Genomic DNA, 144179 nt, shown 5'->3' with positions numbered 1-144179 from the left:
TTCATGGGAACTAGAAATAGCCTCAGGTCAGGTTTTACCACCAAGTAAGTGTTATGCTGAACTTGAGAGGCATCTCTGCATTTCAGAGGTTTCTGAGTTGAGAACTGTAGATGGAGCATAGCGACTGTAAAGGGTAACCCTGGGGGAGTGTTTGCTACAGCCAGCCGGCGCCCCAGCGGTTTGTTCGCAAATCTGCAAGGTGGATACTGGTCCGGTCTCCTTGTCCTTCTGAGATTTGGAGAGTTGGTCTTGCTCAGAGCCGGCCCGTGAAGAGCCGTGTTTTACCTAGTCAGTCATGCTTTTAGCATTTACTCTTTTAGCCATATGCTATATGCCTGTATGCAAAGGAAGACAAAAGAATATATCTGTTGCCACCCAATATTTTTCTAGCACTATTATAGGCACTTGATTTATGAGTCCCACTTAGCCTCTCGCATTACTAGCCGGTTCTTTACAGTTGAAGAATCTGAGGTTCATTCATTCAAGTAAGCGGACACTGACTGTCAAACACTCAGTCAAACCTTGGTCTAAAGGCCCTCTGCTAAGACTTTCATATCCTCCCCCCCTTTCTGTATTCTGTATTCCAACCCATCGGACCTGCTAACACTACCCACGGACCCTTCTTTACATCCCTCTCTCTGTCTTTGCAAAACTGCTCTCCTTTCCCTAAGGCCTGTCCCACCATCCCCTGTTCATGGTTCCTTCAGACGCAGAGGCACTCCCCAGGTCTTCCCTTCCTCCCTCCCTTTAGGAGCTCTTTGAAGTACCCCTTAGTGCCCTATGCTTACCCCAGGTAATGTTTAAGCAGCAGACTGAACTGAAGCGTTTATTTCATCCAGTGCTATTCATTTCCCCAAAGCCTAGCACATACGTTCCGAGAAGTAGCTGAATATAGACAATATGGCTGACAGGAGGTTGTTGGGAAAATGACGTTTTAAAATTATGTTTTAAAGAAGTTTAAAATGTTCCAAAACTTCCAAATTCCCAATTTCTTGAGTTGCCCAAATGTAGGATAGCTAAAAGAGCTAATACTAAAAACTCATATTTTAAGTCAAAATTTATATATTCGATACAACATATTACTATCACCCTCCCCTCCCCCCCCCCCAACTAAACAAATTATACCATAAGTCCTCATTTCTCTTGACAGGAAGAACATTTTAATAAACATCTTACATGTTACTGATTATTAAATGTTACTGATAATTATCTGTGAAGCGGTGGAAATAACTTTCGCAGATGAAAACATGGATTCTGATTAAGCTTGCCTTTGTCAAAAGATTGAATTAAAAGGATTGATGTCCAGTCCTGGTGGGTGTGGCTTGGTTAGTTGGAGCATCCTGCCATGCACCAGAGGGTGGTGGGTTCGGTTCCGGTCAGGGCACATGCCTAGGTTGCAGGTTAGATCTGGTCTGGTTGCCTGCTGGAGGTAACAGATTAATGTTTCCCTCTCTCCCTCCCCCTCTTTCCCCTTCCTTCCTCTCTAAAATCAATTCCAAAAAAAAAAAAGGATAAGCAACTTCTTTAAAATAAATTCAAGGATTGGTGTCCAGTTTTTATAACTGAGAAGTCCCATACTGTTTTTCTCCACCACAATTTGGTGGCCTTTGGAAATATTTCTTGCCCAGTAGTCAACAGCAGTTTGTGGAGTTCAACTTCCTTAAACCTTCCTGTGATTGAATTACCTTTTTTTACCCGAAATGCCAGAGAAATTACAGAAATGTTTTTACTTTTCTAGTGTATGTTAAAAGACATTTCGTACTCTATTTTAAAATCACTATTCTTGCTGCTCGTAAAATAAAATGATTCTTTTTCAGTTGATGTATAGTATAGATCTTGCCATAAAGTGATAGTGAAAGTTTTGGAGGAAAGAGCTTTAGATTATTCCAAGAAGAAGGAAAAAATGAAAATCTTTCTTGATTATAAACCTTTTTTTTCCTTTTTGCCATTTTAAGGTCACATTGGCCTCATCTTAATTAGCATAATCCAGATGTTTTGGAATAGTTGTTCAGAAAAATTTAAATTTTTTAACTTTCTACAACACTTCTCATGTTGAGACACTGATGTCCTGCTGAATTATTTTTTTTTTACCTTTTTATAATGAAAGTATTCCCCAGAATGTAAATTGGAATATTTCAATTAATATGAACACTGTTCATTTTAGGTATGGGAGAGCAGGTCACTTTTTCCTGTGCAGTGATGTAGAACAGAAAATGACCTATTTCCGATTACTTTGTTCAGAACTTCATTATTTTAATGATATGATTCTAGTGCTTCCTCTGTCTTCCAGAATTTGATTTTGATTTAAAATTTTGAAAGACAGAATTGTGAGTCTATTTATGGGGTAACTTATATTATGTATATATGTTTTTCAAAATCTAAAAGGGAAAAGAATAATTCTAAAAATCTGAACAGCAAGAACATATGAAATTGAATTGGTTGCTTTGTTAGTTCTCTGCTCCAAAATTAATGTGAACTTTGATACAGAAACATTTTCTGTTTCGGCAATGCTTACCTGTTTGAAAAGCATGTTAGTCTTATGTGGACTTTAAACTTGTCATTCACTGATAAAAGTTTCTTCAGGTGTTAGTACTAGGAATTTACTATTGTGCAAGTGACTTTTAGTGTAAAACAAACCGTAACTTAGGAATGAATGGATAATTATATTTGCTATACATTCAAGGTGTGTTTTTTCATATTCTGAACAAAACGCAAGTTTATAGCAGTTGTGAATTAGTAGGCCTCATGTTCTGTTTCTTCATTCCTTATGAGAACCAAATCATACTTAAAGAAACTTAAGAATTCAAGGATGGCTCAATATTAAGCAAAATATATGTATAAAATATATATATGTGTGTGTGTGTGTGTGTGTGTATATATATATATATAAAACTGTTGATTGGGTCAGGGAAAAAATAAGATCAACTTATTAGATGCCAAAAGATCTTTTAAATTTCAAACTAAAAATTAATTAATTTAGTTAATCTCAAACTAAAAATGAGAATTAACTTAAAACATTAGAAGCAGTCCCAGGAGATTTGGGAACAAAACTTAGGTGCTTACTCTCACTATTTAACATTTCTTTGTTTTAAGACCTAGTTGATGCAAAAGAGAAAAGAGCTATAAATATGGAAAAGAGAAGGTAAAATTGTTTTTTGCAAATACCATAATTCTCTATCTGGAAATCCAGGTAATTAACTGAGAAACTTTGAAGAATAAAATAATTCAGTAATTCGCTACTTACAAAAATAATACACTAAAATTTTAAAAAGCCTTTCCCGTGTATGAACAACCAGTTAGAAAATAAAGTGAAATAAAAGCCAGTTTTACAACCACAAGAAAAAGTTTACTAGTTAGAAATTTATCTCTCAAGAAATGTGTAGGAGACATTTTTTAAAACTGAGTGATGATAAATGACAGTTATGGAAACTAGGAAAGCATACCTTGTTCTTGAATGAGAAGATCTGATATTTTAAATATATCAGTGTCCCCTGAAGTAATCCGTAAATTTAATGCAGTTCCAACCAGAACACCCAACATACTTTACAGAATTTTTTTTTACAAAATGACCGGGGAAATGTAAATATGAAAATATTTAGGAAAATTTAGAAAAAAGAATAGTAACAGTAGGGCAACTGACATTAAAATGTATTAAAAATTAAAGCTTCCATAATTAAGATAGAATTTTATGATGCAGATAAGTAGAAAAGAATAGAGTCCACAATACCTGTGGGAAATGATGGAGGCCTGTTGGTAAAGAGGCTTGGTTCTGGAATCAGACTGTACCTGGGTTTGAACCCCTTCTCTTACTGGTCACTAGCTCTGTGACCTGAAGTAAGTTAACTTGATAAGCCTCCTTTTCTTCAGCTGTAAACGGGGTGGTAATAGGATTTGCATTTGTGGGGCTCTTAGGCTATTAAATGAGATTATGCACTTAGTGTGGTGTCTGTTCCATGGATGTTCAATAAACATTGGTGGTTTTTTTATTGATTCATTTTAGAGAGAGAGAGAAGGGGGGGACATTGATATGTTGTTTCATTTATTTATGCATTCACTAGAGCCCGGTGCATTAAATTCATGCACAGGGAGTGGGTGGGGGGTCCCCTCAGCCCAGCCTGCAACCTCTCCAATCTGGGACCCCTAGGGGGATGTCCGACTGGCAGTAGGACATCCCTCACAATCCTGGACCACTAGCTCCTAATCACTCGCCTGCCAGCCTGCCTGCCAGCCTGATCGCCTCTCACTGCCTCTTTGTGCTGGCCTGATCGCCCCTAGCTGCCCCCTCCCTGCTGGCCTGGTCACTCCTAACTGCCCCCGCCAGCCTAATCGCCCCCAACTGCACCCCCTGCCAGCCTGGTCGCCCCACACAGCCTGCTGTTCAGTCATTTGATCATCCCTCACTAATGCCCCCTGCCGGCCTGGTTGTAGGCAGCCATCTTGTGAGGGTGTGAGGGTTAATTTGCATATTACCTGTATTATACAGGATTGGTTGGTTCTTGTATGTGCTCTCACAAGGGATTGAACCCACAACCTTGGAATATCGGGATGATGTTCTAACCAACTGAGTTACCTGACCAGGGTTAATTAGTTGTTAATAACAGTAGAATGTGTTAAAGGTAGATTGTCAAGTAAGTTGAGAAAAGATAGATTATTCCATAATTGTTTGGAAGAACAAAAAGAGTTTAAACAAGTTAACCTATAAAAATACAGTAAGAAAGCATGGGTGATATTTTGGGGAGTAGTTGGGGGAGAGAAACAACAATGTGAGAGAGAGACCTCAATTCATTGCCTCCCATACACACCTGACCGGGAATGGGACCTGCAACTTAGGTATGTGCCTGCCTGGGGACTGAACCCAATACCTTCCAGTGCACAAGACAGTGCTCCAACCAACTGAGCCACACCTGCCAAGGCTGGTGACATTTTTAAAACTTGGAGTAGGCAAGGCCTTTATAAGACAGAAGCCACATGTAGTTGAAAAATTGATAAGTTTGACTACACGAAATTAAAAATATTTGTAGTGCCTAAATATACCATTTAAAGGATCTACAGATAAAAGGAACTCGGGATAAATTCTTTTTGTCTCATGTATGACAGAGCTAGCTAATTTCCTTACTATCTTACAAAGCTTTTTTTTAAAAAAAAAAAAGATGTGTGCTACTAAGTAGTAAAATTATCAAAGGCGAAAGACTGCATACTGTCTTATTCTGTTTATATGAAGTCTAAGAACAAGCAAAAACTAAGTCAGAAAGTGATTGCTGGGTAGAAGGGGAGTTGACTGGAAAGGAGCATGAGTAAACCTTCTCAAGTAAGGGAAATGTTCTGTATCTTAGACACTATTGGCCTTACACTTCAAAGATCCTTGAATTTTATTAAATGTTCACTTACTTCAAATTAAAAAAAATTGATAAAAGTCCAAGGACATGAGCAGATTTACAGAAAAAGAAGTATAAATGAAGTATTAAATTTAAAAGATGCTCTACTTTCAACTTAAAGAAATCTAAGTTAAAGCAAGATGCCAATTTCAGTCTACCATAATTGAAAACAATTTTTATAAATTTAATATCCAGTGGAGAAGAGGAGTTAGAAGGGAAAGGTAAGCAGTGTAAATGGGCAAGGGACTTTAAAATTGGCATAAACTTTTGAGATGGAATTTAGATAACTACCTGTTGACTGGAAATTTTGCTTCTAGTACTTTTTCCTGGTGATAGATCTCACTCATGAGTGAGCAAAAATATATATTTGGACATGTTCACCCTGTCATTGTCTCAAACACAAAATGCAAGCAAACCTAAACTGTCACCAACATGAGTGTGTCAGCTAAATTATGGATCACTCTCGTATGATATGCAGGCAGTAAAAAGGGATAAAGTTGATAGAGCTGTATGAATCGTTACTGAAATGTTTTTTTATATAAAGTAAAACCCCTTACAAGAATGAATAAGATTCCATTTAAAATAATGTAAAAATAATGTATACATAGAAACTTCCTTAAAGAATATATAAGAAATAGTAAGCACTGGTTTTGAAATATTCCTTCTTCCTTTCTTTTTCTTCCTCTCTTTCTGTTTTTGTTTTTAGGAAAATGTCTGATGAATTTTCGGTAAGTTGATGCACTTATTCTTTATAAGTTTTTAGCTCTTAAGAAAACAACATAGTCCTAATAGTGGGCCATAATTCTTTCCATTTAAAAGAATTCTGTGATTCTTGGGTTTTGGTGGGTCAGAGGTGATGGTGGTATGTGATTTTGATAGGTCATTTGCCTTAATTTACTTATATATAACGTTTGAAAATACATTTTGAAGTATTTCTATATGAATCCTTAAGTAAAGAATTTTTAAGTGTTCTGTTCTCTTTTAACCTCATATTAATAATAGTCAGCGTTCATTAAAAATTAAATGCCAGGCACTGTGTTAACTGCATTACATAAATTATCTCATTTAAGCCTCAAGTTTAACCCTAAAACTATTTTTTGAGGAAGCTAACTTTCAGAGAAATAATGTAACTTGTTTGAGGTAAAGCGAGATTCAAATCTACAGTGCATTAATTAGTTGTATTTAGAAAACTTGAGCTTCTTTGAGAATTTTGCACTGCAAAGTTGATATTCAGGATAACCCCTCAAGTTTTGTATTAAGTGAATTGTTTTTAAACTGAACAGCTTCGCTTTTGAAGATGTTATAGAGGTTTATAATCATGTTTGGCGTGACTTATTCCTAAATAAGATCGGTAAGACATGCCTTTTTTATATTGCAGTTGGCAGATGCGCTACCTGACCACTCCCCTGCCAAAACTTCTGCTGTGAGCAATACAAAACCTAGCCAACCTCCTCAAAGCTGGCCAGGTTCCAACCCTTGGAATAACCCAAGCGCTCCACCTTCTGTGCCATCTGGACTCCCACCGAGTGCAGCACCCTCCACTGTGCCTTTCGGATCAGCACCAACAGGAATGTATCCCTCTGTGCCTCCCACTGGACCACCTCCAGGACCCCCAGGACACTTTCCTCCGTCTGGACCATCATGCCCCCCGCCTGGTGGTCCTTATCCAGCCCCAACTGTGCCAGGTCCTGGCCCCACAGGGCCATATCCTACACCAAATATGCCCTTTCCAGAGCTTCCGCGACCATATGGTGCCCCCACCGATCCAGCTGGTCCTTTAGGTCCATGGGGATCCATGTCTTCTGGACCTTGGGCACCAGGAATGGGAGGGCAGTATCCTACCCCTAATATGCCATATCCAGGGCCATATCCCACACCACCTCCTCCCCAAGCACCAGGGGCAGCACCACCTGTTCCATGGGGCACTGTTCCACCAGGAGCCTGGGGACCACCAGCACCGTATCCTGCCCCTGGAGGATCATATCCCACACCAGGACTCTATCCCACACCCAGTAATCCTTTTCAAGTGCCTTCAGGACCTTCTGGTGCTCCACCAATGCCTGGTGGCCCCCATGTGAGTGTTTAATTTGTTATTTAACGTGCACTAATAGTCACATACACACAACTAAAAGACTACTTGCCTCCAGCTTGTGATGGAGGATTAGAAAGCTTTTTAAACTTTCTTAAAAAAAAAAAAAGGTGGGTGAGTATGTGTAGAGTAAATTTCAAATTTCAGGTAAAGCATTTAAAAAGATAAAAACACAGTTATGGTATTCCCAGTACTAAAAATGAAAAGAAAAATTTTCCGAAGGTCCTCAAAGTCATTGTAATGTAGTAAGTAATGTCCTCAACAGCATTTTTGAGGTAAAGTGAGACATGCATTACATTAGACTTTTAAACATTTCTCAATAATATAGTATCACACCAAAGCACAAATCAATAATAGCAATCTCTGCCTGGCTGGCTTGATACAGAGGTAGATCTTTTTTTCTGGTTGTAGCTGACATTCAATACTATATTTATTTTAGCTGTACTCACCTTTTAATAGTGTAATTGTTAACAAAAGCTTCAAAATAAGTCCAGCTTCTCCTTTTTTTAGATGATGAATCAGCGGTATACAGTTTCATTATATTGAGTTGGTTGTTTTTTTTTTTCTTTAGAGGGAGAAACATCAGTTTGTTGTTCTACTTATTTATGCATTCATTGGTTGATTCTTGTATGTGCCCTGAACCAGGATCAAACTCACAACCTTGGTACATCGGGATGATGCTCTAACCAACTGAGCTACCTGGTCAGAGCTCATTATATTTATTTTTCTATAACATTTATACACAAACTTTATTCTGTTAGAAGCAGACCGAAGAAACAGTTACTAGAGGTAGATTTTTAGGTCATCCAGGGCAGTGAATATGTAACATTGCCGGTCTTCGGTGCAATTTTCCATAGTGTTTTTTTAGCCAAAGTTTTGTTAGATTCTTAGCAGCATTCAGCTCAAGGTCCTAACCACTGTTCTGAATTGTCAGTTATGTGTAATGCTTTATGCTTTACTATCTGTCAGCCAAGCTGGAGTATTGTTGACATCTTAGTTGAGGAGCTTGTCTAGGACATATGACAATATAGAGAAGCAGCCCACTTCTCCCATGAAGTAAGCTAAGTGAGTGTTCAGTCAGGATTCTCCCTGAGGGGAAAAAATCTATTTACTCTTTAACAAAATAATCAGTCTCCAACTAGATTAACTAAACATCTACCTCAGCTGTAAAGGAAGAAAATCTTAGTTAAGTACCTCCAAAGCTTCTTTTCATTATTTTAACTTTTTGCTATATATTCGCTTTAAAAATTATTTTTGTAAATTGTATGCCAAAATAAGTGGGGTGGCTTGCTGTTTGGATTTACTGAGCAGTAAGTTTAAGCCATAGCCAGGAGTTAAACTCCATTTACAAAATCTAGAAGTTTACTTTTTTCTTTTTTTTTTCTATTGCAGTCTTACCATTAAGTTAATGGATGAAGAGATGACGCTTTGCTTTTTGAAGTACATATATATGCACATGAATGCATATATAAAAATTGCTGGTTTCACTATTAGAGGGCATTCATGAAAGAACAACTCTTGCACCTCTCAGAAGATATCTGCATCTTGTACTTGGATGTATAATATATCAGATGGATACAATCAGATAAAAATGTAAATCATTCAAATGTGATTTTTATTCAGTTTTTATGGAAAGTGAAAATAAGTATATTGAATAGGTCTTTGTTATAATTTGTTTAAAACAAATTTTGGATTTGTTTAAATTATGTAACTACGAATTTAAAAATTTAAGATGATGTGTGGATTATTGTTAGAACCTGCAACCTCATTGGCAAATTATTTCAAGTATTTTTCTATAATCACTTTTTCCTTAAATGAACACACTTTGAAAAATGTTCATTGTCATAATTTAAAAAATTATGCCTCTCAACATCTTGAGCTGTTCTATCCATAGAATAAATAAACATAGTCCTCTTGAGGTTATGTTTTGAATATACATTTTAAAACTGGCAGTAATTATTATCAGATGTTGAGTTTATTAGGAAGTGTTAATTTTTCTTGAAATTTTAGTAAAAGCTTTTGTTTTGAATTTCACCTGATTTGTTTTACGTTTAACCAAGTGGGTCAAACAGCTCTTAAATCTGCCATTTGTGGAAACGTCTCTTTAATGCAGGCCAGCATGTATGTAAATTGTACTCTTAAAGCATTGGTAATCTCTGTGTTGCTTTAGAATAGCTTGAGATGTCCATATTGCTTTGAGAAGAGCTCAAGGAAGGAAATAATTCTCCTTTGTTTTGAACCTCACAATAGAGGCAACCTTAGGCGTTGCTTCATAAGGACAAGTAATTTGTATTCCCACATATCACTCTTACACACAGTCCCTTCCTTATAGCCCCTTCTTCCTCAGTTTTTTAGGAGCACATCCTTTAATTCCTCCCTGATACGGAAAACTGGCGCACTCTAGGGGCTATCATAAACACATGTAGCAGTTATGTTTAAAGAACCTTAGTCACACAGGCATGACTGTTCTCTTTGTACAAGTTGGTCAAAATATGATCTGTCAGAGTCTGGTTAAGCTATGTCATTGTCTCTTGCATAGTTTCCTGGATCTGTTTGTCAAGTGCTTACAGCTAACAGTTCAGTTCTGTATTTGTTGACAGGTAAATAGGTAGAAGTAAGTGCCATCCTTAAAAATTATCCTTTTACTCTAACACTGAAAATAATAAAGTGTAGATCTCTGCAATTGAGTTTAAAGAAGTGTGATTGTATTACTTAAATAAGTGTTGTTTTAACCACCAAAATAGTCTGAGTAGTTTCTTGGCACCTTATCTTTAAATCAGATTCTTAATTTTGGGATAGAACTGACCATGTTATTCTTGAAGTAACTTTGAAACTTTTATTATATCCATTGGGTTACTAAAATGTATTGTTAATTTCTTCATCAGTATAAGACAGATTTATGCTAGAACTCTTGTTTTTGCTTAGAAATATTTAGCAGTTTATTTTTCTTATAGTTAAAATGTCAAGAATGCCAAATGCTGCCAATTTAATGATTTGATAGCTACCTCCTTTTACAAAAGCAAGATGGTCACCTTTGGGAGGAAAATGTCAGTGTATAAACCTCCCTTTAAAGTAGAAGATAGATTCAAGCTTACAGAATTGAAACTAATTTGTTTAGATATTTTCAGACTGGTGAATGTTGTTAGACAGTTCTTACATAGTGGCACAAATGGTCTTTTTTATCTTTCACCTCCTTGCAAGGCCAAGTGGCAGCTATTTACAACACTTTGGGTATCTGTTGTCAAGGTAGCCTGCAATTCACAAGGCAGGTAGCCTTAGAAAGTGTCCTATCTTAAATTATCCAGTCAGTTTCATGTCAGCTAACTGGAGGCATAAAATGAGGAAAAGTAAGATGGCAGCAAATATATTACTCCTTAAGCTTATTTTGGTTGTCCTGCACTAGGACTAAGTTGACAACTCTGGCTTAAGATGGGATAATTAATGTAACACTAGAAAGGATGATGTTTGACTAAAAGAAGAAGAGGTAGCAAGTTTGGGAATCTGTAATTGAGGAGCCCGTTTATTATTGGAGAAAATCTTTTGTTAAAGAATTTGAAAGACCATGAACACAAGATTTGAAATTACTAATTCCCAGTAAGTATATTAACTTCGCTAGTGACCCACACTGCGCCCTAGACAATACTGCATTTTAATCTTTGCTTTACAAGACTTTCCAACGGCATTTTAAAAAAAAAAAAATTTTAACGGAAAAATGGAAATCAAAGGGAACAGAATTTGCTTCTATATTTGCAATTCTTTAGAGAATCATTTCTCAAATTGGGGGAGAGGCTCTCTATTCTCAAAAGTACTCTGGGCAAAAAGTATTTTTAGGTTCAGGGTGGAGTAAAGAAAATCAGACATTTCGGTGGGGGAAGCATCTAAGGAAGATTTCTTTTTACAAAGGAATAATTTGCTTTCAAAAATAAGTCATGCTAGGCTAAGATGAGTTTATGGAAGACTACTTGTTAGTCTTAAGGGAATGTGAAGTGTGGAATATGTTGGCATTTGGACTTGAAGAGCAAGAATTTTAAAATAAATTTGATGGAGATAGCTGAGATGTGTTTAAGAATAGTGTTTCTGCAGTTCGAATGTTAGACTTTGAAATGTTGAACCTATAAAATGACAACGAAAAATTAAACTTTGGACCTTATATTCACACATTCAGTTTTCAAGAATCAAGGCGCCTTAAAGAAGTTTAATATCTTGGCTTGTCTTTGCTGGACTCGGCCAGACACCTTTTCATGCTTGAGGATGGCTGCTTGCAGCTCTGACTCCTCAGCCGTTTTGTTTAAAGTTATGTATTGATTATGCAGGAACAGACAAAACTTTTTTTTTTAACCAAACAATCTATATTTGCAGTGACTGAGGCTGTTTTTTGCTGCAGGGCTGAGAAGTGCTTGGCTTGCTGAGCCAAGACAGGCTCTGCCTTGTTCACAAAGGTTTCCCGATCATAGTCTGGCTGCTCCGTCATCTTGGAGAGCTCAAGCCAGCCTGGCCCTTGGCCCTTGCTGTTTAATCTCCTTGAGCTCTCCCATGGTCCTCTCCTCCAGCTCCCTGTTCTGAGTCACGGCCTCAGTAAAGCTGGACATCTGGGAAGACAGTTCCTCTTCTCTAGAAAAATTGCCTGCAATCAGGGACCCATGAGAGCTGGCTTCTGTCTCTTCTGTTTCCATTTGAGTTGGCTGCTCCCCACTGGGCCCACTCGGGGGCTCAGCTCCATGATGCTGTCTGCATGTCCTGGTGTATTCAAAGTATATTCGCAGGAGCTTGTGCCTGGTGAGATCACCGCAGTCCATGGCTCTTAGCTGGAAAAAACAAGACATTTTTAATCACCCAAGGGCTTCCTCCCTTCTTTGTCCATTTTACTGTTCATTGTTTTGAGTAGATAACAGTAATAGAATAGAGAAGAAAAGGAGTGAATTTTTGGCCTTGGTCTGTCATACCACTACAATGGAATATTAGAATATTTTCTGGGAAAGAAGTCGGTTGTGCCCATATTTTACCTCATAAATAATTAGTGCTACCTATTGTACTCGGATGTACAGCTTTTGAAGTTTTGTGTAGGTGAACATAGTTCTCAAAGGTTCAATAAAATACTGTGCCTAGTTTGCCTATCAATCAGTTGCCTACACTTGTAAATGATGAGTGCCATGTCTTCCTTACCTTGAATAATCTAGTGCTGGCTTTATTTAAGTGCCACAGCTATAAATCCTGGGAATTAAACCTGAGCACAGACCTTCCAGTGTTAACGTTTTTGAAAAGCAGAAGGCTCAATTCAGATGAATCATGCTGACGCACTTAGAAAGTGGTGGGTGGCTTTCAGGGAAGACTATAATTTAATCCTAATAGAGCAATATTTAGTATGAAGACACTTTATTTTCAGAATTCTACCAAGTAAAATAAAAATTGCCAAAATGATCAGTATTAAAGAAATGCCATGCAATCTGGCTTTTGACTATTTCTGAGAACTGCATTCATCCAGCAGACACTTAAATGTCTGTGATCCAGGTGCTTTGCCAGATGCAGAGATAGAGAGATGAAAGCGAATGCCTGTCCTTGAGAGGGTCCCAGTCTAGGGGTGGCATTACAGAATTCATTAGTGTGCCTGTTATCAGTTTAACCTACATCAACATATTTTGATATTCCTGCTGGTGGAAATTATACACCAGCCTTAGGGCATTTTAAAGAGCAACATATGCCTATACTTTTTTTTTTCTTTTTGAAGTAAGAAGTTAATGTTTTCCAAGACTATGGTTTTGTCAGTATAACTTTTCAAGCATGCAAAGTAATGGGATGTTTTTCCTCCTTACTTTCCCCTGGATGAAGGCACTTTCACTGCCTGTCATTGATTAGCGGATACTGATTTGTTGCCATTAAGTAAACTTGATTTCTTTGTGCTCTATAAAGGTTTTCTGTATTTTTTTCTTGATATTGTTATTTTTTCATTGACTTAATGACAAATTTAATGTATGTAATTGTCTATGCATTTTAAGTTAAACTGCCTAGAATGTGATTTGAGACATATACATTTGTATTATGAACTGTAAGCAATGTGTTTGAGACGTTAGGTTTTATCACCTGCTGCTGTATTTGTAAACAAAGACAAATGTTGCTTTAAGAAGTAATTATAATTAGGACTAGACAATGGATGTGATACTTGATATTTTTAAAGATAAACTTTTTTGCTTTTGTGTATTATACCTGAAAACTTTTAAAAAAAATTATTTTCATGGCTTCACAGTTTTTCCATGTATTTTATTTTTAAGCCCAATTCTGGGCTTCCCCGAGCAAGTCCAGAGCCTAATTAACTGCAAATTTGTTGACATAAAAAAAGACAAAGGCCTGAGTCACCCCTCTGTGTGTGACCTGCATTCAGAGGCATTTATATAGGCTCTCTGGGAGCAAGCCTTCCTCCACAAACCCTCCTTTAGCAGCTTGTGCCACTGTGAGGATTTCCTCTTCTCCCTTCAAGGCCAAGCTGTTCTTTGTAACCAAGTTATCTATATACAAAGTTAGGGAACCTTTCCTATCTCCCCCGGCTGCCACCACCCCTGCTTTCTTTTATGAAAGACAGTTTTGCTCTTTCCCTAACTGCTAGGCCGTTAGTGACAATCACATTCTTAACTTGGTATAGTTTGCCATTTCCTTTCCACAGAGGGTGTGGGGTTACTGGCCATTCTTTAACCCCAGTGTGAAGGGACTGTGAATGAATGAATAATTTATAGTATGTTGTACTTTGGAAAAAGGGAGTTCTGCTTTTTGCCTTATAATTGGACAAAATGCAACTATTAACTTTTTAAATTGCATTTGTTGTCTTAGATCCCCTAGAACAGTGGTTCTCAACCTTGGCTGCACGTTAGAGTCACCTGGGAATCTTTTTAAAATCCCAGGTGACTCTAACGTGCAGCCAAGGTTGAGAACCACTGATTTTAAAAAGATTCTCAGGTGACTCTAACGTGCAGCCAACGTTGAGAACCACTGCCCTAGAAGCTGAGAAATAAGATGAAGCCGTGAGATATAAGACCACTTGGAAATGGCAGTCCCTCCCCCCCACCCCACACCCCCACATTGTGAAGTGACATTGCTTTAACAAGCATTCTTTCCTGGGTACCTGACCCAGGTAGGTTTGGTGTGTTTTATTCCTCACCCAAGGACATGCTTATTGGTTTAGAGAGGGGGAAGGGGAGAAAAACATCAATGTGAGAGAGAACATTGGTTGCTTTCCGTAAGTGCCCCGCAACCTAGGTATGTGCACTGAGCAGAAATCGAACCCACAACCTTTCAGTATAAAGGACAACTCTCCAACCAACTGAGCCACAGCAGCCAAGGCCCCAGCAGCTTCTTTTGTTACCACCATACTAAAACTTAGCACCCTTTTGCTACAAATCTGTAAAGCAATATAGAATCCTAACTATTAGCATTGTCTTATTTTCAATCAGATGATGCTATAGAATTTCAGTACCATAAGAGAATTTGGGCCATCTCCTGGAGTTTGTGTCTGTAGCACTTGAGCATTATTCATACTTGGTTGGGCAGGTTTTTATGCTGGTGCATTAAACTATTTTTATACTGTGTTTTGTGGTGCCCTGGTGCTCCAGCTAAGGAGTGGACCAAGCAGGTAAAGCTTACTTCCTCTCTGCTCCCTGCTTTCACTAGAGCAATCCCATTCTTCAACTTTATTTTTACTGATTTTAGAGAGAAACATTTGTTGTTTCACTTATTTATGCATTTATTGGTTAACTTTCGTATGTGCCCGGACCAAGGATCAAACCCAACACCTTGGCATATCAGCATAACCCTCTGACCAGCTGAGCTACGTAGCCAGGTCTGTTCTTCCACTTAATGTATTTTACCTACTGTATTAGTCAACTTGGGCTGCCATAACGAAATATCAGACTGGGTGACTTAAACAAGATTAATTTCTTATAGTTCTGGAGGCTGGGAAGTGAGGGAGCCTTCTATTGAAGCTCTCTGATGTCTCTCACAAGGGCACTAATCCCATTATAAGGGCCCCACCCTCGTGACCTGTTCTAACCTAATTACCTCCCAAAGGTCCCATCTCCCAGTACCATCACATTGTGGATTAGTCCTTCAACATGAATTTGGTGGGGTACACATTTGCTCTATAGCACTTAAAGATAAGTTGTTTGGGGAGACAAAAATTTGCTGCTTTTAAATTTTAAAAATAGATAACGATGTCTCGTAGTTGAGATTTGCTAAAATCTTAATCAGATTCACAAGTATAATAGGATCTCAGGCCATCTAGAATTCTAAGCCATGCTTAAAATGTTAGTGTCACATAACAAATGAGGAAATTTAACATGTTAAGTTTTTGCTATGGTCATGTTTTATGTTAGACAATTTTAAATGATTATTTAGACTAGCATTCCTTAAAGCTTACTTAGATTTAAAAGATACTCTTTTTTCTAAAATAAAAAAGGAAACCTTTAAAGAGGTTAAATTCCCATGGTCATACTACATAAAATGATGACACCAGCTCTTTAGTCATAGATATTTAGAATTTTTCCACAAGATTACATTTTGTTCAAGCTTCCAATACTTTTTCTATGCAGTTCCTTGATTACCAGTTTAGATCCTTGCCTTCTCTCCACCAGACATCCTGACTTGTCCTCTTAAGACACCACTGAGGAGGTTCCAAAGCTTTGGGAAACTGCTAAGATAACACTCAACCAGTTAAACTCTTAGATAGGCCAAGTTAAATTGAGCTTCAGGTATTGTCACTTACTCTTACAGCTTCATGTCCTGGCAGCTAATAATGAGAGCTCTTAGGTATACTTGACATCAATTTTTAACACTTCTGCCTTTGAGATGCACTCTAGGAGGAAACAGAAATAAGTCTAGTTGACACTACTAAACCCAGAACAGTCTTGGTTAAGCCTCCCAACAAACCTCTAAGACAAGGACAGTTCTTATCCCCAATTTACAGATGATGAAACTATGGCTAAGCTATAGATACCACATAGGTCATACGTTAGGGAACAGAATCTTGTGTGCAGTTTTTACTGTAAACCACTACACTCAGAATGCTGCTTTCCTAAGAACAGGTTCTCTATTATATGTACCTGCCATGGCTGCCTTAGTGCTGTAATTCTGTTTCCAGAATTGTACACCTGGAAGATCATGTCCATCGAACGTTTTGTAGCAGACGTTTTCACACGATTTGTCACTGAATGAGTTTTATTGGATATTCACTTTAAAAAGCTAGTGTTTATGTTTGAGATGTATGTCCTTCCAGTTTAGTGGCTTGGCACAGTTCTTAAACGAAGGACTTAGTTATATTTTCTTAAGCAAAAGCAAATAATGTCCAAGGGGTAGCAGTTAAGAGTAGATTTAAGATGTGGATGTGAGAATTGTAAAAGCTACTGAATGATCAGATCCCTAGTTAGTTCCAGTCCTGCCAGTTATTGAAGACATTGGGTGTCCAGCTGCCCTGCAGGGGAAAGACTGAGGCAAGGCTGTCAGAGTGGCTGGGACAGAAGAGGTCTCTGTTAGCAGTGGATGAGCAGCCAAGATGTACAGAAACTGTATAGATGGTGGGGGAGTCCAAGGGAGGTTCTGCCAAGTATGGCCTGACAGTTCTTTTTTAAACTTGCCAACACAGGACATGTGAAGTTAAAACATCTCCACTGTTGCTTAGTAACCGTAACACACAAAAATCCCAAGGACTATGCTTAATACCTGGATCCCTTGAATGCCCAAAGAAATCTTTACCAAAAAAAGACCAAAGTACATGACTAATCAGGACTTGTACTTGAGCTTTTTATAGAAGTGGTATGAAAGAGAGTATAGTAATGTGAACTAGGAAGAACCTCTTTACAAACTTCATGAGATTTTTTGGCCCCATTGATTTTAGAGAGGAAGGGAGAGTGAGAGACATCGATCTGTTCCACTTGTTATGCATTCACTGGTTGCTTCTTGTACGCGCTCCGACTGAGGATGGAACCCACAACCTTGGCGTATCAGGATGATGCTCTAACCAACTGAGCTACCCAGCCAAGGCTTTCACGAGATTTCTTATTTGAAAGGTAGTAACAACTCTCCACTTTGGGGGCATCCGTAATAGAAATCCCACCAAGTTCTAGATGGCAAGCTTCATGGTTCAGTGAGCAGCACAATTGCTGGGGATTGAGGGACAGAGTTGTGAGCTCTCAGCACAGTTCTGCAATGATTTGGTACAACTGACTAGCTTCCTGTGCTCCTTATTAACTGTAACACAGATAATATTGTTCAAAGTACCACAGGAAAATGGAACATTCTTCCTTCCCTAGGCAAAGGGGTCTATTTAGTGTATTAGCATAACTAAAAGAATACACGTTGAATAGTATCTATATGAATGTTCCTTTTTTTTTCAGTTTGTCAAGTTTGAGGGCTAAACGTTACACAACGTGACAATACATTAACATTTATTGAACATCAACCTTGCACTGTAAGTGGTCAGATATTCCAGTTTTCCTGGAACGATTTTGGTTTATGTTGTTAAGGCATAGTTATTATTAGCACACGCAATGTATTCTCAAAAGTGTCGTGGTTTGAAGGATAAATTATATGGTGGTATGGTGGTTCTAACTATAACAAAAAATAAGAGTGAAGATTTTCTGTGTGTATTTCCTGAGATAAAAAAAAAACTTGTCCTGAAAATCATGTCTTAGCCTTGAAGTTGATCCTTTGGTTCACATATATTATTTGTTCTTATACTGCATCCAAGTCACGTCATTGCAGCTGCATGGCCTTCAGCAAATCCCAAAGCTAGAAGGGAGCACATTCCAGTCGGACAGGAAGCCAGGCTTTCTGTGGGGATAGAGAAGCTCTTTCGAGAAGGAGAGAGGGGAATAAGGTTTCCTACTTTTCTGGGCATCTCGCCAACAGTTTCTGCCTCATGACCTGTGTCCCTTTTCCCCCAATTCTGAAAGCAATTTCCCTTAAAAGTTCCAAATTTTTTCCTAACTTAATCCTCTCATAAACTGAGTAGCACTGAAATTATTTCCAGTGGTTTTTTTGTTGTTGAGAGAGGGGGGCTTCTTTCAACTGCAGCATACAAACATTACCAAATCTATGGTACAGTTGCATTTTATTTCCTCCAGACCTGGGCTGACATGACTCTAAATCACAGTAACGGCGGTGGGGAGGAGACAGTGAAATTATTTCAGAGGGTGCATTAGTGGCAGGAGTAAGTGATAAAAACGTGTTAAACTGCTTCAGGAATACCTATTGGTTGAAGTACTAGTTCTCAATAGTTTGGTGTTTGGGGCACTTAAAAAAATTTATATATATATATATATTTCCGAGGGAGAGAGAGAGAGAGAAATATCAATGATAAGAGAGATCTTTGATCAGCTGCCTGCACACCCTACACTGGGGATTGAGCCCACAACCCCGGGCATATGGCCTGACCAGAAATCGAACCATGACCTCCTGGTTCATAGGTCGACACTCAGCCACTGAGCCATGCTGGTTGGGTTGGGGCACATTTTTTAATACTAGGACCCTAGCTCTCCTCTAAGGATTAAAGGCTGCATGAGTTAGCACACTAGTACTCATCAGGCTTAGCAGGATGCCTACTACCACAGCCAAGTTCTTCCACATGGTTACACCAGTTTCTCGCACGTCGCAGGAAACACTTTTTCTTTGTTGCTTGGTGCTGGCTTAACGGGATACTCCCTCTTCCCTCCTGCAGCTCCTCACCATCTGTAGCCCCTGTCAGCTTCACATTCCGACAGCTGTTGCCATGCAAGTGCCTGTCCCCCAACTGGCAAAAATTCGTTTTGCATGTTGTCCACATTTTGTGACACAGCTGTTCTCGGTACACCATTATGCTGCAGGCTTTGTGAAGTTAGAATCGGAAACAGCTCACTGAAAATAGGAGTGAATAGACAGTGAAACCTCAAAATACCCTAAATTTGAATATGCATTTGCTGTGAGCACCTTTCTTCTTTTTTAAAAAAATATATTTTATTGATTTTTTACAGAGAGGAAGGGATAGGGATAGAGAGTTAGAAACATCGATGAGAGAGAAACATTGATCAGCTGCCTCCTGCACACCCCCTACTGGGGATGTGCCCACAACCAAGGTACATGCCTTTGACCAGAATCGAACCTGGGACCTTTCAGTCCGCAGGCCGACGCTCTATCCACTGAGCCAAACTGGCTAGGGCTGTGAGCACCTTTCTTAACAAGGACTGAGGAATCACATCTGACTTATTTATCTGAAAATCATCACTCTCTTCATCCTCTCATAATAAAAGCACATTGCGTCACCCGAGGGGGGCTGGAGGAGGGATGTGACGGGTGGGGGACCTGGAGGACTCGGTACTGTCTGATAATATTCTGTCGAGGGGGCGGTGGCCGTACATGAGTCTTCATTGTATTTATTTAACCCCAAGAACCTGTGATGCTCTTGTATGTCTAGTTCACATGTTTTTCTAAAAACATGGAATCTGAGCAGCTAATATTGAGAGGAAACCCCAGTTTCACCCAGGCTCTCTGAGAAAGGCCTACCTAGTGGTGACAGATCCTGAGACGTGTATCAGTAGTGCCTAGAGCCAGTGTGATTTCCTTCATGCTAAAGCGAAGCTCTCGGTTGCTTTAGGAAACAAACAGTTGTGAGCATACCGGGTCTGCGCAGCGGGCCACTGAGTCTAGTGTGGAGTCTGACAACGGCACCAAGAGATTTTTTGTGAAAGAGCATAATTGCAACATAAACCCAGCAAGCCACACCCAGCACTAGACGTGCAGACTGTTGTAAAGCCTTCCATTGTGTAAGGCTTTGTGTTGGGCCAGCACAAGGAGAATCACAGAACAATGAGCCCCACAAACACAGGAGGAGACAACAGGATGACATGTTCCTCGGTGATGCTAGGTAAGAGGAAAATGAGGAAAATACGGAGGAGTGGGGCGTAGGTGGGGTGCAGTGGTAGAGAGCACAGGTTGGGGAGCTGACCAGCGCTGTTTAAATACTGGCTCCCCCACTCGCCAGGTACAGGGTGCAGCAAAAGTACATTTACAGTTGTGAGTACACAAAAACGGTTTATTCTTCATTATTATTTATTGATTATTGTATTATTTTCCATACGAACAACTGAAACCCTACTTTTGCATGAATTTAACCTTTTTGTGCCTTCATTTCTTCCTCTATAAAATGGAGATAATGATAATTCCCAGCTTCCTGGGGTTTTGAGAATTAAATGAAGTAATCCATGTAAAGCACTTAGTGCTTGATTGATAAGCACTCAACAGATGAGAACTGGTGAGACCTGGAAGGCACTTTTCTAGGTGTTAGTCTAGCAGAGGAAAGAGAAAAGTGAGCAGGCCATTAAAAAAAATTATTAATTGATTTAGAGAGAGGGGGGGGAAAGAAGGGAAGGAATGAGGGAGAGAGAGAAACATTGATTTGTTGCTCCACCGTCATGCATTCCTCGGTTGACTCCCATCTGTTCCCGGGCTGGGGATCAAACCCGCAACCTTGGCATATGGGACAACGCTCTAACCCACTGAGCACCTGACCGGGGCCATGAGCAGGCCATTCCATCCAGTGTGCTGTTACTGACGCAGGAGGCATAGGTTACGCTGAAAACACCCGAGGAGCACCTCACCGCGAAACACCATGTTTTGAGCACTAACGATGTACCATAAAGTGTCCTAAAGGATGCAATCACATTGTCTCACTAGGTCCTCGCAACAGCTTCAAGTCAAGGGTACAACTCGGCTTTGTCAAAGGCAGAGCCTGTTCTCCCCCCTTAAGATGCAGGTCTGCATCAGTGCCTCGAAGTACCTTGCGCTAGAAACAGTCCTGTCTCCCAGAGTGTGCAAGAGGGAGGCTGCCCTCACCTCCAGCTACTTGGACCCTAGCCGTAGTTTCCCAATCACATCCATACCCTGTGTGAAAGCAATTGACTTTGGAGATGGGCTAAGGAAATCTCAGGCTCCAGGCCTCGGTATGTGCATGGGTTGTGGGGAGGGATGAGAGGCAGGCAAGGAACGGACTGAAACAGTTAGTGTAACTATGCTACCCCTGACTAGCCCTGTTCCCAGCATTCCAGAGAACGCCCGCACGCAGAACAGCTTTCCAGGAGTTGTGCCCAGTGATGTCAGCAGCATACCTGCGAACATAACCTCTTCGCGGCTGCCCGCAGCTACACCGTCATTCTTGCTGGGTTTTGCGAGTACACGTGAGCTATTCATTACAGAGTCTCAGACCCGCTACAAGCTTTGAAAACCTCACTGACAATAATTCTATTTATTGAGGTAACTTAGTGACATTATATAAATTTCAGGTGTACAACATCTTAATTCCGACATCTGCATATCCTATTGTGTGCTCACCACCTGAAGTCTCGTTTCCTTCTGTTACCATGTATTTGACCCCATTTACCCAATTTGCCTTCCACCAGCCCCCTCCTCCCCCGAAAACCTCACATTTAGAAGGGGAGCGCTGCTTTTCCCAGGCTCCTTGGCTCCAGATTACCTGAGAGACCAGCCTGTATACAGTGACGTCAACTGTTCTGATCAGGGGATAGATAACAGAGGCGAGTCCTGGAGGGAGGATGGGAGGATCTGAACCTTGGACAAAGGGAACTGAGAAGACTGACTTCGGCCAAAGGGAGACGGAACAGCCCTGAAGTAAACGATCAGCACCTAGGTTTTTGACCATTCCACATTTACTTACGGCCACTTACCCTGTGCCGTGTGCTGGGGAGTGAACTTGTCGAACTATTTCTGCCCTCACACAGCTCACATGCTAGTGGAAGAGACAATCATTAAATAATTGTAATTACACTTACGAGAAGTGATGGGGGGGAAGTATAGCCTAGTATGTAGGAGTCAGGTAAAGTTCACCGGGAAAACATCATCTGTGCTGCAATCTGAAGGATGAGCAGGATTTAGGCAGGAGACAACTGGGGGAAGGGTGCCAGGAAGAGGATGCCAGAGGAGCAAGAAAAAGGCTTCCCTTGTGCGCAGGAAGGAATGGGCCAGGAATGCAGGCGGGTACGTGCCTACATGTTGATGGCGTGGAGACAGAAGATGTGAAAAGGAATGCAATAGGGGCCCGGCCGGCGTGGCTCAGTGGTTGAGCGTCAACCTATGACCCAGGAGGTCACAGTTCAATTCCTGGTCAGGGCATATGCCTGGGTTGCAGGCTTGATCCCCAGTGCGGGGTGTGCATGAGGCAGCCAATCAGTGATTCTCTTTCATCATTGATGTCTCTCTCTCTCTCTCTCTCTCTCTCTCTCTCTCTTTCTCTCTCTCTCTCTCTTTCTCTCTCTCTCTCTCTCTTTCTCTCTCTCTCTCTCTCCTCCCTTTTTTCCCTCTGAAATCAATACACACATTTTTTTAAAGGAATGCAATAGGGTAGAAAACCTATGATCAGTTCTATTCTGTTTTGTCTACTAGATCAAGTTAGCTGCCCTCCCATTGGCAAATGCAGAGGGCTCCAATAAACTCACTTGCAAGTCTTTAGAATCACGTGGCCCTCCAGGGTAACCATATCAGGGCGATCCTTGGCAAGGAGATCTGGGTTCCTTGAGGTCTCATTGGGCATATGTTCCCAGCCTGGTGGAAGAGGAAGTCCCCTTTTTATAACCTTAATATCTTTCAAAGCACCTGATTATGCAGCGATCTATAAGCCATTGGTGGGAAATTGTCCCCACTGTGCTGGTTGGGGGATGGGGTCTCACCCCTGGATTTACTCCAAAAGGGAAATTAGAGAAACCTTGATTGGATAATTTGGTCAGCTCACATCCTGAGTATCTTCAATTTCCCTATCTGGCTTCTTGTCATAGTTTTCTTTCTAACCCAGAAAAGCAGAATGTTTACCCCTTAAATGGTACACAAGGGGATTTCAGATCAACTGCTTAGTGTATGGCTGCTATGGTAACATCTACATTTCCCAGCAACCCCGAGACCGCATTTCCCAAGACATATTCTGTAGAACACTAATTGCTAGAGATGCACTTCAAATAAAGAGTTCCATGGTCAGGAAGTTTGAGGAGTCTACATATGATAACCTACTGGTGGGAAGGTACCATCAGCATACAAGGCATTAACCAGTCTTATTGCAAAGAAACCCAATATTTCCCTCATGTGTTTAACTACAGGAACTCTGTCTGAATAACTCCGTTTCCATGGCAAGACTACCTGAGGGTGTTCTCGCTGTCGAGGATGTGGAATATCTGGACCCCCTATACACTATTGGTGGGAATGCAAAATAGTATGAATGCTTGGAAAACAAATTGGCAGTTTCTTAAAAACTTGAACAGATACATACTTATAACCCACCCATTGTACTTTAGGACAAATGTAAGTATATGTCTGTACAAAGATTTATACACATATCTTCATAGAATTTTTATTTCTAATACTTCAAAACCAGAAACAACCCAAATGTCCATCAGTATGTGAATGGATAAACAAATTGTAGTATGTCTACTGAGTAATTGACATACCCAGCAACATGGGTAAATGTCAAAATATGATTTAATTCACATAATATTCTAGAAAGTGTAAGCTAATATGTAGAGACAGACAGAAATAGTCTGAGGACAGGAAAAGGTATTACAAAAGGATAGAAGGAAACCTTGGGGGGTTATGCATATGATCATGGTGATGGTTTCACAGGTATGTACATGTCAAAACTCATGACAATGTATCCTTTAAACATGTATAGTGTATATTATATATCAATTACCTCAATAAAACTGTTTTTAAAAAGATCAGAAAATAGTTTTCTGAAACAGAGTACCTATTTAAAAAAATAATAGCGAAAATTTATTGAACACTTTTAATATGCCAAACTCTATGCTAGTTAAGAATTATTACTACCGCCCTGGCCAGGGAGCTCAGTTGGTTAAAGCATCATCCTGATACACTAATCAGGGCACATACAGGAATCAACCAATGAATGCATAAGCAAGCAGAACAACAGAACAATGTTTCTCTCTCTCTCTCTCTCTCTCTCTCTCTCTCTCTCTCTCTCTCTCCTCTCAAATCAATAAATAAAATCAAATAATTATTACATCCTTTCATACCCTCAATAATTTTATGACAGAGGTACTATTATTTCCATTAGGTAATCAAATCACACAAGCCATTGAGATGCTAAGCCAGAATTCAAACCTGGGATCACTTCATTTCACTACAATTATAACCACTGTATAACCTGGTTCCAGGAGGCCTTCGAGGAAATTGCAGTCCCGTGGGGACAGACACCCCTTTCCCCCAACGTACAAGAGAGTCCGTGAAGGGGAAATTTTAGTGAAGATGGAACTAATCTCTGGGTCCAAACTGAACCATTGACCCCAATAGCATGGGCAGGGCCCTGGGGAAGGATGGGCAGCCTACGGCCGAGACTAAAGCCGATGGGACCATGCACACTTGGTTCAGGCAGCTCCCCCAGTCACGCTCCTCCAGCTCTGCCCACATAAAAGACAAGCAGAAGCCACAAAGCAGACACTGCCTTATTCCACTTCAGGAGTTCTGAGAGACATTTTAAATAGAAAACACCCGAGATTTAGAGCCGTGAGTGAGTCCTTTAACTGCTCGGTGTTCCCACTTCCTCATCTCTAAGTCGGGGAAGTGGACAGGTGTTGTTGCTGTGGTCCCTCGGCCTCACGTGCTCTGTCCTGGCCTGTGTGGTTTTCCATAGAAGGCTCCGCGGGCATCGCTGACACGTCTAGGAGGGTGACTTCACTTCTCTCGGCAGCTCTTCTGATGACAGGGAAATGTACGGAGATCGCACAGCAGCGTCATGAAGTCACCAACAAAGAAAATCATTCACGGTGGGTGCCTTTATATTAATGGTTACTCTTCTGATTATAAAAGTAATACAGGTTTGTTATGGGCACTTTAGGAAATACAGACTGAGAGGAAAGAGTTAACATAGCATATCAGATATCTGCTTGCTTACTCCAAAGGACCCATGGTTAACCCTGGGCCAGTGCTGGGAATGCGGTTTCTAGAGTGTTCTTTCTGTTAGTGATTGATGGGTTGGTTCTGTACACCTGGAGCAATGGCTATACCTGCTTGTCTGGTTGCTTTGCACAAACATTGAGATCGACGATGTGCACCTGGTTTCATTGTTAGGGTCCTGAGTTTTGTTTGTCATAGGTGGTTGCGTAGCAAAATCTACCTACGTGACCAGCTCCCCATAAAAGCCTCTGACACTGAGACTCAAACAGGCTTCCACGTGCAAACACGTTCCACACATGTTCCCATAGTTAAAGGCGAGAGGAGTACCCTGTGTAGCCTCAGACAAGGAATGGCATTGGAAGCCTGTGTTGAACCTGTCGGGACCCTTTAATGCATATCTTTTCCTACTGTTTTTGCCACGTACCCTTTGCTATAATAAATCTCAGTAAGTGTATAACCTGCTGATGACTCTCGTGGGTCCTTCTGGTGAATCAGCTAATGAAACACACACACACATGTAAAAAAAAAAGAAAGAAAGAAAATATAAATTAACCAAAATCCCCCCACCTAGAGATCATTGGCTAGCTTTAGAAACAGGTTTTGACCAACCAAATCATCTTGCAAAAATTCTTCTCACTTGTGAGAAGCAAACAAAACTTCTAATTAAATCCATAAGTTGCATTGTGGAGAAAAAGATTAAATTTTATAGAGGCCCCATGTTAAGTGTTAAAAGAATAATTTTACTGTTTTAAATGGTTACCAAGATTTGCTGAACTTGGCTTTTGTGCCATAAGAATGGTTTCTTCTATGACTTAGTCCTTAATGTGGAATCTGACTTTCCATCTTGATTGGGTTCCTATGGGAGGAGATCAGCACTTAATAAGAAATTGTGTATTAATGTCCCAGGAGCAGGTGGTGAAAAGCAGAGACCGCCTGTCCGTGTGGGCTTTGGGACACAAGGGCCGGGGGAGTGAAGGGGACCAGCTACCCTTCCATGTGCCCCTCAGTCTCTGACAGCTTCCCTCGGTAACTTTAATAATAACTGCTAACATTTATCAAGTACTTACTCTGAGCCAGACACTATCCTAACCACATGTTTTCTCTTATTTCATCTTTATAACAACCTATTCAATAAATGTTACTATTTTATTCTTCATATACTCTGGTTTCTCTTCAGATCGCATAAATCTTTCGCCTTTTACTATTTTATTCTTCATACAAACGAAGAAACCAAAGCTAAGTATGATTAAGTAGCTGGATAGGACCAGGACTTAAACCTCAAATCAAAAGATCAATTGCTACACTTCATGTCTCTTTATGTTCGTTCAAAGGAGATGTCACTGTTATAAGTAGAATTTCTTCTTTAGAAAACTTCAGTTTTTACTCTTAAAAATTAAGGCTCACCCACATTATGCAAGGTAAAAAACAAAAGTTCCAATTTAAATGTTAATCACACATAAAATCAACCATCACCATTTTTTTTTATTACAGTTTGCATTCAACATTTTCATATTAGTTTCAGGTATACACACAGTGGATAGTCACATAGATTACAAACTGTTCCCTCTGATATTTTAAGTGTCTGCCTGACACCCCTATGTATAAGATGCCCGCCACTTTTCCAACCCAAAATTAAGATATCAATATTTTAAACATTTTGCTGGTTTTCCTCTTAAGGACTTCTTTTTTGGCACCTTAAGGAGTTGTTTTTCTTGTTTTCTCCACTGATCACACACTCAGTGGGAGGAGGTCCAAATTGTCTCTCTGCAGCTCTGTGTCCTGCTCTTTTGCATAGCTGATCACATTAAGTTTGAATTTTGCAGAGTAAGACAATCGCTTACAGGTACTTACCTTTGTATTTTTTTGACATCTTTATGGGCTCAGAATGCTCAGGTCCCTGTTGCATCTGCGCACTCTCCACCTCCACGTCCAATTTGGCATCAGCTGATGTCAGTAACAATAAGGCTGGTGGTTGGAGGAAGCCTGTTAGACAAGGTATGGCAGCTAGGCACCCGTGAGGCTCCCTCCTCAGCTCCCTCCGTATTTTTCCGTGTGTAAGACGCCCCTCGATGTTCAGTCTAACGATTTTAGAAAAAAAAAAAATAGCATCTTACACACGGAAAAATACGGTAGCTATTACAACATTGTTGACTGTATTCCCTAGGCTTTACCCTTCACCCCCCTGCCTGTTGTGCAACTACCCACTAATACTTCTTAGTCCCATTATAACCATCACAGTTTTGAGCTTTCTTTTTTGAAGAGGGTGTGTCCCCAAACATGCTTTACTTAAGATTCATCCCAAGGGATCCTGCTCCCAAGTGAAAAATCAGTCCCATGAGTTGTCAATCCCCTTGGTTAAGCCTTGCAAGTGTGGCATTGGCCAGAAGAGGGCGCTGCCTTCTACTTGTGTAACAATCCGCATGGGAACCAATAGGATGGAAGAGATTTTGACACCACTTTCAATTAATTATTTTTTTACAGCCCCTGATTTCAATTTTGGTAAAATAAGTGCCCATGAACTTTTAGTTTTACTATGAGACCAAAGCACCTCGTTGACAGTACTCACACTTTATGTTCGATACTGCAGACATAAAATGACTGCGACCTTTGGTTTCCTGGTGTTTTGGAACTGGTCTAGTCAGGCACAGCCCAACCAGTTTTTCCGGATCAGGCCAGCTCAGGCTGATGCAGGAGAAGGAAGAAGCCGGGGGCAGTTGGCACCTGAGAGAAAAAACTGGGAGGACCCCTGGGACTCCAGGCAGTAGAGGAATCTTCTACTGAGATACGAGGGCAGGCTTGGGAGGTTACTCATTGCGTTTGGGTTTGAGAGAATAATACTACAGCAGGCCCCCATTGGCACTACAATTCTGTCTAGCAGAGCAGTTAATCTAATCTCTGGGTTTTTAATTCGAAATGGAAATTCACATAAACATAGTTTTTCTTTAGTTCTCATTAATAATTAAGAGCCTCCCTCCTTTGCTCTCATTTTAATGACAGCTCGAGCCTTCCCAGAGGGCTTTCCCACCCACAGCAAGTACTAGAGCAGGTACTAATTATTTCCAATTGACAGTCGGTTTGCTCTGGCTGCCCTGTAATTCAAGTCTGGGAGGGGACCAGAGGCCTGGGGCCTGGTCTTAGCTCTGTGCTCTGTCACCCGTCAAAAATACATTCCCAACTCTCACTCATTGCTGTTTCCAAGGTCCATTAAAGCTGAATGTATGCAAACACTGGGACCCAGCAATTCCACTTGTAGGAATGTCCGCAACAGAAGTGTCGGCACTATTCATACAGCATCGTTTAAAATAGCCAAAACAACCCCACATTTCATTAGCATAGAATGGATAAATAAACTGTGGTGTATTTCTTTTCTTTTTTTTTTTTTTAGTTTATTTCTTTATTTTTAATCCTCGCCCAAAAACATGTTTATTGATTTTAGAGAGAGAGGAAGGGAAGGAGAGAGAGGGAGAGAAGCAACAATGTGAGAAAAACAAGTTTATTGATTTTAGAGAGAGAGGAAGGGAGATAGAGAAAAAACATCACTGTGAGAAAAATATCTATCAGTTGCCTCCTGTATGCACCCAACCAGGACCAAACCTGGAACCTGAATATGTGCCCTGACTAGGAAGGAACCCACAACCTTTTGGTGTGTAAGATAATGTTCCAACCAATTGAGCCACCCCAGCTGGGCAACTGTGATATATTCCTATCATGGAAGACCATATATACTAGTGAGAATAAATGAATAAGAGTTCACAGACTGTGAATAAATTTCCCCTATCTATATAAAGTTCAAGAACAGGCATAATTCATGTACATCTCTAGGGTGAATGAAGTTGAACTTTTGACTCTGAAACAGCTATAATTCCAAAAAGTTAACACCACAGTGGAGGTAAAGAACCCTTTGACAGATTAATTATCCCCTTTGATGTCCAAGAAAGGGGCTCTAACTATGAGTGCTTATGCTACACTTACTCTAAGAATGATCTTATTTATTGTCTTCTCCTGGGCTGGATAGTGGACTGCATTTTACTATAGTTTTGAAAGATATCTGTAATGTTGCATGATAGACTGCCCACCTTAATAACTAAATACATAGCATATCAAACTGTAAAAAAAAAAAGAACAGGCATAATTAATATGTAGTGTTGAAAGTCGGGTTATGGCTGTACCTCAAAGAACTAGTAGCTGGGAGGGGGGCATGGGGTCCTCAGGAGTGCCGTAATGTTCTACTTCTTGACTTAGGTAGTGGCTACCTGGGTAATATAGGTGTGTTCACTTCGCACATTCACCAATCTGTACATTTATGATGCATGCACTTTTCTGTATGTCCCACTTCAATAGAAAGTTGAAAAATCCTGATTTGTCTAAATAAATTACTTTTCCATGAGCAAAGTTTAGTTTTGCTTAAACTGCCCACACATAGCTTATCCCTGATTAAAGCAGATGTGTTTATTTTTCTACTCTGACAGTGATCACACCACCATTCCCTGAAGAGTCTCTGAAGGGTTGAGAGAGCAGGTCAACATCTGCCTTTGCATCTGTGTGTGCAAGAATGCATTTCAGGAGGCTGCCACACAGGAAGTTCATCCCCTGCCTCCAATACCACAAACACATGTTCCTTCTGTAAGGAAGAAGGAAACTCCCCATCAGGGTACGCCAACCACAGCAAACATCTCATTCAAATGACTGTCCATTTTTAACAGCCAGTGACACTATACTATTTTGCAGGGAAAATGAGAAACCTAACCCCTGTGTCCCAAAGGTGCAGATGGCACCTCTAGATGAGAGAGGCCAAAGGCATGGAGCAGCAAATAAGCTGCTCGGAATTGCATGGCAGGCCCTGGTGAAGTCATAAATGGAACCAGATTTCCTGTTTCCCAGAGTATAGCCTGCTTCTCATTAGCCCCTATTGCTTCTTGCAGGACCAGGGTACTTGAAAACCTTAAAGGACAAAAAATACGACGACACACTAGATCAAAGCTTGGCTCTCTCTGTCCATGAGCCAAGGACATTTGGTTCAGGGCTAAACACACATACACATTTCCATGTGTACACACACACACACACACACACACACACACACACACACACACTCACACCACTCTCCCTAGCTCCCTCTGCTGCTTTGGAGTGCTTCTAGCATCACTTCAGCTCCCTGTTATCTTCTCTGTCAGCGATTCACTGCCATTGCAGTCCCACCCTCCATCCCAGGGGCAAAAGAGAATCTTGAAAACCACTTTGGTAGACACCCACTCTCATGCTTTCTCCAGCTGAATTGCATTTGAAGAAGCTGGCCCCATTTCTTCCCTCCAAATGGTCAGAGGGACACCAGCTGTACTTTTGCACCTTTCTATGTCATGGAGGGGTCATCAGAATGGTGATGTCTGGACCACGAGGTACGCTGTGACCACCACAGCAGAATGATGGGGCAAGAGTGGAGGCAGCACCGAGCCAGGGGGCATTCTTCCAGGGTCTAACTGAGTCCTGGAAGAAGCAGAGGTGCCGTAGGGTATGCGTAGTTGGAACCCCACACCAGGAGTTTTCTGGCAGTGGCAATACTCAAGGCCAGGTAGACATATATACAAAGGAGTTCATTGTAGCATTGTTGTTACAGGGAAAAAAATGAAAAGCCACTGAAGCATCCAGCAACAAAAGTATCATATAATATGATATCGTTGTGGGCTATCACGCAACCATGAAAAGAATGAGGCAGTTCTATATTAACTAACACCAAGTGGTCTATGCTATAATGTTAAATGATAAAGGCAAGGTGTATAACATGGTTCCATTTATGTGTGTGTTTGTTTTTTAACTATATTTTATTGATTTTTTTTTTTTTTTTACAGAGAGGAGGGGAGAGGGATAGAGAGTTTGAAACATCGATCAGCTGCCTCCTGCACACCCCCCACTGGGGATGTGCCCGCAACCCAGGTACATGCCCTTGACTGGAATCGAACCTGGGACCCTTCAGCCCGCAGGCCAACCCTCTATCCACTGAGCCAAATGGGTCAGGGCAGGTCTTGTGTAATTTAAAAAGCAATTTTAAACACTGAGGCTATGGGGACGGAGTGTGGAGAGGCACGTTTGGTGGGGAGCGGTCAGCACAGTCAGAAGCTTCTGTGAGTCAGGACTGAGGCGGGAAGTAGGCTCTTCCACAGTTAAGGGAGAGGCTCTAAACTCCTGATGATGCATAACCAATCCTTTCTTTTTCTTTCTTCCTTCCTTCCTTTCTTTCTTTCTTTCTTCCTTTCTTTCTTTCTTTTTAAATATATTTTATGGATTTTTTTACAGAGAGGAAGGGAGAAGGATAGAGAGTTAGAAACATCGATGAGAGAGAAACATTGATCAGCTGCCTCCTGCACACTCCCTACTGGAGATGTGCCCACAACCGAGGTACATGCCCTTGACAGGAATCGAACCTGGGATCCTTGAGTCCGCAGGCTGACGCTCTATCCACTGAGCCAAACCGGTTAGGGCTCTTTCTTTCTTGTTTGCCCACTCTGGGCCATGTGCTCTTGGTTCTCTGTCTTTGGGGTCATGTGCTCTTGGTTCTCTGTCTTTGGGGTCATGTGCTCTTGGTTCTCTGTCTTCGGGGTCATGTGCTCTTGGTTCACTGTCTTCGGGGTCATGTGCTCTTCTACATAAGGTACCAAATCTCCCTGGCCTTGTCCCTGCATATGGGGACTAGTGGGTCATGTGGTGGCCCCAGTAGGAAGTTAATCATAAATTTGGGATCATGGCCAAACACCTTTATAGCTGATCACAACCAGAGATAGGTATACTCATTAGGAAATAGTTAAAATAATCTAGGGGAGAGTGAGAGCTTGAATTGGGTCAGGACAGCAGTGGGAGGCAGATTCTACACAGCTGGGCACCTGAGAAATGAAGGAGACTACGGAGTTGGAACCAAATCCTGGGATGTCGGTGGCGTGCTGAGGAGGGGATCCAGCCCTGCAGAGCCCCTGGTTGTCTGCCTGCGGGTGTCAACCTCCCACAGCCTTATTATTAGGGATAAAAGCTGAAAGCGTAGAAGGTTTGCAACTAGGAGATTCTGGCAAGAGATGCATGCCTACAGGGCTCTTTAACAAGAAGATGGTACTGTCTGTGTTGTTGGGCCAAAGGAAACATGAAAATGTAATAGGAGAGAGAAAACTCAGGAAAGGCAGACAGCCAAAGGGGTCTATCGGCAGAATATCATGATCCCTTTTTGACCCAACATTCTGAGGCCCTGAGGGACAGAGTGGCAGTGATGTGGCACGATTGGTGGGGCACCAAAGAGCTCTGCTCACAAATGTCCTCCTCACCCAGGCTCCCTGTTGCCACTCTTAGGTCAATTCCACTGGGATTATTACGCATTACACATTTATGGTTGACCTCTTATAAAATGCACACTCTGAAAGTAGTAACACTTGGATTCAGGAACAACTTAGTGGGATTATGATTTACTCAGTCAATTTGAGCACATTGTAGTACCAGTCGGTACTGGGTACTACACTGGGAACTAGGTAGGATACAACGGAAAGAAGACGTTGTCATGGTGCTAAGACTCAATTCCATGCAGAAGTACCCACTGGACACCTGTCACCTGGTAGGGAGCTGGTGCGGAGACAGGAGGAAACAGAACAATGCACAACACTGCCACCTCCCTCAAGGAGCTTTTCACTTCGCGGGGGCAGCCAGCACACAAAAGACAGATGGAAGAAGCCACAGCTGCCCTAACTGGTTTGGCTCAGTGGATAGATTGTTGGCCTGTGGACTGAGGGGGTCCCAGGTTCGATTCCAGTCAAGGGCACATGCCCAGGTTGTGGGCTTTATCCCCAGTAGGGGGCGTGTAGGAGGCAGCCAATCAATGATTCTCTCTCATCGATGTTTCCATCTCTCTCCCTCTCCCTTCCTCTCTGAAATCAATAAAAATAAAAAAACCAAAAAGCCACTGCTTATGAAACTGCTAATATAATCAAGGGCCAACATGAAGAATGGGACTAAATGCCTGCATGTCAAAGAGCCTTTTCAGACGTGCTCACGATTGAACCACACTAACTCTTTTCATTAGGAAGCCTGGAAAAGAAGCTATTATAAACCACTGTCTTCTGAATATTAACATGGGTGTGACTGCTTGGCTCTGAGGCCTCACCTAAGTTTTTGCCCTACACCATCTAGCCCTGGCTAGGCGGAGCACTACTGAAAGGGAGTTATTCATTAAGCATTTATTTATAGGGTGTATAGGGGCCCGTCTCTGCTTGTGCTACCAGCTCGGGCCACTTGCCAGGTCTGAGTTCAGGTTTCACTTTGAATGAACATCCACAAGATAATGCAGTTTCTGTTTATCATAGTCATGTCCACCAGATATCCTCCTGAGAAAAGCCTACCAGCTGCTGGCTCTGGCTGTCACTAGGGAGGGATGACGGTGACAGTCACCCAAGTGGAGTAAGAAAGCAAGATTTAGTAACAGAGGAACAGACCTGGCTCAGAATCCAGGCTTCATGCAGAGCCAGACAGGGTGCTATTACCAAATCTTGAAGAACTGTGCCTTTTTATGAAATTGTCATTAGTAAAGTATGTTATCCTGGAAGCACATTTGAGTCCAGAGATCCTTTAGGGCCCAGGAGGAAGGAGGAATGTGGACTAGTACAGGAACCAAATCGATATCTAGCCTGAAGGAGGGGCAAGCTTGCTGGCTCTGGGGATAGGGACAGACTGGGGGCCAAACTGGAAATCAAGGAAGAACAGATAAACACAACCCGAGGCCAGGCATTGAGGGGCATGAGCCTCAGAGCGGGAAGGGCACAGAGTGGGCACAAGATGAAGATGGGAGCTCAAAACCAGGAAGTTCATGGAGACGAGAGAATAAGCAAAATGTTCATTGCTTCTGGTGGTAGTGGGACTGACTGGGAAGATAGAGAGGGAACTTTTTGAGGAGATACAGAGATCGTAACAGGGGGGAATTGCACCCCACCCCTCCATTCTTTTGACGTTTCTGTAAATGCTGACTCTGACTAATGTGTAGCTTGTAGATAAACAGCATGTTTGTACAAGAATCCTGGAAGCTAACCTCCTAAGATACAGACTCTGACCAGCACTCATCCCAGTTCCGGGAGATTTGCTGACCTTCAACCGTAGAACCAGGATGCCACAGAACCAGGATGACAAAGACCAGCTGACATACCCGAGATTATCATTTGACCAGTTTTGAGATCCTTACTGATAGAGCCTCCCTTCCCCCAACTGGTGGGTGGAGTATGACGTAACCTGCAGCCCGGAAATACCTGAGTGATTAACCATGTACTTTATATGCACTATACATTGGACCACCAATCCACACCTGCCAAATACCCTAAGCCCTTGTCCTATATGGACAATGCAGTAAGCCACCAATCAGTGTGCGCCGAGTACACTAAGCCCCTACCCCTTCCCATTCTGCCCCTCAAAAGGCGTGCTCACCCCTGCACGTGCTGCTGCCCTCCCCTTGCGAGACAGCCTGGCAGGTCCTTCTCCTCTAATAAAGCCTGTAGTCCTGGTTTTCGGCCTCTGTCTGATCTTTCACTCATTGGAATAGACTGTGCTAGTCTGCATGTAGAGAACTTTACAACCTTCTGCTCTTCTATTTGTCCTGCTTTCCCTCTCCCTCCTCATAAAAACCTCTCCATGAACTGAGATGTTGAGATGGCTTTTGGACAAGAGTCCCCCATCTTCTCAGATGGCTGACATTTGAATAAATCTCTTTCCTTTTTCACCAGCACCTGTCTCACGAGTTTGGCTTTCGTGATGGCAGGCAGCCAAACCTGGATTTTGATTACAAGATGAATATCTTGTATTTTGAAAGAAGTGTGGGTTACACAGGTGTATCCATTTTTCAAAAGTCATTGAATTGTATATGTAGGTTTTGTGCATTTCAATGTTTGCAAATTTTACCTTAAAATTATAAACAAATTGAACTCTCACAGATCTGCTTTTAGCAATGCTATGAATTAGCAAGTCTGAAACTACAATGTGTGTATTATTGAGCTGGAGGCTAATGGAAGCTGGATTCCTCACTGTGCAAAAGAAGTTACAAAGGCAGAAGGGGTATTTTTGCATTGGAGTTGCAATCATCAGTATGACTATATATCTTTGTCTAATCTTAATATCTCTCTCTCCAAATATACATATACATTATATATATACATATATATTATAACATATATAATATATTGTATATAATATATTATATATGTAATATAATATATTGTATATACATGTATGTGTATATATAATATATGTATACATTACATATATGTATATACATATGTATGTGTATATAATACATATTATATATACATATATATATTTATCTACTTCTCTGTGTATTTGTGTATATAATATTACCTAGTTCTGTCTGTGAAGAGTGCCTAGAAGCAATGACACACCAGTAGGAATAGCACATTTAGTACTCAGAGCTTGGTTTCTAAATACCATTCCCCTCTAAAGGAACCAGGAATCCTTGAGAAATTATTTATCCCAGGGTCATGCCATGGAAAGCAGAGGATGAGCTTGGCACATCTTGTTTTATGCAAAAAAAAAAAAAGTGTTTAAAGAATCATGAGAATATGTTGAAAAAAACTCAGAAGCCAGCTTGAAGAGACTCCCACTGGCCAAATTGAAGACAATTTGAGTATCAGAATAAGTAATATTTGGAATGGATTAGACCCCATTGAATAAATAATAATCCATGTTCATATAAACAAATAAAAGAGGTGAAAGGAAACCTCTCGTTACAGTAGAATGCCAACTAATAAATATAAAAGGAGGGACAGGGGTAAAGTCATTAATGGATGCTAAAATTGATGGGGTCCTAGCCATTTGGCTCAGTGGATAGAGCATTGGCCTGCGGACCAAAGGGTCCTGGGTTTGATTCCAGTCAAGGCCACATACCTTGGTTGCAGGCTCTTCCCCGGCTGGAGCCCTGGTTGGGTCTTGTGCAGGAGGCAAACTCACATTGATGTTTCTCTCTGTCTTTCTCCCTCTCTTCCACTCTCCCCAAAAATCAATGGAGAAGTGTCCTCAGGAGAGGATTAACAAAATAAAATAAAATAAAATAAAATAAAAATAATAATACTGATGGGTAGTTTGATAAGAAATAGATAATTAGAGAGCTATAAGGTATGCTCTCACAAAGTACTTATTAATTTCAAAGGAAAGAAATAACTTCACAGTAGTAGATACCATTTAATCAACTCATCAAATCTAACATCACTGTATTGATTTAAACCAATATTGAAACCATGTGCCTTTTGTTGGGATGCTTGAAGAAAGATACACCTTCAATTCTGTGATATTCCTACCAAAAATGCATCATCTGAATCTAATCACGAGGAAATGTGAGGCAAATCCAAATTAAAAAGACATTTTACAAAAGAGCTGTACTCTTAAAATGTCAAGGTTGAGAAATGCAAAGAAAGGCTGAAGAAATGTTCCAGAATAAAGGAAAATAAATAGGTCTGACAACTAAATGCTGTGCATGATCAGGAGAAGAGGTGGGACGTGGGAGGGAGAAGGACATTTTGGGCAATTAATGAAATACAGGGTGGGGCAAAAGTAGGTTTACAGTTGTGAGTACACAAAAACAGTTTATGCTTGTATTATTTATGTGTTTGTTTGGGGGTTTTTTGTTCAATTTTTCTATTGTTGAAAGTATTACAGATGCCCCCTCCCCTTTTTCCCACTGACCTCATTCTCCCTGCACCCACCCCTCCCAGGCTTTCACCACACTATTGTCTGTGTCCATGGGCTATGCATATCTACACTAATAAAAGAGAAAAACGGTAATTGGTGTACGGCGATACCGTTTTCATTGGCTAATCAGGGCTATATGCAAATTAACTGCCAACTAAGATTGGCAGTTAACTACCAACAAGATGGCGGCTAATTTGCATATGTAGGCACAATGCAGGGAGGCGAAAGGGAAAGCAGGAAGAAGCCCCCTGCCACTGACAGTGATCTGAAACCCAGGGGGGAGCTAAGAGCTGGGGGGCAGGGCAAAGGCAGGCAGGAAGCAGGGGTGGAGCCAGCGATGGGAGCTGGGCACGGTCGAAGCTGGCAGTCCCAGGAGCTAGAGGTCCCTTGCCTGGGCCTAAAGCGAAACCCACGATCGCAGCGCCCCCCGCTGCCACTGCAGGTCCCCGCTGCCTGGGCCGGATGCCTAGGCCAGAGGCGTTAGGCCTGGGCAGGGGCGGAGCCTGCAACCGCGGGGAGCTGGGGGTCCCCTGCCCAGGCCTGACACCTCTGCCGGAGGCCTCAGGCCTGGTCAAGGGGCCGATCCGGTGATTGGTGATCGGAGGGTGATGAGGGTCAACTCCTCTGGCTGAGGCATCAGGCCTGGGTGGGGGGCGGAGCTGGGGATTGGGGGGATATGATGGTCCCCTTGCCCAGGCCTGAAGCCTGGGTCAGAGGCGTCAGGCTTGGGCGGGGGGTGGAGCAAGCGATCAGAGGGAGATGGGGGTCCCCTGCCCAGGCATGATTCCTGGGCCAGAGGCCTCAGGCCTGGGCGAGGGCCAGAGCCAGTGATCGGGGGGAGATGGGGGTCCCCTGTCCAAGCCTGACACCTCTGGCGGAGGCGTCAGGCCTGGGCAAGGGGCCAATCAGGCGATCGGAGAGTGATGGGGGTCAACGCCTGAGAGCTCCCAGTATGTGAGAGGAGGCAGGCTGGGCTGAGGGACACTCCCCCCCCCAACCCCCCAGTGCACAAATTTCGTGCACCAGGCCCCTAGTATGTGTATAAATTCCCCGGTTAATCTTTCCCTACCCAGCCCCTCACCCCTGCCTTTCTTCTGAGATTTGTCAGTCTGTTCCATGCTTCTATGTCTCTGGATCTATTTTGTTCATCAGTTTATTTTGTTCATTAGATTCCACATATGAGTGAGATCATGTGATACTCATCTTTCTCTGATGGGCTTATTTCACTTAGCATAATACTCTCCAGGTCCCTGTTTCTGTCTCAAAGGTAAGCGATCCTTCTTTTTTACAGCTGCATAATATTCCATGGTGTAAATGTACCACAGTTTTTTGTTATTTATTAATTATTGTATTATTTTCCATATGAACAATTATAAACCTACTTTGGCCCCACCCTTTTGCCCACACTAATAGATAGTGGTATTATATTGATATTTAATTTCCTGTTTGTGTTAACTGTATTGTGGTTATGTCAGAGTACAGCCACCTCTCTCAAGGACCTTTTGGAAAATGCTCACTGGAGTATTTATGGGTAAAGGGGCACCACATCAACTTACTGTTAAATGGGAGAGAGAGGAGGAGGAGAGAAAGGGAGAGAAAGAGAGAAAGAAAGGCAAAAATGCAAACAAAAATGCAAACAAATGGGTCAGAGTTTGTACTATTCTTGTGATTTTTCTATAAAATGGAAATTATATCAAAATAAAAAGATCCTTCCTAAAACAAAACAAGCAAATAAACCTGCAGCTGTGGTCAGTAGCCAGGCAACCAACACTAGGCTCACCGCAGCCAGGAGGCCTGTGCTTCCTGTTGGGGCGGGAGCCAGCCCAGAGTGTGGCCGTTCCAGAGCCTGCAGGAGGCGACGGGCTGTCACCCCGCGGGGTCGGCTTCATTGGCTGCAGCAGGTATTATGAAAATTCTGTCTGAATAATCCATAAATTGGTGTGCAGCTCCTGACAGTGACCATCATGTTCTTCCAGCAGCGAGGCCTTGTGCATAGCAGTTTTGTGTCAGATGATTCATAGATACCATGCAGCAAACAGAGAAGTCATTGGTAAATGTGTGAATGGTGCTCAGATTTCATCTTTTTATAAAACTAATAATGGTGTAAGTCTTTTGTTTTTGTTACAGCCCATCAAGAAATAGAAATGTGTTTGCATCTTTTTAAGGAGGGCTGATTTCTTTTTTAATCTGGTAAGAGTTCAAGGTTAAAAGAGTTTAAGGTAAAATCAAAGTTTTCTCATTTAGTTAGAGTACAATTAAAAACACTGTTTCTCTAGGCCCTGGCCCACGAGCCAGGCTGCGGGTTCAACCCCTGGTCAGAGCACATATAAGAATCAACTAATGAATGCGCTCTCTCTCCCCACCTCCCTTTCCCCTCTGTCTCTAGAATCAATAAATAAAAATGTAAATATATATATGTATACCATTTCCCTAAGCAATTCCTCCCCAAAGAGAAGCACACATTCACAAGCAAACATAATCCACTACCGTCTCCCTGTGGCCATTATCCAGTGCCCAGCCGTGGCCACAGCTCTAGTGCTCAGTGATCTCTTTCCCTGTCCCATCTTTTGATGTGGCCAGAGATTCTGAAAATCTCTGAATTGCTAACTGTATGATTTTCTCCACCTTGCCCCCAGAAGCTTAATAGCCAGATCGTTTTTCCCCCAGCAAACTGAATGCCCCACAAATCAAAGACCCAATTAATTAAAAGTAAACAGGTTTCACCAGGCCGGCATGGCTCAGTAGTTGAGCATCGACCTATGAACCAGGAGATCATGGTTCGTTTCCTGGTCAGGGCACATGCTGGTTGCAGGTTTGATCCCCAATGTGAGGCGTGCAGGAGGCAGCCAATCAATGATTCACTCTCATCATTGGTATTTTTATCTCTCTCTCTCCCTCTCCCTTCCTCTCTGAAATCAATTTTTTTTAAAAGTAAACAGACTTCTCCATGAAACCCCTAGTAACTGTCTTTATCTCAAAGAAGACATCACCCTGCCAGATGCCTTCAAATCGATCCCACGTGTGTAGCTTCCTCCTGACATTTAGCTTTCACCTCCCAGGCTGGCCCTGGGAAGGGCAAGAGATTACACTGTTAGGGAGTGGAACAACCCAGAATTCACCTTGCCTTTCCCTCGGCCTGCCTGTGGGGAGCGTTTTTCACTCCCATCCTGGCTCGAGCAGGGCAGTGCCCTGGCCCGGGCAGCCCCTGGACAACATTAGAGGAGGCGCTGCCCCAGGAAGACCTGGAAAACACAGCTCATTAAAGCTTCGATGAGTCACTGGGGTGTGGACGCTGTTGAGTCACATTCTTGCAGCATAACAAACAAACCGAGAACAGGGAGAGATTTTATAAAACTCTTTCAAGGTCAGGCTCGCCCTCACTCTCCGGCCGGCCGCCAGGGCAAGGTCATCGTGGAGCGAAGGGGAAGGTGCCACCGGCCAGGGTGGCCGGAAGCAGAGCCTGCACTGGTGACTCTGTGTCTACCAGCTGGTGGGGGACATGAAACACTGGCCCAAAGACACCCTGGAGCCCATCCTCACGCAGTCGGTAGAGGAGCTTGGAGTCTGGGAGACCTGGTTTTAGTGAAGAAATCTGGGCCATATGACTCCTTCCTCCGAGACTGGCTGCACATGCACCCCTGGGAACAAGAAGCCGTTTGAAGAGGAGAAACTGCGAAGACGAGAGGGAAAATGAGAAAAGATCCAGACCAAGGCAGGTGAAGCGACAGTGAGATTTTTGAGAAGCTGTCACTGCAGGTGGGGATGAAGAACCATGTCAAATGGGAGCTCAACCCTGACACAGTTGCCTGCTCCTTTCCCAAAAATCTGGAATAGAGTCCACAGCAACAACAACAATAAAGTAAAAAATAAAAATATAATTAAAAGGTTGAAGAAAAAAATCGCGGTGTTGTGGTAGCCCCTCTTGCACTGAAGTTACCAGAAGAGCCCGTCCCACGGTGGGGCGCGTGTTGGTGTGCGGCGATGGTAAGCCGGCGTGACACTGTCAGGGGAGCTGTGACTGCGGTGAACTTCGAAGGCCCAAGACCAAAAGATGTACTATTTAGCCTAGCAAGCTGCCAAGGGAGTGACCCCCAGCTTCCAGGCGATCTGAACCTACTCTGCCGCAGAAGCCGAGGCGCAGAACCCGAGGCGCAGTGGAGCTGTTAGGTCGGAAGGGGGTCCAGGAGCTGACGCATGCCTCCGCCAGGCAGATGGTGACGCAGATACCGGGCCCTTCCTAGAATCGGTAACAGGCCAGTGCACCAGGTAAATGGTGACGCAGATACCGGTCCCACCCTGGAATTCCTAACAGGTCAGCTACCAGGCAGATGATGCCACCTGGAAACCGTGAGGAACCCCGCACCCCCGCGGCGGGAACTCCCACAGCTCATGCTCCCCCGCCCTCACTGAACAGCTGTATAAAAAAAGCTCCCCCCTCCCTGTGGGTGCGGATCCACGTGCCCTGTCTTTGGGGTCTGTGGGCCGACCGGGGATGCAGAATAAAGCCTTTCCTTTCTGATTAACTGGACTCTCTTTATTTCCTACGCCACCTCCTGAGCCACCTAACCTAACAGGAGCCACGATGAGCCAGCTCTGACCAAATAGGGAATTTTAGAGAGCCTATGTGGGGACAGGGGCTAAGCTGCATATATGTGTTGAATTCTCCATGTCTGCCCTCTCCATCCTTGACTGTTATCATATCCGGCCTTCCTGGAACAGTCCTGCTCAAGCGGTACCGAGCTGTAGATTTGATAAGCTGAATATTAATAGACCAACACAGTCTAGAGAGATACTATGCCCTCTTCCTCCATTGGAATTCATTGGAACAAATGGAAGAGCTAGCCATTGTCATTAGTCCTTGGCTCATCTGCATCATCCAAACTGAACATTTATGTCTCAAGAAGAAATAAAGTGCCCTAACCGGTTTGGCTCAGTGGATGGAGTGTCGGCCTATGGACTCAAGGGTCCCAGTAGGGAATGTGCAGAAGGCAGCTGATCAATGTTTCTCTCTCATCTATGTTTCTAGCTCTCTATTCCTCTCCCTTCCTCTCTGTAAAAAAATCAATAAAATATATATTTTAAAAAAAGAAGAAATAAAGAGATTGTGTTTTAAAAAAAAATCCACCAAAATCCTTTTTCAAGGCCAGTTCACAAAAGCACTCACAGCTCTGCAAGATGGAAGTAAAAGGTGAGCAGAGCCACAGCTCCCAACTCAGGCCAGTCCCAGCTCAACAGGTTAGCCAGAGCTGACCCCTGAGAGCAAAGGAAGAGACCTCTTGAAAGGCAAATACTCTCTGGGGTCTGAAGGCCTCAGCAGAGGCAGAGCATAAAGTCCTAGTCATGAAAAGGCTTCAGATTGGGAAATGACCCCTCCCGGGGCATCTCAGCAAATCTCCTACCAGCCTCTGGTCTCCAGCTGTAATTATTCTTGGTCTTGAACTCCCGGCCGGACAGAATTTACCAAGACAGAACGTAGCCCTTCATAGCCCACGGACCCAGGCAGAGAGGAGTGCTTTGAAACTGAGCTCTGTTTCCAGGGCATAATTGGTTCAGACCTCTGAAACCGGAAGACAACACCCCAGTTTATTAGGGATCAAAAGCATCTGAGAGGCAGGTTTGCTGGGACCTAAAGTTTCACTGGACTAGTAGAGGCAGGCCTGGCTTGTTTTCCTCGGAGCTCAGCACCATTTCTTTTAGGCCATGATCTGTAGTGGGCCACCTCGGCCTGAGACCCAAACTAAATGTTCATCCTTATGAGTAAATGCGTCCGATAGATCAATGGTGGGAACCCACAAGAAGCAAAGAATGCCGAGACTAACACGCTGGTGCGATGGCCACACCTGTCTACAGTGTGGACACCACTTCCCCGACAGGACATCCCAACCTTGGCTTTTAATGAACTGAGACGCTGTTTTCACTCTCTTGGTGAAAATACGGGGAGATGCTTCCTGAGCTGGGCTGTGGAGAGACAGGAAGAAAGGGAAGGAGAAACCCAGGAAGACAAGAGAAGCTGCTCTGGTCCTTTGACAAATTTCTGCTGTGCTCCTCTGGCTGATCTGCCCACTCACATTCTGGTCATTTTCTCTCTAAAATAAGGCTGACCAATACCTCCACTTGTGTTGAATGTTTCCATCCAGGGCTTGCGGACAGTCTTGCAAATGTGTCATTGGCAGCAAGGAGGTCTAGGTGTGGTTGTGGATGGTGAGATGCAAATTCATCTTTGCCTCTGGAAAAACAAGTCAAAAGGTAGGGCTTGCTGTAGGCAGTCAGATCCTCTCTAAATCCAGTATATTTTACTGCAGAGTGGGATACAGAAGAGACGAGAACTAACATTTATAGGTGTGCTGGGCGCTTTAGTTATGTTCTCACTCAATCCCTCAACAAGTCTGAGGCAGGTGGCATTCTCCCCATTTTACAGATGATGAAACTGGGCCTGTGTGTTTGGTAAGGTACTAACTAGAGGACCTGAGGGAGCCGGTGAGTTAGATTTGAAGCCACGTTGGTCCGTTCAGTAGTCCATGTGCTTTCCACAGGACCGTGCAGCCTGTGCTATAACCACCTCTGGTCATCCAGCACTTCTGAAATTCCCATGGTTTTTCAAAGCGTGCCAGGAGTGATTGGCACTAGTGATTTGGATTTCGTCTTTTAAACATATTTGATTTAAATTTAAATTGATTTGAATTTCATATTTTAAATATATTTGCTTTGTCTTTTTAAAATACATTTTCTTTGAATTTTATATTTTAAATATGCTTGGATTTCATTTTTAAATATATTTAAAACTGTTTTTTTTTTAAATTATCATTAAAAACACAAACATGCAGTTGTAAGCTACCAAATTATAACACAGTGGAAACCCATGGCACATAAACTTGTGCTGACAGATTATTGAGCCAATCTTAAGATAAAGCTTCTTAGGCTCTTCCTCCTTTCTCTCTCTCTTTCTCTCTCTCTCTCTCTCTCTCAACAGAACTTAAAAAAAAATTTTTTTTTTACTGATTTTAGAGAGAGAAAAGAAAGGAGAGAGAAAGAGAGAGAGAGAGAGAGAGAGAGAGAGAGAGAGAGAGAGAGATTTGTTGTGCCACTTATTTATGCATTCATTGGTTGCTTCTTAGGTGCCCTGACCAGGGATCGAACCCCAAAACCTTGCCATATCGGGATGACGCTATAATCAACTGAACTACCAAGCCAGGGCTCCTAACAGAACTCTCACATATAAATGTACCTATGGTAAAATGCACAGTTCCTAAGCATACAGCCCATGACTACTCACACATGCAGTATACTACACCCACATAACCACCACCTCTGTCAAGATAGTGTCCAACACTCCCAAAAGTTAGTTCTCTTGTGCCCTTTCAAGTGACTAGCACCCCTCCCCCTCACTAGTCTGACTCTAAAACCAGAGACTAGTTAATCATATACCATTGGTTAGGAAAGTTGTGGGTCTGCACTTCCAAGAATGCAGCGCTCAGTCAACAGCCACACAAGGCTCAGAAGCACGTATTTGGTCCATGCTCCTCTTGGGCCTTGGTGAGCTGTCACAGGCCCATGTGGAAGCTGCTATGTAGCTCTACTGCTTATAAAAAGTTTTGTGTATTTCAGGTCTGACTTTTGTTTCTAGGTCAAGAAATTTAATAGTCCTAACAATAATTTGATTTGGAAACTTTAAAATGTTCTAGTGTCAGGTGGATACTAAACTTATCTGAGCAATCTGTTATATAAATATTCAACCACTACTTTGTATACCTAAAACTAATATTGTATGTCAACTGTAATTGAAACATAAAATAAAAAAACATCTGTGAAAAAATGCAATAAAATGTGGTGTGCCTATAAAAAAATGACAAGGCAAGCTTAAAAAAATATGTGCTTACTCTTTGCAACTAAAATAATAGAAGTAAATTAAATGCTGAGCTTGATTTAAAGTTGCAATGGTTATACCTGTATTAATTATTGCAAATTTTGGTATTCATCAAAATAGTAATTTTTCCTCATAGATTAACTTTATTAGAAGTATAAGCGAAATAATTTTTAACTTAAAATGTATAAAAATAAATTATTTTTTAAATATTTAAAAATTAGGGTTGATATAAGATTTGTCTGAAAAAGTTATACTAAGAAGTTTGCAACCCACATCCTAGGACATAATTTGTTTGGGCATAGAAATTTGATGCCCTGCAAGCAGTTGGATTTTTCTCTTCTTGACATGCAATTTATCTCAGACTTACATTTTTCTGGACCGCCCTGTTCTTTTCCTATCCAGTTTGAAGCACTTCCTCTATTTGTGGGCACAATGGAAACAAAGTAGATGCCACTCTTCCACCTTCACTAGGAGAGCCCCACCTGAGACCTTCCCTGTAGGCCTGGACTGTGGGTTGTGTGTGTGTGTGTGTGTGTGTGTGTGTTATTAATAGCATTGGGGATTGTCATTCTTGTTCCACATATCTAAAAAGAATTTTACTATTTTTTTTAAAGAGCAGTTTATTGATTTAGAGAGAGAGGAAGGGAGAAGAGAGAAACATAGATGTGTGTGATATCAATCAACTGCCTCCTGCACCCGCCCTACCTGGGATCCAGCTGGAAACCTGGGCATGTGTCCTGACCAGGAACCAAACCTGCAAACTTTCAGTGAACAGAATGATACACAACCAAGTGAGCCACACCAGCCAGGGCTTAGTACTCTTTTTTAAAAAAGGGAGAGAGACCATTCTCAAAGGTCATTTCTTGAAGTGGGGGTGGGGGGAAGAGGAGGAGTGCATGGGCCTGAGGGCAGTGATTCATCACAAAGCAGCTTGGAGAGAACACAGGGCTGTGAGCAGATGAGCTGGGGAACCTCAATTAATCCCCACAGGACTCATGTCAGTGTGTTGAGCGAGACATCGGGCCCTTCTGACACAAGGACCAGAGGGGGTGGATTAATGTACAAGATGGTGGTCATCAGGGGCTGTTGAGGTACAGGTAGAAGGCAGACAGGTCCTGGGATGTTGGCTGAGGCCTCTCAGCTGCTGGAAAATGGAGGCTCGGAAAGTTGCTTGGACTGTGTGAAGCTGGACTCAGGATAGAACCAACCTAACACTTGGTTGGGCAACACACACTGAACTGGACCATGGAAACAGGCAGGACTTCCATGGTGGGAAGCGGGAGAGGAGAGTGGGAGCAGAAGGGTCAACTCAGTGCAGAAACCTGAGGCTCCGAGAGAAATCACAGGGTTCCCAACCAGGACTAGACTCGAGCAATTGCTGAGTAGAAGGGCCAAGAAGCAACCCCAAGGGTCTAACCAGAATGGAAACTGAGGAAGAGGTTCTGAAAGAGACTGCACAGCTCACAGTCAGGCAAAGAGGGCAACCTAATTCCACTCCCGACCCACTAAAATTGGAGAGCATGACTGTTGCATCCAGCTCTGTAGGCTGTGGGTGTTGGGGAGGATGACTTTCTAGATAAAACCTAAGAAGGAATTAGGGAAGTGGGACCACGAGATGCCTGGTCCCAAGTGTGACATCACCAGTGACTTATTCTGCTTTGCTGTGGCTAACTGCCCACCCCCCGGCTTGCGACCTTTGTTATTTTCTATTTTTCAGTAGTTATCAGTACACTGCAGTGGTTATGGGTCAACCAGACTGCCTGGCTTCATATTCCAACATTGCCACTTACTAACCGTGTGGACTTGGCCAACTTGTTAAATGTCCCTCAGTTTCTATTTTTTTTCTCTGTGAAGTTAGAATAATAATAGGACCAACTCATGGGGTAACTATAATTAAATGAGGTCATGGATGTAAAAGACAATGGCACAGGGTAAAGATTCAATAACCATTTGCCTGTGTTGATGGTGAGGGTAGAAATACTGGTAGCAGTAGAAGCAATGACAAACCAGTGGTCATGCACTTGTTTCAGAGATGGGGGCGGGGGGAGTAGAAGAGGGTTGGGAAATGGTGCCCTATTGGCTTGGGGCCCAGAAGAATCTGAGGAGAGTTTCCTACTGTGATTCATCTCTGGGCACCTCTCATTCCGGGTTGGTCCCCACAAGCCTGCCCACAGCTCTGGACTTCCTTCTTTCCTTAGGTCTCTGCATTGAAACCATCGCAGTAGATACTTTTTCCTGCTGGGAACCTAACTGTCCCAGTATCTGATGGTGTTGTGTGCCTTTCCATCAGTCTTTTGTGCTAGTCCTCAAGCCAGCCCCTTCTCCCAACTTGGCTGTGGGTATCAGCATTCTCCCAAGCGCCTGAGTGTGACTTTTAGTCGTCCCTGAGTGGTTCTTCTCTCTCACTGAGGCCCCAAAATCCAACGGGTCCTCGAATCCTGAGACTCTTACCCCACGGAATCCCTCAGATCCTCCCCCTCTGCTCCCCTCCCACGCTATCTCCTTCCCATTCAGATCCCCTTTACTGCCCACTTGAGCCATGTCAAGAGCATCCTAGAATTTCAGCCTCCAAGTTCCTCCTCTGCATTCCTAATTTAGCCTATGATTTACCACCAGATTTATTTCCCTAAAGCTGGGGTTTACAGAGTTTTTTGGCTATGACTCACAATAAGAAATAAATCTTACTTCCCAACTCTGTACATACATACAAAACTCACAAAGCAATACTGTGCTTTGATATTGTTTTTATTCATGACCATGAAATTGACTTTGTAACCCACTAATGGATCATATTCTACAATGTGAAAACACTGCCCAGCGTAGCTTTAATTATGTCACCACCTTAGTGAAAGCTTTCGATAGTCCCCATCATTGACTGAGTTTACTATAAGTTCTTTAACTTAGCATTAAAGGCTTCTTTCTATAGAATGACCCCAATTTTTCTGTCTAACCATTTTGGTACCTATTTCCATTCATGTCATTTAACCTCTCCGGGCCTTAATGGTCTAATATATCAAAAGGGAAAAATATTCCCCCAGCCTGAAGGCCAGAGATAGACCTGATGATCCATTTAGTTTCTTCTATAACAGCTATGATTCTGGGATTGTAAACACCCAATATCCAATAACCACACGACTCTCTTCTCTGGTCTCCAGACACTCCCATATCTACTTATGTCTTTGTTCGTGTTGCCTCCTCTAGCTTCCTCCATTGAAATTCCATCAAAATCCAGCAAGAGCCGGAACCAGTTTGGCTCAGTGGATAGAGCGTCGGCCTGTGGACTGAAAGGTCCCAGGTTCGATTCCGGTCAAGGGCATGTACCTGGGTTGCAGGCACATCCCCAGTAGGAGATGTGCAGGAGGCAGCTGATCGATGTTTCTCTCTCATCGATGTTTCTAACTCTCTATCTCTCCCTTCCTCTCTGTAAAAAATCAATAAAATATATTTTAAAAAAAAAATCCAGCAAGAGCAAAGGACACAGGAAGAAAAGGTCAGGACATACTCCAGGAATGCAATCAGTCCACTAAGACTGGAGCCCCTAAGCCTGATATTTTACACACCAGTGGGAAGAAAGATTAAACCAAAGAAGTGGGCTAAGCTAGTTTATGTCAAACATAAACCTTCAGACTGAGATTTCATCTTAATTTAGTAATCATGGGGAGTCATTAATATTTTCTGAGTAGGTGTGACACGAGCAAAGGTGAGATTTAAGAAGACCGATTTGCCTGGAGTTGGGGACATCAGAGGTTATTTCAATAGTAAAATGGACATAACCTGAGGCAGTTGGTGTTGTACAGGCCAGACCAGAGATGGGTCCTAGAAATCCAGGCAGGCAACATCAAGGACGTTCAGCTCCCACCACCGATAAGCCTCCTGGAGGGCAGAAGGAGCACATTGTCGAGATACAAGGGGTAGACTCGAGCAGAGGGCCAAGAAGGCGTCGGCTCCTGCGGCTCTGGCAACACAGCACCGGGACATAGCCAGGAACTGGGACCCCGGAGCAGGAGGCCACTCCTTGACAGGACTGCTGAGAGCAAAGCTCCTGGCAGAAAAGAAGAGGAGCCGCCCTTTCCTTGTGTATGTTCCCCCACGTCCCGCGTGGGGTTCAGGGTTCGGTATCTGGAGGAGGGGCCGCACACAAATGAAAGAGATGAGACAAGAATAATAATTTGGAAATATTGGGGGCCAGGAGGGCAAGCCCAACTCAAGGGGAAGGACTTCCACTGGTGCCCAGGCCTTGCCAACCTTTTATTCAATCTTGGATACACATCTAGCTCTTAGGCAGGCAATTGCGGTAGCAGACAGACTATCTTGAAGGTCAGTAAATAGTAGAAGGATTTACTCTGAGACTATTTGATCAGGAAATAGCTTGAGCCCCCATTGTCTGGACAAGACAATCGGTGCATAACTCTGGCCCTTGCCATGGGTTCAAGGTTCACCAGCATTCCTGGATCCTTGTTTGCACTTCTCTGCTAGTGAAGACGATGGGCGGCTTCCTGCATTTCCTCAGGTCCTTTATGTGATAATTTGACTACCAAGCACTTTCGCAGGCTGGTCTGACTCACAGCCTGAAGTCTGAGTGACATCACACTGCCTCCAAGGTCTCTGAGGATCAGAAGCAAATTCTCTCTTCTCCTGGGCCCAGTGCACGGCTCATTCAGAGTTAGCCTACATACAAGTGTGTTGGATTGGATTGAAAAGGGATTATGATCTCTATCACCCCACAGATGTCACTGGCTGTCTATCTTCACTGGTGATTCTTGGTGTCTGCACCTTAAACTGTTTACCTGAAAAAGCCTGCATACCAATGCTCTCTGGTGGATTATGCTGATACTATGAATTCATTAACCTGAATGTCTTTCTAGATGAAAGGCTTGAGGTGCAGCCATGACAACGATGGTGTGTGAATGGCTAAGGGAGAAGTGAGAGTTATGTGGTCGTAAGATTTGTTTCCCCTCATGCAGAGAGAAATCTGCACCATTCCTATTTCTCCTCATGTGCTGTCTTCCAGATTTATCATAAACATCATGGTCTCCCACCACCCAAGGTGCTCAGTGGGTGGGTGGAGCCCCTCAGGGAGTAGTGGGGGTTGCGAGGAAGCTGAGTCTTATGCTGGAGCTGCTGGAATCTGTGTGGGTCCCACCATAGACAGTTCTGGCAGCCCCACCACAGGTGGGAGAGGCTGGCTGTGGTTCCTTTGGGGCAGCACGCTGCTGGGGGTGGACAGGGGGCATCTGACTGCCAGGAAAAGGGCACAGAACTGTTTCTCTAGGTAAACTCTCTATAAGCACCCGTTAGTGAGATTTCATGGTTCGTAGTTATTCAGTCAACACATACTAAATGCCCCTCTACCAGCAGGAAAACAGAGAGAAGGCAGGTCAATTCCATTTTTATTTTTTGTTTTTAAAATATATTTGTATTGCTTTCAGAGAGGGAGAGAGAAATAGAAACATCAATGATGAGACTCATTGATCAGCTGCTTCCTGCATGCCCCCCACTGGAGAGCAAGCCCAAAACCTGGGCATTCGCCCTGACCAGGAATTACCATGACTGCCTGGTTCATAGGTAGATGCTCAACCACTGAGCAACACTGCCTAGGCCACTTTTGGGCCTCCCAGTATATTTTTTTAAATATACAAATGGCTAAAAATTTAAAAATCATAATATATTTTATTTTTTAAAAATGTTTTTATTGATTTGAGAGAGAAAGAAACATTGATCAATCAGTTGCCTTCCTTATGCACCCCTACCGGGGACAGAACCTAAAATCTGGGCATGTGCCCTGGGAATGGAACCAGCAACTTTTGGTGCATGGGACAACGTTCAACCACCTGAACCACACAGGCCAGGGCTACAAATCATAGTGCTTTGTAAGTTTGTGTTTTTAAAATTAAAATTGCATGATGACTATTGTCTTCTTTTCCTCCTGTAAGTACAACTTGTGTCTGAATTCATGATTTCGTTTACAGAAAGCACAGAAGTCCAAATCTGAGGCTCTTTATGAACATGGAACCTGGATCTCATGCCACTCCACCCTCCCACCCCAACCCCTCCCAGGGCTCCCCTCCAAGGCCCTGATGCAGAGAAGACAGAACTCCCTCTCATTATGGCTTTGATCAATGCCAGACTGTTCACTGCTTTCATTCAACCACAGAAGGATCTCCCTTAGACTTCAAATTGAGCCTGGAGCTTTGATCTGCCCCAAGGGACTACACCCAGATGCAAGACTCTGTCCATGTCTGAAGCAAGTCTTATGGGTCGTGAGAGCCTTTACTGCCATCTCATCCAATAAACCATGCTTCTTGGCTTGAGTTCTCTCTATGATTCTCCATAAGCACGAAAAATGTGAGAACGCCCTATTTCTAAAAGCTTAGACACGCTCACCTGTAGCAACAGGAAAAGAAGGGATTCCCCAGAGAGACTCTTTGGCTTGGGCACGTGACAACTGCCTCTAAACCACTGAGCTAGCAATAGAAGGTGCCCCGATGTCCAAACACAGAAGCACATGATTTGATTTCCATCGTGATAATATGAGGAACTGCCAGTACCCTCTTTTAAAGAAACAGCCAAAAGGACTTAACCCAAAGCATTAACATATTTACTCTACAAGATTTTGGTTTTAGGGAGCAATGGTCAGACGGACCTATTTCTTTGAAATCTGCTTCTTCTCCAGCTTTGAGGGGACCCACACTGGGGGCTTCTATAAGGCCAACTGACCTCTGAGTCAAAACCTTGCTGGGTTTTCCTTACTCAGACTTTTCCCCTAAGAATTTCAAGCCAGCTTTGAGAGAATTAAGGAGTTAGCACTCAACCCTCACCATCTTCGTGAAGAACAGGGGGTCTGTCTCTTCTAGAAATGGGGAATCTGAGACCCTGGCGCCTGTCCTGTGTCTTGGGTGGTGGGTTGATTCCTGCCCCAGAGTTCACTGACAGCTGAAAATACAAAGAGGTGGTGAGGACCGAGGGGTGATGCAGGTAGAGAGCGTTGTAGAGAACTCGGTAACCTGGAGAGTGTTGATGTGGAAAAGTGTCTACTCTTCAGAAAAAGTAGATAATCAGGTGAGAAAGAGCAGAAGGAATAATACAGAATCTAATAATAATATGATATAATTAAAGGAATAAAAATATTTTTTTCATATCAATCTCATCTTAATTATAAAGAGGTAAATATGATGATGTAGTCGCCACGATTGTGGTTTTTGGCAAACAGCTATGTAATTTTGTTTCTTCACAGGCTGGAGCAAAGGAAAACATTTAAAAATGTTTTTCATCCCAAGGAGAAAAAAGGACACAAGTAGAAGGATCTGTTTTCCCCCAGACCTGATCACACATTTGAAAACGTAGGGGACCCTTAAACATATTTATTTTAGAAAGTTTCTGTCCACTAGAGAAATGCTAGAAAACAGAGCTAATTACTCTGTGTTTATCTTAGTGTTAGTTCTCGAAAGAAGAGGAAATTATATAGTACCACATCCATCATTAACTGCTGAGCTTTGGATATCCTCAGTCAAGTGACTTTTAGTGTGTAATTCTAAAGGAAATGACTGTTTCCTTCCCTTTCTTTGCCTTTAAAAGTGAAAATTCAGGTATAGATTTTATATGAATCCTGGTAAATGTGATCGCCACAAGATCTCCATCTCCTGCTAGCAAGAACATTGGCCCTAGTGATTCTTTTTTACGTCTAAGGAAAAAAATGCCATTCAGCGTCTGATGTTTTACTGGGCACTGGGGATAAAATAGTGACATCCCCCCTCCTCCGCCCCCCCCCCAAAAAAAATAGAGCCTTGTGAACAGTATGGAGATGCCTCAAAAAATTAAAAATATGGCTACCATATGAGCCAGCAAATCCACCTCTGGGTATTTATAAAAAATAAAACACTAATTTTAAAAGCTGATGTACCCCTATGTTCCTTGCATCATTATTTACAATAGTCAAGATATGGAAGCAACCTAGGTGTCCATTAATAGATGAATATATAGTGAAGATGTGAGATATAATGGATTATTACTCAGCAATAAATAAGGATGAAATCTTGCTATTTGTGACAACATGGATGGACCCAGAGAGTATTATGCTAAGTGAAATAAGACAGAGAAAGATGAATTACCATGTGATTTCATTTATATGTGGAATCTAAAATATATATATATATATAATATTATCTAATAAAGAGGGAATATGCAAATTGACTATCACTCAGTAATGGTCAAGATGGCTGCGCCCACAGTGGAGGCCAACAATGAGCCTTAACAAGCAATCAGCAGGGACCTGAGGCTGTGCCCCCCGCCTAGTGGGGCTTAATAGGGCACCTCAGGCTGTGCCCCCTGCCCTGGCACCAGGCCATGGGACCTGAGGCCACACCCTGCATCCAGCGGGGCTTGATGGGGGACCTCAGGCCATGTCCCCTGTCCGGCGGAGCTTGACAGGGGACCTCAGGCTGCACCCCATGGCCCAGGCCACGGAACCTCAAGGTGCACCCCCCAGCCCAGGCTGGGGGACCTCAGGCTGCGCCCCCGCCCTGGCACTGGGTCAGGCGACCTCCCCACCCAGTGGGGCCATGGTCCCCACTCAGTGGGGCTTGACAGGGGTGGGGCTGGCCGGGTCTGGGTCTAGCCCAACGGGGGTGGGGCCGGCTGGGTCTGGGTCTCGTGCAATTTCGAGTGCACGTGGGTGGGTGGGGACTTGACTCTGGTTCCTGTGGCCCGACGACCCAGACTCTGACAGGAGGAAGATTTTCATATACATTTTACTAATTTTCTTTCATCTCTGACACTTCTATTAAGAGAAAGGGCAAATAGCAATATTAAAATATTTCCTCTAATTAATTGCCTTTTGATGTGCACAAATTTTGAGTTCAACCAAATGAACACTGGGGGTAATCCATATATATATATATATATATATATATATATATATATATATATATATATATATATATATATGAAAGGGGCCACATGCTAACCTGACAAGCTCAGGGAAGGCCTGCATGGCGGTCTTGCAAACTCAGAGACCTAAAATAACCACAAAGGATGGTCTGAAATTAAACTTTAACTAAAAGCAGTTATGGTGGGTAGTTACCTCCTAGGCCAGTATCTTCACTGACAAGGCCAACCTTTACCCTAACTGAGCCTGTCTGTCATTATGCATCTATAACATACCCTTGAAATGTCTGGGTAACTTGTAACTTCCCTTTTTCTGGACCCCGTAGGGCACACCTAATGTGCTGGGCGCCAGGACAGATACCACAAATTCCTTCATTATCATGTTAATTGTTGACTGTTGGCTATCCTGCACCCACCTAAGTATGTGTCTATCATTTTACTTTTTATCCACTCCCAGAGGTTTCTCTGCTTTGCTTTCTCCAGCTCTCTAACCTATCACCAATGGATTTCATATAAACCACCTATATCCCTCTTTTGATTGTAATGTATAAAAATAGATGAAAAAACCATTCTCGGGAGTATTATCCCAATCCATTGAGATACTGCTTCCTGGCAATTGTTGACAGTTTGGCTCAAATAAACTCACAAATTTTTTTTTACAGGTTTAAATGTGTGTGTGTATATATATATATATATATATATATATATATATATATATATACAAATTAATAAACAAAACAGAAACAGAACCACAGATACGGAGAGCAAGCTGATGGTTGCCAAACGGGACGGATGTGGGGGTTTGGATGGGGAAAAAAAGAGAGAGCTTTTGATAAGAACCACACCAATAGACGTAAAATTACAGTCAATGATAACTGCTTATTTTTCCGAAGAAGAAATCCTCCTTGTTCTTAATTCATCCCTCTTGCTTCCTTGTATATCAGTGGCTTCCTCCCTCCAACTTCAATCTCTTCTTGTTCACTAGATCCTTCCTCCCAGCATGCTCTGGTGTCCTCCTTTAACCCTGCCTCCAAACATCTTGAAAGAATAGTTTTAGATTCTTCACCTTATTTGCAGCCTCAAAACAGTGTAAGCTGGTTCCCACTGACACCCACTGAAAATGCTCCCTCAATACTGGCAACAAGGATCTCCCCGTTACTGAATCCTCAACCCCCCCCCAGTGTCTAACACCCTGACTACCTCCACCTGCTCATCTTCTTTCCTTCTCGGACAGTGCTTTTTCTCTCTCCTTACACCGCGGAGAGAGTGGTGCTCCCGGAGTTCTGTCCTCAACTGTCCCTGTCTCTGTCCATTCTGGGAGATAGCATTCACTTTCCAGGCTTCAGTGGCACTCTCTGTAATCATAGCTCCGGCCTGAGTCTCTCCTGAGTTCAGATCCGCATTTCCATCTCAGCCTGTACTCTTGCATGCCCTGCTGCTCCCACTGCCCTGCCCCGCCCTCCCCACTCCCAGGAAGAATGCATTGTTCCTTGCTCTGTCCTCCCGCAGCAGTGCCGCTCCCCTCTGCGCCAGCAGCTATCACGCTGTAGCGTATTTGTCTGACTCAATAGTTGGGGGTTCCTTGAAAGCAGGGAACGTGTCTTACTTTTGTATCCTCCACTTCGAGCATGGGGTAGACCCTAAATACTAAATGATAGTTTACCTTCTGGAATACTATCGCAGTAGCAGGCACGTTTGCTCCTGATCTACCGTACATCGCCAGGAATCAATTACCCAGCTCTGACTTTTTCTCCGCCCCCCACCCCCCCGCCCCCCGCCAGGGCTTTTATTAACTTAAATGTTATAATGCTCATTCTCATCTCTAGAAACGTGCACTGCACTTCTGACCCAATTCCAACCCCGCCGATTCTGTGCTAGATGTAGAACAAAAAACCAGAAGCTCGCTATTTGATTGTAAGACTCTTGACCTATAGTCCTGATGGGACGATGGGCATGAGGTCTGAGGGTCAGTGCAGAATGTCATTGCAACTAATACCAATAACAAGGGACTTGGAGAGCTTTGACTTACAAGTTGGAAGAGAAAGCATCCGCCCGCTCCTGAAAAATATCTACCACTCTGCGGCCACATTTTCTGGGTGTGATTTAGAATGCGCTTTTGTGGGCAGCAGACTTCACAGTTTGTCTGAAAACATCCAGGCATAACAATATATCTCTTAGCTTCTCTTTAAGGTTTATGACTTCAGTTCTGCCTTTGTAGATTCAGAGCACCTGGTCCGCCCTTCAAAAATGCAGAGAAAATCTCTCTAAGTTCTCCTACTTTCTGCATAAACCACATCCCCCAAGCATTTATAGTTGCTAAGTACCGGATGCACTGAAAATCCGCACAGCACGTTCCAGATGTACAGATCTGGAAGGACCTCTGAGCAGGAACCTGTCAGTCCTGCCCGCCCCACCCTGCCACCACGCTGGAGGCAGAGCTCTGTTTGGGGCTCCACTGAGGCGGAGGCAAGAGATGCTTATCAGTAGGTGGTGCAGACGGCTTTCTAGCTGACTCCTCTCTGCTTCTCCTAGCCTAACAGGCAGGTTGGAGAAGACGCACCCTGAGAATATTTTTGACTGTTCCACATTTAGTAAAACGCTGGGGGAAATCCATATACAGTAAGCCTGTGTGTTTGGGAGTGGAGAGTATGATTTTAGGAGAGAGAAAAGAAGAAGACAGAATCTGCTGAGGGAGTGGTAAGCAGAGTGACAGTCCTGGAGAATGCAGCGAAGGGGAGGCCAGACTCCGGAGGATTTGTTAGGGGTGAAGACCAGAACATTGTGGATCTGAGCAAGCCGGAGCCAACAGTGGACAGGCAGCTTAGCAGAGACAGCCCAATCCAATGCAGTTCCCATTAAAGCCTTCCCGGGAGCAGGGCGTCTCGAGGGCCCCTGAGCCATGGGTGGCAGTGTGGGATTCAGGGGGGAAATTCTGGAACATGAGTCAAAGAGCAGTAGCGATGGCAACAACACTGAAAGCCAGCTCTGTCTGGCTCAAGTCTGGAGCAACACACGCAGAGGACCCAGCCTCCCACAAGTCACATGGCCCTCACTGAGGGCTCCTAAGGGCTGTGTTGGGGCTTCCTGCTGGCAAGCGACCAGCTTCAGCAAGCCCCAACAGAAAAGGGCAGGGGTGGGCGGGGCAAGAGTGACATATAAAATCCAAATGCAGAAATGAGGCTAGGCCCCTGCAAGGGCCTGGAAACGGACAGAAATACTTCAGAACTCTCTGTGTGTCTCATCTTCCTCTCCATGCAAATGCGTTTTTCCCCTTTTCCTGTGCAGATTCTTGATTCGTCTCTGCCAACCATCTTTCTCTCCTCCTCATTTCGTGGGGCAGAGCATTTCCTGTGGTTCCCAAGTTTCCTGGTACAGACACAGCCACATATACCAACTGACAGATGGTCTCTCCAGGGCCCAAATCCAAGCTCCCAGGTGAGAGAATCCAAATGGCCAGCTTGGCCCTGACCGGTTTGGCTCAGTGGATAGAGCGTCGGCCTGCGGACTGAAGGGTCCCAGGTTCAATTCCGGTCAAGGGCATGTACCTGGGTTGTGGGCACATCCCCAGTGGGAGGTGGTGTGCAGGAGGCAGCTGATTGATGTTTCTCTCTCATCGATGTTTCTAACTCTCTATCTCTCTCCCTTCCTCTCTGTAAATAATCAATAAAATATATATTTTTTAAAAATGGCCAGCTTGTTTCAAGAGCTCACTCCTGATTTTATCAACTCCAGCTGGGGTGCAAGGTCACGAAGTGCCAACATGGCTGGCAGGAGCCACCCCTGTGAGGATGGCATGGAGGGAATTCTCAGAGGAGTGGGCAGGAGAAATGTCCAATCGATGTCTATTCTGTCACTTGTCTCTGTTGCCACTCTCAGTGTTGTTCTTGCTGTCCTCTCTTTCCTGAGATCTTTACATGGCGGCACCCTTCTCATTATTGAGGCCTCAACTCCAGTATCACCTCCTTGGAGAAATGTCCCCTGAGCACACTTGCTAAAATAACAACTTCCTCGCCCTCCCCCTTTCCATTCTCTCCCTGTTATGGGCTGAATGGGCCGCTCCAAAATTCATGTGTGGAAGTCCTAACACTCAGTATCTCAGAATGTGACTGTATTTGAAGATAAGGTCTTTAAAGAGGTAATTAAATTAAAATTAGGTCATTAGAGTGGGTCCTAATCCAATATGACTGGTATTCTTTTTTAAAAAATATATATTTTATTGATTTTTTTACAGAGAGGAAGGGAGAGGGATAGAGAGTTTGAAACATCGATGAGAGAGAAACATCGACCAGCTGCCTCCTGCACACTCCCTATTGGGGATGTTCCCGCAACCAAGGTACATGCCCTTGACCGGAATTGAACCTGGGACCTTTCAGTCTAGAGGCCAACGCTCTATCCACTGAACCAAAAACAGTTAGGGCTTTTTTTTTTTTTTTTAAATATATTTTATTGATTTTTTACAGAGAGGAAGGGAGAAGAATAGAGAGTTAGAAACATTGATCAGTTGCCTCCTGCACACCCCCTACTGGGGATGTGCCCACAACCAAGGTACATGCCCTTGACCAGAATCGAACCTGGGACCTTTCAGTCGGCAGGCTGATGCTCTATCCACTGAGCCAAACCGGTTAGGGCATGACTGGTATTCTTATAGGAAGAGGACATTTGGACAAAGACATGTACAGAGGGACAACCACATGAGGATACAAGGAGAAGACAGCTATCTGCAAGCCCAGGAGAGAGGACTCTGAAAGAAACCAACCCTGCCAATACACCGATCTCCAACTTCCAGCCTCCAGAACTGGAAGAACATGCATTTCTGTTCTTTAAACCACCTATTCGGTGGTACTTTGTTACAGCAGCGCCAACAAACTAATACACTTTATCCCTTTCCCTCATTTTATGTTTCCTCAAAGAGGCAATTTGCATAGTGGTTGAGTGCACATGCCCTAGATCTGGGCTCAATCAACAGGACTGGCAGGAGCTACGATGGGTCTGGCAGGTATGCCAGAGCTCTGTGGGCATAGAGCAGTGGCTGCGGTTGGAATGTGGGTTTTGGTGGTAGCTAATGCAGAAGGCAGGCCTGGGGTTGGGCTTGAAGGACAGACAAGAAAGGGCTGAGGCTGGGCTGGGGAAGGGCCTTTCCACCTGCTGTCGCATCAGGGAGAACTTTCACTCCCTGGTGCTGCTGCTTTCCCATCCAAGAATGGGGAAGGGTCCCCTCCTAAGCAGGTTATGACCTCCACTGTACCCCTGAGGGTATGCAGTTTGGCAGGGGACCTTGCAAACCAGCATTTGGCATGTCACTGCCACCGACCCCATTTCATTTGTTGACCAGGTTTTGCTGAACCTGTTCATTTGATGAGTTGGAAGGAGTGGGTTTTGTGAAGTGGTTGAAGCATATGTTAGGACTCCCACTAAACACTTCTGAAATGAAAAGCATATGTGCACATAACGAAATAGAAACAGCATATAGGCCCAGTCATTTTGTTCTGGATTTGGAAATTGCTCTGTCTTCAAAGCATTAATTGTGTCCCCATGACACCCAGCATCTCCTTCAATCCCCTGTCTGCCAGCCACATGTTCCACATGTTTCAAACTCCAAATCCAGTGTTGGCATCAAATAGGCCAAATGTCCCAATGCCTGACTCACCTTCTCACTTGTCACCTAGAAGTGTCGACAGTCTGTGGACACAGAATCACTAAACTTGCCATCAGTTCCCAAGTGTCCAAATGTGAAAACTGGAAAGATCTGTTTGTTTCCCCATTTCTGGCTATTCCTGTATTCTGCTGTTTGTAAAACTGACCAACAATATACTACTTTTGTTTATACCTCTTAAGAGCTTCATCTTTTGTGAGATGTTCTTTCCTTATTTGGCCTTGTTGTGCTCGCTTCTGGGTAGTATCTCATCTCTACTTCCAGGTTCACAATTCTGTTTTCCAACTTAAAAATTGGCTCTCCTGGTGTCATTTTGAAGGAAACAGTGGGTTCTGAAAGTTGTAAGGCTTGTGAGGAAGGGTAGTTTGTAAGTTATATAAATGACACATTCCCGTAAGCCAGGACAAGCAGAATAGGGAAACTGAGATGGTTAAAGGGCTATTTGGAGCTACCTAGTAAATCCCATCTTCCCTAAACTGGGAACACATAAGAGTAAATGATTTGCATTTTTCATCCCCAACCAGAGGGCAAATAGCTTATATCAAAGTACTCAGGGAGACAGACAGCAGAAGTCCAATTAGTGTCATTTGCTGGCCATACCCAAGGAGAAATGGAGTTAAACTTTTCTTCTTGACCTAGAATTGGCCTTTGGTGATTCCATTAGGCCCTGGAATGCCTCAAGATCTTCCTACAGTGGAGACTGGGGACCAATTCCTTAAGAACTATGTGCTGGGCATCTCTTCTACTTTACTGTCGCTCAAGTTAGAAGGCCTTCTGGCTCAAAGCCCTCCTCTTGAGTTTCCGGTTCATTACCATCCACTGGGAGACTATATCCATTCTAATCAAGACTTGGAAAGGAAACAAGTTGGAACCCTCCTGGGAAGCACTCTACCACGGAGACTGCTGTTCAGACTGCAGAAGGAGGTTGGCCCCATCACACATGGGTTAAGGGCTGACCACCAGCTTCTCTGGTGGAGACACCTCAACTCGGACGGCCATACCAGGACACAGCCCCTTGAAATTAACATTGAAGAAACTGTAAGCTGTCTATTTGCCTTAGGCATGGCAAATTGCAGGGGCTTACAATGTGGGCTTGGGAAATGTGTACAATCCAGATCATGCTTACCCAGTTAAGTTATTGATCATAGATAACTCGAATGACTTGGATATTTCGGCCTTTAGGCCAAAAAATTGGCTAGGACTAGATTTAGGAATAGATGTCACAAGACAAGATCTCCTAGGCCACTGCCATCACCATGCAAACAGAAGTAGGATATAAGGGAACGAATGCCTGGGTGGAATGGATTAAATATTCTGTATGAGCCCTAAATAAAAGCGACTGTTACGCTTGAGCAGCAGGAAGGCTAGAGGCCCAAGTGGTCCCATCCCCATTCGGATGGACCTCAGCCAGTAACGGGGTGGAATGTGTGCTTGCCTGTAAGACTCTCTCCCTGTTGTTCCCATCCAACAGAGGTAAAGAGCAGGGGTTCCCCCAAACGATCAGGCCCCAGTCGGGCCCTGTCCTCCGACGTAAACTATACCTTTTGCCTCTCAAGGGGAGGAACAGTGCTCAGAGTTTATGAGACATTTATCCGGATGCGTAAATGGCCGGGTATCCTCAGAAGCCAATCACGCTGCACTGTCGATACCCTGTGCTGATGTCTGGTGGTGTTATGGGGGACCCTTACTTGGGCCTTGCCCAGCAAATGGAGTGGGACTTGTGCTCTGATGTAATTGGCTATCTCTTTCACGTTGGCATATCGTAAACCTTTTTCAATGGACAGACAGACTAGGAAGAGGAGAGAGAGTTCAAGGGGCTCCCTTGATCCCCATATGTACATAGATCCCATTAGGGTTCCAGGAGGAGTGCCAAGGAGTCCAAGGCTAGAAATCAGATTGTTCTGTTCTGGTAGTCCACTGTAAACAAGAATGTGGTTGGATTAATTATATTTACTAGGACCAGCAAAGGCTTGTTAACTATACTCGAGATGCAGTTAAAGGGACAGAGAGCAGCTAGATGCCAGCAGAGGATGACGTGGGAGAATAGATAGGCCTTGGATATGATTCTGGAGTTTGTGTAATGTTGGGGACCAGTGTTGTACATTCATCCCTGACAACACAGCTCCAGACAAAACCATCACTAAGGCCCAACAGGGATTAACAACTTTAGCCAATGAGTCAGCTGAGAATCCTGGAATTGAGGGTCCTTTCTCCGATTTAGCAATGGTCCGGAGAATGGAAGGGAATGACAGCAGTGGATATTATATCATCCCGTGTATAAGAGGTCTTATCCAAAGGTTAATTGAAACCGCATTGACCAAACAGCAAAATAATCTTCTCCTAGAGTCTAGGACAGCCGTGGGCAAACTACGGCCCGCGGGCCGGATCCAGCTCGTTTGAAATGAATAAAACTATTGAAATAAAAGACCATACCCTTTTATGTAATGATGTTTACTTTGAATTCATATTAGTTCACACAAACACTCCATCCATGCTTTTGTTCCGGCCCTCCCGTCCAGTTTAAGAACCCATTGTGGCCCTCAAGTCAAAAAGTTTGCCCACCCCTGGTCTTGAAAGGGCAAGTCATCGCGGGGACTACGTGGGCCCGCCTCCGGGCCCCATGAGGCACAGCCTGACCACACTGCTGGCGGCCTCAGGCACTGACTCCCCAGCCCACGGTGGGAGCCCGGCGCAGGCCACCCGCCCACTGCCCCCGGACCGGACCCACGCAGCAGCGGCAGCGGGGCAGGGCGTGTGCCCTTGCCCAAGGAGATGGAGGAGGAGGTGATCGCCGGCGCCCCTGGGGACGAGACGGAGGATGTGGACTTCCTGTCTGGGCTGGAACTGGTCAATCTGCTGGACCCCCGGCAACCGGACTGGCCCCTGGAGCCCGGGCTCAGCTTGCCCTTGGGGGGACGAGGACCGCGCCCTCCATCTTGCCCTGGGTCCTCCATTTTTGGGCAGAGCCATGTGCTCAGCAGGGGCTTCTTCCCGGAGGCCCAGCCCTCTGCTGGCCACGCCCAGGATTTCTCTGGACTAACCAATGATAATCAAGGGAAGTGCGCACCATCAATATGACCACATCCTGTGTAACAAGACCCGACTCGCGCCTGGCCAATCGGCGGGGCCCACAGTCCCCTCCCCTGCCCTTACTATAAAACCCACAGTCCCATCAGGCCTCGCTCTCTCTCAGCCACTGGGCTACCGTTGCATCGGTGAGTGTGGTCAGGGAGCTGAACTAGTTCTAAATGAAGGACTCTTTGCTTTTGCATCAGACTCACTGGCTCCCTGTGGGTTCTTGGGAATCTTGAAATCTGGGCACAACAATCTAGGACAGCCGTGGGCAAACTACGGCCCGCGGGCCGGATCCGGCCCGTTTGAAATGAATAAAACTAAAAAAAAAAAGACCGTACCCTTTTATGTAATGATGTTTACTTTGAATTCATATTAGTTCACACAAACACTCCATCCATGCTTTTGTTCCGGCCCTCCGGTCCAGTTTAAGAACCCATTGTGGCCCTCGAGTCAAAAAGTTTGCCCACCCCTGATCTAGGACCTAGACACTGCAGAGCATGAAAGTCAACGAATGTTAACCAAGTTTGAAGAAAAGAGTTAAATAAGAAAAGGGGGGAATTGTGAGAATAAACAAGTAATCTTTTCTGTCAAAGCAGGGAGTTTAGGCAGCCGCCATTTTGGCTTGCATGACTTGCAGCAACCCTGTGGGCTGCTATTTTGAAACAGCAAAGGCCAACCCCTTCCTTTAAATTAGCCAATCATGTAAGAGTGTGAGCCTAAGCTCTATGACCAATCAAGAGTGAAGGACAGATCACATGCATCAGAATAAAAGTCCAAACAGACCACCCACTCAGTGTATGTGCTGCTAGACTCTGAGTTGGTACGTACCTTTCTGCAGAAGTAAAAGTATTTGCTTTGCAAAAGAAAAAAAAAAATTGGCTCTTCTCTCTCCTCCAATTTTTTTCTTTCTCTTTTTAAATCATACTTGAAAACCCTTTCTTTGATTTTATTAGTATTTTCATTTCCTACTTGCTCCTGGCTCACTCTAACCCAAGTTCCAATCATCCAGATCAACCTTCTGGCATTGCCACCAGCTCCCTCAAACTTCCTCTTCCTAGTCCTGGAGAGATGCCTCTCATATGGTTCTGGATTTTTATCAGGGTCCCCAAATCTCTGTATTAGTAAAAATCAGCCATCCTGTTGCTTGAGGGCTAATACTGCACTGGTCCCTTATTTAATTTTTTAATTTTTTATTTCAGAGAGGAAAGGAAAAGGAGAGAGAGATAGAAACATCAATGATAAGAGAGAATCATTGATCAGCTGCCTCCTGCATGCACCACACTGGGGACTAAGCCCACAACCTTGGTATGTGCCCTGATCAGGAATCGGACTCTGACCTCCTGGTTCATAGTCAATGTTCGACTACTGAGCCACACCAGCTGGACCTGGTCCCTTACTTTCAATAGCACAGTAGTTCATACATAAAAGTTATGTGACAATATTTTTATCATTTTTATTAGATTGCTTTTTACATTATCTTGGAAGACTTTATATAGACTTCAGGTTGGGTACTAATGAGCCATTTATTGCATGGGTACAAATTTAAATTCGCATGTACACCCTGATCACAGCAAAATCCTGTTAGCTTTAAGGGGCATGAAGTTGGCACCCAAGGATACCTGGGGATGTGCAAGTAAGGAAGTGAAGCCAAACATATGTCTGACCACATTATGTGCAAGGTGTATGTGAGCCCGGGCGTAAGTGAATAAGAGCATGAGCTTTACCTATTCCTGAAATCACCGAAGATTACCAGAGAGAAAGATAAGGGGGTGACTCACCCGTCATCTTCATAACAGCCCATTGGCTATCCCTTTTTCTTATTTACCAGCAGCTAATCCACTAAGAGCAGTGGTGCCACTCCTGCCTATGTGGCCTCATGACTCAAAGTCTTAAGATTTACAGCATTTTCTTAAGAGACAAAGGCCATGCCTGTGGGTAACTCCTTTCAACACCCATAGGTTAGTCATTTATTGCAGATGATCCATTCATGTAAATTGATTGCCAGGTTCCCTCTTCAGAGGAGAGGTCATGTTTTCATAATTGGTCCCCAGCCACACAGTGATTCATCCCAGCACACTGTGACTTCTGTGTGCCAGCCTGGAGGGAACAACGAGGCAAGAACAGCACCAGCCACTAAGGACCTTTCTAATTTACCCTAGAGCAGCGGTTCTCAACCTGTGGGTCGCCAACCTGTGGGTCGCGTTCCCTTTGGGGTCGAACGACCCTTTCACAGGGCTCGCCTAAGACCATCGGAAAACACATATATAATTACATATTGGTTTTGTGACTAATCACTATGCTTTCATTATGTTCAATTTGTAACAATGAAAATACATCCTGCATATCAGATATTTACATTATGATTCATAACAGTAGCAAAATTACAGTTATGAAGTAGCAACAAAAATAATTTTATGGTTGGGGGTCACCACAACATGAGGAACTGTATTGAAGGGTCGCGACATTAGGAAGGTTGAGAACCACTGCCCTAGAGGATGCCAAGACGACTTCTCAATCCCAGCAATGGGTCCTTCATTCCACATTTCCCCCTAGCCTGAAAACTGGGTGAAATAATTTGTCTTTTCACCACTTATTATTTGGTTATTTTAGGGAGTACAGGAATTACTGAGGAACCAGATGATATACCTGGTTTTCTCCCTAGTTCACATAAGCCAGTCCCTGCAAACATTCATTGCTCAGTGTTTTTCCAGCTGAGTTGTAAAAGTCAGGACTCTGGATTCTGCCCCTGGACAAGGAGGATGAGCTTAGGTAAGCAAATCACTTTCCCTGACAGTAAAATGAGATGATATTACTTGTCTATTTCTCCCAACAAAAAAGAGAGTATACATAATTTGAATTTCCTGTGCAAAATGTATTAAAGAGGTGGCTGATATTTGCTTCATAATGAAGTTGCTTTGAAACTAGGTCTACTTATCCAAAATGAGTGGTCAGTCTTGAATCAGTTTCCTGGGGAATAGACATTACATTTTTTTCATTGTATTTTACAAACATAGTAACCCATTCATTGAAGCTTTCACTCTTATATGTTTTATCATTTTTAAGGGGCATTAAATAGCTAACTAGCCCAGCCAGTGTGGCTCAGTGGTTGAGTGTCAACCTATGAACCAGAAGGTCACGATTCCATTCCTGGTCAGGGCATATGTTCAGGTTGTGGGCTCGATACTCAGTACGGGGCGTGCAGGAGAGAGTCGATCAATGATTCTCTCTCATCATTGATGTTTCTATCACTCTCTTCTTCTCCTGTCCTCTCTGAAATCAATAAAACTAAAAAAAAAAAAGTTAACTAAAGTGGAAAAGCATTGAAAATGATAATAGCAAACAGCCAAAGGATTTTCCTCCAATCTCCACACTATATGAATTTAGTCATTTAGCAAATATTGAATGCCTACCATGTACCATTTAGCAAACATTGAATGCCTAACATGTACCAGTCAATAAAACAGCAAAGACACATGGGCATGTGTCGGGGTGGGGTGGGGGGAGGCCTGGGAGAAGTCAATGGGGGGAAAAAGGAGACATATGTACTACTATTTGTAATACTTTAAACAATAATAAATAAATAGGAAACAGCAAAGAATTCTGCGTTCAGGGAGGGGAGTGGAAGAAAGGCAGGGGCCCCAACAATAAATAGTAGACATAAGAAATAAGTAAAGTCTATAGCATGCTGGAAATTGATAAATACTATGAAAAAATTAGAAAAAGTAGAACAGTGTAAAGGGGGATCAGCAGCATGAGGAACTGGGGAAGGTTGGAGCTGCAATTTTTAAAAAATCTTTTATTTATTTTTATTTTTAAAATGTATTTATTGATTTGAGAGAGAGAGAGAAAAGGGAGGGGAGAGAAACATCAATTTGTTGTTCCACTTATTTATGCATTCATTGGTTGCTTCTTTTATGTGCTCTGACCAGAGATGAAGCCCGGAACCTTGGCATAGCAGGACGATGCTCAAACCAACTGAGCTACCCAGCCAGGGCCTGGGGCTGTGATTTTAAACACAGTGGTAACATGGTACATGCATGGAGAAGGTCACATTTGAGCAAAGACTTGAAGGAGATGAGGGAGTTAGTAGATAATGGGAGAAGAGAATTCCAGATACAGGCAACAGCCTGTGCCAGGATGTGAGCGGAGAGGGAGTCTTGTGTGCAAGGAAGACCAGCCGGGGGGCCTCGTGGCCTGGGTGGGGTAATTGAGGGGCAGGGTCATAGCAGGGAAGGCCCAAATGTAATTGCTTGCTTCCTTCTGGTTTCTTACAGCTTTATGGATCACGTACTCATTGTTCTCTGACATCCCTGGACCCCAAGTCGCCAACATGATAAGGCTACTTGGGTCACTTTCTGTAATTTCTAAGTTCATAGAAACATTGCAGCCCATTAGCGCCGTACATTTTTAAAACATTAATATACCCATGTCTTGGCTCTTGTGAATAATGCTGCAGTGAGCATGGTGCAGATATCCCTTCACGATAGTGATTTCATTTCCTTCAAATATAAACCCAGAAGCAGGATTGCTTGATCATATGGTGATTCTATTTTTTTTAAAATATATTTTATTGATTTTTTACAGAGAGGGAGGGAGAGGGATAGAGAGTTAGAAACATCGATGAGAGAGAAGCATCGATCAGCTGCCTCCTGCACATCCCCCACTGGGGGTGTGCCCGCAACCAAGGTACATGCCCTTGACCTGAATCGAACCTGGGACCCCTCAGTCCCCAGGCCAATGCTCTATCCAGTGAGCCAAACCAGCCAGGCTGGTGGTTCTATTTTTAACTTTTTGAGGCACCTCCATACTGTCTTCCATCATGGCTGTACCAGTTCACATTCCCATCAACTATGCTTAGGGTTTCTTTTTCCCGCATCTTCGCCCAGATTTGTTATGTCTTGTCTTTTTGGTGGTAGCCGTTCTAACAGGTGTGAAGTGATTTACATCTCCCTGATGGTGACTGATGTTGAGCACCTTTTGGTGTACCTGTTGGCAATTTGTATGTCTACTCAGGTCCTTTGCCCGTTTAAAAAATTGGATTATTATTTTTTTTACAATTGTGTTGTATGGGTTTCATGTATATTTGGAGGACTAATCTCTTACAACTATACGGTTTGCAAATATTCTTTCCCTTTCTGTAGGTTGCACTTTCATTTTATTGACTGTCTCCTTTGCTATTGTGGGAAAGCAACAAAATTTCTCAAGGTTCTTCTGCCTGATCTAATAATCAAATAGACATGAGACAGATTAGCAAGAGGAAATAACCAAATTCAATACACACAAATGTATGGGAACCTCGCATCCATGAGAGAGTCAGAGGTCCCACATGCAGGAGAGGTTCCGAGATAGAAAGGGGGATGGAGGTACATGACGTCCTGAGCTAGGAATGAGGTAACACACCTTGGGGGCTTCAAAGGGTCATTCCAGGATGATAAGAGGAGCAGATGTTTAGTTAATAAAAGTTTGCCTTCCATATAGGTCAATTGAAAACGTTACCACTGATAATCTCTATGGGCAAGGCCCCTAATTAAAATTCTTCTAAGCAGTTAAAGGGGGTGCAGAGGGTAGATATTTCTCCTGACCATGAAGCTAAAGTTGCCTTTAGCTCAAAACAGTTTGCTTACTACAGAGGCATAGCTTGGGGTGACTCGTTCTGGACCCCGCATTGTGCAGCTGTTTAGTTTGGTGCAGTCCCACTTGTTTATTGTTGCTTGTGCTTTGGTGTTATCCAAACAAATCATTGCCAAGACCAATGTGAAGGAGCTTTCCCCCTGTTTTCTTACCGGAATTTCTTTTAACATTTTTATTTATTGATTTTTAGAGAGAAAGGAAGGGAGAGAAAGACATCACCACCTAGCCACACATTCACTGGTTGTTTCCTGTATGTGCCCCACCAGGGATTGAACCCACAACCTTGGTATATGGCCACAACGCTCCAGCCAACTGAGCTACCCGGCCAGGACTCTTCCAGGAATGTTATATTCTCAGGTCTTACATTCAATTCTTAATTCATTTCAGATTATAAAGTTAATTATCTGAACTTAAAAAAAAATTAATCTTGGACATCCTTAACCATTTCAGTCAGCTATTACCCACTTACATGAAACCAAATACTACATGCAATCTCTCTCCCAAGCATCAGTATTCTTTGTAACAGCCTTTCCTAGAGGAGTAGCTGTGCCCCATTCCCCCTTTACTAAAGGTATTTTGTATTTAACTGTTCCCTCCTTCATCTCCAACTTCTGTGAAAAAAGATAGATTTTCTAGGAAGTGATTCATTATCTCATTCATTCATTCATGAAGCAAATATTTCCGGAGAACCTGCTACACACCAAACACTGGGTAGACGCTGAAGATGCAGTGGGGAGCAAAGAGCAAAAACAAATGAGCTCTCAGTGTGAGGGGCATGTGTCCACATCAGAAAGCAACGAACATGGGAGCAACTCACCCGGGATCTCAGACAACTGGACAGGGCCCCTCCCCCGGCGCGAGTGACTGAGCACTTCTTGGGAAGGCTTTGATTCTGAGAGAAGGGTTATGTCAATTCAGTGCAGAAGGGATGAGATTGCCTGCAATTCAGGCAAAAAATAAGCAAACACCATTAAAACAAGCAAGCAATCAAAAAATAAGTAAACACCATTAAACCAAGCAAGCAGGCGCAGTACGTGCTTTGCAGCCTCTTCCTCCCCCGCCCCCCCCCCAATCCCCGCCCCCCTCCCCCGCAAGTCTTAGGTGAGGATGGTGAACTGACCACCCTCCAGGCCCGGGGGGCTGGGGAGGGGGCCGCCTTTCGGGGTCCCACCCGCCGTCTCCCGCGCCCGGAGGGTGTCCTTTGCACCCGGCGGGGCCTGGGGCTCGCCCAGCCGGTTCCGCAGGGAGAGGCCCGGTGGGCAGGGGTGGCGGCCCCGCCCTGGGAGAGGCGGGCCAGGCCGGGAGTATTTGAGGCGCGGAGCTGCCGCCCCGTCCAGGACATCACGACCTCCCCAGGAGCCACACCCGGAGCAAGTGAGCGAGTGTCAAGGCGCAGGGTGAGTGGCCTGGGCGTCCGGGGCCGGAGACGGGGACCCGACCCGCTGGCGGCTCGGTTCGGGCAGGGGCGAGGGCACCGGGCACTGCTCGGTGCGCGGCCCCCTTTGCAGGGCTCAGGGGACAGGGGGGTGCCTGGGGCAGGGCTTGGCTTCCCGGGGCCCTGGGCTGCAGGCGGGGACGGCTGGAGAGCCCGGAGCGGGAGCGGTGGGCGCCGCCTGGGCGCGGATCCTGGTCTTTGACCCCCGGAGAAGCGGACTCCGGCGGAGTTAGCACCGTCTCAGGGAGACTCACAGGCACCTCCTGGGTGTGGTGGGGACGGGTGTGTCCGGACGCCGGGCGTCGGCGCTGGGCACCCTCTGCCGCAACTGGGAGGCTGAGCCGCGCGTCCCGCCCTGGCGCCGCGGGACCACCTCGGAATCGGTGCTGGGAGGGCGCGCCTAAGCTCGGCCTTAGGAACTAGGTCCCCCGGCCCAGACGCGGACGTACTGCCCGGGGCCTCTAGGGCGGCACCAGGCACCCACCACTTGGCTGCCCCGGCACTTGATCTTGCTGTGAGCTGTCTACCAAGCCCAGCAGCGTCAGGGGGACAGCTGCCCTCTGGATGCTGATCCCACAGGAAAAGGTGCTGCCCCACGGCCGGCAGGGGCAGGTGACCGGCTGGGCAAAGACCGAAAACCCTAAGCGTTTGCAAATCCCTCATTTGAGCATTAATGACCGCAGATCTGTGTTTGAGGATGTGTAGGGTGTGGCAAATGTTGGTCCGAGTGTGCAGAGCTCTAGTTGAAGTTGCGTGTGTGTGTGTTAAAAACACGTTTGAGGATTTATTCTGAATGATCAGTTATGCAAATAAAAACACTAAAATGCATCAACTCTGAGGATTAGGAGCTCAATACCAGGGAATCGGGGACACACAGGTTGAGGCTGTGACAGGTTGCAGGCTAGCCCTTAAAGCTAGTGATTCCTGTTCCAGATACTGTGGAATATTTGTAAAGTGACTCCTGGGAGTTGGGTTGCTGGACAATGGGGACAGTTGGTCTTCCGTGACCCAGTCTGTTTCTAGTATTCTGGGAAAGAAATAGAAGGCAGGCTCAGTTAATTCTGACAATAGTAGTAACAACAATAATTAAATGATAGCAATAAAAATTAACAACTTGGGCACAGAACACGAGAAAAAAAAATTTCACCAACTTCCAAAATTCTGACTCACTTGTCTCAAGTTCATAACATTCATCTTTCATACTAGGGAATTCTGTTTCCATGAAAGTTAAATTTAATAATAAAAATGTATTTTCCCACAGTGGTCATTGTGGAAAAGACATTGACTTTGAATCCTTAGGGTTTCTCCTTTCTTTGATGGTTGTGCCTCATGCTTCATCTTTGGGAGCTTGGAGCTGCTTCCTAAACTCATTATGTTGGGGGGTTACATTTAGAATCGGCACATTTGATGACTGTCCTTGGATGTTCTGAGACCATGGTAACTGATCTAGAAGATAGCCTCTCCTTTGGAACACAGGCTCCTGCTGGGGGCAGCTAGGTAACATTGTGTCTCCTGCCTGAACTGGTTCTGCTCATTAAATCCTGAGTGGGTAGCCTGCCAGATAGCGCTTGCTGCAGGCTTACAATTTGCTGCTGACTGAGTATCATGTGTTCTATCTTGACTGATGGTCAGCTTTTCCATGGGGGGAAAAATCAGCAACTGAGAGGCACAAAGTAACTTTACCTTCCTTGATGCTGAGGAAGTAGGATGAGAAAGAAACCCTAGTGAAGGACCCGTTTCCTGTATTCCAACTCATTCTCACCGACTTTGGCTTTTGGAAAGTGGACTTTCCTCCAGTCCTGCCCGGCCTGTGAGCGAGGACAGGAAGTAGACGCCCGCCTGTGTTCTGTGGCGAGAAGTGCCTTGGGGTTCTGAGGAAACACACTCACAATTGACTTCCCTTACGGCTTGTGTAAAAGTCAGGGCCCTCTGTGAGCAGAACTTTCAGAAGCGCTCTTGGGAGCCCCAGCAACTGGATTAATTGCTAGGTGAGCCTAGAATAACATAGTAGTGCGGGCACTGCTGTTTATTAAAGAGAAAAGCTACAATTAACAGACGGGCAGCCTTCGGACTCATGTTTAAATTCCTTATTCCAAACCAAACTGAAGCACTTCCTGCAGGATTTTCCAAAAGTGAAGACTCCAGCAGTACTTCCCGTCCGTTTTTGTTTGTCTTTAATGGAGTCTTTCTGTTCTGACTCTTCAAAATTCTCTGATTCTGGAAATGCCAGAATGGAGTTCACACATTATACATTCAGTTGCATGGGGGGAGTTTTCTTACATTTGATTGTCTCTCTCGATAAAAACTACTCATCTAAGAAAAAGAAATAAATTTTCCAGGCAAGTAAGGAAGGTATTTATCTAAATAGATGTTTTTTTATTGTTGTATTTATTTATTTATCTATCTATTTTAAGTTCTAAGGTTGCTGACCTTGATTTCAAAAGAACATTGGTTGCCCTGGCCGATTTGGCTCAGTGGGTAGAGCATTGGCCCACAAACTGAATGGTAGCAGGTTCAATTCCAGTGAAGAGCACATACTTCAGTTGCAGGCTGGATCCCTCCCGTGTAGGAGGCAACCAGTTAATGTGTCTCTCTCCTCTTCCCTTTCTCTCTCTCTCGCTCTCTCTCTCTCTCTCTCTCTCTCTCTCAAAATCAATGGAAAAAATATCCTCAGGTGAGGATTAACAACAAAAAAGGATCATTGGCTATAATCCTTTTCAAAAAAAGAGATCTGATGGTTATGAGTTGACAAAATCAAAATAGCACACACCCAGTTTTTGGAAGAGTACACGTTGCTGGTTTAAATGTGTTTATAATCAGCCCAGTGACTGTGCACAACGGCATTCTTGTGTTCAATATCACTGCACACTGAGTCACCCATGATCAAAAGCATGAGCCCTTTTTAAATTTGTTTACAAATGCAGCATGTTATGTAGCTCTGAATGAAGAAGCTACATCATTTCTAAATGAAGTAATTAACACTTTCAAATTTCAAAGTGTGAGGTTTAATATTAGTGTAAAACGAGCCTGAATTAGGGGTCAGGTTGCTTGGACCCTGGTCCTTGGGCAGCTAATGACAGAATGACTTTGGGCCACCATGTCAGCTCTCTGAGCCTCAGTTACCTCACCTCTAAAATTGTGAATATTTACTTTTCCCTGTCAATTTCATAAGATTATTATCAGACTCAAAATAGGTAAGGCATGTGAAAGTGCTTTGTAAACTGCAAAGTGCCACACAAACGCAGGCTGCAATTATTCTGATGGGCTCGCCTAATGTGTCACAACACAATCCAAGCTGCCATCCCAGGCGTACGTGAAACACAGTGGAAGTGAAGGGAAGTCGGCTTTGTTCCTCAGATTGTTTTGGTCATGCTGGAAAATGAACTGAATGTGCTTGAGCAGAGACTTTATAAAGAATAAATGTTAAATCTTGGAAATGCCATTTTCATGTGAATTTCTGGCTGCCTTTAAACACATCTTAGTTTGATTAGAGTTATGATAATAAGCCACTTTATCAGGCCAATGGCGCAGATTTGGCTGGTTTTAATCATTGAAACTACCCTTGTTTCTTATTGACCTATGTGTGTACATATATGTAGGGAACCACATGCGAATCAGTCTAGACCAGTAGTTCTCAACCAGACAGATTTTGCCTTTTCCCTGCTTCCCCCAGTGATATTTGGCAATGTCTGAAGACATTTTTTGTTGTCACAATTGGTGGTAGTGGTGGTGGGGGTTCTACTGACGGTGCATTAAAGCCAGGGATGCTGCTAAACATCCTACAATGTACAGGACACACCCCCCCTCCTCCCCAAACAACAAGAACAAAAAGTATCCGACCTGAAATGTCAGTGGTGCCGAGGTTAGGAATTAGCCCTACACAAGGGGGATATTTAAAAGAAGTGAAGACACTTATAAAGTTATCTCTGGGTCTTTGGTATGTTGCCCAGGGTGGAAGTTTATGCAATAAAAGGATCTAAGCTCTCTGTCCACCATGAAGTTCAAGACTGTTTTCTACTGGTATCCAAAATGACACTAGCAGAGGCTTTAGTTTCTTGACTTACTAGTAAGTAATGTCCTTTCTCTCCTTTTCTGTAACAACTCCTCTCTCGAGTTCCCCCTGTGGTAGCAGCGGTTTCCTAGGCAGTGGCAGCCTTTTGGGGAAGGAAGCGCAGGCAGAAGAGCACCCGCCTTTTGCTTCCAAAGGTCAATTACTATAGGAAACACAGTGAATGGAGAGTCAGCAGTTTCCCAGCTTGGAAGGTGGACACGGTAATAACCTACTTCCAAATACGTTTGAGAACGCCCGGATTATAAGGGAGACTGCAAGAAATAAATATCCTGTGTAGATGAAGCACACATGGAGTCCTGGAGGAGCTCTGTCTGAGTTTTTACCAAAAAAATCTAATATTTTACATTTTTAGGGCCTATCAAATAGCTACCATTTGTTGGATCCCTTGTCATTTTAAAAAATGATTGAGCCCGGCTGGCGTGGCTTAGCGGCTGAGCGTCGACCTATGAACCAGGAAGTCAGAGCACATGCTTGGGTGGCAGACTCGATCCCCGGTGTGGGGCGTGCAGGAGGCAACCAGTCAATGATTCACTCTCATCATTGATGTTTCTATCTCTCCCTCTCTCTTCCTCTCTGAATTCAATTAAAAAATATATTTTAAGAAAAGAAAATAATTGAGTAAATATCATGAGTGAGCAACTCAAGGAAAACAAGAGATGCTGACTGCTTAAGGTCCAGGCAATTTTGACCATAGCATAGGTGATCCTGAGTCGAGAAAACTCACACCCAGGCCTCAGGATTCAGAAGCCGCCCTCCTCCCCTCAGTGCCGGAGTGTCTGCGGTGGGAGCAGGTATCAAACACCCTGGCAGTTACAGGGAGGAGCAGGAGAAAGCAAGAATGGTGTGTCAAGCAAGGCCATCCCTTGAGGCAGCTTTGGGCAAGGCAAACCCAAAATATTTTCCTCCACATTGCCCAACCTTTTTTTTTAACTTTAGTCTGTTATAATGCCAAATATTTCACTTGGAACAACAAGTACTTTTTCAAAACAGCAAGCATTTGTGCCTGCCTGTCTTCATTGCTCCACATCGAGGCTTAGCTCCAACAACACCTCCCCTCTTAGAAGCAACTGTTCTGGTTGTGGCTTCCTGCAGCACACAGTCTGGCTCATGGCATGCTCGTTTGTGATCTCTCCGGCCTGTGGAGCTTTTGACCACACAGGCCTTGGCCTATTCATCTTCACACCCAGACAGGAGCCTTCAGCGTGCCCGTGCAGAGCAGGCACAAATGTGTGCAAACGAAGGAATAAATAATCTGCAGAACTCCATCTGAGGGGCATGTCTTTCAGATCCTAAGAATCAACCAACTGCTTTCCTCCCAAAACCCTAAAGAGGGCAAGGGGCTGTTCCTGAGAACTAGCACGTGGGGGGTGGGGGGGGGGTGGGGGGGGTGGGGGGGGGGTTGATATTAACATGCAGACCTTTGTAAGAGGTGGTGGGGGAGGAGCACAGGAAGGACAGCTAGTGTGATTGGAGCTGAAAGCTCGGGTTCAAGAGGATTTGGTAATCCAATTGGAGTGCATCTCCACCCTTGGATGAGACACCTTTGTGGTTCCATGCTATTGATTTAGACGGATTTTGGAAATAGATTGCCTTGTGCTAGAAGAATGCCTGTAAATTGAGTAGAACTGCACAACAAACTATTTGTGATCTTAAATTTAAATGGTAACTCATGAAATCTTTTCAGGTCAAATCATAACCTATCTTCTTCCTCTTTTTTTGTCCTCTCAGGAAAATGGCAGACGGCTTTTCGGTAAGTGTTTTATGTCTGCTGTCTTACTTCCTAATCCCATGGAGGGGGAGAGTTTTGTTTTCAACACCAGACTTTCCCTTCTGACGCTTTGTGCCTTCCTCTGGCCTCCCCTGTCCAGTGTGGGCTTGTTGGCCGGAGTCCTGTTTGTCCAGTAATAGATCTGGGAAGAAAGCCAGCTAGAGAGAGGCCTGGGACCACTAAGAGCAGCCCCTTTACCGAAAGGTCTGGGGCCAAAGTGGGTGGATTCTGTGGGCCAGGCGCTGAGAAATAGCCGACAATGGGAAGTGTGGTACGGTCTGAGTATCCTGATTTTTGTGATTATTTTTCTCATGTCAGTTAGAAAATACATGCTTTTACATTGAGGATGGATAGCTCTATTTTAGCAAATTACAAAAATGCAACCCTGCACAATATAGACGATGGGCGACGTGTACTGATAAAGTGCACATAATACCAAAGTCTAATTTGAGCCTTTGGAACTCAAAACTATTTAATAGGTGGAAACATTTTTATGGATATGAGTTGTATATCTTCATATGTCCCCCCACTTTAGATCTCTTATTCCTGTTTTCCTGAAAATTCTGTTTTTGTGAATGTTTTTCATCCAGGAGTTGTATCTTTTTTTTTTTCAGCTTAATGATGCCATATGTGGGTCTGGGAACCCCAACCCTCAAGGATGGCCCGGTCCATGGGGAAACCCGCCTGCTGGGGCAGGAGGCTACCCGGGGGCTGCCTATCCTGGGACCTACCCCGGACAGGCACCTCCTGCCGCCTACCCCGGACAGGCACCTCCTGCCGCCTACCCCGGACAGGCACCTCCTGCTGCCTACCCCGGACAGGCACCTCCTGCCGCTTATCCCGGACAGGCACCTCCTGGCGCCTACCCTAGCCCTACAGCACCTGCTTATCCCGGACCTAATGCCCCAATGCCCTGCCCCGGACAACCAAGTGGGCCTGCGGCCTACCCTGGTGCGGGCCCCGCTGGTGTCCCTGCTGGACCACTGGTAAGATGGAATCAGTCATTTCATGTACTTGATTGTGATCAGGGCAAAGCTAATGAAGAACACAGCAATCGCCTGGGCTGTGGTGCCATCACTTTGCAGTGCTCTGGCTCGGAGCTAGTTCTGGGCACTCACACCTGCATAGCTCTGCAGGGAGACGCGAAGCTTTACTCTCACTGCTTAGGGCCATATTCTAGGACCAGCCACAGTGTATGCTGGTCCAATAGAAAAAAATCGTTATTTCTATTGAGTTTAGTATGAGCAGTGTTGGCATAAAGAGACGCTAATGCGTCTTTTGAAGGCATCTGTAAAGCAGCTTTAATAAAAATCAAGTTAAGAGCATAGTAATGGGGGAAGGTTTTCATTATTAGTATTAATAACACTACGTAAACAGCATGTCCAGCAGTGTGCTTCTACATGATGATCTCATCTGAACCCATAACCACCCGATAAGATACTGTTATTATCCCCACTTTCCACATGAAGAAATGGGACAATAGCATTATATTAGCTTGCCCAGGACCATAGAAAGAACATGGGGAAGGCGGGGAACCAAGGTAATCTAGTTTTGAAAAACCTTCTAAAGATAATTTTGTGATCTAAGGATTGAATTTTCGTTTATATTAAAACGCATTTTAGTAAAGAAATTCTACGCACAAAACCTTAATTCTGTAGGGCTTTAGACACATCTCAGACACAGAGCCTTCCCTTCTAGAGTTACAGTCCAGCTGGGAAGTAAGCAGATATGAGGAAAGAGTTCAGTAACAGCCTGGGGGCAGACCCTCTCAGGAGTAGGTGGAAGGTGGCACAGGTGGCATCTGATCTGCTTTTAGGTCAGCTTAGAGGAAAGTGCAGAGAAAGCGTTGGGGGTGTGGGTGGCATTGGGCAGGGTCTAGACCCAGATGGTTAGTCCACTGCAGATACAGGGGCACAAGGAGTCTATACAAAGGAAGAGGCAGGTGGGAGAGAGACTACAGAGGAAGAACCTCAGGATCTGCTGGTTAAGTCTTAGGAGTTAGACAGGACTGGCTTTTCAAGACCGGACAGCTAGGGCACCAGGAAGGGGACTGGTGGGGAAGAAGGCAGGAGAGACGGTTCCAGTTCGTACCTGTTGAATCTGCAGCACCAGGAGGAAGTATGGGACTAGTACTGATCAGGGCTAGAGATAAAGACTTGGATGATAGTTGGACCTGGGGTTGGGGGGAATTGTAAAGGGGAAAAAGAAGAGGCCAATGATGGGGCGTTGGGAATAGTTACAGTACCTTGAACATAAATATTTGCAGAATGGACTAGGAGAAGTATTAACTGGAAGATGTTTATTCCACAAATATGGAGTATCTGCCACACACTAAGTACTCTGCCGATGCTGTAAAACATATTGTGCACTCTGGGGATTTATCTCTTCAGGCCCCGGGCACGGTGGCCCGAGTCTGGACAGATGGCTTAACTTAAGGTTGTGTTAGTCACACGTATTAATAGTATTTGAATGTTAGCAACATCTTTTTCTTTCTTTTCCCAAGAAAACATGACTCTGTATTAATACACATGTTTTTCATCCCCAGACTGTGCCTCATGAAATGGCTTTCCCTGGAGGAGTCATGCCTCGCATGCTGATAACAATTATGGGTACAATAAAACCCGATGCAAACAAGTAAGAGCAAACTTTAAACGTCTAACACATTTGTTGATTGGTTTTTGAATAAAGACTGATCTATATGGAAATTTAATAGACTTTTTAAAACTACACATTTAGAGTCTTGGCTCTTCCATAGTATGGGATTATCCCATAAATCAATACGTGCTCCCACCAAGGGGACAAGGTTTCCCTCACCAAATCTTGGTTTTCTCCCAGAACCTGAATAGAACTGAGTTCTACGTTGTGAGGAGAAAGAGGAAGAGCAGGGTTCTTCCTGGCAGGGAAAGCTTTAGCATTAAAGGCCAGTAGAGTCTTTGTAATGTCATGTTTGGCCTTCCCTCCACTCTGAACCATACTGTGTCTGAAAAGCCAAGCATGCACTTTAGATAACCATAAAAAATTAGGATGCCAAAGCAAGAAGTCCCACTTGGCATTGTGGTGAGTTGATCCGAGAGCTTGAATGGTGTCCCACTGCGTCCTCATGCTCACCGTGCCGTCTCAGCTCTCGAGCTTGGCTGCCATGCCCGTCTTCACAGTGGGTGCAACTGCAGGGTCACAGATTCCCATGGCGTTGGCCTGGTCTACAGATGACAAGGGGCAGGGTGGGGAAGCCCAGTCTTCTGAGTAGTCACTATTTACTTGAAAGGTTTGAAAAAACTGTTCGTTAAAGACTTCATCCAAATAAGTTAACCTTTGCCATTGGAACTGGTTTGATTGAGGTGAGCTAGGAGGGGTAAGACTTTAAGCTGCTTTAGAGAAATCCATGCTGACTTGTGGCTGCCCTGGGACGCCTGGCTCTGGCTATTACCACTGGTTATGCTTACATATAATACAAACAGGCTAAGGATATCTATCCTGAAGCCCTCCAGCCTGCCTGTCGCTGAGGTTAGTGGTACCACTAAAGCTCCTGCAGCCATTAATTAATGTGTCTCTGGGTCTTATAAGTAGTATACAAAAGATACTAACTCAAGCTGTGTACATCAAGCTGTGTACACAGGTTTATTCGAGGAGCCACAGATAGCCTCTATGAGCATCTGTCACCTTGCTCCTGGTGAATCAACAGTAACCACCTCCTCTGTTACCAGGAGATGGACTGGCTTCTGCTCTGCTCATTTTACATTCAGATAGCCCATTCACTCCAACCTCTAGCCAGCCTCCTCTGGATTCTATTCTAAAGCTTACCTCACAGCAAATTACAAAACATATATATCTTCTGCCTAAGTTCTTAGCCATCTTTCCTCCCAATAAGTACACCGTATTCTGTGCATACAGCACTCACAATTTGTTAATTTTTTAAAAATATATCTTTATTGATTTCAGAGCAGAAGTGAGAGGGAGAGATAGAAACATCAGTGATAAGAGAGAATCATTGATCTGCTGCCTCCTGCACACCCCTTACTGAGGGAGTGGGGGGATGGAGCCTGCAATCCAGGCATGTGCCCTTGACTGGAATCAAACCTGGGACCCTTCAGTCTGCAAGGCTGATGCTCTATCCACTGAGCCAAACCACCTAGGGCACAGTTTGTTAAATTCTGCTCCCCTCTCCCAACCCCTACTGCACAGAACCACGCTGGTATATTTGTCTTTATTTAGGGTTATTGTGCTGGAAACTTAAACTCCAATTACACCAGCGATGTGGACTGAGACTGTGGTAGATCAAAACTAATTTTGGTTGAAATGGCCAAGGTGATAGGAAACTGAAATAACTGTTGCTTGGTCCTGCACATTGTATGTAAGGAATTAGAAGAGAATGCTTAAGGTGGTAGAGATGACCATATCTTTAGCCATTAGATATTTAGTCAAATACAATTTCTATTGCCATTTGACTCTTTTGGTCCTTTCCTTGTGAATACATCTGTGGTCGGGTCTGTTACAGGGTGAATCCAAATACCCAGGGAATTATTATTAGTGGGCCAGGAGTGCAGATTCTGCTTTAAAACAAGAGTACCAGCAGATTCTGATGTTAGTGGTCTGTGGAGCACACTTTGAGAAATTGGGGGGGGTAGGGTTAGTACTTTAACAGTCAGGGGACTTGTGTTTGTGTTAACAACCAAGGAGAAGGAACGAGGTCAAAAAGTTAAGCCAGCACTTGCATCAATTCCACTTCATATCTTGGAAAGTTAACACATTGTCATGATTTTACACATTAGCAACAGGACATTAACTGCATAATCTCATTCCTTCCGTTTTAGGACTAGGTTTTTGGTTAACTAGGAGGAAGCCAGGAAGTTGATCTCTTATTTATGTGACTGGCTTGCCGTCAATAGGTATTAAAATCAACCTGGCAGGGCAGGAAGAAGGTAACCATATCATCTGCAATGGAAAGCATAACCTGCCCTTACAGTGGCTGCAAACCTCTACAAGGAAACCTTGAAGGGTTTTCATGAGTAGAAGGATAAGTAGGGAATTACAAATGAAGAGAATGATATGACCAAAGACAGTGAGGCAAAATAATCCAACACGTACTGTTCTGTTTACTTTTAGTATTTTACTAATATTTGGCCTAGTATACAGCTTGAACACATTCTCTGGTTTGTTTTCTGTTAAGAAAATGTTCCTGTATTTTATAAAACGGTTTGCTCTTTAGAAAAATCGCGTGTTCTTCATTTGATGCAAATACACAACTTGAATCATTTTACTAACTCTGGCCTTTGGTTTGAACAGACTTGCTTTAGATTTCAAGAGAGGGAATGATGTGGCCTTCCACTTTAACCCACGCTTCAATGAGAACAACAGGAGAGTCATTGTTTGCAACTCAAACCTGAATAATAACTGGGGACAGGAAGAAAGACAGATGATTTTCCCATTTGAATGTGGTAAACCATTCAAAGTAAGTTATTGCTATTGTTATGTATTGATCATTCATACTGCTCATGGGGAAATCACTCTAAAATCAAGATGCACTTGAAATGAATTTTGGGGAGCTATCCTGGGACACCTAACCAGCTCCTCCCCATCCCAGGCGCCCATGATCACCAGTAGGCTGGAACAGGACTCGGATTTTGGAAAGGGTTCCCAGGTCCATACTGTTACCACCTCAGAATTTAAGCTTTTCTGGAAATGAGGAAAAATAGCATCTTTAATAAAAAAGGCAGAAAGTCTCCGAGGGACTGAGACTTAGTCCCTTAAAAAACATAGTGACATAGAAACCAAAACTAAAAATTTTTTAAATTAAAAATTAATTTAAAAAGAAATTAGGTGACATTTAATATTATATTAGTTTCAGGTGTACAACACAGTCAAAAATTTTTAATTCTAAAATTAATACATGCTTCTGAAAAGAAAAATGTATAGATTTTTTAATTAACTGAAAAAGCTCTCTATCCTTTATATACTGAAGGTTGCAACTTAGTGAATATCTTTCCAGTATTTTCTATGACATACAGCACTTTTGATTTTTAAGCACTGCTTCACCAAATATTTAGTAGGTTCACAGTACTAGTTGGATTGACTGTAGAGTGGGTAATAACACAGCTAGACTATAAGCTTCTTAAGGGCAGAGACAAATAGGGACCATATTCTACATTTAATGGACATCTTTCAGGATCAGAACATTGTTTAGGTATGTAATAATTCAAGGAGTACTCTATGGATGAAACTTTGGCAATATTACCAATAAAATCTGGGAAGGTTTTATTTTACTAAACACTGTTACTAACTTTGCTTATTCTTCTTTGCTTTCTAGAAGAATAATTTTATTAAAATATACATGTTTAAAACTCAGATATTGCCAAAGTGCTACTTCAAAAAGGATTAAACACACCCACTATTGGAAGACTGTGTTTTCCCTCTTCTTGCCCAAAGTGGTTATTATCCAACTTCATAGCATTTGCTGCTCTATCAGGGGATCCCTACTTTAGTGTTTATTTTTACTTTTAGATGCTGTAGGCCATATGAAAACTTTTTATGTAGACACATTATTTTATGTAACTACATCATTATGTAGACAGTATTTATTCCTTTGTGGCTTCAACTATATAGCTTCTAAAAATTTTGTCCTTTTTATTTTGTGTAAATCTTTGACTAGTCTGGAGTTTATTTTTGCTGTAAAGTTATTTTTTCAGGATTTTAATCTGTTCCACAAAAGATGAAATGTGGACACCCTGAGCTCAGGACAGACTGGTTTTGAAATCAACGGGCATTTCTAACAGTTTTGTGTACGTGCCATTTCAGATCCAAGTACTGGTTGAATCTGACCACTTCAAGGTTGCAGTCAATGATGCTCACTTGCTGCAGTACAATCACCGGATGAAAAATCTCAGGGAAATCAACGCATTGGCAGTTAGTGGTGACATCAGTCTCAATAGTGTTACACACGCTATGATATAATCTTAAAGGGGCAGATACTCTTTTAAGAAATAAAAATGAATGTAAACCTTACCCATTTAAAAGTTTCATGCTCACTGTAAGTGAAAAATTTTGCCTTTATTCAACAACGTCCTTCTTATAAATCATTCATTTAATAAATATTCTAAGAGTTAATGGTTTATATGTCATTTATTTGGGGCAGTCTATTTTTGATAATGAATAATAGACTCAATGGTAAAAGAAATATGTAGCAGAGGGGCCATTATATAGTAAGTCCTCAATAAATGAAAATTCCCTTTTGATTTTGGAAAGGGTCTTGTTCTACCCAAGCAGTTTTCTTTCACTTAGTCTTTAAGGATTTTCCTAATACCTTATAATTCCGGAGTCCAATAGCCCAAGAACACTATCTGGTTGTAAGGGACACTGAAGGCTGCCAACATAAAAATCCATTCCCGATGTCCTGATAATTGTGGTTTTATTCAGGTATGATCCCAGATTCAGTAGGGAATCATTAGTTTAAGTCAATCCCCACTTACTCAGTCTTACTGCAGACAGACATGTGGCATTAGCTGGCCTGACTAGACCACAGGGAAGGACATAGCTCTGATTACCACTAGCAGCTACATTATGATCCCAAAGGACCCAGCCTCAGACACGTGCCAAAGACAACAGAATGTTGGTTCTTGATGCCAACATTGAACTGTTAATTATAAAGTGCCTAGAATCACCCTGACAACTTATGAAATACATTCCTTATTGCTAAGCCAGTTTGAGTTCATTTTACTATTACATAGCAGCAAAAGCTTTCTAAATGATTCACTAGTACACCTTACTAAACTTACCACCATAGATTCTACGAATTTGGTTACTTTGCACCAACATCTTTTACATATTCATTCCTGAGCCCTTGGAAAGCCCTAACTTTTATATATGCTACTTTGTTCTGCCTGTCTTGCTTGAATTGTTCAATTACAGGCTGTTAATGAATAAAAGCTATTTTCATCTTTTGGTAAAACTTTAGGCACTTAGAGAACATTCTTCTAAGTCAGCACCCTACACAGCCTCCCAACTGCTCGCATGGATTTAATAAATACTGTCTTTCCCACAAGCCTAATACCCCTTCCTCTGACAATAAAACAACATGTGTTTTCTTGTTTGAAAACCCCTAATCTTATGGGGGGTTATCCATAAAGTTCTTGCTTATTGTTCAACTCAGTGGAAGGCAGAAATGACTGGGCCCTGGTCTGGTACAAGCGTTAGCTACTCTGAATCTTCTTGGTGCTCTGTTATTCTGACAGCCCTGCCTTCTACAAATCTTAGCTAAGATTTTTATAAAAGAGAAAACATTTCAAACACATTAAGTGATTGACATAATTTTCTTCAAAGGAATAAGGCATTTCCTTCAAAGCCTGTCATTCATGTCAAGGGGAAAACAGGAAAGGCAGGAATTTAATGGGCATCTAGTTAACCATTTGAAACTATAACATGTAAACTGACATCAGCTGAGCCAGAAAGCTCATCCAAACAAACTCAGTATGCCCTGGAAAATCAATATGCAAAGCTGTTCAACACTGACAAATTTAAAGTTCAAACTAAAAATAAAGTATGAAAAAGATACAAATATTTCTGTCAAAGTTTAGTATTATATTTTGATTAAGCGAGTAGTCATAAGCTCTGAGTAAGTGTTCTAAGCTTTAAGTTTACACATCTTAAAGAAGAGAGGCAAGGCAGTGGTATATCTTTTATTCTGCATGGCTGTTGTACAAAATATCCCCACTTCCCTTGAGAAATAGTATCATATCTAAAACACACTTGAATGAACACTGAATATTAAAATATTACATGACACCATATAAATGGGTTGAATAGAAGCAAACAAAAGTACAGTCTTCAACCTTTTGGTATTCTAAGAATATACCCCACAGTATTGATAATGACAGGAAAAATGTTTGGAATTATTTTTACATTCAAAGTTCTTCTGGTTGTTCTCCACTGAGGGCCCTTAGAGGTGAAAAGGTAATCAGGTTACCACCAAAGGAAATGTGCCTGGCATGCTCTCGACGTCTCCTCTCCACGGGAGTAAATGGATTACTGCAGTTTAGGTCCGTCTAGAGAATAAATTCAGAGAAGTCACTTACGGAACCATTAATAGTTTCACCAACTGACTTCAACATTGCAAGTTAATAGTAAATAACATAAATAACATTTCCACAAAACAATAAATTAATTAATAACATGATTGTGCAACTTTTCAATAGATCTAATTTCAAATAGTTTTTAATTGAAAAGGTATATTATTAACAGTACATGCCTAAAAAGGTGATTAGTAATAGGCAAATGCACTTCAGCAGCATCTGCATGATGAATACAATTGAGGCCATATCTTACGTCATATGCAGATTTCACAAACCTACTCTAACCATATAACAGCATTTAATAGGCTTTGTACTTGAAGGCCTATTTTTATATATTTTTGTTAATCCTCATCTGAGGATATTTTTCGATTGATTTTTTAGAGAGAGAGGAAAGGAGAAAGAGAGAGAGAAAAACATTCATGTGAGACGTATCAATCAGTTGACTTCTGCAAACACCAGACTCTGGCCTAACCAGGGATGGGGATTGAGCCTGCAACCGAGGTGCGTGTCCCTGACTGGAATCAAACCCAGGACCCTTCAGTCCGCAGGCCAATGCTCTATCCACTGAGTGAAACCAGCTAAGGCTGGAGTAAGTAATATTTTTGGTCTAAAACAGACAGATGAACATATAAAAAAATTAAAAAATAATTTCTAGTATTTATGAAAGTAGAAAAGAATTCACAAGGAGAAAAAAGAATAAGGAAAAGTATAAGGTACTAAGATTTACCAACAAGGTAATGTATAATTATGAAACAATTTGAATCATATTATGAATATATCAGAACCATCTGGCTTGTAAAATTTCTGCTGAATTCCCTTGTACATAATAAGTTGTTTTTCTCTGTATGAATTTAACTTTCTCTCTTTTTCCTTAACTTTTGCAATTTTAATTAAAATATGTCTTGGTGTGGTTCTCCTTGGATTCATCTTATTTGGAATTCTCTAAGCTTCTTGGACCTGGATATGTTTTCTTTCCCAGTTAGGATTATTTCTTCAAATAATTTTTCTGACCCTCTCTTCTCCTTTTGGGACCCTTACAAAGCAAATGTCATTCTGCTTGATGTTGTTCCAGAGGTCGCTGAAAGTGTCTTTACTTCTAAAAATTCCTTTTCATTTTACTGCTGTCTGGGTGTGTTTCATTGCTTTGTCTTTCAGCTTGTTGATTTGTGCTTAATTTTTATCCAGTCTCCTATTGAATCCCTCTAGTATATTTTTCATTTCAGTTATAATTTCTGTTTGGCACTTTTTATGTTCTCAATTCTTCTTGCAAATTTGGTGAGCATCTTTATGACAATTACTTTGAACTCTTTTTCTCAGGTAGGCTGCTCAATTCTGTTTCATTAAGGTCCCTGACCCATTTGGCAGTGGGCACTGGAAAATTTCAAGGTAAGGCTGTAAACCAGAGTTGTTGACCCTGGCTACCCAGTAAAATCACTTGATGAAGGACCTACTACAGATCATTGAAATAAAAATATCTAGCATAGGGCTGAAAAACAATGTTGTAAACACTGAGTAGGCAACAGAGCACTTTTTTATTTGTGCCACAGTGTATATAAATCAGACAGCTCTGCCTACAGAGGAATTTATAGTCAATAAGGGAAATAGATTCCTGAAATTATAGTAAGTTAAGAATATAATATATTCATATTATTCTCTTAAGAAGAGATTATATACACCGATAATGAACTCACAGAAAGAGAAACTTTTATCCCATTTATCACTACAACAAAAAAATTAGGATACCTAGGAATAAACTTAATTAAGGAGATAAAAGACCTGGACTTGGAAAACTACAGGACGTTGAAAAAGAGATAGAGGAAGATATAAACAAGTGGAAGAATATACCATGTTCATGGATTGGTAGAATCAACATGATTAAAATGTCCATACTACCCAAAGCAATCTAGAGATTCAATACAATCCCCAATAAAATACCAATGGCATATTTCACAGATCTGGAACAAACTCTCCAAAAATTCACATGGAATGAAAAAAAGACCCCGAATAGTCACAGCAATCTTGAGAAAGAAGAACAAAGCTGGAGGGATCACAATACCAGATATCCTATCCTATCCTCCTATATAATAAAAGAGAAACATGTAAATTGACTGCCCCTTCGCTATGCTCACCAGCCAATCAGGAGTGAATATGCAAATTAACCAACAAAGGTGGCGGGTTGATCTGCATACACAGGCGCTAGGCGGAGAGCAGAAGTGGGAGAGCCGGCAGCTTGGGGGGACATGGCTCCCAAGGTCACTCCCTCGGTCACTCCCTTGGGGGAATGTGGCTCCCTCGGTCACCAGGCAGAGAGCAGAGCAGGAGAGCTGGAGGCTTGGCGGGCCGTGGCTCTCTCGGTTGCTCTCAGCCTGGGGAGCACCAGGAATTCTGGGAATAGTAGTTCTGATGGTAGCTCCAGGACCGGAAGCGGAAGCCCAGAGTGCAGGGAGCACCAGGATTGCTGGGAATCGTAGTTCTGGTGGCAGACGGATCTTCTAGACACTAGAGCAGAGGTTCTCAACCTGTGGGTCGCGACCCCTTTGGCGGTCGAACGACCCTTTCACAGGGGTTGCTTAAGTCCATCCTGCATATCAGATATTTACATTACGATTCATAACAGTAGCAACATTACAGTTATGAAGTAGCAATGAAAATAATTTTATGGTTGGGTCACAACAGGAGGAACTGTATTTAAAGGGCCAGAAGGTTGAGAACCGCTGCACTAGAGCAAAGTGAGCCTGGAGCAAGTTACTGTTGCAGTGGGGGATGGAGGGAAAGCAAAGGTGAGAGACATAAGTAAAATCAGAGTGTCTAGGAAACATTAAAGGGAAGATATCCTAAAACTTCCAGGAAATCTCCACCAATGAAGCAAAGAAAAAAAATGCCTCTATTATTCTGTGAGCAACAAACCAAACTGGGTTGGGGGTCTCAGACAATTCGCCCATATGATTGCAAAGACAGACAGAAACTCCTGGATTGGAGAGGGTTCCCCTGAGGGCTCCCAGATTGGAGAGGGTGCAGGTCAGGCTGAGGGACCCCCTTCCTGCCCCCTGTGCACAAATCTTCATGCACTCGGACCCTAGTCAACTTATATTACAAAGCCACTGTTCTCAAAACTGCCTGGTACTGGCACAAGAACAGACATATAGACCAATGGAATAGAACAGAGAACCCAGAAATTGACCTAAGCCATTATGTTCAATTAATATTTGACAAAGGAGCCAAGAGCATACAATGGAGTTAAGACAGTCTCTTCAGTAAACGGTGCTGGGAAAATTGGTCAGATACATGCAAAAAAAAAATGAAACTAGACCACCACTTACACTATATACAAAAATAAACTCAAAATAGATAAAAGGCTTAAATTTAAGATGGAAAACCATAAAAATCTTGGAAGAATCCATAGGAAGCAAAATATCAGACATATCTTGCAGCAATATGTTTATCGAAACATCTCCTAGGACAGTGGAAACTAAGGAGAAAATAAACAAATGGGACTACATCAAAATAAAAAGCTGCTGCACAGCAAAAGAAACCATCAACAAAACAACAAGAGAGCCTTCTGCATGGGAGAACATATTTGCCCATGTTACCTCCAATAACGGTTTAATCTCCAAAATTTACAGGGAACTCATACAACTTAACAAAAGGAAGATAAACAACCCAATCAAAAAATGGGCAATGGACCTAAATATACACTTTTCAAAAATGGACATACAGAAGGCCAAGAGACATATGAAAACATGCTCAAAGTCACTAATCATCTGAGAGATACAAATCAAAACAACAATGAAGTACCACCTCACACTTGTTAGAATGGCTATCATCAACAAATCAAAAAACGACAACTGCTGGCAAGGATGTGGAAAAAAAGGAACCCTTGTATACTGCTAGTGGGAATAAAGACTGGTGCAGCCACTGTGGAAAACAGTGGAGTTTCCTCAAAAATGAAAAAATGGAACTCTCATTTGACCCAGTAACCCCATTTCTAGGAATATATCCCAAGAAATCAAAAATAGCAATCAGAAAGGATATATGCATCCCTATGTTCATAGCAGCACACTTTACAATAGCTAAGATTTGGAAACAGCCTAAATGCCCATCAGCAGGTGAGTGGATTAAAAAACTGTGGTATATCTACACAATGGAATACTATGCTGCTGTAAAAAAGAAAGAACTCTTACCATTTGTAACAGCATGTATGGACCTGGCATTATGCTAAGAGAAATAAGCCAGTCAGAGAAAGGTAAGTATCACATGATCTCACTCATTTGTGGAGTATAATGAACATAAACTGATGAACAAAAATAGATCCAAAGACACAGAAACATCGAACAGACCATCAAACCTCAAAAGAAAGGAAGGGGAAGGTGGGAGGAGGGTTAAGAGATCACCAAAAGACTTGTATGCATGCACATAAGCATAACCAATGGACACAGACAATAGGGGGGTGAGGGCCTGTGCTGGGGGGCAGGAACGGGCTGGGAGAGGTCAATGTGGGGAAAAAGGAGACTCATGTAATACTTTCAACAATAAATAGTTTTTTTAAAAAAAGAAGAGATTAAATGTGTCCAATTGTATGCACCTGTGCCTATACATTAATTAACTTGGAGAGATGAGAGCTTTTATAGGAAGACTTCACAGAAAGGCTAGTGTCTGAACTAGACTTAGAGGCAAGAGATCACCAAAAGTAAAGCCAATGGAGCTTTCAAATAAAATAGCTTCCAAATACAGTAATCTAAAAGGAATGGGATGAAAATAACCAATGACTAAAGGCAACACAGACATTATCTTCCCAAGTGCATGCTTCAGATGGGCAGAAACCTTGCCTTATGTTCTTCTTGCATCACTTAGAAATACCTATCATAATCCAAGCCACATATTAGATACTCAAATATTCAATCAATTTGTCATAAGAAATTTGATACATAAATCATATGGCAAAATAAATCTTCAGTTTAATACTAAAAATTACTATATTTTAAAGTATATAAACATGAAAACTTTGTTTCCATTGATAAAATTAACAAATGGATTTCACAGTAAAGAAAACAATGAAAAGATGTAAATTTTAAACTTTGTATACAAATTAAAAAGTGAGTAATATTCTTTTTATAAAACAAATCTAATACATAAAGACACTTTTCAAATTAAGTTGAAAAACTTACTGACTCAAGAAGATGGCATTCAGTAGTAAGACCTTTATTATCAAATAATACTGAAAAACAAAAAAGAATTATTTTTAACTTTTTAAAGAATATTCTTGTAGTTAGAAATAAACAAAGCACTGAGAAATATGAAAAGTTCCATATTATCAAATGCTAAGACAAAAATATAGGTCATCTTATGTTACAAGGTTTTAAAAAATGTGTTTGACTTTCGCCCAGCCGGTGTGGCTCAATGCTTAAGTATTGACCCATGAACCAGGAGATCACTGTTCGATTCCTGGTCAGGGCACATGCCCGGGTTGTGGGCTCGATCCCCAGTAGGGGATGTGCAGGAGGCAGCCAATAAACGATTCTCTCTCATCACTGATATTTCTCTCTCTCCCTTTCTCTCTCCAAAATCAGTAAAAACCTATTTTTAAAAAATATGTTTGACTTTTTAAATAAAGTTCTTATCCTTAATTTTAGTATTTTAAAGAATCTTCTATAAACAAAGCTCATGCTTGTAATAGTAAAGGTACGTAAAAGATGCTAGAAGAAGAACATAGCTGGAGTGTATTCAATGTTTGGCCAAAGTAATGATGATTTTGCCTTAGGCTCCAGCCACGACAGCACCATAGAGTAGCAGATGTAAATAGTAGGTGAAAATGTCATATATTATAACAAAAATACAAGAGCCAGGATTAAAAATGGCGGCGGAGAAAGTGGATACTACACAGACATGCTCCCAGGACCAAAAATAGAAAAGCCATTTCCTACTGCAGAACAATCACAACAAAGTAGGTAGGAATAAAAGCATTAGGGAAGAAAAATAAGGCATTTTGAAGAAAGGCTTGAGGATGTATGTGCATTGAAAGAAGAACTAAAAAACATTTCAAGGAATTTTTCTAATTCTGACTTTTCATTAATAATGAATGATCCCAAAAAGTTAGGTCTAGCCTGGCCAGTGTGGCTCAATGGTTGAGCATCTACCTATGAACCAGAAGGTCATGGTTCGATTCCGGGTGAGGACACATGCCCAGGTTGCAGACTGGATCCCCAGTGGAAGGCATGCAAGAGGCAGCTGATCAATGATTCTCTCTCATCATTGATGTTTCTATCTCTCTCTCTCTTCTTCCCCCTTCCTCTCTGACATCAATTAAAATATACTTAAAAATGCTACTTATGTCCAATGTGGACTAGTATCTGCTGTTGATTTTTAATAGGTTTACCTCAGAACGCTGTGGGTGGAGAATGGCACACTACAACACAAACTAATTCTCATAAAATATCGACTTTGCCCAATTTTTCAACCTTTGTTTTTAGAAACTGGTACCAGAGGTATTTACAATAATCTATGCATTAGTGCAATTTCATTTATTTAACAAAGCCTCATTAAATATATTAAAAAGATCTCACCTGACTGGAAAATTTTAGTCTCTTTTTCCTGTGAGATGTTATGTTGTGATGGTATATCTTTTTCAGGGCTACTCATCAAAACATCCTGTGTTGTCATTGAAGAATTTAGTTCCATTCCTTCCACAACATCTGAAATTTCTTCTGTTTTGCTGGTATTAATATCACACGCCACTTCACCAGCAGGTAGAGGCAAGCTCATTCTTTCACTGGGCAAACAATCCATCTTGAAGTTTATCTTACTTACATCCTGGAAATAAAAATGATTATTATATTTAATTATCAAACATTGAAACAATTATAAAAAGTAATTTTGCTATTAAAAATAATAAAAACAGAAGGATGACATTCTGAATACAGGCTAAAGAACACTGTAAATCCTACTATTTTCTTCTTAAATAATGAGTTCAGGTAACATTATAGCAGCAGTGTGATTGAAGGAAAGCATACCGCAAGTATCTGTACTCACTTCAGAGGTTGGCAAACATTTTCTGTGAAGTGCCAAATAGTACATTTTTTTAAAGGCTTTTTGAGCTGTAGGGTCTTTGCCACAACTATTCAACTACATTCTATTGCAAAAGCAACCAGATAAAGACATGAACAAACAAATGTAGCTATGCTATAAGGAAACAATTTACAAAAATAATCTTGATGTGAGTTGGAAAATACAAAATGGCACTATGGTCTCAAAGAAGCTAAAGGCCTTTGAAACAAGAACTATTATTTAACATTACTGATTTTATTTTATTTTTAAAATATGTTTTTATTGATTTCTGAAAGAGGAAGGGAGAGGGATAGAAACATCAATGATGACAGAGAATCATTGATCAGCTGCCTCTTTTACACTCTCCACTGGGGATCGAGCCCATAACCTGAACCATACCAGCTGGGCCTGACTTTAGATTTCTAAGAGAAATTCTGGGAGCTGTTTATGGAGTTACTATGTGTAATTATATAAGTAAGTAACATGCTGGGCTGTCTAGTACACTAGAGCAGGACTTACATGGTTTACTTCAATTAAATCCGGTAATCTAGGACACTGAGCATCTTCTACTATGCTGTTCCTGAAAAAAGAAAAAAATAGCATTGTACTCAGATAATCAAACATATTGCAAGCTTCTGTGTTTGAGACTATCCTTTATGGTCAAAGATGGCACCTGGTCCAAGATCAGGCCTGATGCAAATAGATTAGTTTAGGACTATAGCTACTACAGGATGGGCTTACAAAGCAAATGCATTCTTCCCCAGAAAGCTCATGAGCTTGTTTCCATGCTGGTATTTCACCAGCAACTCTCTGAACCTCATGCAAATCCAGAGCTACATACTAGAGAAAGGTTAGGACAGCAGTTCTCAACCTTTGGGGGTCGAACGACCCTTTCACAGGGGTCGCCTAAGACCATCGGAAAGCACATATATAATTACATATTGTTTATGTGATTAATCACTATACTTTATGTTCAATTTGTAACAATGAAAATACATCCTGCATATCAGATATTTACATTACGATTCATAACACTAGCAAAATTAGTTATGAAGTAGCAACGAAAATAATTTTATGGTTGGGGGTCACCACAGCATGGGGAACTGTATTAAAGGGTCACGGCATTAGGAAAGTTGAGAACCACTGGGTTAGGAGAAAGCTGACTTCTAGTGGGTAAGGAGAAGGGGTGAAGCGACAACTCAATTATTGTATAGCTGGAGTTGGCTACATTTATTGTTAGTTATAGAATACACAGCACATAATCCTGAAGTTCTTAACTTGCAATTTTATTTAAAATATCTGTCTCAACCTCATGCAAGTTGTAGGGTTTTTTGTGTTTTTTTAATATACTCAATTTTTCTATCTTCGACTTCACTTTGCCTTCGTCGCAAGAAGTCATTTATTTGCAAGATACTTTCTTTCTGGACTATTTTTGAGAATTAAGCAAAAAATTTTTTAGAGAGTAACTGTACTAATCACTTAAATACAATTAAGGATCTTCTTAGAACAAGATAATAAAATACAGAACATACAAAGTAATATGACTTGCATTTAAGAAATGACAATAAATTTGGTATTTTATAACCCATATTTCTAGAACATCTGAAATATTTTAGTCCCCACAAAAGCTAAATATATTTTGGTTTATATCAAAAATTAAAAATTCTAAAACCTGCACCATGACTGTCTCTTTCTGATAATCTGAAACCTCAGGAGAAGATAAACTTCAAAAACTCTGTGGAGACAGCTTTGTAGCATTTTAGTCACATCTCTCAGGTGTGGGGTTTCCAGAAGAACACAAACAGATCTCCTCATTGACCTTTGTAAGCACAGAATTACAAAGTTAGAAGCAGCCATGCAGGACGTGCAGCCATGCAGGAGTGACCAGCCAGAACAAAGAGCTGTCAGTCTTAAGGAAAGAGAATAGAGAACTAAAGAAATTTCTGGCCATCCTGAAGGAATCACCAAGTTGGTATCAAAGAAGCAGGCCAACCACACCTCGACCAGTGGGCATTACTTCCCCAACACAGTCAGTTCTCAGCATAGCAGCCAAGTGGTCAGTCCATCCTCCTCAGTGGCGTCTGTCTCTTATAGAGTGGCTGGCTGCAGGAGCATGGGACAAAGAGCCAGAGGCCTTCAGGGAAGGAGCACTCCCAGAGACTCATACTGAAGCCCCTTCACCAGCTTCCACTCATGGCCTATCTTACAGAACTTCATTTGCCTCCTCTGGACTGGGGATTTTTTCTTTCAGACCATCCCTAAATAGCAGGGATTCAGGCCACATACAAGTACTCAACCCCAACAATTCAGGTCAGAGGGAAAGTAGAAGCCCACTAGAGAGGCTTCCTGGTTTCCAGCTACCAGCCCTGCAGACTCTACCAACAAAGACAGATGGGATTAGCCACGGGGAGAGAAGCATGGGCCACTCCCAGACAGATCACCTTCAAGGTCTGATCTACACATACTGCTGAAGGACAGACAGTAGCACTCAATACCCATTAGGCATGATGGCCTTAGAAAATGTGCCCCTGGCTGTTTTCATTCTGTACTTCCTATCAATCTTTACCATGTACACCAACCATGTCAAATTTGCAGCCCATGGGCCGCATGCAGCCCACAACGAACATTTTTGCGGCTCAGCCAATATAACGGTATGTAAGAAACGTTTTAATAAAAATTTCGTAACTTAATTTTTACAATATCCTGTTATACATAACCTACATATATAAAAGCCTAATGTGTAAATTATCCCCTCAGGAGTTCTACTGAGAGTTCGATCACTCGCTATGATGTGCGCTGACCACCAGGGGGTGGCACGGAATAAAGGAAGGCCCGGCCGGCAGCCCGAATGCCCCAACAGGCCCTGATCACAGGCCAGGCCTATGGACCCTACCTGTGCACAAATTTTGTGCACCGAGCCTCTAGTTATTAATAAGAAACTACAATGTTCGCTAATGACTAATTACTATAATTGTGTTGCATTCATTTCCCTTACATGCCTTATGCACAGGTGTACCATTTCACTCCACTAATACTAGCAGCAAATATTTTAGCAGCCAATTGCCACATCATTAATCTTGGACTGACTTGTTTGGTATGAGCAACAGGAAATATTTCCCTTTCAGAGAACAAGGAAAATAGGTTTATTTGCATTACACTTATTAATTTGTGCAGTTATTCAATGTCTGGTAAGTTAATGTTCAAGAAAAAAATATTAATTTTTATTAAAATGTTCTATTATTTTATGGTAACAATTACTCATTTATTTCAGCCCTTTGTATTCAGCATGTCTCTATCAAAATAAACCTATGTTTCTATGAAAATTGAAAGTTTTGTTTTTTTGTGGCCCACATAAACATAATTTGGCCCATGTTAGCCTTTGAGTTTGACATGCTTGATGTACACTCTGTATTACCTCCTTGAAAAGTGGTTAGGTCTTATGTAAGGCTAGTGCTTCAGGAAGATTACATTTCTCCCCAAGACATGTGGTTCTCTTATTTCCTACAACTTGAAACAAAGGTTATAGAAACATTTCTTGTCATCCTTGGGGGCGAGGGTAATATGCTCATCAACCATGTTTCAGTTCTAGATTTCATTTTCTAGTTTTGGATATATTCTCCTATTGTCAATGTTAGCAAGCAACAATTCTGTTCCCTGTCCTAATTTGGTATACTTTTTTCTGTTTGCCCATCGTTTCCTCTATGTCTAGTTATTATTAGAACAATAACTTTTGCCCTGGCCGGTTTTTCTCAGCGCGGTTAGAGCGTCAGCTGACAGACCAAAGGGTAGAGGGTTCTATTCCTAGTCAAGGCCACATACCTTGGTTGCAGGTTCCCCAGCCCCTGTACAGGCTCGCTCAAGAGGCAACCAATCCATGTGTCTTTCTCATGTTGATGTGTCTCTGCTTCTCTTTCTTTCTCTCTCTCTCTCTCTCTCCCCATCCTCTTCCCTCCCCTTCCACTCTCTCTAGAAATCAATGGAAAAAAAATCCTCGGGTGAGGATTAAAAACAAAACAAAACAGTAACTTTCATTTGTTTCCCCTATTTCAAAGTACATGAACATTGTGAAATTAAATTAAAAATGTCTTTCATACTAGTATTTTACCACGTTAACAATCTGAAATAGTATTTCATGTTAATCTCTATTAAACTCTTAATAACACATTAAAGAACTACCTGTTTTCAGGAATATTTGAAAGCAAAGTCTTCTCATCAGCCTGTTCCCTTCGGGCACTCCGAGGACCAGGATGCTCTGGTGACGCAGTTTGGCTGAGAAGGCCCAGAGCAGCCCTGCTGTCAGACACAGCTTTGCTGACAGACGTAGGTGTCCTAAGTCTTTGAGAAAGACGTTCAGAAGAGATAGAAAGTCCTAGAAGATGAGAGAAATCACCTCAGTACCAAAAGTTCTTTCATTCACTTTTCATTACAACTAGGAAGGCAGTGAAAATTCTTCCAACTCCCCTACCAAGTACTCTCTTTCTCCTGTAAAATAATGTTTGTTAAAGTCAAATGCCCAGGACCTTCAGTTAAAGACAGCACTGAACACACACATTACACGCTGCTTCATCTCGACATCCCACTGCTGTAAGCAGGAAGAGATCAACTTAAAAGGCAGAATGCTACAAAGACCAAGGAATCTAAAAAAGAGACAATAATCAGAAAATTTTGGGAGCTGAGGTGTAGATGGGTGAGTGGAATTTTACTTAGTAGACTCAAGAAAAGAAATCCTAAGTAACTAGTCAGGAAAGATGAGAAACAACCCCTCAAAAGAGCTGGTGGCCTCAAGTTTCTCTGGAAGTGGAGATAAAGATGGAGCTAAAACAAGATTGGTTCAAAGTCACTTCAAAGAACAATTAGAGCCCAGGTTTCTTTCCTCATTCTGCACAGCTGGGCAACTGTCATCATCCCCTTCCACCACCAATATCAAATACTGGAGGCTTATTTTCCCCAAAAAGGAAACAGAGGGTCTCTGGCTTAGGGATAACAGGTGAGGCTAAAAGATGGGTCCGATATGGAAAACAAGGGGATTAAGTGAGTATTTACAAATAACCTCTTGAGACACAGGTTTCCTCCCCAACATGGCTCCTGAAAGACTGGCAGCCAGAATTATATTCTCCAGGCAACAGGCTAAAAGAATGTTCTCTAGGGAATCTAGCCCAAGAGAAAAGACAAAAACAGTGATCTGCAGGTTCCCAGCATGAGGGCATAGCTAAACCACCCACAGTACAGACCCTGTCGGCAACCATGAGCAGGCTGTGAGCCATCACCAGCATCCGAGGAAAGCCTCTAAACCAGTGGTTCTCAACCCTGGCTGCACATTAGAGTCGCCTGGGAATCTTTTTAAAATCCTGATTTCTGGGCCTCATCCTCCGGAAATTCTGTTTCTTTGTTATGGGGTGAGGCCACAACATTAGTAACAAAGAAACAGAATTTCTGGAGGATGTGGCCCAGAAATCAGGATTTTAAAAAGATTCCCAGGTGAGTCTAATGTGCAGGCAAGGTTGAGAACCACTGCTCTAATGTGAGAGAGAAACCAAAACCCAACAGATGAAAGTATCTTGGAACAAACACTGACGACAGGGGAAGGAAACATAAAAGCTATCATTACTGCCCGCAGAAAGATAAGATAGTGCAGTTATGAAACAAGTACAGGCTGTAATAAAATGAAACACCCAGAGAATGAGAAAGAACTATTGGGAATTAAAAACATCATAGCTCACATGAAGTTGAGGAAATCCAGAAAGTAGGAGAAAACAAGCACAGGAAAGAAACAGAAAAGTAATCTCTTTACCAGGAGAAAAAATATGTATTACTGAAGAAAAAGATCAGAGAGAACACGAGCGAGTAAATCAAAGGAATAATTCAAGAAAAAACAACAACAACCCTACACTTGTTTAGAGAGGGCTGTAAACAAGTTAAGACTCCAATACTCTCCGAAGAATTACTAATCACTATGCTGTACACCTGAAACTAATATAAATAAATTCAATCAAGATAAATAAATCCAACCTAATAAAGATAGTCTATGAAAAATTGCTATTGAAAAATATACCCAATTAGAAAGTTATAAGACTTGTTTCCTGAAATACTAAAAACTGGTTTCACTGGAATTTTTTAAAGTTAGGAAATTAGTATACGTACTTGTCCCCCAAAAAATCAAAGTTTTCATACAAATGAAAATAAAACCAAAACCACCCATAAGTTTCATTTTAAAGCGCAGCTAGAGCAATGTGATAGCTTGTTGACTAAGTTTCGTTTGCATTTAAGTTCTAATCCAATTTATAACTAAGAAAATCCCTAACTTCTCATGCTCCCATTATGTTCCTTACCTCTTGGGATCCTGTAACCTACCTCACAGGATTGTGGGGGTCAATAATAACAGATATGAAATCACTTAGAAAACATAAAAGCAATTTCAGAAGATATATCACACTTAAAGGACCCATCCAAATGTGATTTGCATGCGTTTGCGAGTGAGTATGTAGTCTATTTTCCAGAAATCAGAGAGTTTATATCCCTTCATGTGAAAACTATCTTTCACTTCTTATACAACCTCCCATCCAATCCAAATATTTAAGTAGTCTCAGCAGAAAAACTAACCTGAGAATGATTTAACGGGACTTTCAACTCTGAAAAAGCCAGCATCAAATACAATTTTATCAACTTCCTTTGGCACTACAGAGGCTGCTGCCTCAGCATGTTCTTCCTGCTTAATTCTCTCTCTCATTGCATTTTTTATGGCAGCGAGGCGATTTCTAGCTGCAATTCTTCCACCATCGTCCTGTTTTGGTTTACTTGCTATACCGGAGACGACTTTTTTCTGCAAAAAGAAATGATGGAATTTATTAAAGCTACTCATTACTACCTTACACAAAAAATAAAGCATATATAAAATATTTCGCACATTCATCATATACTTGTCAAGTTCCTTGTGCGTGCTAAAAATGCTGGGGTCAAAAGGTAAAGGACAAAGTTCTTGCTCTCAAGGAGTTCATAACTTCACGGTGGAAGAGCTAAATAAGGACACTGAGAAGGACAAACGTCGTGTTAGAGACAAATTCAGAGGGCTATAGGAGAACATAAGGATAACACTTAAATCAGTCTCAGAGGCATCAAGAAAGGCTTACAGGAAGTAGCACTTAGGCGGAAATCACAGTTAGCCAGGCTAAAAAATGATGTGAGGGAAGGGCTAGATAGAGAAAATAGTATGTTTGCAAAACCAGAAGCAAAAGAAAACATAGAGGAGTTGGCAAGAGATCCACAACAGCTAGATTATAAAATCCCTTACATGTTATGGAGCCACATTTATACAGAGAACAAAGGAACAGAGATTATTGATGATTTTTAATCATGAGATTAAGATTATTGCATTTGTATTTTAAAACGGTCACTCTGACTATAGGCTAGATAGACTAGAAGGTTACAAGCAAGGGAGAAAGGAGACTGCTACAATGATACTGGGAAAGATGATGGTAGTTAAATTGAGGAAGAAATGGAAAAATGTGAAGAGATATGTAAGAGGCCCAACTGAGAGGACTTAGTGTATTTGATGGGTGTGGAGTGGAGATAGTGAAATGGAGAAAGGAAAGAACCAAAGAACATATCAGGTTTCTATCTTGGTGGGACCATAATAGCATTCTGTGAGACAGGGAAACATCAGTGTGTGTGGAGGTGACTTCAGTTTGAGATACAGTGATTTAAGGTATAGTGAGTCAGGATACATAAAGCTTAGCACTAAGTATGGTCCGATTTTGGGAATCATGACAGGGTGGGTAGGATTTCATAGGAAGAATATGGAAGGAGAGAAGAGAGTTGAGGTAGGAATTCTGAATATGACAAACTTTGAAGAGATAAATGAAAAAGAAAAAACTTGCAAACATAACTAAAGAGGTAGGAAGAAAATCAGTAGAATAAAATTTTAAGAAAGCAAGTACACTGCTGTTTAATACTGCAGAAGGAACATTTTATAATTAAGTGTCTGGTAACATCAGCAACTACTGGATCAATAACCTCGGTAATATCTGTTCTAGAGGCATAAAGAGGGGTCAAGCTGAATTGAAGTGAGTTGGAGAAATAAACGGGAACCCAAATAGTATGGACAACTTTTTAAGGAAGCTTGTCTGTCATTGCAAGAAAAATGGGAAAAGGGGTACAGATCACTAGAGGGAGCTGTGGACAACACAACTTTAGGTTTTTTTTCTTTTTAAAATGGAAACAAATATAAGATCCTAAACATGTCTAAAATCCGATGGGGAAAAAGGGAAAAAGAGAAAACAAAGCTAACTGATGGAATAAGAAGTCAATGAATAAAAAGTAGGAGGGAATGGTATCAAAGTACAGATAAAAGATTCATTTTATTTTATTTGATAATCTTAAGAGTGGCCTACATAAAGTAGAAGGAGAGAGACATCTGGTGATAAGGGGAAGAACTGCAAGGCTCTGAATAATGCTATACTCATATAGCTATTATCTACATCACTGATATTAATGTTTCCATGACTCAAAAAGAAATACCCACAGTAGCTTCAAAGTATTCAAGCATCCTTCACTCTTTAGCAGATATGAAATTCATTCAATCTATTTCATCACTGTCCTCAGGGTATTTGTCATGAGACTTAATTACTACAACAATTTTATAATAAGGTTCTCTCAATACTTTAACATCTTTAACAAATTCAAAACAGAGTTTTTATTTAGATTTCATTGCATAATAAAAAACCAACCTAGAAACCTGATTTTATAAACAAAGGCATTTTTCTAAAATCTAAAAGAAAAACTGGCAGTGCTCCAGGTGGTTTGAGAAGTTTCCATTTGAACCAAAAACTGTGAGTTAAAATATTACTTGAAAAAAAATTATTACAAATAGATTAAGAACAGAATCTATCATGTTCACATAGAGAATTTTATAGAGAAAAGTAACAGGAAATTTTATAAGAAAGTAAATGGAAGAAGGTAAATGTTCTAAAGAGCCACTGTTCCTCTTTTCTATTTAAAAAATTATTTCCATTTTGAAATATATCACACAAAGGGTATATATAACAGAGAGGCGGCATAGCCTACTGGTTAAGAACAAGGATAACAAGGATTCTGGACTGAGAAAATGTGGCCAGAAACCCAGCTACAACCTGGACAAGTGATTTAATCTTTCCTCAGATCCCTCAGCTGTGAAATGGGAATAATAGTGCCCATCTCATAGGATTGTTGAGAAGCTTAAATGAGTTAATACATGTAAGGTACTTGGAACAATATTTGGTACAATATAAATTATCTACTACTACTACTAGTACAGAAAATATATAAGCATAGTCTAAAGATTAAAACAAATGTGCACATATTCACTACCTAGCAATTTAGAAGCTCTCAGGGGGCCCTAATTCAATCACAGCCCCTCCGTCTCTCCCTCCAGAGATAACCGTTTTGAATTTTATGTTGATCATTTCCTTATTCTTTCTTCAAAGACAAGTAGTATATTGTAAGTAACATACGGAACTCATTTTGTAAAATGATGAAAAATCTGAAGCTAAATGTTTTTAAAGCTTGGAAATAAAAATTCACTAAAGTAGAAGAGTCTATATTAGAAAATCACAAACTTACCCGAAAGACCTTTTTGCTTATATTATTATTATTATTATTTTGCCACCCAGAGTCCTCAAGTTTGGTCAGATTATTGAACTTCTGGTTTACATCTTCTATCTGTTAATAAATAAAGCACAACCATATCAGTTTAATGCTAACCATCTACACTAATAAAAGACAAACATGCAAATTGACCATACCTTCACTACGCCATAAGCCATGCCCACCAGCCAATCAGAGTGACTATATGCAAATTAACTCAACCAGATGGCAGCCGGCAGCCACAGAGCTGGAGCGAGCAGGAGGCTTGGTTGCCCCAATGATGGAGGAAGCCAAGCTTCCTGCTTGCTGTGGCGGCTCTGAGCTCTCCACTCAAAGCAACAAAGTTTCAATTATAGAAGGTAAATAAACTCCAGATACCTGCTTTCAGCAGGCCATGGCCACAGAGCTGGGGCGAGCGGGAGGCTTCCCTCCCACCCGCCCTGGCTGGCTCTGAGCTCCTCTCAAGGCTACAAAGTTTCAATTATAGAAGGTAAATAAATCCCAGAATAAAAAAAAGAAAAAAGAAAAAAAGGGGAGGCTGGGAGCTTCTGTCGCCAGGGGGCTTGGCCAGCCTGAAAACAGCCCTCAGCCCCTCACCCAGACTGGCCAGGCAACCCAGCGGGACCCCCACCCTGATCCGAGACACCCTTCAGGGCAAACCACCTGGCCCCCACCCATGCACCAGGCCTCTATTCTATATAATAAAAGGGTAATATGCAAACTGACCCTAACAGCAGAAAGACTGGGAATGACTGGTCACTATGACACACACTGACCACCAGGGGGCAGACACTCAATGCAGGAGCCTCCCCCTGGTGGTCAGTGCGCTCCCACAGGGGGAGCTCTGCTGAGCCACAAGCCAGGCTGACAGCTGTCAGTACAGCGGTGGTGGTGGGAGCCTCTCCCACATCCTCAGCAGCGCTAAGGATGTCCAACTGCAGCTTAGGCCTGCTCCCCGATGGCAAGTGGACATCCTCCAAGGGCTGCCGGGCTGCAAGAGGGATGTCTGACTGCCAGCTTTGGCCCGATACCCCAGGGAGTGGGCCTAAGCCAACAGGTGGACATCCTCTGAGGGGTCCCAGACTGCAAGAGGGCATAGGCTGGGCTGAGGGACCCCCAGAGTGCACAAATTTTTGTGCACCGGGCCTCTAGTCTATACTAATAAAAGGGTAATATGCTAATTAGACCGGGTGACTGGCCATCTTCTGGACGTCCAACTTCCTTCTGGACAAAGCCATGGTGGTGGGGGCCAAGGCAGAGGCAGTTAGGGGCAATCAGGATGGCAGGGGAGGGCAGTGGGGACCATCAGGCCGGCAGGGGAGGGCTGTTGGGGGCCATCAGGCCGGCAGGGGAGGGCAGTTGGGGGCCATCAGGCCAGCAGGGAAGCGGTTAGGTGGCGATCAGCCGGGCAGGCAGGCGAGTGGTTAGGAGCCAGTGGTCCCAGATTGTGAGAGGGATATCAGACTGCCGGCAGTCGGACATCCCCTGAGGGGTCCCAGATTGGAGAGGGTGCAGCCCGGGCTGAGGGACACCATCTCCCGTGCACAAATTTTGTGAACTGGGCCTCTAGTATTATATATAACAGTGATGGCGAACCTTTTGAGCTCGGCGTGTCAGCATTTTGAAAAACCCTAACTTAACTCTGGTGCTGTGTCACATAGAGAAATTTTTTGATATTTGCAACCATAGTAAAACAAAGACTTATATTTTTGATATTTATTTTATATATTTAAATGCCATTTAACAAAGAAAAATCAACCAAAAAAATGAGTTTGCATGTCAGAGGTTCGCCATCACTGATATATAACAAACTAATGAACTGAGACTTCAAAAAAAATTGAGTGACTTGGATTGGTGACATATAAAATTACATGAAATCATTCTCAATTTAGTATTCAAATGAAGAATTATTATGGTAAAATTGTTCATTATTTTTGGTCTTATAAACCTCCACAATCTACATAAAGCATGTCATATACGAATAACTCCCCTAAATTATTTTTTATTACTAAAATGGTAAGAGATATATTCTAAGTTATGCAAGGTGAACAAAATATCTGTCTCTTTTTAAACAGTTTATTCTCCTACTGAAGGATATATATTGGTTGCTTCCCAGTTTGGGCAATTAAAACTAAAGCTGCTATAAACATCTGTGTATGTGGTTTTGTGTGGACCTATGTTTTCAACTCTTTTGGGTAAATACCAAGAAGTATAATTGCTGAATCCTATGGTAAGAGTATGTTTAGTTTTGTAAGAAACTGCCAAGCTGTCTTCCAAAGGGGCTGTACCATTTTGCGTTCCCACCAGCAATGAATGAGAGTTCCTATTGCTTTCCATCCTCACCAGCATTTGGTGCTATCAGTGGTTTAGATTTTTTTTAAAATATATTTTTATTGATTTCAGAGAGGAAGGGATAGAAACATCAATGATGACAGAGAATTATTGATCAGCTACCTCCTGCACCCCCCCTATTGGGGATCGAGCCCGCAACCCAGGCATGTGCCCTTGACCAGAATTGAACCTGGGACCTTTTAGTCCGCTGCAGGCTGACGCTCTAGCCACTGAGCCAAACCAGCTAGTAGTGGTTAGATTTTTGTAATTCTAGTAGGTATGTCGTGGTATCTCACTATAGTTATAATTGGCAATTCTGTAATGATATGCTGACCTGCTGTATATACCTTCTTTGGTAAAGTGTCTGTTCAGGTCTTTTGCCTGTTTTTAAACTCAGGTTGTTTGTTTTCTTATTGTTGAGTTTTAAGAGGTCTTTATATATTTTGGAAACCAGTCCTTTATCAAATGTGTCTTTTGTAAAGATTTTCTCCCAATCTGTGGCTTGTCTTCTCATTCTCTTGACCCAATCTCATTTTAAAAGATTTAAATAATGTACTAGCAGCAGGATGGGAATGTATGATCCCCATTCTTCTGGTATGTCCAATCTCCTTCAAAGTGATAGTCACTGTCAACAGTTTGGTAAACATGTTTTGAGTCCCTTTACTATGCATCTATACACACAGCTACTCACAATCCTCCTTAAAAAATTTTATAATATGTAGGTGGTACCTCAATACAGCTCTTTAAAAATAAATAAATAAATAAATGCCCCAGGAGCCAACTTGAAGAGGTCCCCCCACTGGCCAAAGCTGGAAAATGAGCATCAGTAAAGATAATAATTTTAGGGGGCTGGGTGGGAACGGGCTAAGGGGGGGAACAATGGAGATATCTGTAATAGTGTCAACAATAAAAATAACGTTTGAAAAAAACGATAAAAAGAATAAACAATGCAGACACATTAAATACCTTTAATTTCAGAAATGAGACTTAAAAACAAATGTAAATAGTCATCACTAAAAGATGCTAGTAAACTAATTATTATGAAAACTGATAAACATATTAAAACTGGTAATAAAGTAATACATTATGATGAGTAATGACTGTTAGCTACTAGTTATTGAAGGAGTATTTTATATGCTTATTTCTAAAATAAGCTCAAAAAGCTAGAAAGTGTCATCTCCTCCACACTTTTACTGATCTTCCTAGTAATTCCCTCTATCACAGCATTTTTTTACATTAGATTGAAACTGCATGTTGTATCTGACTCACTAATGTGCCTTATTAACAACTCCTGGTACAAAGCCTGGCACACAGTAGGAACTCAACAATGGCTAGATGAATTGAAATACTAAAGACCAGAGTTACTTATTTTCTCACATGTATAATCATCATAGACTATTCAACAGTTGACTAATCTCAACTTCCAACTCATATAGAAATTATCTTGACAATATAGGAAAGGGGGACATCAGTCATAAAATATAGACAGTGCTTTATAATTTATAAAGGTGCTATGTAATATCTCATTTACTATTATAGTTATCTATGCAGCTACTATTACCTCCATTTCACTACTGTTACCTCACTTAAAGAAAAAAAGAAAAGACTACCAGGGGTGGGCAAACTTTGTGACTCGAGGGCCACAATGGGTTCTTAAACTGGACCAGAGGGCCGGAACAAAAGCATGGATGGAGTGTTTGTGTGAACTAATATAAATTCAAAGTAAACATCATTACATAAAAGGGTACGGTCTTTTTTTTTTAGTTTTATTCATTTCAAACGGGCCGGATCCGGCCCGCGGGCCGTAGTTTGCCCACGGCTGGACTAGACTCAAAGTTAGTGTATTCAAAACACTTGACCACATACCTGAAAACTAACCATGTCCCAAAATCCATCCAGATCTGTACAGGTAGTCTCCTTTTCACCTCGTTTATATTCACAATCATCCACTAGGCCTTCAAACTGTTTGAACCTTTCTTTCATAAGGAGTCTTGTTTGACCAACTGTTGTGCGAATAAGATCTTTAGCTAAAGGAAATACGAGGTTTTTAAAAGTTAAAGGACAAAACAGGACCTTTATTGCAAAGCCAACCAACTGATAAGATACCTTACCCCAAGTACCCTAGGGCTTGCAGAATCAAATTCTTACCTTAAAGCAAAACAAAAATTTCTTCTACAAAGTGTTGTCATACAAATACTGTTCCATATTGATTTGGGTAATTTTCATTCAGAAAATATTTTTATATAATTAAACAATACCAGATATGGATGTCACTCATTGAGTCATATGAAGAAAATCTGATAATAAAAAAGGCAAATGTCTAATTCTCAGGAATGACAATTAATATTCTAGCCCAGCTGGCGTAGCTCAGTGGTTGAGCATCAACCTATGAACCAGGATGTCGGCCTGGGTTGCGGGCTCAATCCCCAGTGTGGGGCGTGCAAAAGGCAGCCAATCAATGATTGTCTCTCAATATTGATATTTCTATCTTTCTCTTCCTCTCTGAAATCAATAAAATATAATGTTTTAAAAATATTCTATTTGCACCGTTTAAGTCATGTATCATTTTAGTACAGAGATGTTAGTGAACATACATTGAGATATGAAAAAATTCTTCCTTTTTAGAATAAAGTATAAAGTTGGACAACACTATATTTTTAAAGTTTCAGATCAATGTAACCAAATTAAGATGAACAAAGCTAAAATGTAAAAAATACATAAACGTTCCCTCACCATCATCTGGGATGTCCAATTCAAGCTTCCTGTCCCATTCGAGGCAGTGAGAAGTTAATTTCTCAGTTTCTGACTGGAGAATATTTCTAAAATTATGACATACATTTCAGTTTTACAAATGTTTCCCACACTAGTATCTAAGCATTAGCATTATGACACTTATAAAATATTAATTTCCTAGAGGTGATTTTATGAACTGTGATATATTAAAACCCAAACAATACAAGTACACATCCTACATATATGGCCATCCTTCTGCATCTAAAACTTATGTGGATGATTACTGCCAAGAACCCACTTTTCACACTAATCTTTCTAGTTTTTTCTATTCTTATTTTTCAGAAGCTGAACAGAAAGAATCAGACATCCTATAGTTCTTAGTTCTCTGTTACCATCGATGGAATTAAGACCAATCCAACTACCAAGAGTAAGTTGAAGATAAAAACTGTTAAGTCTGGAATTTCATTGATAGGGGCTTATAGATTCTGATTATTAAACCTTGCCTGTCCAAAGGCAGTGGTTCTCAACTGGAGTCAATTTTGTATCCTCATTCCCCTTACCACCGACATCTGACAATGTCTAGAGGCATTTTTTGGGTGTGTGTGTGTGTGTGTGTGTGTGTGTGTGTGTGTGTTTAGGAGGCTTTTTTAGTTTTGGTCTTGAACTAGAGGAGTGCTACTGGCCAGGGAAGCTACAAGACATGTGTAGAGGAGCCCTCCCCATACACACACCCCGTGAGAATTATCCAGTCTAAAATGTCAACATGCCAAGGTTGAGAAACCCTGGCCTAAGGTAAATTGAATGTGACATAAAAGAAAAATTTAATTAATGAGAAAGGAGTCTTGGCTTAGATCTGACATTATTTAGTTGGCAATGTCTGGAGGCATTGCTTATCATCTCAATTGAACAACACATTGGACTAGGTCAGTGGTCGGCAAACTGCGGCTCGCGAGTCACATGCGGCTCTTTGGACCCTTGAGTGTGGCTCTTCCACAAAATACCACGTGTGGGCGCGTGTGTACAGTGCAATTGAAACTTCATGGCCCATGCGCAGAAGTCAGTATTTTGTGGAAGAGCCACACTCAAGGGGCCAAAGAGTCGCATGTGGCTCGCGAGCCGCAGTTTGCCGACCACTGGACTAGGTAATCTCTAAAATCCCTTACAATTCTAAAACCTTATATTATAAAAACAATTAAAATGGCTCTCAAACATATAAAAAAGATGACTCATTCATCATACAGAAAATGAATATTAAAACTACAGCAAGATATTATCCCTATCTATTTGATTGGCAAAGCTCAAAAATTTATTAATATTGCATTGGAAAAGGTATTAGAATTTTTCTGCTACATTCACTCAAGAATAATAGTATGTAACCACTTCCTACGTGATGTGCTGGGGGTCTTTTTCCAATTGCAGCGCTCTGATTTGTTTCCAAGGGATTTAGGTGACATGAATTCTGTTAATTTTCACTCTTCACAGTTGGAGAAACAATCCCATCTCCTGATTTAGTGGGCCAAAGAGCCTCCTACTATCTTCCACTATCCAGCTTTCATAAAGTAAACATTAACTTGGTTTCTTGGGGGGTGGGGAGTAGGAGAAAACAGAAATTCCCATACCTCGCTGGAGATAATATCAATAAAGATCTTTATGTGAAAGAACTGAAAAGCAAACAAGGTTGTTCTTTGAAGCCTTGATTGTAACAGTAATAGAGTGAACCAAACGTAAATAACCAGCAAGTAAACTGTGGTACCTCTATATACCTATTAAGAAAATTGTTGTATATCCATGTAATTGGATACTATTTGGCCATTACCAAAACACATACAAAACAACATGAGAAAGCTTTTCAGGTACTAAAATAGAATGTCTTCAATTTTATTTAGAAAATAAAATGGAAACAGAATAGTATGCTATTGTGGGTGCTCGTTTTTAGATCTTTATTGTTGAAAGTATTACATATGCCCCCTTTCCCCCTCATTGACCCCTTCTAGCCCACCCCTACTCCAGGCCCTCACCACCCCATTGTTTGTGTCCATGGGTTATGCATATATGCATGCAAGTTCTTTGATTGATCTCTTCCCACCCAGCCACCCACCCCTGCCTTCCCCCTGAGATTGGACAGTTTGTTACATGCTTCCATTATGCTATTGTTTATATGGAAGGAAGAAAAGAAGGAAGGAAGGAAGGAAGGAAGGAAGGAAGGAAGGAAGGAAGGAAGGAAGGAAGGAAGGAAGGAAGGAAGGAGAGAGAAAGGAAAAGGAAAGGAAAAGGAAAAGGAAAGGAAAGAGAAGAGAAAAGAAAAGAAAAGATGAGACGAGACGAGAAAAGAAAAGAAAAGAAAAGAAAAGAAAAGAAAAGAAAAGAAAAGAAAAGAAAAGAAAAGAAAAGAAAAGAAGATAGCACACTCTCCCTCTTGGGGGCACACCCTTGTCTTTCTGTCCCACCTCTTCTTCTCTATAGGCACGTTACCTCTGCCTTTCCTTCTCCTAAGCTCCAAGGACCCTTCTTTTGTTTCTGAAACTTGTTTCCTGAGCCTGCGCAGCCCAGCTGGCTCGCTTCTACTACCTCTTATAATTTGAAAAACAACAACAACATGTTTGTTTGTCTACATATGCATTATCCATCTCTGGAAATATTCAGAAGAAATAACACTTGCCTCCATGGAAGCTTCTAACTATGGGGTTGGGAGATAGAGTTGGGAAAGGAGACCTTTTTCTACTTTTTGAAGATCACCCAAAATCAGTTTCCCCCAAGTCATCTATTATATTAGGGTGAAAACAGTTTAATGTTGGTCTTAAATGTCTAGACATTACAAATTTCTTACAGTAGGAACAAACGGACAAACCTGAAATATGGCACATCATGCTGTGGCTGAGATAACTGATCTTCATTTATTTCAAGTGATGGAACTTCTTTTATTGAATTTTTAGTAGTATCATTTGTATTTAAGATATTTTCTACAGGTTAAAGAAAATATTACATATAAATTTCAAAGCAGCAACTCCTAAAATGACATCCCCCACAAGACAAAATTTTTTAATCCTTCAATTTTTTTCACTGTTGAATTTCAAAACTTTATTTCTGCTTCAATTTCATTGAACACATCTCTAAAGTCTTTCAATATTGTCATCTCTTCAAATTTAAGGTTACGTCCCCTCTTCTCAGTCTGTATTCCTTACATGAACTGTCCCTCTCTCCAGACCTTTGCTCTCTAACTTCTATTGACCCTGAGATCACATCCCTGAACTATATGGTGAGGAAGGCTCGAAAACAAATCTGTAGTAAATAAAAATCCAGAAAAGTAAACATTTAATTGAAATGCCACACATACCTTTATTCCAAACTGTTAGAGAATCCAGAGGATATTGTAATTTATTTGAATCTTGATGTACTGTCTTGGCAGAGTCAATTTTACATTTTTGTGCCAAGATTTCTTTTGTTGCGTCTGGAGTCTTATCACTAAAAACAATAGCAAAAATATACTTCATGAAACATGGACCCCATATTTCTGAATAAAGGATTTCAAAAGTATGTTGCTTTTTAAAAACCTGGGATAAAATGGAAGTTAGTTTCTATTTTTTTTAAAAAAAAAATGTGTCTATTCTATAAGGAAAAAATTTTAAAGATCATAGTGAGAATGTTCATCTTTACTAAATGTAATGAGATCCAAAGATTCTGAGGATCTCTTAATAGAACATAAGCACTTAGTAGTCTTGGATGCTGCTGGGCAGTTTCTAGTAAATTTGCTGCCAGCCAGTCTTTGCAAAACAACCTTGTCCTTTCTTTTAAAGATTCCAACTCATTTCCTCCCACCCATCCCTTTACAAGTTAAGCATTTTTGTCTCTATAGTTTTTCTAAAGTAATAAAATACACAAACAAAAACCCAAACGATGTCTAAACTACAGTATTATAGCAGTTTCTTCTTTCTAAAAATTTATTTATAAGTATTATAATAAAGTCACTTATTAAATGCAAAAAGCTACAAATTATATCATAAAAATGATAACACATAGGAAATATCAAAACTGTCAAACATTATTGTAGCCTTCTGAAGAATTTTTTAAGAGACCAAATTTTCATGATTTGTAATTACATCAATTACTAACTAAATAACAACTTTAAAAAGCACAAGACAAATCCAAGAAAGGTATTTGTTATCTATCTTTGCAAGGAATCCACTATTAATATTACATTCTTACACTTCTGTTTTTAAAGGGGTCCAGGTGAAACTGGGTGTCAAAAAAGCATTGGCGCTTCTTGGAGTCATAGGTGTGACTTGATAGGTCTTCAGACCATCCAGTGGCTGAAACATAAAATCTTTAGGTGCGAAGGAATTCTTTCCTTTCATTTTTACAGTATTTGTGTTAGGTAAGTTTTCCATTTTTGATAAGACTCCATCATTTGTTGCACTGGTTTGTGAATCCAAATTATCTTCTTCACTATCAACTTGAAAAGAAATTACCTAGATGTGAATAAACAAAATAAAGTGAGAATTTGTCTTCTGAGGATATATTTGGCCAATTTTTATAGGCCTAAAAATGTGAAAGTTGAGATATATGTGCCATGTACATAATTTAAGAGAGAAAAATAAATACCTCTAAATATATACAAAGAATCAGAGAATCAGCTACACTAAACCACTGCTATGATCCAGAAAGAGAGAGAACCAATCCTATCAAAAGAACTAAATAATAAGTTTTAGGTATTACAACAAATTGAAATGTATGAAAACTAAGGAGGAAAAATTTACTCACCTAACAAACACATATCTTTTTATTTTAATTATAGTGATAATTACAATGGTGTGAGAATCATAAATCCAAAATTTATCGGATGACTGCTATTGTCAAGGACCAAATCCTTTATCACATGAACAAAAATATTTTTCAATGTGACACAGTAAGATTAACCATATAAAATGTGAAGCATATTTTCGTTTTCAAGTCAATTTAAATGCTACTTGATTTTTTTACTGGAAATATAATTGACATTTAATATTATACTAGTTTCAGGTATACAGCATAATCCTATCTAATAAAAGAGAAACATGGTAATTAGCCATACGTCCGCTACCCTTCCCATTGGCTAATCAGGGTGATATGCAAATTAACTGCCAACCAAGATGGCGGCCGGCAGCCAGGCAGCTTGAAGCGAACATGAGGCTTGCTTGCTTCAGTGACGGAGGACTCCAACGTTCCCCGCCTGCCGCTGCCGGCCTCTGAGCTTGCAGTTTGAAACATTGTTACAAATATAGAAGCTAAACAAAACCCCAGAAACCTGTTTTCAGCCAGCCAGGATCTCAGAGCTGGAGTTGAAACAGTGTTTCGATTATAGAACCCAAACAAACCAGATACCTGCTTTCAGCAGCGGAAGGCCTAAGAGCTGGAGCCAAGCCTCAGAGCTAAAGCTGGCCCAGAATAAAAAAAGAAAAAGAAAAAAAGGAGCGGTTGGGAGCTTCAGTCACCCGCCAGCCTGAAAACAGCCCTCAGCCCCTTACCCAGGCTGGCCAGGCACCCAAGCAGGACCCCCACCCTGATCCAGGACATCCTTCAGGGCAAACCTACGAGGCCCCACCCGTGCACCAGGCCTCTATCCTATATAGTAAAAGGGTAATATGCTCCCAGCACCGGGATCAGCGGAGCCACGATGCCTTCCAGCACCGGGATCAGCGTGATAGGGGGCAGCGCCCAAACCCCCTGATCGCCCTGCGGCTCTGTGTGTGACAGGCTGCAGCGCCCCAACCCCCCACCCCCCCACCCCACGGGCCCTGCTCTGTGTGTGACGGGGTAGAGCCATAACCTCCCCATTGGCCCTGCCCTGTGAGAGTGGCGGCGCCCCAACCCCCTGATCGGCCCTGCTCTGTGGGTGATAGAGGGCGGCACCCCAACCCCCCCTCCACAGGCCCTGCTCTGTGTGTGATGGGGTAGAGCCATAACCTCCCCATCGGCCCTGCCCTGAGTGTGACAGTGGCGGCGCCCCAACCCCCTGATCGGCCCTGCTCTGTGCGTGACAGGGGGCAGTGCCCCAACCCCGATTGGCCCTGCTCTGTGCATGACAGGGGGTGGTGCCGCAACCTCCCCATCAACCCTGCCTTGAGTGTGACAGGGGGCAGTGCCCCAACCCTCCCATCGGCCCTACCCTGAGTGTGACTGAGGGTGGCATCGCAACCTCCCAATCCGCCCTGCTCTGTGCATGACAGGGGGCGGCGCCCCAACTCCCCAATCGGCCCTGTTCTGAGCCCGACCAGGGGCTGCACCTAGGGATTGGGCCTGCCCTCTGCCACCCGGGAGCAGGCCTAAACCAGCAGGTCGTTATCTCCCGAGGGATCCCAGACTGCGAGAGGGCACAGACCAGGCTGAGGGACGCCCCCCCCCCCCCAGTGCACAAATTTTTGTGCACCGGGCCTCTAGTGATTCTATATTTGTGTATTTTGCAAAATAATCACCACACATAGTTACAATTTTTTTTGTGTGTGATGAGAACTTTTAAGATCTACTGCCTTGGTAATTTTCAAATATATAATGCAGTATAATCTATATATATAAAAGCCTAAGTGACTGTTCGACCGGTAGCTATGACATGCACTGACCACCAGGGGGCAGACGCTCAATGCACAGGCATGGAAATATGGAACATACTGATGAATCTCAGAGGGAAGCGTGGGGGAGAGGGGAAGGCGGAAAGAGATTAACTGAAGATCTTATATTCATACTAGAGGCCTGGTGCACAGATTCGTGCACTGGTAGGGTCCCTTGGCCTGGCCTGCGGGGACCGGGCCAAAACTGGCAGTCCAACACCCACCAGGACTTACTTATTTTATAACTAGAAGTTTATGCCTTTGACCACTTTTACTCAGCCACTTAAACATAATTTTTAGAGGTTTCTATGTGTCTGATGCTTAATGAATTATGAACTGAAACCAGAGTATTTCAATCTGGACACGAGTTTAAGGGTAACAATGTCCCTGAGGCCAGCATGAGAATGAAAGTAAAAACGAGTGATATACAAATCATGTATCATAGAAATGTACACTTGAAACCTATATAATCTTATTAACCAATGTCACCCCAATACATTTCAATTAAAAAAAAATAGACAATAACAAAAGAAAATGAGTGAATTTGAAGGGAGGAGCTCTGAGGTATAGCTGCTTGTCTGTGAAAATTCACCCTATATTGCCTTCCTGGAGGATCTGTTTGATTTTCAGTAGAATCTAGTCAGATTTTTATACTTTGACATAACATGTTTTTGTTTTGTCTTTAAGGTTATGGAATTGTAGTATGGATTATAAACCAAGGGATTGGTCTTCAAAACTGTGGCTGTTTTTGAAAACTCTACTAGGCCCTATGCTAGATGTTACCAGAAATGTTAGTTTATTTAATTCTTCATACTAGTCTATGTAGGTATTACATGTTAGACATGGGAAAACAAATGCATATCTTGTCCAAGGTTATATAATTAATTAATTGGGGAATGGAGACAATATTCAAATTCAGGCCTAATTAAATCCAAAGTCAATGCATTACACCCTTCCCCATCAAAGCTAATTCTCATAAAAAGGTTTCTGTCAACTGTGTTCTTATTATTTATTATTTTTTTTCTATATCCGGTTAACCAAATTATGTTTTTTCTACCTATAAATATCTGAAGATAAGATACCTGAAAACAACAATAAATCCTTTTATGCTTCTTAATGATTCAAAAGTTTTTAAAACTCATGTAGATTAACTTCTTGAGCAGTTCTCTATGTTTAATTTCAACCTCATGAAAGCAGCAATAAGGTTTCCAAAGTATCTAGAAAAAAATATGTTTATAGATTACCTTGTCAGGTTTAGTTTCTACATTTTTCGCAGGCCTTCCTTGATTTGTTGCTTTTCTTTCTGCTTCATTATCTAAAATAAAAACAAAATAAGTCATCCATTTTGACTAGACAGAAAATGCTGCATTAAAAGCACTAGGGCCCAGCCAGCGTAGCTCAGTGGTTGAGTGTTGACCTATAAACTAGGAGGTCACAGTTCGATTCCAGAGCATATGCCCAGGTTGTGGCCTTGATCCCCCGTAGGGAGCGTGCAGGAGGCAGCTAATCAATGATTCTTTCTCATCATTAATGTTTCTATCCCTCTCTCCCTCTCCCTTTCTCTCCGAAATCCATAAAAATATATATTTTTAAAAATCAGTAGGTAATTTGGGAAAGGAAACAAACAAACAAAAAAGGCAACAATAGGAATGTATATCTTAAAGAATTGTATGATTAAAAGTCTTATTATAAAATCAGATAAAAACAAATTAAATTTCATGCTAAGTATAGGCCATCTGTTTTAAAAAACAAAACAAGCCCTAGTTGGTTTGGCTCAGTTGACAGAGCATCAGCCTGCAGACTGAAGGGTCCCAGGTTTGATTCAGGTCAGGGGACATGCCTCGGGTTGTGGGTTCGATACCCAGTAGGCGGCATGCAGGAGGCAGCTAATCAATGATTCTTTCTCATCATTAATGTTTCCATCTCTCCCTCTCCCTTCCTCTCTGAAATCAATAAAAAAAATATATATTTTTAAAAAGGTGTTAAGGTACTTTACCTTTTGCCTCTGAATATCAAATATATATGGTAGAAAATTAGGAAAATTTTAAAAAGCACAAAACAACAATAAAAAATAATCACCCAACATTGTATTAGTAATAATCACTGTTGACACCTCAGGGTACATTTTTCCAGTTGTTTGTCATGTTCACATATTCACACACGTTTTAGAACTGTGCTCATCCGGTTCACCTTTTGACCTGTTTTTCTTTCCCCACTTAATATACCATGAACCATGTTATTAAGCGTTTTTTCACAACATTGTTCTTAAATGTTACACCACCCCATTATCCAAATGGATGGACTGTAATTTATTGGGGCTATTAATTCTTCACTTTGAAGCACTTATACCAACTGAGGATTCCCATGTTCAAGCTCCCACTGCTAACTGGATGTTGGGGCATAGAACCTATCTTCAGGGAACTGGAATCTCTCATTTCCTCCTCTCCTATTCAAGGAAGTACATAATGAATACCTCAAGGACCAAAACATTCTAGTTTAGTCATTGATCAAGAAGTCGTTCTTACCATTAGTAGCTCTTGTCACTGGCTTTCTTGTAGTAGATGAGACAGTTCTGGCCATCTGCTTTGCTGCTAGAGTAGCTGATCGAGTCATTCTTATTGATGTGGGCATTTCAGGCTGGTCAACTATGGGGAAAAATAATCAAATCAAATTCTTTTTATAATTACTAAATTATTGTTATGACAACATCAGAGCTTATAATTGCTAATATTCCTACCTTTTTTCTCTTTATTCAACACTTTCTTTTCAGAAGTTTGTCTTTGACCAGGTCGAGTTGCTTGAACATCATTCCCAATAGTAATCTATTTAAAAGATTAGGAGCTATGTGATTTAATTGCATAATAAGTCAAACCACCACATTTCTAATCTGTAAATTGACCCCCTCATCTGAAATATGATTATAGTAAATAACCCAGCAAAATATCCACTACCTCAAATAAAATGGGATAAAAAAAGTTTTCCATTATAAATTTTCTTACCACCTTTTTTTAGATTCCTAGAATTTAGAAAATGCTAATTTTCTAAATTCTAAATGCAACCAAAGCTATTAAAAAGGACTATAATCACCTAAGAGTCCTTAAACATACCAGGCATGTCTTCACTTCAGGACTTGTGAATTTTGTCTAGAAAATCATTCTCCCTGATAGAAAACTCTTTGCTATAGTTCACTCTTCTATTTCCTTAAAGACTTTATTAAAAATGCCACCATCTCAGTAAGGCCCAGTCAAAATTCTACCTAATTCACTAACCACCATCTCCCTTCTTTTTTTATTCCATCTGACATAATATGTACTTATTTTCTTATTGCCTATATCAGATAAAAACAGAGAATTATTTTGTTCCCTATTATATCCTACCTAGAGCCGCCCTAGAAGAACATGGTAGTGACTCAAAATGTATTAGATACATGAAAGTTAGCTTCCTCACCTGACAAAGAGGCATGCAACTTCCCCCTTCCCCACTTTACTTTTAGTAATCTTCCTAGTAACTTTATCCATCACAGTGTTTTGAAAATTCATAATTTATAACACCCCCCCTATATGCTATATATTCCTATCTGCCTTTTATGGTGTCATGGACTGCATAATAGAAGACCAGTAAACTAACAAACAAAAAAAGAGTGTGACTCAAAGACAAAGTTTGGTATAGATCTCATAAGGGATGTCTGGGCAAAGACTACTTTTTAAAAATTTTTTTATTGATTTCAGAGAGGAAGGGTGAGGGAGTGAGAGATAGAAACATCAATGATGACAGAGAATCATTGATTGGCTGCCTCCTGCACACCCCACACTGGGTGGGCAAAGACTATTTTAAGAGAATATTTCCTTAGCATTTAGTAAAAACTCCTCTATGTCACCATACTAATAACAGTGATTCTGAGACTATTAACTCTAGTAAAATAATCACTATACTTGAAGCTGGAAAATATCTATTATCAACTATACCTTAGTTTGCTCCATTTGGTCTTTGGTCTTTGACCTTGTCATCCGTACAAAAGATGAAACAGCCTTAAAACGATCAAAACAAGATTAAAAATTTTAAAAATGAACTTGCAAAATTACCTCCATGTCTCATTATGAAATAAAGTTCTCATTTTAAAGTTAAACTTTATCTGTAGTCATTTATGTCAAAAAGATACTTGCTAATATAAATTACTATTTTTTTTCTGGTTCTGACCTGATTTAAGTTATCTTTAAGTTAATTCAACCTGCCACATTTTAATGTACAGGACAATGCTTCAACCAACTGAGCCACACTGGCCAGGGCTCTTCCTGCATTATTGATTTTTTTAAAAATATATATTTTTATTGATTTCAGAGAGGAAGGAGGAGGGAGACATAGAAACATTAATCATTGACTGGCTACCTCCTGCACACCCTCTCCTGGTGATCAAGCCCAAAACCTGGGCATGTGCCCTGATTGGAAATCAAATTGTGACCTCTTGATTCATAGGTAGATGCTCAACCACAGGGCCACACCCGCTGGGCCTGCATTATTAATTAGATAATGGTACAACCTCACTTAAAAGCCTCCCTGACTCTCCATATCTCACAGGATAAATGCCAAGTCCTCTGGCATAGCATTCACTGTCTAGCCTGGGTCTACTTGCTTTCCTTGTTTTATCCTATTGCAATCTACCTACAGTTACAATGAGAGACCTGATTTTCATCTTTTGAGCTACTATTGTCAATCCCACCTCCTAGCAATTAGTTGAGTGAATAAAGGGACTAAGGGGAATGGGTAATTTTAGTCATTTAATCTCTTAAAATAATTGTTTCTCAGCCTTTTGGCTAAAATCGAGTATAATCTCTTAAAGAAAAAGGAACTATTCCTCTATATCTACTTAGGATACTAAATTTACCTTTATTGGCTCAGCTTTCGTTGTATTCCGGTTTGAAAAAAGAAATGAAGGCACATCAGGTCTATAAAGACCCACTTTAAACACTCCTCGTTTAGCTTTCTCTCTTTGCTCTTTCAATTTTTGAAGTTGCTTTTCTTCTTTGTATTTCTGGAGCATTTGTTTCCGTTGCTCATGTAGAAGAGTTTTCACTGACTCTAAGCAGGAATAACAAACAACCAAACACAATATATAAAAAATTTCAGATCAAGAGTTATGCAAATGTCAAAAAAATCATTTTGTCTAACCTCAACAGCAACTAAGAAATGCTTTGAGAAACTTCTTAACTCCTTAGCACTCTAATCATTTCAATCCCTATTCTTTTAAAATTTCAATTTCTTTTGCTTTTAATTGTTCCAATATTTATTAACTGCTTACTTTGTACCAGACATGTATTACTACCCTTTTCACTTAATTAAATTCTATGACAGTCAGAGTCTAAGCTGACCTCCCGTGATTCTAACCACCTGGCGAAGTCATGCCCCTGTGTGTCGTCCCCTCCATCAATGAATAGGGCTTTAACAAAAAGAGTACTATGGAAAAGGAGTATGACTTCCAAGACTAGATCATGAAAGACATTCCAGTTTTTGTCTTGCTCTCTCTTGGATCACTTGCTTTGGGGGAAGCCAGTGGCTATGTGGAGCCAGAAAGAGAATTAGGCAGCCCTATGGAGATGTCTACCTGACAAAAAACTAAGGCTGCCTGCCAAAAGCTAGCGTCAACTTGCCAGTCTGTGAGTTATCTTAGAAGCAGACCCTCCAGTCTTAGTCAAGCCTTCAGATGCACTACTGGATGACATCTTGACTGCAACCTCCAGAACTACCATACCCGACTGAGCTGCCCCTAAATTCCTGACCCACAAAAATTGTGTGAAATAATGTTCTTTTTGTTTTTAAGCCACTAAGTTTTGGGGTAACTAATAGAATGTTTTCTTTTAAAAAAAAAATATTTTTATTGATTTCAGAGAGGAAGGGAGAGGGAGAGAGAGAGAGAGAAACATCAATAATGACAGAGAATCATTGATCGGCTACCTCCTGCACGATCTCCTTGGGATCAAGCCCACAACCCTGGCATGTACCCTTGAACAGAATCAAACCCGGGAACCTTCAGTCTGCAGGCCGATGCTCAATCCACTGAGCAAAACCAGATAGGGCTACAATTTTTTCCTTTGATATTAAAACTACTTGTCAGTTTCTCTAGCTCCCACTTATTATTCTTTTTTCTTTACTTTATTGATTAAGGTATTACATATGTGTCCTTATCCCCCTATTACCCCCCACCCCCCACACTTGCCTTCACGCCTCTAGTGTCTGTGTCCATTGGTTAGGCTTATATGCATGCATACAAGTCCTTTGGTTGATCTCTCCCCCTAACCCCACCCTCCCCTACCTTCCCTCTGAGGTTTGACGATCTGATCAATGCTTCTCTGTCTCTGGATCTGTTTTTGTTCATCAGTTTATGTTGTTCATTATATTCCACAAATGAGTGAGATCGTGTGATATTTATCTTTCTCTGGCTGGCTTAGCATAATGCTCTCCAGTTCCATCCATGCTGTTGCAAATGGTAAGAATTCCTTCTTTTTTACTGCAGCGTAGTTTTCCATTGTGTAGATGTACCACTGTTTTTTAATCCACTCATCTGCTGATGGGCACTTAGGCTGTTTCCAAATCTTAGCTATGGTAAATTGTGCTGCTGTGAACATAGAAGTGCATATATCCTTTCTGATTGGTGTTTCTAGTTTCTTGGAATATATTCCTAGAAGTGGGATCACTGGTTCAAACGGGACTACCATTTTTAGTGTTTTGAGGAAACTCCATACTGTTCTCCACAGTGGCTGCACCAGTCTGCATTCCCACCAGCAGTGCACGAGGGTTCCTTTTTCTCCGAATCCTCGCCAACAACTGTCTTTTGTTGATTTGTTGATGATAGCCATTCTGACAGGTGTGAGATGGTACCGCATTGTCGTTTTGATTTGCATCTCTTGGATGATTAGTGACTTTGAGTATGTTTTCATATGTCTCTTGGCCTTCCTTATGTCCTCTTTCAAAAAGTATCTATTTACGTCCATTGCCCATTTTTTGACTGGGTTATTTATCTTCCATTTGTTAAGTTGTATGAGTTATCCCACTTATTATTCTTAACTTAAGGTATTCTCATGTTTATTTAAACTGGTTTGAAAAATATGTATGGCTACTATGTGCCAGACATTTTTAGGCAGTAAGGATAAGAAAGAGAATTTCTGCCCTTGAAGGGCTCACACAGTATTGTAGGGAGATGAACACAGTTTCAATTTTGCTTAGCACAGATCAAATAGTAGGAGAATACACACTCAACAGAGACTTGGTACAAACCTGTCTGGGGAGATCAGGAAAGGTTTCTCAGAAGACAGATAATCTGAGAAGGGTTCTAAAGGATGAGTATATGTTTGCCACTGGCTAAAGGTTAAAAAAATTCCAGGAAGATACCTGCACAACTCAGTAAATTTACTTTTTCAAAAGCATATATTTAAATGGGTGAATTTTATGCTGGAAATTAGACCTCAATAAAGTTGCTCTAAAAAGATAATCCAGGCAGAGAATAGAATGTGCAAAAGATGATGAAGTGGTAAATCAACAAAAAAAAAACCCTATATCCTCAACTTCTCTGATTGTTCCCTTCATCTTTTGATCTCAGTAAAACTGGCTCTCCCTTGAAGACCCTGCTTCCCTAGCTGTCCTCTCCAGGGTTTGACTGTTTTTTTCTCCCACACTGGTAATATCATTGGGCCTAAGAGGGAGGTGTCTCATCACTGCTCCCCACTATTTCTTCCCTAAAAGATCCCAGCTTCACATTTCATGTCATCAGATCATACTATCAAGTACCACAATAAGTCATCTATAGACCCCAGGTTTCACCCTTGTTCCTCAAAAGCGTTAGCTCCTAGTTCACTGTCACTGCCTCCATCACTATTCTTGTACAAATCCTGATGACCCTTCCAGTACTCTGGCCTCTCAATTCTTAGGCTTCCTTTCCTCCAAGGATCTTGCTTCTACTATACCTCAGCTACCCATTCCCATGGTCACATCCACACCAGTATTTCACTGGAATGTAGCTCCTAGTGCCTGCTATATAAACACAACTAAATAGAAGTCCAGCGACTCCTTCTGGTTAAATGCAAAAGTTACTTCCCAGTTCTCTTTCTCTCTATAGCATCCCTTGCCTTTTAAGACACTCTATTATTATTTGTTGAGATCATTTCTTTTTTTATCGGTTGTTTTTTTTTCCTTCCTGATGACCCTTTTAGGCAAACTGCATGGAAGAATTCTTTGTCCTTCTAAGAAATGTTTTCATTGGCAAAGTATCTCATTTCATAGATTCTCCAATCAGTTCTATTTTATGTTCCTTTTCAATTTATCTTGTCAACACTTATCTTACCCAAGCTCCTGAAATAAGAACTTTAGAATTCCTATAAGGCAATATAGAAAATAAAGTGTTATAATATTCCATAGGTGAATGGCTCCAACCTAGCTAAAATAGCTTTAGCCTAGCCTTTACCTTAAACAGACAGAAAACATCAAGTTATTCAAAATCCTATCTAATAATAGAGAAACATGGTAATTAACCATAACTTCTCTACCCTTCCCATTAGCTAATCAGGGCGATATGCAAATTAACTGCCAATCAAGATGGCGGCCGGCAGGCAGGCAGCTGAAGCGAACAGGAGGCTTGCTTGCTCCAGTGATGGAGGAAGCCAACGTTCCTCGCATGACGATGCCGGCCTCTGAGCTTGCACTCTAAGAAACAATGTTGCAATTATAGAAGCTAAACAATCCCCAGAAACCTGCTTTCAGCTGTCAGAGCTGGAGCGAGCAGGACCGCAACAGTGTTATAATTATAGAACCCAAACAAACCCAGATCCCTGCTTTCAGCAGCTGAGGTCTCAGAGCTGGAGCTGAGGCTCAGAGCTGAAGCTGGCTCTCAGCTCCAGTGACAGCCATAGAGGGTAAATAAATCCCAGAATTAAAAAAAAAAAAAAAAAAGGAGAGGTTGGGAGCTTCAGTCACCCGCCAGCCTGAAAACGGCCCTCAGCCCCTCACCCAGACTGGCCAGGCACCCCAGTGGGGACCCCCACCCTGAAGGGTGTGTGACCAGCTGCAAACAGCCATCAGCCCCTCATCCAGGCTGGCCAGGCACCCAAGCAGGACCCCCACCCTGATCCGGGACACCCTTCAGGGCAAACCAGCCGGCCCCCACCCTTGCACCAGGCCTCTATCCTATATAGTAAAAGGGTAATATGCAAATTGACCCTAACAGCAGAACGACTGGGAATGGCTGATCACTATGACACACACTGACCACCAGGGGACAGACGCTCAATGCAGGAACTGCCCTCTGGTGGTCAGGGCACTCTCACATGGGAGGAGCTCTGCTCAGCCACAAGCCAGGCTGATGGCTGCCAGTACAGCGGTGGTGGTGGGAGCCTCTCCTGCCTCCTCAGCAGCGCTAAGGATATCCGACTGCAGTTTAGGCCTGCTCCCCGCTGGCAAGTAGACATCCCCTAAGGGCTGCCGGGCTGCCAGGGGGATGTCTGATTGCCATCTTAGGCCCAATCCCCCGGGGAGCAGGCCTAAGCCAACAGGTGGTCATCCCCTGAGGGGTCCCAGACTGCGAGAGGGCACAGGCCGGGCTGAGGGGCCCCCCCTCCCCCCTGAGTGCACAAATTTTTGTGCACCAGGCCTCTAGTGGAATTATAAAACTCCATTCTTCTGGTCAGGGATTTTTTTAACCTCAGTTAGTAAATCAATTTCTCTTCACTCTCCAAAGCACTTAAAATTACAATAAACCTTTACTTACTTGTCTTGACACTGGCCTTTTCTGGAACAAGCTCTTGGGATGTCTCGTCTAATTCAAGAAGACATCTACCTTCTAAGGTTGGAATGTTGACATCTTTCAAGCCAAAGTGTCTATTTCGTTCATATTCCTTATGTCTGTGTTCTTTTTGAGACAGAGATTTCCTATGAGCAATTTTAGTTCTAATCATGTCAGTACTCAAATCCTTTCTGCGTCGACTGGCAAAATGTGATGAAGACATCCTGTCAGGAGACAGACCAACTCACATGGTTTTTCATTTTATTACATAAAAAATTAAGATTCCAGTTCACCTCCTGTCCCAACCTCAGAGCCTTCTGAAATAAAAATGTTCAAATACAAAATGGAATGTGACACTGAAGAGTGGGAAGGAGGTCATCAAAAGATAAGACGGTATGACCTATTCTGGGGTTCTAAATAGGACCTTGTTTGTCAGATAAAGTGAAGCTCAGGAAGCTACAGTCCATAATAATACAGGATAGTTTCTTAACCATCCCCTAGTGATGAATGCAGGCAACCTGCTATATTTTTCTCAAGCCAAAAACCAAACCAAAACAAACAAAAAAACATATGAGATGCCTAGTAGACAAGTAAGGATGATAAATAGGCACTCAATATATGAGATTAAGAAAAAGAAGGGTTTTCAGAAGAATTACCAGGGTGCCATGGAAGGATAATCAAATCAGTCTGCCCTGGGGGAGAGGGGGGGCAGAATAAAATTATTTTCGGCCATATGAGACATTATATAGTTTAGTTGGCATATGCCCGTTTCATAGAAGTATCCTTGGAGAATGTATTCAAGCAATACAAGGGAAAAGAACAAGAAAGAGGATGCCATGGGTTCCAAGAAACCATGGATCGAACTGACAAAAAGAATACAGGAAAGTGGAAAGTCTAAGGGAGTTATCTGCGCGTCTGGTATAGCAAACAACCAAGACAAACTGGAGAAAAAGGACTGGCTTTCCAGAGAAAATTATTGCCAGCTTAAAGGAAAAAGGGGGTGGGGAAAAGAGGGAGGGTCTGCAATCAGGAAATTTTAAAAGTTATAAGTACACTATGTTCTTCAACAATAATAACTAAGGAAGTCCATTAGAAAACTCCAAATAAAAGAAAAATCCGCACAAGAAATGCAACAAATTCAAATGTTACATTATTTTTAAGCAATCAACAAGAGTATAAAAAATGAGAATTCTTCTAACCTGGATGCTAATAACATTCTCCTGTAGGAGCCTAGGGGAAGTAACAAAGGGCTGTGCTTTTCATCAAGAACTCTCCCTATATGATGTGCCACCTCCCACAAGCATTACTTTGCTAAATATTAATAAAACTTATACATTAGTTATTTTGAAATACAACGTAGCACTATACACACACCGAGAGAGAGAACTAGTACTAATGGCATATTTAATTATCTCCTAAACCCTAAAGGGTAGTTAGATATTCTCGCCATTATACAAATGAGGTAAATTAACTGCCCGCGTGAGCACAGCTAAAAAGTGCTGCAGCTGGGATCCCAAGGCGGGCAATCCGCTCTTCACAAACATGTAAACCCTCTTCTCGGGCTGCCTGGAGCTCCTTCCAGCTCAGAGTCTGCAATGCCTTATTCTGGCTTGCCTACACGTTCTCGAGCCGGGTGTTTACAGTCGCCCCAGGATGGAGAGGAGCTGCTGAAATTTGCTGTCAGAGCCAAGGATGCTAAGTATCCACCCGCTCCACAGGCCGATTACGCCCCGGTGGGGAAACGCTCACAGCGACCTAGATCGAGGCGACAAATATTTAATCCGGAGGACTGTGTTTTCAGCTTCGGGAAGGACAGGGAACGTGGTCCCAGCGGACCCTCCCCCGAACGCGGCGCGTCCAGCTCGCAGCTGCAGGTCCTCACATCCTTCTAGAAGGAAGCAGGCCAGCGCTCTCCCTCCGGCACCCCAGCACCCACCTACCTGAGGCAGGTCTAGCGTGAAACCTCAAGCAAAGAGCAAAGAACTCTCTTGGTCTGGAAACCAACGCTGCTCCTAAAGCAGGAACGTCTACACCACGGGCCCCCGCTAAATTCAAACTTCCCACACCCAGCCTCTGATTGGAGGGATTTTAACCAACACTTCCGGGAAGTATGCCCGCCTCTTCCCTTCGAAGAAGCTTGCGATTGGTCTGCTCCTTGCGATATTTGAATTGATTGAAAGGCGAACGGACCGTTCAGATGGGTGTGAGCGGGACCGATGGGCGGGTCCGCGGCGCGCTGTTGTTGACAGGTCCGCCACGCGCTGCGGACTCGGGGCGGGGCAGTGGGGAAGGGAGCGGGAACCCGGGCTGGTGCGGCCAGGTTTGAATCCGCCCCGACCGCCCAGGGGCCCGCGGGTAGCCCAGAAAAGACGCAGGAGCTCTGACGGAGAGGGCACTCCGAAAGTTTGCAGGGATTTTTAATGACCTTATTTGGTTGCATAAGTCCAGCAGAGCTTACTGGACTGTTTCTTTTTTTTAATCTTTATTGTTGAAAGTATTACATAGGTCTTCCCTCCCCCCGCCCCCATTAACCTCTTCCAGTCCCGCCTGTGCTTCCCCACCCTCTCCCAGTCCCTCACCACCCCATTGTCTGTGTCCACGGGTTATGCATATACTGTATGCATATAAGTTCATTGGTTGATCTCTTCCCACCCCCTCCCCTGCCTTCCCTCAGTCTGTTTTAAAAAGGGCTTCCCATACCAAATTTCTCCTTACATGGCTAAGTGTTACTTTTTTACCCCCATTTTTTTTTTTATTGAGGTAAAATTTAAATAGCGGAAAAGCATAGTTTTTAAATATACGATTTGATCAGTTTTGCTAAATGGAAACAGCTGTGTGACTGCCACCCAATCAGGATATAGAGCAATTCCATCGCCCAACAGTTCCCTTACACCCCTTTCCAATATGCCTTAAGCAACCATTCCTCTGATTTCTATCGTCTCAAAAATAAAGGTGGTAGGTACTCATTAGTATCTGTCTTTTTTCTCACAGCATATTGTTTTTAAGACTCATCCCTACTGTTGCATGAAGCAGCAGTTATTTGATGAAAAGTATTCTGTTGAATACTTTATCCGTTCACCTGATGATGGACATTTGGATTGTTCCAGCTTTTAGCTATTATGAATCAAGTTGCTGTAAATATTCTTGTAGGCATGTTTTATTTATCTTGGAGAAATATAGATGTGGAATTTCTGGGTCATTCTGTATATGCTTAACTTTATATAAGAAATTGCCGAGCAGTTTTCCAAAGTGGTTGTAACAGTCAACCCCTCTAGTAGGTGTGAAATGGTATCTGGGGGGTTTTTTGTTTTAAATATTTTTTATTGATTTTGTTTAGAGGAAGAAGGAGGGGGGAGAGGGGAGGGGGGAGAAGGGGAGCCTGGCAGCGATTACCCCAAATACATGTGATTTTAAATTGCCACTTTATATGGGGCAAGTTTTCTGCACTTCTCTGAATATCCTTTTCCTTATCTATCTCTTAGGAATGTTGGGAGGATTAAATGAAATGATCAGTTCCAGTTCTCCTGCCCACCAAGATGCTGAAAAGTATCAACTTCAGAGGAGCTTCAGAGGGAGAAAACTCCAAGTTATTGTAACATTCAAGAATGTGAGCAGTCTTTTGTTGGTTTTGCCCTGCAGTTGTTAACTGATTAACCTCTCTTGTCTCTTCTTTTCATTCTTTGGCCTATCCCATATAATAAAGAGCTAATATGCTAATTAGACCAGATGGCTGAACAACCTTCCGGAATGACCTTCCGGAATGACCAGAGGGTGGGGCCGAGGGGCTTTGAGGCAGCCAGGGCGGAGCCCCTTGTACGAATTTTGTGCATCGGGACCCTAGTTGTATTTTAATTTAGGATATCTCGCCGAAACCGGTTTGGCTCAGTGGATAGAGCGTCGGTCTGTGGACTGAAAGGTCCCGGGTTCGATTCCGGTCAGGGGCATGTACCTGGGTTGCGGCCACATCCCCAGTGGGAGATGCGCAGGAGGCAGCTGATCGATGTTTCTCTCTCATCGATGTTTCTAACTCTCTATCTCTCTCCCTTCCTCTCTGTAAAAAATCAATAAAATATATTTAAAAAAAAAAAAATTTAGGATATCTCAAAATTTTTTCCTGTCACTTTTTTATTGTGGTTATTAGGAAATTTTAAGTTATATATGTAATTCACATTATACTTCTATTAGAAAATGCTGTCATAGTTTATAAGAAATGTTGCTGTTTGAAATATCAGGGAAAAGGGACCATCTCACCCCTACTCAAAAGATCTGAGCACGCGGAAGCACCCTCAGTTGCCAACCCAGAACTTCAGATAAGAGGTATAAGGGTCAAAAAATAACTTTCCTCCCACTTTTCAAAGTTCTTTTGGCAGTGCTAATAATTAAATCAACATGAGACAGATTAACAGGAGAAAATGTCAAAAACTTATTACGGATACACATTCAGGAATGCCATTAGGATATGAGAGCCAAAGCCAGACCATTTTGCTCAGTGGTTGAGCGTTGGCCCATGAACCAGGAAGTCACAGTTTGATTCCTGGTCACCGCACATAACCTGGTTGTGGGCTTCGTCCCCAGTAGGGGGCGTGTAGGAGGCAGCCAATCAATGATTCTCTCTCAGAATTGATATTTCTCTCTCTCCTTCTCCCTTCCTCTCTTTGAAATCAATAAAAAACATATATATGAATATGAGACTTGAGGATGCATTGGGTCATTGAAGTTTAAAACCATTCTGGATTAAGAAGGGGTCTGGAATTTCAAAGGGAAAGTAGGCAATTCACAGATAGAAAGAGCAAATGTAATATACAAATTCTTGATAGATTACCAAAAAGGAACAAGTGGAATCATTGATCGATTCAAGAAAAGTTTATAATGTAAAGAGTGGAGAGCAGTTTTAGAGTCCAACCCACCTAGCTCTAGACCTGGAGCTGCTTAATTTCTGTTTTTAAATCGCCAACCATTTTAAATTGCCATTGACAGGGATAATATCAATACCTACTTCTTTTTTTTAAAAAAATATATTTTATTGATTTTTTACAGAGAGGAAGGGAGAGAGATAGAGAGCCAGAAACATCGATGAGAGAGAATCATCGATCAGCTGCCTCCTGCACATCTCCCACTGGGGATATGCCCGCAACCCAGGCACATGCCCCTGACCGGAATCGAACCTGGGACCTCTCAGTCCGCAGGCCGACGCTCTATCCACTGAGCCAAACTGGTTTCGGCTCAATACCTACTTCTTAAGGTTGTTGTGAGAATTAGAGAACTTAGCATAGAAGCTGGCATATAGTGAGCACTTTAAAGATCGTGATTACCATTAGATGTCCACAAAAGGGGGAAAGTTAGGATGAAACCCAAATCCTGTGGGCATTCCTCTGTTCTCTGGACTGGCCCTATTTCCAGCAAAGCAGGGAGTGGGGAGTGGGTGGCAAATTAATTATGTAATCAATCCATTTGCCTTTAACATTTAAAGCTGAAAGGAGGATGAAAGGGCTCTAAATTCTCCATTGCAATTAAAGGATGAAGAAATCACATATCTTTTCCCCATATTTTAAAGATGCTCTTACTTTATATGCCTAATAAACGTTTAATGCCCCGGGGACAGAATTCATCTAAACCAGGACATGGATTTGCAGGCTACCAAGATGAGTATTTGAAGTAGTAGGGAAAGAATGTGGGTTTGGGCCCCAAAGGCTTGAGTTTAAATCCCCAAATTGCCACTTTCTAAACCAGAGGTTAAAGACCATATATGGCCTCCTGCACATACCCCAACCGGACCGTGCCAGGGATCCAGCCTGCAGCCCAGATACATGCCTCTAACCAGGAATCAAACCCTTTAGTGCGTGAGCCAAGCTCTAACCAGCGAACCACACCATCCAGGGCCAAGTGAGCTGTCTTGAAAGAGAATCCTTCAAGTCCTCTGTTGAGCCATTTTAGAGCAGAGAGCCTCCAGTTTGATAACAGTATCTTTCCCATGGATTTTAAGCTAAAGATAAATTATATAAAAGTATCTGGTAAATAATAATTTTCAATAAATGGTACTTTAAAATACTAGCAACAACAATAATAATAACAAAATCCTTGAATCTACCAATAGAAACCAAGTGCATTTTTAATTAAAATATTGAGAAATAAAGGGCAAGAGATATTACTGTAAAAAATTAGTAATAATGACCAAATTTAACCTTAGTTGGTCGCTGCTATAAACTGGCAGAATCTTTCTAAGCAAATAAACATAAGAGATCTTTCCCAATCAGTCTTTTTTGCTTTTTTTTTTTCTTCTTCTCTGGCTGATTTTTTTTCTTTATTGATTAAGGTATTACATATGTGTCCTTATCCCCCCATTGTCCTCCCCCCCCCCCCCCGCCCCATGCCCCAATCAGTCTTACTTGTGTAAAGGGTGGTTAAGGTTTCACACAATTCCTAACTTTGTAGGCCATTGCTTTGGTTCTGCGTTCCGCACCCTACCCTTACCCCAAGGTTCACTTTGAAATTTAAAGAGTGTAGAACTCATTCAAACTTTTCTTTTTCTTTTTTTTTTTAAATATATTTTATTGATTTTTTACAGAGAGGAAGGGAGAGAGATAGTTAGAAACATCGATGAGAGAGAATCATCGATCAGCTGCTTCCTGCACATCTCCTACTGGGGATGTGCCCACAACCCAGATACATGCCCTTGACCGGAATCGAACCTGGGACCTCTCAGTCCGCAGGCCGACGCTCTATCCACTGAGCCAAACCGGTTTCGGCCATTCAAACTTTTCTTATCCACTTATTGAAAATCTGTTTATGATTCTTCTCTTGTATCGTAAATCAGCGAATGAGATACAAGACGCCTTAATGAGCCAATTAATTAGGAGTCCTTTATTGTGCGCGGCCCAGGGGAAGGTGTCTTTTTCAAATCTCTGAGGGAAGTCACACAGGAAGTTTCCTGTATTTTATACTTTTCAAGCTTCTTCGTTTGCAGATATTACAAAGGGCTCTGTGTGAGTTATTGTTACAGACAGTTGTAACCTTGAATACATAATGAGCTTGAACTTGGCATAAGAATATGGGAATTATTATCAGTATTAGTCCATATTAGTCTATTACATTGGATGGCTAGCTTGCAAGGTCAGACAGTGAAGTTTATCTTTTTCTATTATTTGAACTAAAAACAAAGTCATTTTATAGAATAGGAGACTGTCTTAAAGTGACAGAGTTTACAATGACAGAGTCTACAGGACAAGGGGTTATCTAACAATAGCAGAGAATTTCTAACAGCAGTTTTTTATACAAGATGGAAGTTACTGTGCTTCACTCTCAGAACTGTCTGAGAAAATATAGCAGTTATGCAGTGAATATGTTGATTGACATTTTTATTACATAGAGGTTTTCAAGAATTACATGAAGTGACAACTATTTCATTTTTTATGGTGCTATGAATTCATAAAATATGATTGAAAACACTTTTTAAAAATCTCTGTAAAATTTAAGTATATACTTCCAAAATTATCTCTGAATATGTGTAGGAATTGACAGATTACAATTATTAAGTTATGCACACATATTGACAAAGCCTGGAAAGAACTCTGTGATATAGCAAAATTGTTGAGACTTTCTTGTGTTTTAATATCTACCAGTGTTGTAATCATGGTTTTTGTACACTAAATAGCTTAAAAATTCTTGCAAATAGCTGAATCTAACTATATGTCCCTGAGGATCTAATCAAATGTTAGATTTTTGTTATTTAAAAAACACATCTTGTCAGCTGGTGTGGCTCGGTGATTGAACGGCAACTCATAAACCCATGAACCGGGAGCTTATGATTTGATTGCGGTCCAGTGCACATGCCCAGGTTCTGGACTCGGTCCCCAGTGTGGGACATGCAGGATGCAGCCAGTCAATGATTCTCTCTCATCATCGATGTTTCTATATCTCTCTCCTTCTCCTTTCCTCTCTGAAATCAATAAAAAAAATTTTTTTTTTTAAAAAGAATAGTTTATATATAGATTTTTAGAGAGAGTGGAAGAGAGAGGGAGAGAGAGAAAAACACTGATGTGAAAGCCTAACATTGATTGGCCACCTCCTGCAAGCCCCCTACAGGGATGGAGCCCATAACCCCGGCATGGCCCTTGACAGGGAATTGAACCAGCAACCTTTTGGTGCATGAAATGATGCCTAGCCAACTGAGCCACACCAACCAGGGCAATAATGAAATGTTTTGAATGAAAGACTGCATGCTCATTAACATTGCTTTGTCACTCTTGCTCATTTTTGTTAGTGTTTCTTTCCTTCTAGTTGTTTCCAAGTGTTTCTTTTGGGTAAATTATTTATCTATATAAGGCTAAAGAAATTTGTTTTTTGATGTGGATTTTTAATTCAATAATTTATACATATATACTTTTAAAATTATTTTATTAAAAATTTTGTTGTTTTTCTTTTTTATATTTTGTTTGCTTTTGTCTTTTTGGTGTATTTTTTAGCAGCTGTTCACAATATTGTGAGGAATTTAATAGTCAATTTTCAAAGTAAAGGTCTAATGCCATAGGAATGTTTTAATGAGTTCTTTATTAAATATATCTTATTAATATTAATGAAGCAATACACTAAAAATAGTTTTATTTATTTTGAATTAATATAATTTTTGTTAGAAAATAATTCCATGCACATAATAAAAAATTAGAATAAAAATGCTTAAAATGAAAAATAAAATTCTCCCTCCCCTTCCTAACTCTCCGTTTCTCCCAGCCCTAATTCATTTCCTGGAAATCACCCCTGTTAACAGTTTCTGCTTTTAGTTTAATAGCATATTCTTTCATTTCAAGTTTGATCAATTTAATACAGAATCTATTACTATCCCACTGTGAAAAATTAAGAATTGTTGTGAACTATCCTCCCATCTCTGCTTACATTTTATTTTATTATATTTATCTTTATTACTAATATCTAATTATTTTATTTTCTAATGGTTGCCTTATCGACTTTAAATAATACATTTAAATGTCTAATTCTTGATTTATCCAATTTAATATGGACTAAGTACCCACAATGAAAAACGAGAATACTAACCTTTCTACTTCTATCTACATCCCAATTGTTCCGTACATTACTATGTGTCTGAATAACATTGTGTGATATTGATTTTTATTTTTCTGTCCCATTTCTCCATTCAAGCAAGTAACAGGCTCTGAATTTTATCACCTCAGGATGGGGAGGAAAATAAAACTAGCCTGTACAATTTTTCTTGGCTTTTGCTTTCCATAAGCCTAAACTCACTGCAGGAAGCATGGTAACTTGGAGAAGCAGGAGTTGGGAAGAGCCTTCTCCCCCAGAGATTCCATGAGGGTTGGCTGGTGGTGAAAAGCTACGTGGGACCCAAACGCTGCTCCGTGGAGGAGCCCTGAGAAGGGAGCGAGCCTCAGAAGAGACAGCAGTGTCAGATACCTGGGAAAGGCAGGACCCTAGCACAGGATTTCCAACCTCAGCGAAGACTCCCATGCTTCATGGGACCCCAAAAGGGCAGAGATCTGCTGCTTTGGGAACAATCATTTGTTGAGTCTCTCTGTTAACTGGAGGGTCCCTCTTCTCTCTGAAGCTTTGGCAGTTGGGATCCAGGGAGATCGGAGAAACCCCAAGAATGTCTGCGGTTATATTTCCCATCCAGCAGATTGTATGGGGGTGGTGGAAGGAGATAGGGGACATTTCTCAGAGGCAGAAATTAAATTGAAGTGTAGAAAACAAAGTGATATTGCTTCTACACTTCAGTTTGTTGGCTGACATTTATACCCTGCCACGTAATTTTTTTTAATTCTCGAGGTTTATGACATTTACATGCTACTCTGTAATATAATTATTAACTCTTCTATGCTTTGGGCATTATTTGACACTCAAAAGTGAAAACCAATAGACAGCATGTATGATAGCTATTATGATTATACTAGTGGCCTGGTGCACAAAATTTGTGCACATTAAAAGGGAATTAATGCCCTGACCGGTTTGGCTCACTGGATAGAGCGTCGGCCTGTGGACTCAGGGGTCCCGGGTTTGATTCCGGTCAAGGGAATGTACCTTGGTTGCGGGCATTCCCAGTGGGGAGTGTGCAGGAGGCAGCTGATCAATGTTCCTCTCTCATCGGTGTTTCTAACTCTCTATCCCTCTCCCTTCCTCTCTGTAAAAAATCAATAAAATATATATTAACAAAAAAAAGGGAATTAATTAGAGGAAATATTTTAATATTGCTATTTGCCCTTTCTTTATAATAGAAGTGTCAGAGATGAAAGAAAATTAGTAAAATGTATATGAAGACCTCCCTCCTATCAGTCTGGGCCTCACTGCAGGACTCAGAGTCAAGTCCCCGCCCTCCCACATGCGCCTTGAAATCGCGTGAGACCTAGACTCGGCCAGCCCCACCCCCATCAAGCCCCGCAGGGCAGGGGGGCGGGGGCACAGCCTCAGGTCCCCCATCAAGCCCTGCCAGGGCGGAGGGCATGGCCTCAGGTCCCCCAGCCCCGATGCCAGGACTGGGGTGCGGCCTCAGATCCCCTGGCCCCAGCACGAGGGTGTGAGGGCACAAGGGCGTGATGACCATTTGCATATTAGCTCTTTATTATATAGGATTAGAAGCCCAGCGTGTGAAATCGCATGGTCCCACCTACCCGCACTTGCAGCTTCGCCCACCTGCGCCGGTCTTTGGTTGTTATGGTGTGAGGGCCACATGCCTTTTATAATATAGATAAGTATTATTCACTATAACCAAATGTTGTGATTGGCTTTAGAAGGAAACGGAATCCTATGACATTAAAACCGTGCTGCTTAAATCTTTCCTTTACTTGTTCTGGTTCACTTAGTTGACACCATTATTGTAAAACTTGATGCCTTGGATTCCTTTGTTTGTGCTGAACTCTTCACGTAATTTTTTCATGTAGGTAAACTTTTAAATTCCCAGATGCCTTTATTTTGTCTTTGTGATTATTTAATAATAAAGCTCAGCTCAACAATTTTTTTTAAGCCTTTGAAGACATTACTCCCTTTCCTTCTATATTCTTGTTTTTTACTTGCTCCAACACAGAGTAAGGGAAGTGAATTGAAGTCTCTTTCTCTATTGTGTTTCTGACTTTCCTTGTATCTTCTAGAGTTTTTGCTTTATGAATGTTGATGCTATGTTATTTGGTGCATAGATTTTATGTCTTCATTGTGAATTCTGCTTTTAATATTACAAAGTCTCTTGTTTAATGTGGGTTTTTTTTGCGGGGGGGAGAGGAAATTCTGAAGTGACTAAAGTCTGGCTTTGATTTTTCTCTCAGCCCCCAACACTCTCACCAGGAAGGACCTTTAATGAGCTACACTGATGGTTGCTCCACAGTCAGCTCCTCTCTTGAATTTGCTGAGAGTCTGGAGCTTATCTGAGACTTCTTACAAAAAACCTACATAGCCTTTGGGTCCTGAGATGTAATTTCTTGTCTTTTTATTTTTCTCAGGAAATTCAACCCCATTCGCTTTCTATTTTCCAGGTAGTCTTCAAAATTTCTGGTACACTGATGATGCTCTAAAAGTGTTTATACTTAAAAAACAAAACAAAACCTGTGTTGGAATGTCAGTGGGAGGGTGTGCAATTAGTTATGTGTCACAGTCTACACCTTGATCTGAAGCCTTTCCTATAAGATGTTCTTAATAATAAACTTTACATTTAGCAGAATAAAGCATTGTTTAGAGTCCATCCATTTTTCTGGTCCCCTCTCTTTTGTGTGCATTGAGTGTACACACAAAATCTTTAATTTCTCATTAATTTACACTTTTCCTCTAGTTTTCATTAGAATGTTCCGTGCTTGTGTTCTCTTTTCTTCCCACCCACCCCCCACCCCCCCAAATGTAAAATGCTGGAAAGACCTATTTGAATGATGTATTGCTACCAAGCATTCAAAAATTTCAGTGTATAATTTAGGAGATATTACTGTTATGCAGCTATTACAGAATAGCATAGTTTCAAAGAAAATTACAGCAATTTGTACTCAGAATAAAGTACAATAATAAAAAAATCTATTAGTAGGTTCAAAGGTTTGAATAAATTGGTGGCATGTAATTTTATTCATATACTTTCTATGCATTACCAGCTTCAAGGCATTTACAGTTAGTGGCGCATAATATTTGCAATGTCATTTTTTCTTTATATGTTAAATATACAAGCAGAAAGTAATATATTCAATTTAACTATAAATGTATGTGAAGTCATTATATACATGATCTTAAATTCTCCTTTTGGAAGAGAAATCTTTTTTTATCTTTGAATAGAAACATTAATTCATCTATTTTGTTATACGCATCAGAATCTGTATTACCACTTTACAAGTTGGAAATCGAATTACTTGAGTCCTTTAAGGGAACCAAGTAGCAGTACAGCATACTCACCACGTGGTGGCAGCCGAAAGCCCCAAAACCAGTATCATGTAGAGCTGTATGGAGACTGTGTCCAAAAATTTAGGCACAGGAAGGTAGCAACAGGAAATAAATTGATTAACCTGACCCCTCACTCCCCCCCCCCCCCAGATTTTTCAGTTAAACTGAGGCAACGAATTCACTCGTTTCTTTTTCTTTTTTAAAAAAATATATTTTATTGATTTTTTTACAGAGAGGAAGGGAGAGGGATAGAGAGTTAGAAATATCGATGAGAGAGAAACATCGATCAGCTGTCTCCTGCACACCCCCTACTGGGGATGTGCCCACAACCAAGGTACATGCCTTTGACCGGAATCGAACCTGGGACCCTTCAGTTCTCAGGCCGACGCTTTATCCACTGAGCCAAACTGGTCAGGGCTTCACTTGTTTCTTAGGGCAGCTAGAGTTTCTGATTTCTGTCGTTGGCAGTAGAGTCCTAGCTGATATAATAAAAGTACAGAAGAAATAACATGTTTCTTTCGCATTCCCAGCCTCCGGTCTCATCTCCTAGAGATAATCACAGAACATTTCTTTCAGACACTTGTATGCACAGATAGGTATAATGTATGCCTTTTTGTGCAAATAGAATTGTATTGTATATGAGGTTCCACCACTTGCTCTTTTTTGGACTTAGGTTATATTGTGGTCATCTTCATTTGTTGATGCATAGTACTCTGTACATTGGACATAGCATCATCAATTTAATCTGTCTTTCGTAGATAGAAATGATCTTTTTTCATTTTTTATTATGATAAGCAATACCTTTATACATATATCTTTGTGCCTTTGTGCAACTCTATCCAACAGAAAACATCTTAGAAATGGAATTGCTCTTTATTTTTTAAAATATATTTTTATTGATTTCAGAGAGATAGGGAGAAGGGGAGAGAGGGAGAGATAGAAACATCAATGCTGCTAGTAGAGAATCATTGATTGGCTGCCTCGTACACGCCCCCTCCTGGAAATCAAGCCCACAAACTGGGCATGTGCCCTGACTGGGAATTGAACCGTGACCTCCTGGTTCACAGTTGACGCTCAACCACTGAGCCACACTGACAGCATTGTTTTATTTCTTTTAAAACATTTCAAGAATACAGAAAACGGGAGAGAATTATGTAATGAGGACATATATGTCTGCCATCCGGTTTAAAAAATATTACCATTTCTCAATATTTGCTTCACCTTTTTAATTAAAAAAAGACTAAAATGTTAAAGATACAATTGAAGCTTCTTTTATGCTTTCCCTGGTCCCATTGGTCTACATCTCTCTCTGTAGGTGAACGCCACCTTGAAGGTGGATGTGCATCTGTTTTTGGAGACCTTTCTATATCCCTGGAAACCCCCTCCAGCCAAAGGTTTAAATATTTTCCTATGTCTTTCAGAGGAAAAGAAAAGACAGAAATAACAAATTGACTGTCAACAGTTGTTCCTCAGTAAGTCTCACCAGGATTTGCAAGCATCTTTCTAAGAGAGATTAATTTCAGGTTATTGCAATAGTTAGGCTTGTAAAGTTCCCGTGAGAAGCTATTCGCAAATGGTGCCAGCCTTCAGATTAACTTTGCTAATGAAGAACAGAGAAAAATCTGCCCATCAAACTTGCTTCAAATAAGGCCACTGAGTTATAATCAGATCTGTTTTAGATATTATACTATAATTTCTTGTGACCCCAGGGGAAGTTAATTTTTATAAGGCCATAATACCTTTTTCTGTACTTTGAAGCATACATTAGTTGGGGTCAAAACCCTCGTGTCTGCCTCTATAAAAGGTGATGGTCATGGGGGCTGGGGATATTCAGATATGCTTGGACATATAAAAAAATGAAGAAATTTCATAAGCAGAGTGATGAAACCAGTGTGGTTATGTCTGAACATTTTTGCAGAAAGAATTAAAAGACATGAAAATCTTTGAATAATCTCTAGTCTTTTCATATTCTGAAATTTATACCTCATTGCTTATTTTAATTTAATTTTTAAAAAATTTTATTGACTTTTAGAGAGAGAGGGAGAGAGAGGGAGAACCATGGATGTGAGAGTGAAACATCAATGGGCTGCCTCCTGCACGCCCCCTACCAGGGATTGAGCCTGCAACCCGAGCATGTTCCCTGACCAAGAATTGAACCAACAACCTATTGGTGTATAAGAGGATGCCCAACCAACTGAGCCATAGCGGCCAGGGCTCATAACTCATTTTTTAAAGAACCCAAGTTAGACTTATTCTAAACAAGGGAGGCCCCTGTGATTTTTTATAAGCAGTATACTTCTATGACTCCATACTTTTTCACAAACTTAGGTGTCTTTTTAAAATGCATATAATGCCCTAGTTGGTTTGGCTAAGTGGATAGAGCATCAACCCATAGGTTCAATTCTAGTCAAGGGCATGTACCTCAGTTGCAGGCTTGATCCTGGCCTGGGTTGGAGTGTGTGCAGGAGGCAACCAATCAATGTCTCTCTCTCATATCTATGTTTCTCTCTCTTTGTCTCTTCCCCTCCCTTCCATCCTCTCTAAAAATCAATAGAAAAATATCCTCAGGTGAGGATTAACAAAAAATGTGTATAATCCAATTTAATTCTGCAATACAATATCATTCTGCAATTTATCATGGTTATTCAGGGTGACTTCAAAATTTATCCATGTTGATACATGTAAGTTGAGTGTCATTTTCACTACTGAATAGTATTCCTTTTTGGAAACTCTATTTGAAAATTAATAAACATTAGATTAATCCTCCCTTTTTTTTTTAGTCAAAATAATGCTGCATCAAACATATCTCCTTGTGCACACGTCTGAGAATTTCTCTAGTGTATATGTCTACAAGTGAGACTGCATGTTGTGATTCCTGCACATTTCTTTACTGGATATTGCCAAATTGCTCTTCAAAATGGTTGTATCATACAACTTATACTTTGCCCAGCTGTAAACGAGGGTTCCTGTTTACCCATATCCTTTCTGTCTCTAGTATTTTTGTTTTGGAGTTGTATGATTGTGATAGTAGTATAATTTACCAAATCATTGCCCTATGGCTTCTAGCCTGTCTGTGTTATATGTGTATATGCATGTGTGTGTGTGTGTGTGTGTTGTCCTGCTTAGAGGGGTTTTGTCATGTTTAGTTTTGGTAGTAAATAGTTATTGCAGCTTAATGTGCAAATAAAGTTTTGTTGCTCATTTTGTTTTGCAAAGGTGAAATGAAAAGAGAATAGTGCTAATAGTCCAGAAGTCTGGTAATTCCACAGCAGGATTCTATTGGGTTGGACAGCACGTTGCCTGCTAAAGAGTAAGAAGGACTAACAATAAAGTTAAATTAAATTCAGAAAACTGGGCCAAACACTTTTGGAATAGCCAGACATTTTTCATTGAAAGGTTTTTGCTCATAACTGGGTTACTTGATGCAGCATTAATAACTGTATCGGGTCCAGGGTGAATAGGGAGTGAATCTGGAGGGTTTCAGTACTGACCTTTCTTTCCCCCTATCTTCCTTGTCCTACTTCTATTGAATAGTGCTCGCTTTCTCTTTCTTATCAGGCCAATCTTAAAGATTCAGGAAAGTACTAGATGTAACAAAGTTCAAGCTAAAAATTTTTGCAGTGTAGGCTTACCCGAGGTATTAAACTTTCTCATGCCATTCCAACTAAAAATAAACTAGAGCTCCAAACCTGCAGGATAACCAGATGTGACATCTGCTGAGCTGTCCTGTATAAATAAGCAATACATCACAGAGTGAGCCAGGTATGAAGCAGGTATGGTAAGTCAGGAATGGCTTTTTGGCATGAACTGATAATTTTTACTTCATGCAGAACAATCAGGGGTATTTTTCTTTTTTAAAAAATAAGTCTTTATTGTTCAGATTATTACAGTTGTTCCTCTTTTTTCTCCCCATAGCTCCCCTCCACCCTGTTCCCACCCCACCCCATGCCCTTACCCCCCCCACCCATTGTCCTCGTCCATAGGTTTTCAATTTTTGTCCAGTCTCTTCCCGCACCCCCCACACCCCCTTCCCCCTGAGAATTGTCAGTCCACTCCCTTTCTATGGCCCTGATTCTATTATATTCACCAATTTATTCTGTTCATCATATTTTTTATTCACTTGATTTTTAGATTCACTTGTTGATGGATACGTATTTGTTGTTACTTTGTTGTTCATAATTTTTATCTTTACCTTTTTCTTCTTCCTCCTCTTCTTAAAGAATACCCTTCAGCATTTCATATAATACTGGTTTAGCGGTGATGAACTCCTTTAGCTTTCCTTATCTGTGAAGCTCTTTATCTGACCTTCAATTCTAAATGATAGCTTTGCTGGGTAGAGTAATCTTGGTTGTAGGTTCTTGCTATTCATCACTTTGAATATTTCTTGCCACTCCCTTCTGGCTGCAAAGTTTCTGTTGAGAAATCAGCTGACAGTCGTATGGGTATGCCCTTGTAGGTAATTGACTTTTTTTCTCTTGCTGCTTTTAAGATTCTCTCTTTGTCTTTTGCCCTTGGCATTTTAATTATGATGTGTCTTGGTGTGGTCCTCTTTGGATTCCTTTTGTTTGGGGTTTTCTGCGCTTCCTGGAGTTGTAAGTCTATTTCTTTCACCAGGTAGGGGAAGTTTTCTGTCATTATTTCTTCAAATAGGTTTTCAATATCTTGCTCTCTCTCATCTTCAGGCACCCCTATAATTCTGATGTTGGTACACTTGAAGCTGTCCCAGAGGCTCCTTACACTATCTTCATATTTTCGGATTCTTTTTTCATTTTGCTTTTCCGGTTGGGCGTTTTTTGCTTCTTCGTATTTCAAATCTTTGACTTGATTCTTGCCATCCTCTAGTCTGCTGTTGGATCTCTGTATATTATTCTTTCTTTTTTATTTATTTTATATTTTTATTAAATCTTTATTGTTCAGATTATTACATTTGTTCCTCTTTCCCCCCCCCCCATAACTCCCCTCCTTCCAGTTCCCACCCCACCCTCCGCCCTCACTCCCCACCCACTGTCTTCATCCATAGGTGCACAATTTTTGTCCAGTCTCTTCCCGCATCTCCCATACCCCCTTTCCCCCCAAGAATAGTCAGTCCATTCCCTTTCTGTGTCCCTGATTCTATTATAATCAACAGTTCATTCTGTTCATCAGATTATTTATTCACTTGATTCTTAGATTCACTTGTTGATAGATGCATATTTATTGTTCATAATTTGTATCTTTACCTTTTTCTTCTTCTTCCTCTTCTTAAAGGATACATTTCATATAATACTGGTTTGGTGGTGATGAACTCCTTTAGCTTTTCCTTATCTGTGAAGCTCTTTATCTGACCTTCAATTCTGAATGGTAGCTTTGCTGGATAAAGTAATCTTGGTTGTAGGTTCTTGCTATTCATCACTTTGAATATTTCTTGCCACTCCCTTCTGGCCTGCAAAGTTTCTGTTGAGAAATCTGCTGACAGTCGTATGGGTATGCCCTTGTAGGTAATTGACTTTTTTTCTCTTGCTGCTTTTAAGATTCTCTCTTTGTCTTTTGCTCTTGGCATTTTAATTATGATGTGTCTTGGTGTGGTCCTCTTTGGATTCCTTTTGTTTGGGGTTTTCTGCGCTTCCTGGAGTTGTAAGTCTATTTCTTTCACCAGGTGGGGGAAGTTTTCTGTCATTATTTCTTCAAATAGGTTTTCAATATCTTGCTCTCTCTCATCTTCAGGCACCCCTATAATTCTGATGTTGGAACGCTTGAAGCTGTCCCAGAGGCTCCTTACACCATCTTCATATTTTCGGATTCTTTTTTCATTTTGCTTTTCCGGTTGGGTGTTTTTTGCGTCTTCACATTTCAAATCTTTGACTTGATTCTTGTGCTCCTCTGGTCTGCTGTTGGGAGTCTGTATAGTATTCTTTATTTCAGTCAGTGTATGCTTAATTTCTAGTTGGTTCTTTATCATAACATCGAGGGTCTCATTAGATTTCTTGTAGATCTCATTAAGTTTATCAGCGGCTTCTAGACAGTTCTTGAGAGACCTTAAAAGTGTGGTTCTGAACTCTATATCTTCCATTGACAATTTTGTCCTGTTTCTTTGTCTCCGCATTTTTTATGCTTTCTTGGTGCACCCCCTAGTGGTCTTTGTGCGCAGTCTTGTTGTAGTTAAGCCTTGATTGTTGTAGTTAATACTGGGGGGATTTGACCTCCAGGCCAACTGGCTGTGAGAGTCAGCTGTGTCTGCAGTGGGAAAACTTCTGTCCTCTGGGGAGGTGCTAATCTAGCCTTTGCCTGAGGCTATCCCGCAAATGGCTCTGTATAGGGCTTGGGCGGGGCGGGTCGCACGGGATCAAACAGGGTGGGCGGAGGGAGCAGTTACGGCTGCTCTCAGTCCCGTCCCCAGAGGCTCTACCTCTCAGAGTCCCAGCAACTGCTGCAAACCTCGGAGAGAAAGCTGCCCTCGCGTTCCGACCGATGCCAGACGGTCCCGCTTCTCCCGTTTGAGTCTGGGTCCCTAGAGACTCGCCCAGAATTGGAGCTCAGGGCCTGAGCCTCCCTCCCGATTGAAAACGACAACCGCGCCCTCAGCCACCAGCCCGCTCCCCGCGCACCTCCGCACCTTTGTATTTTCCACACTGCGCCTCCTCTGAGTCTCGGTATGCTGTTCTCTTTCCTTCTAGTTGAAGAATTTCCCCTCAGCCAGCTTTTCTGTGCTTCTGGGTGATGTCCATTCCGTCTTTTAGTTGTATTTTTGAAGTGGTTGTGCGAGGCAGCATTCTCCGGTGTTTACCTATGCCGCCGTCTTGGTTCTCAATTTGTATATTATTCTTTATTTCTGTCAGTGTATGCTTAATTTCTAATTGGTCCTTTTTCATATCCTCCAGGGTCTCACTAAATTTATCGGCGGTTTCTAGAAAATTCTTGAGTAACCTTATGGTTTTGAACTCTATATCCAGTAGTTTTCTTTCCTCCATTTCTTTCATTTGTGACATGTTTCTTTGTCTCCGCATTTTGGCTGCTTTCCTGTGTTGGTAGAGTGGCTTTGTGTGCTAGGTGTCCTATAGGGCCCAGTGGCTCAGCCTCCCCAATTACCTGAGGTGGACGCTCTTAGTGCACCCCTTTGTGGGCTGTGTGCACAGTCTTGTTGTAGTTAAGCCTTGATTGCTATTGGTATCACTGGGAGGAATTGACCTCCAGACCAATTGGCTGTGAGGACCAGTTGTGTCTACAGTGGGAGAACTGCTGTGCTGGAAACACCCTTATGGGGCAGGACTTGCTTCAGTGGGGCTTTGGTGCTCACTGAGTCTGCCCCCTGAGTTTGTCTCTTATGAATCTGAAGAGTTGTAATCTGGTGTGGTACCACTTTGACCACTGGGTACACTGGCTCTTGGATCTCCAAGGAGGTGCAAAGTCAGCCACTGCCTGAGGCCACCCAGCAGGAGCTACAGAGAGATCTGTGAATTCCTCCTCTTTGTTTGGGGTTTGGAGGTACCCAGATGAGGTGCAGCTGTGAAGCAATGCAGGCTGCTGACAAGCCTTAGGCCTTCTTTTGGAAGCTCTGGGGTTCTTTGACCCAGCTGCAGTTTGTTTGGTTAGGTTGCAAAAGGCCAGGTCATTCATATGCAAAAGCCTCTGAGCACAGCTTGGGTGGGGTTGTAAATTGGGTGGGGTTGTAAATTGGGTGGGATGTGGTCTCGGGGAATCACAGAGCGTTGCAAACAGCAATGGTTGCCCGTCAGCCCTGCCCGGGTAGATCCCTGGGTCTCTGTGTCCCTCGGTCCATTGCAGGAACAATGAACGCTGCGAGCACCTCTGAGAGAAAGCTGCCCTTGTGTTCCTGCCTGATGCCAGACAGTCCAGTTTCTCCCCGTATGAGTCTGGGTCCCCAGAGTCTCGCCTGGAACTGGAGTTCAGAGCAGTCAGGAGTTTGTATCTCCCTCCCAATTGAAAAAGACCTCAGCGTACCCAGTTTCCAGCCCGTTTCACACGCCTCCGTACCTCCGCTCTTCCGCACCTCTGTACCTCCTACCGGTTTCAATGCGCTTTTCTCTTTCCCTCTAGTTGTCGAACTTCCACTCAGCCAGCCTCCTGTGGTTCTGGATGATATCTGTTTTGTCTTTTAGTTGTAGTTTTGATGTAGTTGTGGGAGGCAGCAAGTACAGGCTTTTACCTATGCCGCCATTTTGGTTCTTGGTATTTTCTTTTTTATTACATGTCCAATCTTTTTCTGTGAAACATATTGTTTTATGATAGTATAAAATCTAGTAACTATTTATTACACTATCTGTGTGGGGGGGGCAGGGAGGGGGGTTGCTTTCTTTCACCATCTAAATGTCCCTAAATGAAAAATTTTTGCTCCAAGATGTGCGTTCCTTCCAAGTATGTGGGAAACCTCCCTTGAAGAGAGCCCAATTACTTCAGAAAAGTGTAAAACATGCATATGGAAAATCATGTTGTTTTCAATACTTAGGATTTTTAGAAGGTGACAAAGTCTTTACACCCTTTTTGGCCAGACGTGTGGTTTTTAAATTTTTTTATTTAAAGAAAACAAATAAGTCTTTACTCAAGAGACATGGAAAGATATCACTAGTTTACAAGCCTTCTCAGACCCTTATGGTCTGAAAATATTAAGTAGAAAATTCCAGAAATAGGTACTGTGTAAGTTTTAAATTGTGCACTGTTCTGAGCAGTGTGATGAAATCTCATGCTGCCCTGCTCTGCCCCACCCTTACATGAATCATCCCTTTGTCCAGTGTGTCCACACTGTACAGCTGCCTGCCTGTTAGTCACTCGGTAGCCATCTCGTTTATCAGATTGACTGTCACGGTATTGCAGTGCTTGTGTCCAAGTCACCCTTATTTTACTTAGTAACAGCCCCAAAGCGCAGAGTGGTGATGCTGGAAATCTGGATATGCAGAAGAGAAGCCATAAAGTTCCTCCTTTAAGTGAAAAGGCAAGAGTTCTTGACTTAACAGAGAAAGGAAAAAACCATATGCTGAAGCTGCTAAGATCTACAGTAAGAACGAATCTTCTACCCATGGAACTGTGAAGAAGGAAAAAGAAACCCATGCTAGCCCTAGCTGGTTTGGCTCGGTGGATAAAGCATTGGCCTGTGTACTGAAGGGTCCTGGGTTCGATCCTGGTCAAGGGCAGGTTGTGAGCTCGATCCCCAGTGGTGGGTGTGCAGAAGGTAGCCAATCAATGATTCTCTCTAATCATTGAT

At 41.8% G+C, this 144179-nt stretch overlaps 3 protein-coding genes and 1 pseudogene across 4 annotated transcripts; 3 read left to right on the top strand and 1 right to left on the bottom strand.

The window, feature by feature from the left end:
* The first annotated feature begins 5962 nt into the window (after positions 1–5962).
* MAPK1IP1L (mitogen-activated protein kinase 1 interacting protein 1 like) lies at positions 5963–11150 on the top strand. The gene is made up of 3 exons (XM_081096007.1): positions 5963–6103; positions 6754–7449; positions 8857–11150. The coding sequence occupies exons 1-3, from the start codon at positions 6086–6088 to the stop codon at positions 8866–8868; spliced, it is 726 nt and encodes a 241-aa protein (XP_080952133.1). The 5' UTR covers positions 5963–6085; the 3' UTR covers positions 8869–11150.
* Positions 11151–69303: 58153 nt separating this feature from the next.
* On the top strand, positions 69304–82580 carry LGALS3 (galectin 3). The gene is made up of 6 exons (XM_081095999.1): positions 69304–69601; positions 75440–75461; positions 76094–76465; positions 78025–78113; positions 80763–80928; positions 82272–82580. The coding sequence occupies exons 2-6, from the start codon at positions 75444–75446 to the stop codon at positions 82425–82427; spliced, it is 801 nt and encodes a 266-aa protein (XP_080952125.1). The 5' UTR covers positions 69304–69601; positions 75440–75443; the 3' UTR covers positions 82428–82580.
* Positions 82581–84034: 1454 nt separating this feature from the next.
* On the bottom strand, positions 84035–124685 carry DLGAP5 (DLG associated protein 5). The gene is made up of 19 exons (XM_081112029.1): positions 124552–124685; positions 122597–122835; positions 117728–117921; positions 116811–116873; positions 115583–115667; positions 115371–115490; positions 114090–114160; positions 110468–110730; positions 109599–109726; positions 109113–109224; positions 106265–106350; positions 105398–105558; positions 101177–101275; positions 98183–98402; positions 95759–95951; positions 92102–92162; positions 91102–91348; positions 89707–89756; positions 84035–84514 (listed from the first exon to the last, which is right to left on the bottom strand). Exons 2-19 carry the CDS (start codon positions 122832–122834, stop codon positions 84374–84376), a joined length of 2532 nt encoding a protein of 843 aa, XP_080968155.1. The 5' UTR covers position 122835; positions 124552–124685; the 3' UTR covers positions 84035–84373.
* LOC308527204 (E3 ubiquitin-protein ligase RNF212B-like) lies at positions 93275–94053 on the top strand (annotated as a pseudogene). The gene has a single exon. The product of its transcript is annotated as an E3 ubiquitin-protein ligase RNF212B-like (transcript).
* Positions 124686–144179: the final 19494 nt, after the last annotated feature.

The sequence above is a fragment of the Myotis nattereri genome (assembly GCF_964212035.1).
Source record: "Myotis nattereri genome assembly, chromosome: 1".
In the NCBI taxonomy this organism is placed as follows: Eukaryota; Metazoa; Chordata; class Mammalia; order Chiroptera; family Vespertilionidae; genus Myotis; species Myotis nattereri.
This window is presented reverse-complemented; position numbering and strand designations above follow the sequence as displayed.

Bases quoted from the DNA above. Each gene is read 5' to 3' on its own strand.
- LGALS3 (XM_081095999.1), top strand. The intron at 76,466-78,024 runs GTAAGATGGAAT...TTTCATCCCCAG, and splicing joins GTGTCCCTGCTGGACCACTG to ACTGTGCCTCATGAAATGGC. The intron at 80,929-82,271 runs GTAAGTTATTGC...GTGCCATTTCAG, and splicing joins AATGTGGTAAACCATTCAAA to ATCCAAGTACTGGTTGAATC.
- DLGAP5 (XM_081112029.1), bottom strand. From the start codon at position 122,834: ATGTCTTCATCACATTTTGCCAGTCGACGCAGAAAGGATTTGAGTACT. The intron at 98,403-101,176 runs GTAAGTTTGTGA...TTCTTTTTGCAG, and splicing joins TAAGCAAAAAGGTCTTTCGG to AAAAAAGTCGTCTCCGGTAT. The intron at 89,757-91,101 runs GTGAGATCTTTT...TTTGTTTTTCAG, and splicing joins GACTAAAATTTTCCAGTCAG to TATTATTTGATAATAAAGGT.